The following is a 125386-nucleotide window of genomic DNA, read 5'->3' as shown; positions in this document are numbered from 1 at the left end:
GTGCATTTAAAAGGATAACTTCTAATATTTCACAAATAGTTCAAGATAGGCATAGAAGAAATGCAGAACATGTGACTTAGAGTGTATTTCCAAACACAAGGGTTACGAGGTAATGATTAATCTTAGAAACAAAAACTTGAATACATTGCAAGGCTTAGCTACTTTTAAGAAACTGGAACAAAGAAATAATAGAGCTACTGTAGAAGAAACAGTCAGTCATTCTCGCTCCTCTTGACCTTTGGTGTTGTTCTCTCACTACTTGAACTGAATATCTGCATATTCAGGCAAGTTATAGTTCCTACTGCTGACTTGGTTACTATAATGTTCTATTCTGCAACTTTTGGGAAGTGACTGCAGTTGATAAGCATGTACACAACACAAGAGCCAAGGAACAACTGAACCTTCATTATCTAGTTTTATTAGATGAAATGTGAAAAAACCTGTGTCTTCACTGAATGTTAGTGTGTATAAGGATTTTAAAAACAAACAAAATACAGCAGCTATCGGTGAACAGATAGATGTAGGGCCTGGAAGAGGGGTGAGAAGAGGAAAAGAATCGATAACCTAATCAGTGAGCCTTTTTTTTTGCCAGAAAAGCATGTTTCCTGAACTAGAAAGAACGAAGAGTCCCTTTCACTGAATTAATACACTATGGCAGATTAGAGTAAGGGAAACTACGTTTTATTTGCATAGATACATGTTATATATATTTCTTGTATCTAGAGTTCAGTGAATTGCATATAGGCAATGTTTCAGGTAACTTATTTCATTCAAGCAGGACCTTGTCCCTCACTTTACTGTAACTGACTTTAATGTGAGGCTATTCCACTCATGACAAAGAAATTAACACCACAGAAACGAGAACAAAAGCCTCAACTTGGCAGTAGTAAGAAGAATATCTGTGCACCAAATCACAGATTGAGGTGCACCCACTTGTATTACATCAGTGTTCATTTGCAAAAACAGATTCGGTTTCCATAACTCATTCAGACAAAGAGGAAGGTTTGCACTTATTTTTAATTTAGCACACAGACTGGAATAAGTACTTGTCATACTACTTGATTTCCTGGAATATGAGCTTTGTACAAGACACGGGACTGGAAAATATTTTAAAAATAGATTATGTTTAAGCCGATCTTCAAATGACAGAAGTATTGAAATACCCTGAATTTAAAGAAGCACATTTCTGTGTTCATTTCTTGAATTTTTCTTCAAAGCTGAAAGTATGCTGAACCACCACCCAAGCTTAAAGATTTTTTTTTTTAAAGCTAAAGGCTGACATCCTGCTTTCTACTTTAGAAAACAAGACAGGGCAAAAGAGCTGAGCAAGAGAGGCCACTGTAGAATGGGCAAAGAAGAAAGGACACAGATGAGGGCAGTGAATGACAATATTTTCTGGCCCCGGGGAATTATTTATTTGAGGTGCTGAGCACATGCAGCGCTTATTGTCTTGAACTGAAGCTGTGGGTATGTGGAAAGTCAGGCCCCAAAGCGCTCAGTGTTTAAATGAAACACATACTGCTTAAAATGTACAGAACCAGAGAGTATTTTCATTGTACTATAACATCTTTTCATTGAACACTTTACTCTCCTCTTCCCCAACTTTTGAAATGACGTTGGTGTGGCTACTATAATTTGTTTAGGCATTTCTCATCCCTTGGCCAGATGTGGTACTCTGGATATTGTGGACCACAGAATTGTTACTTACCCCATAGTTCATGAAACTTTGGAACACTAAATTTAAACCCCCTATTATTCACATTCTTGCAATCAGAGTTGGTGGATGTAGGGGGAGGGATAGCTCAGTGGTTTGAGCATTGGCCTGCTAAACCTAGGGTTGTGAGTTCAATCCTTGAGGGGGCCATTTAGGGATCTGGGGCAAAAATTGGGGATTGGTCCTGCTTCAAGCAGGTGGTTGGACTAGATGACTCCTGAGGTCCCTTCCAACCCTAACCTTCTATGATTCTGATGGGGTGGGGGAGCAAAAGATTTCCAAAGACACAATTTCACCCCTTTAAAACCACTGCAGTTATAGGAGCCAATACAGTGTGAGTGTATGTGTAATAGATGCCTGCTTGCAAGAAGGCACAAGAATTATCATCTTTCAATTGCCAAAAAGTGTCTTGGGCAGCTGATTACCGATATTGTGTTATTGTAGGGCACACCTCACTGACTGGTGGCTACACCCTAACAACTTCAGCTTCAGCACCAACTTCTAATGACCAAGCTAGCTGCAGGTTTAAGATCGCTTTAGAATTTCAGATTTTCTCAGGAAAAGCACTTTGCACAGCAATAGTGAGTATATATCTGTTAAAATCAGTTGAACTCTCAAGTAACAGATTAACATCATATTTTTATCCAGATATAAAGTTTTAATCCAGCATGAAGAAGGACACTTGCCACTTTCTTTGTAGCAATACTGGTTTCACAACATATAGTCCTATACCTAACTACAAAGGGAAACAGGCTACACAAAGTTCTGTAGGTATTTGACAAGAAAAGTTGAAAACAAAACAAAAAAAATTTCAGTTAGACTTCCTTTGGGATTACCAGTGCTAAGAGTAGGTAAAATTTTGTAAGGAATATTTAAATTCCTTCCCATTTCCCTTTTCCCCATACCCCACCCACTATTCCTTTTTTTAATACTTCAGTTGGGATTTTAAATCTCCTTTCCTCCCCAGTATACATATCAGATGCTACAAGCCTCATCTTCATTTATTCATCTGCATATTAAAGAGGTTGTATGAGCAAAGGGACTACCACATCCCATAGAAGCCATAACAGAGCTCAATAACTATACTGCTAAGAGATGTCATCCATAACATCAAGTGTTCGAGAACCACTAGAACATGTTACTGTTATAGACAAACTTAATCTTGCCAATAGTGTTACTGCACTGGCCAGGAAATGCACTGACATTGCTGGCACCAAGGAACTGAGAAATAGAATGGGTAGATAAGAGGGAGATTTGGCTAGATTCCAAATCCAATACTGATCTCTCTTTCTCTCTCTCACTCAAATCTGAAGCCTCACATCAACGAATAACAGAAAAGCTAACAACTGTGCTAATATTCATTGTGAAGGGGAGGGAGTCACACTAATATATTTTAACCACCACATTTAAGTAGGAAAAATTACAGGCCTAAAAGTCGTTTATATATATATTAAATATGAACAGAAATAGGAAGATCTTTCCAACAGACTGATAAATGATTGAACTACTTTTTTAACCCAACCTAAAACAAAGATTTTGAAAGTTATGTATTGTCATTCATTCAAAATGGGAGCTGGATTCTTGGTGTCCTGACCTACAACAGACAGCCTCCTGCTGGCGATGCTGCTTATGTGTGGTCATGTCGGAGGTGAGCAGGAGCAGGAAGCTTCTGACAATTAAATATTTAGTAAGAAAGTTCAGCTTTCACTGATCAGTGTTTTCCTTTAAATACTTACTTTTAGAAATCAGTTTCACTGGGCCTCTCTCTCAGATGCTATTTCCTGTTGCTATGGGGAAAAAAAAAAGTCATCGTCCCGCCTCTCTCCCCCACAAAGACAGATCCCAAAAAGGGCAAAAAATGTCTATGGCAGCTAATTTAGCAATGGCATTCCAGATGCAAGAGTTCATTTTAGCAACACCAGAAGTAACCCACTAAAGCTGATGTTACCACTTGGAAGACATTTGTGCAAACTCACCCACAGTACCATGGATCTTAATGTTCCTTGGAAAATAATTCTGAAATCATTTGTTGAGTAATCAGTACAAATCTTATAATTAATGCAACAGTATTGTTACTTGATTTTTAGTTCTGAAGCAAGGGTTTTTTGTAAGGTAAGGAGATGGGGATAAATATTGGTTTTCCAGGAGACTATAAATTAGGAATCATTGGTATGGAGGCAATTTTTTTATTCAGAGGTCATGTAAACTTTATGTAAGCTTTACATTTAAAGCATCATATTGACCTATACCCAGGACTGAAAATGCTCCCTTCTAGAGGTCAAAGACAATGCCCATCCCCAAGTTTTCCTTTGGAGATGCAGACAGTACTAATTATGTATTCTGGTTTATAATTTGTATGCTAAGTGCTTTATAGACATATGAAGACAAGATCCCCACCATGAAAAGCTGCCAATATAGACAATGTACAAATATGGCCAAGGGAAGAATAAGATGCAACGACAGGTAAGTGAACTGTATAGCATGTTATATTAATTCTATTACAGTTTTATTGCAGGGAAAGATGAAAGATAATATGCCATTTAGAATTCTTCTGCATGGAGGTCTAGGGCTTGAAAGCTATCTGCAACTAGCCACTCCTTTAGCTGAAACTTCTGGATCATAACTAGAGGGAACATATTTACTCTCTATCTCATACAAAATATATTTTATTTACAATTTGTCACACATTGATGTAAAGAAAAGTCAACATAATGATTTTAAAGTTGACAGTCTTTATTTACAACCTTGTTGGCAAAAGGTGTAGGGAAAGTTTAAAACATTTTAAACAGAGGCCACCAGAGCTGACGCCTTATCAACTCACGAATCCACATCTTTAGCATCCAGCTGAAGAAGTAAAGCATATCAATACCTACTGGAGCATGAACATCTTAATCTGTATCAGTTCCATTTAGAGTACATTGCTCAAATATTTTAGGCAGTTTCTAAATCAACTCAAAATTACTTATTAACAAATGCAGTTCTGGTGAAAAGGATGTTCATTTTGACTGTGTACTACACCTGGTAGTAATAAATCCACTTAACTCATTTATGCTTCCTACTTTTAGTTCAAAATTACATCTCATTTTCTGCGATGACAGCTCTCAATTCAATTATTAACTAATCTGAATATTTTACTATGAGATGTAGTCAAGAGTGGAGTAAAGGAAACTGAAGGAAAGTACTTCTGTTTTTTGATGTGCCCTCCAGAATCAGCTGGGGAAACCACAAACCTCCTGTTTAAGAATTCTAGATGAAAAAATGATGTAGTCAGTTTTCACTTTGTAAGGTAGACTTCAATTTTCTTATTGCATTTGTTTGTTCATTCTTCTAAATCAAGAGTGTTTAATTCTTCTTCTAGTTCATCCAAGTCCTCTCCAGTAAAAAGATTTTCATCAACAGGAACTGCATCTATTACTCCATTTTCCTGTTCTCCTTCTGCCTCGTTTTCTTCTGAATCACTTTGCTCCCCATTCTCTATTCCACCTCCTGAAGCTTCACTTAATTTGTTATCTGAAAATAAAAACAATTCTTACATCTATTAATGTTACAAATTCTTACAGTCAATCTATCAACATCAACTAGGGTCCATGCTTGAAGAATACACACCCATGTTTTGATGCAAAAATGCTGCCATACAGCTATTCTACTACGACTTACATATGTGGCACCTACTAATGCAATTCATCCCACTGAACTCAACAGGACTACTTGTGTGCTTGCAGGACTGGGTTTTTAACAGTTGCAAGTGAACACAGGTGTGCGTAAATGCAAGAGATTTTTTTACAACTCCTGTCCTCACCAGCTGGTTCATACTATTAAGTTATTACTAGGGCTGTCGATTAATCGCAGTTAACTCATGCAATTAACTCAAAAAAATTAATCATGATTAATCGCAGTTTTAAATCGCACTGTTAACAGAAATACCAATTGAAATTTATTAAATATTTTGGATGTTTTTCTATATTTTCATATATATTGTATTCTGTGTTGTAATTGAATCAGTGTATATTTTTATTACAAATATTTGCACTGTAAAAATGATAAACAAAAGAAATAGTATTTTTCCATTCACCTCATGCAAGTACTGTAGTGCAACCCCTTTGTCATGAAAGTGCAACTTATAAATATAGATATTTTGTTACATAATTACACTCCATAACAAAACAATATAAAACTTCAGAGCCTACAAGTCCACTCAGTCCTACTTTTTGTTCAGCCAATCGCTAAGACAAACAAGTTTGTTTACATTTACAGGGGATAATACTGCCCTCTTCTTATTGACAATGTCACCAGAAAGCGATAACAGGCGTTCTCATGGCACTGTTGTAGCTGGCGTCGCAAGGTATTTACGTGCCAGGAATCCTAAACATTCATATGCCCCTTCATGCTTCAGCTACCATTCCTGAAGACATACTTCCCTGCTGATGATGCTCAGTAAAAAAATAATGCATTAATTAAATTTGTGACTGAACTCCTTAGGGGACAATTTTATGTCCCCTGCTCTGTTTTACCTGCATTCTGCCATATATTTCATGATATAGCAGTCTCAGATGATGACCCAGCACATGCTGTTCATTTTAAGAACACCGTCATTGCAGATTTGACAAAACGCAAAGAAGGTACCAATGTAAGATTTCTGAAGATAGCTACAGCACTCGACCCAAGGTTTAAGAATCTGAAGTGCCCTCCAAAATCTAAGAGGGACAAGGTGTGGAGAACGTTTTCAGAAGTCTTAAAAGAGCAACACTCCAATGCAGAAACTACAGAACCTGAACCACCAAAAACAAAAATCAACCTTCTGCTGGTGGCATCTGACTCAGATAATGAAAATGAACATGCATCGGTCCACATTGCTTTGGATTGTTATTGAGCAGAATCTGTCATCAGCGTGGACGCATGTCCCTTGGAATGGTGATTGAAGCATGAAGGGACATATGAAACTTTAGTGCATCTGGCACGTAAATATCTTGCGACAGCAGCTACAACAGTGCCATGAGAATGCCTATTCTCACTTTCAGGTGACATTGTAAACAAGAAGCAGGCAGCATTATCTCCTGGAAATGTAAACAGACTTGTTTGTCTGAGCAATTGGCTGAACAAGAAGTAGGACAGGATGGACTTGCAGGCTCTAAAATTTTACATTGTTCTATTTTTGAGTGCAGGTTTTTGTACATAATTCTACGTTTGTAAGTTCAACTTTCATGAAAAAGAAATTGCACTACAGTACTTGTATTAGGTGAATTGAAAAATACTATTCCTTGTTTTTTTACAGTGCAAATACTTGTAATCAAAAATAAAGTGAGCACTGTACACTTTGTGTTCTGTGTTGCAACTGAAATCAATATATTTGAAAATGTAGAAAACATCAAAAAAGTATTTAAATAAATGGTATTGTATTATTAACAGCACTATTAATCACAATTAATTTTTTTAATCACTTGACAGCCCTTGTTATTACTATTATTCAATGCTGTATTTAAAGTCCAGAAAGGTCAATCAGGATCAGACTTTTATTTGGTAGCTGCTGTACAAATACATAGTAAGATGAAGTACTTGCTGTAAAAAGTTAGCTAACAAGTTTAAGGTAAACTTACAGATTTTGGAGTCATCATTCATTCACTTATTTACTAAAATAGGAAAGTGTAAAGAAAGGTGTTTCCTTTCCCAGTTTCAAGACATAATTTTTAAGTGATTTAAAAGTTAAACAAATACTGTAGTAGAAATGACTGTAAATATTAACTAGAGGTCAAAAGACAGGGCATTTATTTAATTAAAAACAAACAAACAAAAAAACCTGCCTACAGCAATTCCTTTCCCCTATACTAGAAAATATAGTTCTTCTGTATTTTCAGAACACAATATGTGAAGCAGCATTAAGATACTATGGAATAAGCACTATACAAATCTATCAAACATTTCTTCACAGCCTCTCTCTTTGTGGGTATTGGAAAACCTTTAACATTACTTCAATGTACTGTATCTGTTAATTTAGTTATGTCTAAACAGTGACCTTACCATCTTTTTCCACTGAAGTGTATGTGCTGAATCGCTCGAGACTAGCCACAGTAATACCAGTCTCATCTACATCCTTTGGGACATACAGGTTCAAGTCTACATCATTTATCCTCACAAGATCTTCAACCTGAAAAACAAAAGTTATTTTCTTTGCATTAATCATTACTTTCCTGCAACTGATTTGTTAATTTTACATTTGACATCAACTTTTCTTTCTGCAGGTTTTATTTTGTTCAGTCTAAGTAACAGCAAACTAAAAAGGGCGCCTACTATTTAAGTACTAGCCAAGCTTCTCAAATTTAATCATTATTACTTTTTTTATGGAAGCCTATCAAAACCAAAAAGTTAAGTCTCTAAATTTTAAATGGTTACCAGCAATATGAGGTAGTTAAAGAGAGTTAATATTTACTTCTTTACCTCATCTTCACTTGATCCTTGAATATAATTAGTGTCGTCTGCTTCTTCATCATCGGCATCAACCAACTCCGGCCGGAACTCAAATACTTCACGTCCGCTGATCTATCCATGGGGAAGCAAGTAAGACATATTCAAACAACACTAAATGTTATCTGTACTGCAATTTAGAGAATAAAAGAAAATACACACGGCTTAATTTCAGGCCAGCTACCTCATTATAAAGTGTATTTCACTCTTTCCTCTTACAAGTAGTAGTATTTGAGTGGAGAACATACCACCAGTGCTTTGCCAGCTTTAAAATCTGCTTTCCTCCGTTCCATATCTTGTTCAGCCTTGTCAATCTTTTCTTGTCTTTTTCTTTTCTTCCATGCAAGAAAAGACTCTAAGGTGATTTTGGTAATGTTTGGTCCTAAGGCAGCACGCTGTGCAATAAAGGCATTAGCTTTAATCAATCTTTGTGAACACAATTATCTACAATATAATAGGGCAAGTTTTTCTTCACAAATTAAGAAACTGTCTCTTAAAATCATTCCCTCTTAAGATTTTTCTGTACATTAGAAATACTTAATGAGATTTTTCTTTTGACTTTCTTACTAATAATAAATATGCATTCATGCAGTCAAATTTGAGATTGTTTGACTCAAAGAAAAGTTTCAATAGGCTACATCCAAATCTATTCTACTAGTATAGGTAACCTGGCAATATTTAAGAAATGATGGTTATGTGCAACCTTAAAATATGGTATGAACTAAAGGTGTCACTTTCAACGGCAACACTTGTCCTGGCTTTAGAAGAGATATTATTAAAAAATTCCCAAGTTCCTTTTAAACAATAAGCACAAACACCACTAGATTTTTCTTCTGGTTTCAATCTTTTCAACTCCCTGATTTTGTCTACCAGCTTAAGACAAAAAAAAAACACACACAGAAACCCAGTCTTCAATAGTGCCTACTATTCTCAGAAGCTGCATTTCAGTATTACAAGTCAAAATTCTGACCTAAATCATTGCTGCCCTCTAGAGGTAAATATTCAGTTAAACTTTACTTTGTATTCTTATCTGGTGAATAAACTGGAGAAATTAACAGTTTCAAAAGAAAGACTTGATTATTTTCAAAGAATCACTGAGTATATTTCACTCTAACGCCCAAGTGGATACAAACATCAGTGAGTACCATTTTTTTTTTTTACTCTGTTGCTAGAAGAAAAGGAGTACTTGTGGCACCTTAGAGACTAACCAATTTATTTGAGCATGAGCTTTCATGAGCTACAGCTCACTTCATCGGATGCATACCGTGGCTTCCATCGGTATGCATCCGATGAAGTGAGCTGTAGCTCACGAAAGCTCATGCTCAAATAAAAAAAGAAAAGGAGGACTTGTGGCACCTTAGAGACTAACCAATTTATCTCTAAGGTGCCACAAGTACTCCTTTTCTTTTTGCGAATACAGACTAACACGGCTATTACTCTGAATTTTGAACATGTGCCTCTTTTCAGAGTACTTTGTTAAAAATAATTAAACCATACAATATTCAGGCTTGAATGACTGAGTTAGCTATTACCTTACCTCTCTTTCTATTAGATCTTCTAAAGAAACTTCATCTTCTTTTTCCTCCTTCTTTTTGTCTTTTTTTAGTACAAAGCCAGGAGGGAGAGCGTGGCGGTACATACAGTTGTCTCCTCCACCAGGACAAACCCAAAACCAGCCATATTTGTTGTTTTCGATAGCATCAAGAAAATACTTGCAGACCTGTATTAAACAACAGTGGTTATTACCCCTGAATCCTACCTTCTCCTCCCCAGCTACCTACACTGGTAAAGTGAGTTTGTCACATTAACTCAGGAACAGTATTACAACAATGGTCAGTAAATCACAGCTAGTCATATTACATTTCTGAGCTACCATTCAAACAGAAGTCCCAAGAAGAAATATTTTTGAATGTATTTAGACTAAAGAACAATGGACAAATGTCAAAAGAGTACAACTGATTAATGTATTTAAATAAAAAACTACATTTAAAGTTTTCAGCAGCTTTTTCTGTTAAGGCGTCTCAAATTTGGGGGAACAGATGGCTTAAAAGACTAGTGATTGATTGTCTAGTGGTATAAATCCAGTGTCTCTGTGTGAAGCGAGTTGGTCAGGTCTTCTAGATTTTAATTTTAATTTAAAAAGAGGCCATGGTTTTGTATGTTTTTGGCAGTTTCACACTGATACAACAAGAATGTAATGAGAATGGAGACTATACTCTACGACCCTTTCAACCTTGGAGGTTGTCCGTTCCAGGTCAAGTTTTGAAGCACACTAAAGGGACAGCATGCATTCTTGCTGCAGTCGTACACCCATCTCTACACAGAACACTTCAGTTGCCAGAGCTGTGAATCTGGCAACTTTAACAAGCAATGTATTAATTTTACTATAGATCCCAAGCTGTTCTTTCACATTTCACTTCCAACTGTGTCATGAGTAATATTTAGTTATTGTGAAATAACATAGCATGAATACAACTACCATTTTCTTGTATTTTTAGTTTGTATGGATAACAATGTGGAATTAAAAGAGTGAAAAACACAAAGGTATAAAATATTAAAGATTTAAACTGATGCTAGTTAAGGCAAGATAAAATTAAGGTCCCAATTTAAAATATCCCATCGTTTTGGAGCCCTAAATACTAGAAAATCCCTTCTAATTAGTGATTTTTTTTAGACTTAGCATTACAGAAAAGATTAAACTGTATGCACTGATGTAGGACACTCATGGTTAGAATATTTCTTTGTTCCCATCTATTAATCTATTAGCATCTTAGGTTCACAATCAAAAAGGTAAGATGTGCAAGAGAATCAATCACATAAGTAATCCTATTGGCATATGTAACTATGAACACTTAAATCTTGAATGTGGGTAGTCAAATTACATCCAGTAATGTACCAGGATTACTCTTCATACTGTTTGTGAAATCATTTCTATCTTAGAAAAAGATGCTTCTCATACCCAAATATGCACATAAAAGTATATATTTATAATTATAAAAGAGCCTTGCTTATTTCAGAAATATGTCAAGATGATAGAATAATGCAAGTCAACCTTTATCCTCAAAAAGCCTTTATAATATTCAAATAAAGATTTCAAGATATTCTAGTAGAAAAATCCAGTACCTTTCCAAATTTAATTCTCTTTAATGATAGCTAATAACTACTGCAACTCAATTAAAGAAAAGGACATACTATTTGAGTTTTGGGTTTTTTCTTTTCCGCCTCACCATGCTTCTTGTTCACCACCTCTTCCAGCTTTTTCTCATCCCAATTATCCATTGTATCTAGATATAAATAGTAAAAAAGTTGGTTTTACTTACATCTCAAATTATAACTAAAATACCAAACCTCACAATCAAACTGCTTTGGATTCTGCAGTTTAACTGCAGTAAAGGAAAAGCAATACTGTCAAGTTTAGGTTCTTAATTATGATTTTAATAAAGAGGATTTTCAAAGCCTCACATGCTTTTATTTATTCGTAAAAAGTACTTTAAAACTTCTTCTTTGAGAGCATTTTAAAGAATTTACACCTCTTCCTCCACATAAACTCATGTTTCCAAAAAAAGGAAACATGGAATAGTAGGTGGGATGGTGCCCAGGAAGGAGGTAGGGAGAAGACAGCTCAAACAAACACATGAGCAGGAGAAGAGAGGCTGACAGATATAAGTCAAGGTAGGAAGTTCTTTATCATCTTTGGTGATACAGAAGAAGCAGCTATTAAAGAAAAGAGGCTGTGAAGGGTTGGAACACTAACAAGAGCAATGAAGCCATATGTGTTGTCCTGGTGCACCACTTCAGTGTGTCAAAAGGTTAAAACATTACCCAGCAGGAATGGCATACAACATTGTGTTAGTGCATGACAACCACAAAAGAAAATTGACCTGTCTTAGTGTAGCTCTCTAAGCCATGCTGAGCAAAAGTGCAAAGCCAAACAACACTCTATTTTTGACTGATCAGTGCTGATGGGGAATGAAGCCACAGACAGAAGCTTCCCAAGCAACCTGAATTTAAAATACTGTTCAAACACATTATGCTACTACTAATAGCATATGTGCAAAAAACATAATAAGTTGCAGTTCATTTGCTTTTTCTAAAGTCTGGGTATTTTTAGAAGCAATTGGAAACTAAAAGGAGCCAATTCTAGATGACTTGCCACCTCTATATTGTAAATATTCTACACCACCAGAGTTTAAGGACTGCTGCCCTATAGCGCATTGTCTTTATTATACTAATCCATCAAAGTAGGGACTAGAAAAAATTCTCTTGCAGGTAAGAAGTTGAGTGATTTTTCTTTTTTAAGTCAGCTCAATATTATTTGTATTACCAACCACCTAGAAGTCCCAGGCATAGGCCACGACCTGATTGTGCTACGCATTGTATAAACAGAACAAGAAGACTATTCCTGGTCCAAAGAGCTTATGAACTTATTATTAGAACTTTGGCACCTGTAAAGTATGTTGGCAGTTATTTTCCAGAAAGAACATACCTTTTTCAAGATCTTCATCTCTTGCATCAATGTAAACACTGCGTTTTTCACACTTTCTCTCCAAAGACAAATCATGAGAAAACTTGCACTTATCTCCTTTAGTGCACTGTCCTTGCTTGAAGAAAGCACAAACTACTGATTTGGGATCTGCACCTGTGTCATATGAAATTTAGTATTTTAGTACGGTTTCCAGGCAAAACACTAAGTCGCATTTAAAATGATTTTCCACATTTTTTTTCAAAAAGCATTAAACGCAACATTTCAGTTTTTAAACACCAAACAGTAGAGCATAGAAATTCGAAGTTAATTTAAAAAAAACCTGGAAGTTATTCACAATACAATTACCATCACTAACTTCTCTCAGTCTGCTTCAATACCACTACCAAGCTGCTGTCTTTCATGTACGTATGCTTCCGTACCTACTTTGTTGTTAGGTTTGTTTTAAATGTCCAAATTTAAAGGCATTTTGATATTTAAGAAAGTCTGGCATCAATGTGTGGCTTAAGTAATGCATGTGACCTACTCTTAGCTTATTACAATAGGTACTAATTCAAGAATCAAATTCACTTTATAACTATCAACTGGGTTAATCAAGTTTCTTGTACTTAATTCCAATATTGATTCATAAGCCATGATATTTTCAGTGGCAACCAGCTAGCTCCAGTGCAACATAGTTAATGGAAATATCAAACATTTACACAGGCACTGAACCACTGCTATGGGATGTATTACTATAGCAATGAAACTATTAGGATTTAGTCTTAATGAGGCAGTGATGTTTATGGTTAGGGTGGAGTACTGAGTGTCAGGCAAAAAAAAAAGTACGATTTGGCCAATGATCTGATCTGACACCTAAGGGCTAGTCTACATTATACAGGCTCTGCTGATAGTTACATTGGCACATTACATTATAGCTCTACTGGCATATTCCCCTAGTCCAGGTGCAGTATATGCCAACAGAAGAAGTTCTTCCTGGTGGTATATTACCACCAGCTCCCCAAACAAAATTAGCTATGCAAACAGAAGCACTCTTGTTGGCGTGTCTGTATGTACACTGCGGTTTTGGCTGGCATAGCTAGGTCAGATAAAGGGTGTGGTTTTTCTCACACCCGTGACCGACACAGCTATGCTGAGAAAACTTTGTAGTATAGATCTAGCCTAACACACAACAACCATGACTGTTTTTCCACTCTGTAAAATGGGGATAATGCTAATTTAAAGTGTTCCTTACTTACATAAATAAAATAATCAAATTGTTATACTTTTACAAAGAAATAGACACCACTGAACAGTAAAGGGCAGCACACAGAAAATGAAAACTATATGCAAGGCCCCTGGAGCAGGGAGTCCACAACTGGCATGGAGCCTGTAAAACCAGTTCACTGCAGCCTCTGGCACAGGAACAGTTTCAGAGAAGGACAGTGTTAGAGTGAGTGTACTACACTCTAGCAATCTCCAGGGCAGAGAATTGGGGAACCGCAACTGGTTCTAACAGCCCTCCACCCCCAACTCTACTGTACCAGTAAAAACTGATGCAGCACAGAATCTGCTCCTGCAGCCTGCCAATGTTGATGAAGAAATCTCCATTGAAATCAGAGCAGATTTCCGTACTCAGATCAATGACATTATGACCTCACAATGGTTAGCATTAAAAGGTCACGTAATATAACCTTTTATATCCATTTTAGTTTTATTTGTTAACAGAACGGAATTTTTAAAATAAAAAAGTTAGAACTGCTTGCTTATAGATAGGAAAACTGACATTTTAAATATTTTTTTTAATGTGAACTATATAAAATACTAACAGAATTAGCTACATACTAAAATGTTACATTACTCTTAATTTACCTTTACTAATTTTCTGGGCAGCAACTACAGGTTTGAAGAGTTCATTTAGTTCCTGTAATTCTTTCTTCTTATCATCCTTCTTTAATTTCTTGTCACCTTCAGCTTGAGCAGCCTATAATAATCCCAGATTTGAAGTGATTGGTAAAGGATATTTAGAACCGTGACATTATTCACAATCTGTGCACTACAGCTTCAAAGATAACATAGCATGCAATATTAATTATATGTCATATAGAACGACAGTCACTGATTTAGGAGGTGTCAGCATTATTCTTTTCCTAATATTTCCTTGTATTAATGGCCAGGGTGCACTAGCTAGCAAATGTCAGGAAGAGCTAAAATAATTTCTTTCCTCTCTTTGGTTTGAAATGTAACAGCTAACATTTTACAAGGGCTAAGATATACTGATATGATTGAAGGACCCTTTTCTATTTTTGTTCCACATTTATGGAATAGGAAATCAGGAAATAAGTGTCATTGCTGGCACAGGACAGCCATCTTCTAGCAGGACTCTAGCAAACATAAACTGTCACAGTAGAGGAATAACTGAATTAAAGACCCAGCACCAACACTCAGCCCAGTTACTCTTGCCCAAAATCCACAAAGGTAGAGACTCTACTATTAAAACCCTAAAATTTATGTTTTCGTCTTTCCTTTTATGTGTATCCACAGCAGCCAGCCAGGAAGTTTGGCTTTGAAAGTGGTCTTATTCATCTACATCACCTAGCCAATATTTTATTTTATTGTGTGCAGTTCTTCAGCATTACAGTGTTCTGTTAATAACTGATGGTGTACATGGCAGGAAAGCTTAGTTTCATTTGAACTGTGTGTGAGGAAGAGACAATGTATAAAGTAGAAAGGGAAAACTATTTCTATGACTACAAGGAAGACATTGTGAACCTGCCTCCCCCTTCTAGTAGTTTAAAAATCAAGCCTCATCATCATTAGTCACTGTTACTAAGCTGGTAGGAAAAAAGACCTATACCCCAATACCTGGACCAGTACAGAAGAACATGGGAAAATAGCATGTACAATTAATTAGTTTTAATATGCCTGATTCTCCTCCCAAAGTTGTTAATGGGACTTTATACCTAATGGCCCAGTCAGAACTGAAGTCATTGGTAAACAGTCATTTGAAAGAATCCTTCTCTCTTTTTCAATATATTGTCATTCAGGCTCTGCAGTCTGGATACTTCTAGGCAGCGGCCTAATTTGATGCAATGCAGAATTAAAAGCAGACTCCCCTCTTCCCTAAATGATGCACGAGATTTCTAACTTTCAAAATAGTTATAAAGGTAAATTGATCCTGGGCTAACAGTCAACCTAAAAAAGATGCTAAATTATCTTTACAATTTTGATTTCTAATGACATTCAATCTAGAAAAGCCTATTTCAATCCTACTTTGCATCTGATGGATGAAATGGCACCTCCACACTTGTCAACTATAATAAAAACCAATATGTTTAGTGATTTACTCTTTGGAATTACACACACTTATCAGAGTACCTTTGTTACACCTCTAGGGTTAGAGCTGAAGTTGTTTCTTAGCTCGACAGCACTTCCATTTGTACCTCAAGACATGCCTGTCTTTGACTCTTGAGGGTTATTCACAGAGGTATGGCCTTGGGAGGTACAGCACTGTATTAGGATTAGATGTTGAAAGTTGTCTTCCTGGACTTCTAGGTTTCCTGGCTGTTTGGGGAGAAAAGTTTCAACATCTAATCCTAATACAATGATGTACCTCGCAAGTCCGTAAGACATACAAGGATATACCTTGCCCAGTTTCCATTTTTTGTTGAGAGGAATTCTTCTCTTTTGCGCACAGCATTGTCAGAAAGCAGCAACTGAGCGAAATCAACAGAAGCCTGGTCAGTTTTACAATTGCTATTCAGTGGTGGGCAGCTGTGAAACTCAGACGAACCAAAAAAGAATTTCACAGGGCTCTACAGATGATCTAGCTAGCGACCTGCGCCTCATGCTGCAGAGAAAGACAAAAAACCCAAGGTGTCTGACAATCTGACCTGGGGAAAATTCCTTTCTGACCCCACGTATGGCAATCAGCTAGACCCTGGTCTTGTGAGTAAGACCCACCCAGACACCCGAGAAAAGAATTCTCAGTACCATCACATAGCAGCCTACCTTCCCATGCCGTGTCCCATCTCCGGCAGTGGCCTAAAACCACAGAAATCGCTGGCTGGAAGAGACCTCAAGAGGTCAGGACCCTTCCCCTGAGGCAGGACCATACCTAGCAGGTGTTTGTCCAACTTGTTCTTAAAAACCTTCCATTACCTCCCTTGGAAGCCTATTCCAGTGCTTAACAATCCTTACAGTTAGAAAGTTTTTCCTAATATCTAACCTAAATCTCCCCTGCTAGAGATTAAGCCCACTATTTCTTGTCCTACCTTCAGTGGACCTGGAGAACAATTGATCAATATCCTCTTTATAACAAACCTTAACTTACTTGAAGTCTTATCAGGTCTTTTTTTCTCAAGACTAAATATACCCAGGTTTTTGGTTTTATTTTTAAAACTCTTCCTCATAGGTCAGTTTTTTAAAACCTATCATTTTTGTTGCTCTCCTCTGAAATCTCCAGTTTGTCTACATTTCTCAAAGAGTGACGCCCCCAACTGGACACAAAACTCCACCTGAAGCCTCATCTGCAGCGAGTAGAGTGGGACAGTTACATTCTGTGCCTTACTTACAACACCCTTATTATTACATCCCAGAATGATATTAGTCTTCTTCACAATTGCACCACATTGTTGCCTCATATTCAATTTGTGATCCACTATTACTGCCACACATTTGCTACTTAACCTCCACTCCCTAGCCAGTATTACTGCCTAGCCACCTCAGATGTTTTAGCCCTCAGAATGGAATGGAGGGAAAAGACTGCCTTCCTGACCCGTATAGGTGAAAAAGAGCCACTTTGTTTCACTTTTGTTTATAATTAGGTGGTAGTTATTTACCTTCAGGTTTCACACACTAGCGCAATAATACAATGTTTGGATTAAAAGCATTTCATAGGAATGTTTGCTAATCCTGTTACCATTGAAAAGCTTTTTAAATATGGAAACATCTTCACTAGTTTTTTAAACTAGTTTTATTAAAAATGTACATTAAAAAATTATAGATTTGGAACTATGTTATCCTTTAACTAGATAAACATTAACTTAACAATAATGACAAAGAGCATTAGTGTCTGACAATTAAATAGCTATTATTTTTTAAAAAAATTTAAACCAACTGAATAAATTAAAATTGTGCTAGCCAAAGTAATAAATCTTATCTCAACAACATCTCATTACAAGTCTATGAGAGACATTATGATTGATAAGAGATAATTACAAATTCAGTGCTTACCTGTCTTGGATTTTGTTGACCAAATTTAACTTGATGAGTCACAGCCTTGATAAACTTCTGCTGTTTTGCTCCTTTCTTATTCTTTAGACCAAATGTTTTGTCCTAAATTAGAAGAGATTTGTATAAGTGATGCTTCAGCTACTGGACATTCTATGAAAAGTTCAATTTAAGTTACAACAAAAATGTACTGTTCCTCTCAACTTATCAATACCATTCCCACCCTTGATTTCCCCAAAGCTACTCTGATCTGAGGAACAGAATGGGCAATATTTAGTCTTGCATTTGGCAAAGATTGAAGGTCTTATATCAAATTAAACACTAGCTCTTAAATTAAAATAGATTTTTTTCAATTTAAACAAGCCATGTTATTTCTCAAAGGTAGCATATAGCATTCTGAAATTACAGTTAATTCTTTTTTAGTCAAGAAAGAGCAAGAAGAGTATTCAAAGATTTAATTAAAACTAATTAAAAAACCCTATGGCTGTAACTTCCAGTTCAGTAAGTGTTATTTAGTTTTTGAATGATGTAATCTGGTCATAACATCAATAATGAGGTAAAAGTCTATATTTAAATATAGAAGGCCTGCATGGAGACAGAATTAAAAGAATAAAAAAAAACCATGATAAAATAAAAGATACCTCAACAAGGATTTGGTAAATTAAATAATCTATCCCAACAGGCAATTATGATTGACTGAACCAATAACATGATGCAGCAGTTGTAAAATGAAGAGAATACAAGCTTACATTCTATCTGTTAAACTCAGTTTACCATCCGAGTTGCGTGTCATTTTGAGACTCAGCTCCAAAACAACTCGTAATCCTTTATTTTCCCTTTGGAGATTTCTGTACTAACTGAAGTCAATTTTACAGATCTGTAAAACCTATAGGGCTTTTCATTTAAAAAGAGGTTAGCTTGCATTACTCACAACTTTAACTTTGACTTGTGGAACAATATTATTCCCAAGTAAAGTTCAACGGGTAACACAAAATAAAGAAAGACATTGTCTATTCCAGTGGTTCTCAACCCAGGGGCCATTTACGGTCCAATCAGCACACGGCTGCGGCCCATGTGACATCCTCAGTGCCAGACATGTTTATTATATATTTATATATATAGTGTGTGTGTGGAGGCAGCCCACAGAACATAGAAAGCTGCATATATGGCCCACAATGTTCACGAGATTGAGGAACACTGGTCTATTCTATTGAGAATGATAGAACAGAAAATAGACTAGAGGAGTATTTAAAACACAATACTTTCTGGGACCACCAGTTTCAAGTTTTGGGCTGCAGAAAAAGGCTTCCCAGTTAAATGCACTAAGCTATGGGAAAGACAGAAACTGCGTATGTGACCTTAAAATGGACTTGGAGGGTCTGCTGATTTTTTTTGGTGAAAGCCATTCCATGGCATTTTTGTAAGAGCAACAGTTGCCCTAGGGTGTCCAACCAAAAGCGTCTCCCCGTTACTGCTGATTTCTGTTATGGCAAGGTGTGCTTGTCACTTGCCTCCCCCAGAGGTGCTGAACCAAAGGGTCCTCCAAATTAAATCAATGTCTTCAAATTATCTGAATATTTGTGCCCCAAAATTTTGTAGGACAGCAAAATATCCATGTAATCCTTTCTTGTCCTGCATTCTTTTAACAGTTTTCCTTTCCATTGCTGTAGTTCCTCTGCCCACCCATCTTCCTCATGTGCCAATGTAAGACACCATTAAAGTAGTATTTTACGAAGTTTCACACTATAACAGCATCTGTTGAAGAAAAGGCACCTGCTTTCTGTGTGTTCAATCCAAAAAGTTGCTGAGTATCCCCCATTCCATGGAAAAAAGTGTCTGCTCACACTCCTTTGCAGCAATTTTTCTCCCTACATTTTCAGTTTGTTTATGGAGGGAAGAGCGTCTATCTCAGTTCCATTCAAATTTTATATAAAACCTGACAACTCCCTTTACACTCCTATCTGCAGCAGTGTATTTTTCTGTGACAGCAACGTCTATTTAAAGCCTATCTTTGGCTTTGATTTAATTCTATTTATTAGAAGCAGAAAAATATTTTATTGCTAGTCACTGAAATTAAAAAAAAAAAAAGTCACCCAATGATAACATCTTGGTTAACACAATTTGGGAAATGTTAATAAAGAAAAACACCTATCAAAATAACCAAAATTTAAGTAAATTAGAAATTGGTTACTTTTTATTGAAACCACTAAAAAATAGTGCCAGCACTCAAGCTCACAAAGTTTTACATACTAATTAACTATCAATAATAATAATGGATTGGTGAGTTTTTGGTGTATATTTCTAATAATTTGTTGCTTTGCAATGAACGTATAGCTTTTAAATACAACAAACATAAGGCCTGGTCTACACTATAAAGTTAGGTCGACGTAAAGCAGCTTATGTTGACCTAACTCTGTAAGCGTCTACACTAAAATGTCACTCCCACCGATGTAAGTCGCCCACTATGTTGACTTAGGTCATGTCTACACTAGCACTTATGTTGGCAAAACTTTTATCATTCAGGGTGTAAAAAAAACAAACACAGCCCTGAGCATCGTGTGCACAGCGCTATGTCAGTGGGAGACGCTCTCCTGCAAACATAAAACCAGCTCAACGAGCAGCGGTAGCTATTATGTTCTCTCCTGTTGGCATAATGTGACTACCCAAGCGCTCTTGCAGCGGTACAGCTGTACCACTGTAAGCTTGTAAGTGTAGACACTGCGTTACTTACATCATCTGTTGGCTATCAGCCCCACAAGGGCCTGACAGCTAGGACCTCCCAGTGGTGGGGCTCCAGCTGTCAGCCCTGCAGTGAGGGGCTCCAGTTGTCAGTGCCCCCCAATGCCCCAGAGAATTAAGTCAGTGGAAGCACTCCTGGTGAGGACCCACACAGCTGACAGAAGGAATACAGTATGGATGTCAACTTAATTTTGTAGTATAGACATGCCCTAACTTATGAAAAAAGACTGATTCACATGTGGCATTATTGCCTCATTTTATATAATGAATGTCCCTTAAATACACCATTACTTTACATGTATTATCGTGTTTGTGATCTCATTTGAAATGTCAAAGATAACTTATATGTTTTTTCAACTACAAAATAAGAATCTTTGCGGACTAGAACTCTTCTATAACAGAGTTCAGCCAGAACATTACTAATTCAGCAACCAGCACTCCAAGATAATCATTACAATCTAAAACAGTTTAAGGAGTGTAATAAAAAAGAACAATTGCGTGAGGGTAGTTTGTAGCATTATATTTAAAAGGAAAATTGTTAAGGTAGGTAGATCCCAAATCTAACGTACCCGACCCATCTCCAGTCAGTTTGCTTAGATATTTAATTCTCTACTTATGCTCTTTCATCTCCCCCAAAAAGTCATATTTTCAGCATTTCAGAAGATATTCATTCACAAGGAAGCCCAATGACAAATGAAGCTGTGTAATGTTACAAGTGTTATTAAATAAAATTATAAACACTGAAATTTCTTAACAGTCAAGAATAGCTTTATGAATGACAGACATTGTTAGAGGACCAAGAGAGCACAAAATGTCACTACCTAATAATCTTTAATTTATTCAGCCTAGATTTGCGAAATAAGTATTTACCCCCTGGCTATTACATCAGTTGACATTATGCCCTGCCACAAGAGACGACAGGCCAAGTTTTGAATTGAGATCCACGTACAGAGTGATTTGATTTGACTGGCATTGCAGACATACATCTGAAAGAGCTGAGCCCTGAAAGCTTTCTAACACCTGTGCTCTAATGTGTCAGAATAAAAACTTTGACCAACCCATCCTCAGGCTGAAAATAACCGACCCTGGTCTATTTACGGGATCCAATGAAAAGAGCAGTTAAAGGGCCACGGACGAGCCAGGATGCGTTAGCAGATGTGACTGGTGCCTTGGAAGAGGAAGGGCGGCAGAGTCCCCCCAGAGACGCCTCCACAGCCGGTGGCAGCATCTTCTACACTTTTGTTTTTAAGCTTGTTGATTTAAAAACATTTTCATTAAGTTGTTTCAACAGCAGTGGCCGCCCAGTAGCCACTTCTCCGGGGGGAGGAGAGGAAAGAGCGAGACCAGCTCCGTTTCTACGGCAAGCCAAGGTTGATGGTTTAAGGCTCCCCCAGACGGCGAGGGGTCAAGAAAGGGCCCGGGAAGGCGAGGGGACGGACAAGCAGGTGGCGGGGAAGAAGAGAGGGGGAAGGAGGAGGGTGACGGGGCCGGATCGGGGCCGAGGAGCAGGGACGGGGACTACGGGGTGCGATGGGCAGCAGGGGCCGGCGGAATACGAAGGCGACGCGGGGACACAGCGGAGGCGTGACATGGGAGAGACGGTTATGGACTCCCTGTTCCCCCTCCCTAAGCTACGGCTCCGCTCTCCCCATCCCATCGCGCCTGTGAGGCGCCTCAGAGGGCCTGGCTACCCCGGCTCCTGCCGCTGCCGCCTCCCGGGCCCCCCTCCTCACCTCGATGATCTTCTCCTTCTTTTTCTGGTCCGCCTTCTTATTGGGCCCCGCCGCAGGTGGCGGTTTCTTGGGGGGCATCTCGGGAAAGGGGGGCAAGCCCCTGTCCGCGCTCGCTCGGGTCCTCTCAGCGCCGCGGCCGGAAAGCGCACGGGGACCGACGGGCCGTAGCGCAAAGCCAAGCAATGAAAAAGCAAAGGAAGGATTCCGTTTACGACAGGCCGTCAACGACCACTGCCCCGAGGCGCTCTGCGGAAGGGGTTGCGCGCGCAATCTGAGGTGGGGAAGAGCGTACAAAGATACGTCCCACGAGCGAAAAATCCCAACGATGCCGGAATCACGTGACTGGGGTGAGGCGCGGTTGCCCTGGCCGGCTCCCTCCCCCCACTGCTGAGGGAACGGTCAGTGGTCACGCGGGGCGGGCCGGAGCCTCGCGCTCTCAGTCGTGGTCCCGTGGCGGAAGGAGCAGGTTCCCTGCGCCCCGCCCGTCCCAGCCAGTGCAGCCGGCGTTGGGCCGCGGGCCGCTCGGGGCCTCCCCGTTCCGCCGGCGCTCTTCGGCCGAGCCCTTACTACAGGTCGGGGACGTGCCTGCGCCGCCCTCCCTTGCGGCCTCGTGCTGACTGCCCCGGGAGCTGGCGTCTTGCGAGGGCGCTGGTGTGGAGCTGCCGCCAGCCCAGACCGGCCTGGCCTGGGAGCCCAGGTGTGTGACCTGTAACACGGCGGCGCAGGACTCCGGCCCACGGTGCTATTCCAGCGACGTATGACCCCCCCTCCCCCGCGCCTTCCCCCTCAGTCAGTAATATGCGTTTTCCCTACTCAGCTGCCTAAATGTACAGTGATTTACAGCAAATTCAGCTATCCGGTGACGTACCTAACGCCTCTCCCCGAAGACAGCCCTGCTGGTGCTTTTGGAAGAAGTGTATATTAAGGAGAGAGGTGGACAGAGGGTCCCATTTGTGAGGGGAGGTAGGGAAAAGAGGATGGAGACCTGACTGGGGGGCTGGGAGACAAAGCAGCAGTGAGGCATGTGGCCTGGATTGGCTGGGGAATGAAGGGTGATAATAGATTGAAGGGTGGCAGTTTTGCAACAGAAAAGCTTCAAAACAGACTCCAAAGAGAAACTGCTGAGCTTGAATTAATATGCAAACTAGATACCATTAAGAAAAGGAGTACTTGTGGCACCTTAGAGACTAACCAATTTATTTGAGCATGAGCTGTAGCTCACGAAAGCTCATTCTCAGATAAATTGGTTAGTCTCTAAGGTGTCACAAGTACTCCTTTTCTTTTTGCGAATACAGACTAACACGGCTGTTACTTGGATACCATTAACTTGGGTTTGAACAGAGACTGGGAGTGGCTGGGTCATTACACATATTGAATCTATTTCCCTATGTTAAGTATCCTCACGCCCTCTTGTCAACTGTCTAAATGGGCCATGTTGATTATCACTAAAGTTTTTTTTCTCCTTCTGATAATAGTTCATCTTAAATAATTAGCCTCTTACAGTTTGTATGGCAATTTCCACCTTCTCTGTATGTGTGTATATATATCTTCTTACTGTCTGTTTCATTCTGTGCATCAGATGAAGTGGGCTGCAGCCCACGAAAGCTTATGCTCAAATAAATTTGTTAGTCTCTAAGGTGCCACAAGTACTCCTGTTCTTTTTGCAGATACAGACGAACACTGCTCTACTCTAAAACAGACCTAGGTAGTTCTGAATGTGGGCAAAGAGCTTAAATTTGATATAGAGGGGCATGGGAGCCTAGCCAGGGATTTGGAGTGGGGCTGTACATGATCAGGCTAAAGCAAATGCTTTTTCTTTTTCTGGTGCTATTTTGGATCGTTTCAAGGGGCATGAGCAAAATTGTGGGAGGCCAAAGAGAAAAATATAGGAATCAAAGTGGGAAGTAGAATAATAGAACTGGACCTCGAGAGGTCATCTAGTCCAGTCTCCAGCACTCGTGGCAGGACTAAGTATTATGAGACTATTCCTGATAGGCATTTGTCTAACCTGCTCTTAAAAATACCAGTGATGGAAATCACACAACCTGCCTAGGCAATTTATTCTAGTGCTTAACAAAATAGTCAGCATCTGGGCAAAAGGTTTTGTGGTGGAAATAAAGAGCTTCAGTGGAGTTACATGAGGGGTGAATATGGCCCAGTTACTTGCATTTTAACTAACTTGATTCTGTAATAATGATTGTTTTCAGAGTAACAGCTGTGTTAGTCTGCCTTTGCAAAAAGAAAAGGAGTACTTGTGGCACCTTAGAGACTAACCAATTTATTTGAGCATGAGCTTTCGTGAGCTACAGCTCACTTCATCGGATGCATACCGTGGAAACTTCATCAAGTTGGGCCATTTCCAACACAAATCCAGGTTTTCTCACCCTCCGCCCCCCCCCCCCCCCCACACACACAAACTCACTCTCCTGCTGGTAATAGCCCATCCAAAGTGACCACTCTCTTCACAATGTGTATGATAATCAAGGTGGAAATAATTTGTGCAGGAAATGGCCCACCTTGATTGTCATACACATTGTGAAGAGAGTGGTCACTTTGGATGGGCTATTACCAGCAGGAGAGTGAGTTTGTGTGTGTGTGTGGGGGGGGGGGCGGAGGGTGAGAAAACCTGGATTTGTGCTGGAAATGGCCCAACTTGATGATCACTTTAGATAAGCTATTACCAGCAGGACAGTGGGGTGGGAGGGGGTATTGTTTCATGGTCTCTGTGTGTATATAATGTCTACTGCAGTTTCCACGGTATGCATCCGATGAAGTGAGCTCTAGCTCACGAAAGCTCATGCTCAAATAAATTGGTTAGTCTCTAAGGTGCCACAAGTACTCCTTTTCTTTTTAATAATGATTGTATGTATATATAAGTTGCTTTGGTCCTTTTAACAATTACTTCCATTAATTTACCATGAAAGGGACAACCAGGGCCAAAGGGGGAGAGTATTTCAAAGGCACAAATGCAGTTAGGCACCTAACCCCAATGTTACCATTATGTGATATTATCTCAATTCTCACATAATTGATGTTTTTAAAGCCTGAGCTCTTAAAGTCAAATATTAGGGTTGCATTTTTTTACTAGCTCTAATACAGACTTCCTCTGTAACCTTAATCAAAGTCACTTAATTTTACTATGCTTTAATTCCCTCATGAGTACAATGGATATAATAAAACGTAATGTGAGTCTTTCTTAATTATTAATTGTATTTCCTGGTTATATCGGAAACTAGAAGTACATGTGCTAAAATATCAAACCAGTTAAAAAGGCTACGCTGATGGTGTGTTGGGCGTGACCAAAAGCAAAACGTAATGGCAATCGGGAGCCTGCTCTCAGAAGATTTCCAGCATATACAGATTTGCAAGTGTGGGAGGTTCTGATAAAGGTCCATATTGTGGAGGATGCTTTCCTAAACAAAACTAAATTTCAGATCTTTTGAGATTTGCCTTATTACTTGCACTTGCTTCCAGACTCATTTGAGTATATTTGTCGTCATCTGCATAATTGGAAAGGTTACCAATTTAAGACTAATTTACTTTTACAGATGATATGACAATACTGATTTTATATAATGGAAATCACTTGCTTAAATTACTAAAAAAGCTAGGTTGTACTGTGAGCCAAATCTGTTGGGTAACATTCAGTATGACACCTCTGAGAAATCAAAAACATGAAACTTTTCTATTAAGATTCCAAAATGAGCAGAACAGGAGCAGCAAGGTAATTCATATGCAAATGTGGTAATTGCTTGGATACAAAAGTTCAATTTTGCTATGAAATTTTCAATGTTGGGTTTTTTTAAGTTGGAGAATCCATAGGAAATGAGTCAGTTTGTGTTGAGAGTAAAAGTGATGACTATCTCAGGGTAAGAAACTATTACTGCTTAAGGAATCCTTGCCTTATATAATAAAATTAAATTTAATTTAGTGCTCATGAAAGTAACTGAAGACAATGGAAGGCCTCAAATTTATGTGCAGAGTAGGTACAGCTCCAGCAATAACCATCCATGCTATCCCCACCACTGGGTCTGATTGTCTTCTTGCAATAGGTTTAGAATAGTACAGTTCCACTGATTTTAGAGTCATTATTTCTATTTTAGATTGGTTTATGTAAGGGGGTATTAGTCCAATTGTATTCCAACCATTTATGGGATGAGTGTTTTAGATACTCTTTGCTAATACTGCCAACAAACATGTCGGTTACTGCCATTTATTATGGTAGTTTTGTTGTTTGGAATTTTGATCAATTTGCACTCACGCATATAGCATCTTTCAGTGCTCTCTGTTCTCACAATACTCATGTGAGTGTTAAGTATGAATATCTGCATTTTACAGGTAAAGGTCTAGAGCATCCCCTCTCAAGGAATAACCTTCAGGAGGTAGGCTGGGGGAGGAGTATCTTCTCATATTGCTCTCCGTTCAGCTAATGTTGTTCTCACAATACATACTAGAGCTTCCTCTGATGGCCCACTGATGTTACTTCCTGAAAATCACTTTGATGTAATAGTGATAGATATCCAGTAGCTTGCTTCAAGCATCTGAAGTCCAGAAAGTGTACCCTGTCTGGGGGTTGCTTCTTTAGAAGAAACTGGGATTCCATTACGGCTTATAGATACAGCCATAATGGTGGTGTTTCTGGAGAGCAGCAAGATGTAGCTGGGTTTTCCTTTGTTCTTTAACTGTCAAATCAGGATGCTGGTTCACCAAATGGCTGAAGAATATAGGCTATGAGTACATAAGCACTAGGGAACAGGGAGAGAGATACATCAGCAATCAACTCATGTCTGGGAAATACTGATGCCAGTGGGCAAAATCAACCCCACAAATGTCAGAGCCTTCAAAAAGAGGCTCTTGCCCCTAGCAAGAAGGGAGGAAGCAGCATGAGATTTGAAAATGCTGCACCTGGAGAGAATGCAAAAAGAAAAACTAACAGGAAGAGTGGGTGAGAGAGAATCGGGAGCTAAACATGTACCCACAAGAAATAGCAGGGAAGAAACACAAAAGGAAAGGCTGCGATTAAAATGACCTGACAATGCAGCTGAGGAGGATACTGATATCCTGATTTCTGCTATGTTGGCAGCTACCAGAGAAGTTCAATGCCGGAGAAGCTGCCTGTCCCACAGATGTCTCCATTCTCTACTTTCACCTTCAGTGGGATTTGTTTGATGATGAAGAACGGGCACAGCTTTCTATCAAGACTTTAGTCTCCAAGTCCTATAGCTTTAGTTGCTTTTTGTGAGGTTCTAGATAGCCAGAGTGGATAAAAACTCCCCTCCAGACTCTCAATCATATATCCATTCATTCATCTACTCATTGTCTAGAGGGAGGAGAATTAATTCACAATACAGAGATTTTTCTGGGAGAAAAAGAGACCATATTGAGGAGAAAAAAACAAGACTACATAAAGTAAGCCGAATACTCCATTGAAAAATGTCATCTACTATTTAGTTATATATAATCTTGTTTCAGATTTATTTTGGTTAATAAAATTTAAACTTAGAGCTGTTGAGTATGTACAGTACCATAGTTAGCAACTTAAGTTTCCAACAGACTCATGGAGAATATACTGTGGGTAAAACTGATTGATCAAAATTTCTTAACTCCTGAGTCAGCAGAACACTTAAGAATGTTAGTAATCCCACTGACTTTGGTAAGGCTCATTTGCTTAAAGTTAAGCAAATGTGTAAATGCATTGTTGAATTGGGACTTTAACCTATATATATATTATTTGCATTATATTCACCCTTATATAGCTTGGGACGCTACATTACATAGATACAATGATTTTCTAATGTATGCCTGCACTAATAACACAATCTCCAAAAATAAAACTGTAATCTCTGCCTTCAAAACCCAGCAAAGAACTTAATCAAGGACTGGATAGTAATACAGGTTAAAAAAACCCTATCTTCCTCATGGTCCAGTGTGGTATAAGGATAACAGAACAAGTCCTCTGATGTGCTCTTGATGTAATTTGTGTTAGATATCTAACCAAAGAAGCAACCCCCCGCCCCACCACACACACACACAAAAAAAAAATAAAAAAAAAATATGCTTCCGTGGAATACTACTAACCTCATCGGGATCCTCCAAAACACTTAAAAAACACTCTCTTCTAACAATTGACCCACTTAACAATATTTACTTACTCTAAACATTGATTAGTAAACCAAGCAAATCTTAGCTTCCTCTCCAATAATATAATCAACAAATTCATACTTTGTCTATCAGGCAACACGTCTACTGTATATTTTGATTTTATTTATTTTCAGTGCTGTAGGAACAAAACCTGGATGGAATCACTAAACAGACATGCTGCCAGTTATACAACAAAATTAGTTTGTAGTAAAAGAAAACAGGTTACTAAACAACGTGTAACCAAACAAAAAATATTTTGAATTAAGATAGTCTTCTCTTGAGAAGAAAACCAGCTGCCATGCTGCAGTCAGAGATGAATTTTCCAGATGTTAATCTTTTTCCCGCGTAGTGTTGGCAGTTTTCCAACAAAACTGATTTTTCACCTCTCTCAGGAAAACCTATGTTAATATACACGACAATTTAAATCTATGCTCTGTCTGAGTGGTCTTTTAGGAATTATAGCCATATTAAAAAAAAATGTACAAAGAGTGAGGGTTGCTACCACACTCATTCTGAAACTCAGAACCACCTTTTGCCCCACTCCTAAACTCCCAGCCTTCCCCAGACCCCACAGTTTTCTACTGCCCACTCCTTTCCAGAGCTCCATGGCTCTTGCCTTATACCCCTGAAGATCCACCTTCATCCAAGGCTCTGAGCCTGTCCCATGGCTTCTTGCTACCCACTCCCAACACTTGCCCTGATCCTTCTACTCTTGCCCCCATCCTCTCCTGAACAGCTGCTCACATCCTGCTTTCCCACTCTTCTTTAAGCTCCACATCCTCTTGCCACCCTTCCCTGAATGCCAGAGCCTCTCATCCCTCTCTCCAGCCACCCACTGTTGCCTACAAATCCCTCATTCTCTCCTCAATATTCCCCAAACTCTATCCACACGCTGCTCTCTTCCCACACACTTCCGTCTCACCCATATCCCACACTGACTTCACTGGAAGTCTTTCCATTGACTTAAATAGGCTCTGGGCCTTAGAAGTGTCACTTTTGTTTCAGACTGAGCAGATCAGAGGTGGCAAACTATGGCCCATGGGCCACATCCAGCCCACGGGACCGTCTTGCTTGGCCCTTGAGCTCCTGGCCCAGGAGGCTCGCCCCCAGCCCCTCCCCAGCAATGCTCTGGGCAGCGGAGCAGCGAGCTCTGCTGGCAGCACAGCTGCAGAGCCTGGCCTGACCCGGTGCTCTGTGCTGCACAGCTGCCTGTCCTGGTGCAGCCGCGCTGCCAGCCACCAGTGCTCCTGGCAGTGTGGTCAGGGAGCAGGGGGGTTGCATAGCGGGAAGAGGAGTTTCGGGGTGGTGGTCAGGGAAGTTATAGGGCGGGTTACAGGGTGGTTGAATGGGGGTGGGGGTCCCGGGAGGGCAGTTAGGAAGGAGAGGGGGGGTTGGATGGGGTGGCTAGGGGTAGGGGTTCTGGGGACAGGGAGAAGGGGTGGTTGGATGTGGCATAGGTCCCAGGGGGCCGTCAAGAAGTGGGGGGGTTGGATGGGGTGGCAGAGGGCAGTCAGGGGCTGGGGGTCCAGGGGCGGTTAAGGAGATGGGGGGGTTAGATGGGGCAAGGGTCCCAGGGGGGCAGTTAGGAAGGAGAGCGGGGGAGTTGGATGGGGTGGTGGGGGGGCAGTTGGGGTGGGGGGTCTGGAGGCGGTCAGGGAACAGAGTCGGGGCCGGATGTGGCAGGAGTCCCGAGGGGGCTGTCGGGGGTGAGAAGCCGGGGGGGGAGGGGGGGTTGGATAGGGGTCTGGGGCTGAGCCATGCCTGGCTGTTTGGGGAGGCACAGCCTCCCCAACTGGCCCTCCATACAATTTCAGAATTCCTATGTGGCCCTCAGGCCAAAAAGTCTGCCCGCCCCTGGAGTAGATCATGCTCTGGTATAGCTTACATAAGCAAAAGTAATACCTTTTTGGTACCTCAAAAAGCTATTAGAAAGTCAACCCTTATGTGTTACTGAATATTTTTAAATCAGTGCTCATGAAAACTAGGGTTATTCCATTGACAAACATTCCTCTCAAACTTTCCTCTTCACATTTGAACTTAAATTTATAAAACAGTTAAAAAAAATCCTCAGGTTTTAGAATGGAAGAAAAAGTGTTTTACTTAAAATGAAGACTAAGAATTTATCTGACTGAACGTCTCTTGCATTTTCTTTATACAGTACAACTGAATTGAATCTGAAGTATTACTGAATCCATTACATTGTTTTTACTTAAATAGCTACACACCTGCAGCTCAGTTGAAATGGTGTGACATTGAGTGATCAAAGTGAAATAAAATAATGAATGAAAGGAAGCATTCATTTCTGGTAATAGATGGTTTGACAGTATGGTCTTAAACTACCTCACATCAAAACCAGCCATAAAAATATTCTGGCTTTTAAGCTGTAGCATGACAATTAGATTCCAGCATGCCACAAGCCAGGACATAACATGTCAGTCTCTTCATTCCATGTCACAAAATGCTTCAACCTCGTCTCAGATTTAGTATCAGTTATTTCCATTCTGTTGTTTTCTCACAGTGATGTGAAAGTTAGTGAAAATGAGAAATATCAATATTTTGTCATGTTAAAAGCCTGCATTTCTAGACTAATGTCATTTATTTCAGTACTCATGTCCTCCAGAGTAGTGGTTCTCAACCCGGGGTATGCATACTGCTGTGGGTATGGGGAGGTCTTCCAGGGGGTACAGAAACTCATCTAGATATTTGCCTAGTTTTAGAACAGGCTACATAAAAAGCACTAGAGAAGTCAGTGCAAACTAAAATTTCATACAGATAATGACTTGTTTTATTACACTATACACTGAAATGTGAGTACAGTATTTATATTCCAATTGATTTATTTTATAATTATATGGTAAAAATGAGAGTGTAGGCAATTTTTCAGCAATAGTGTGCTGTGACACTTTTGCATTTTTATGTCTGATTTTGTAAGCAAATAGTTTTAACGTGAGGTGAAACTTGGGGTATGCAAGACAAATCAGACTACTGAAAAGGGAACAGTAGTCTGGTAAGAGCGAGAGCCACTGCTCCAGAAAGTGGCATGTATTCATATGGTGTCCCTGAATGATGAATTTGCATTTAGATCTCTTGTTTAGCTGAAAAATATGTATAAAACCCAAATACTCCTATGAAGCTTGAAAACAAGATAGAACAGTAATTTAGACTTGCTAACCCTCAATCCTGAAGTCTTTACAAAGGCTGGACTACAGTTACTTTCCATGAGCATCATTTGCCAGCAGACTGTAGATTCAGGCCCTGATCTGGCTCTACAGAGAACCTCATTTCATATAGTAGCACACTATTTGCCTTGTCCTCTCTTCATGTATTTGTTTTCTCCCCATCTCCTGATATGCATAAATTGTCAGCACTTTGTGTACAGGGCCCAGTGCAATACAGCCTTGAATTCTATTTGGAGCTTCTAGGTGCTACCGCTATACAAATAATGTAATTAGCTTAAAATGCCTGGATTTTTTTAACCAAAGTCACCAACTATTGAGGCTAGCGAACACCAAAGTGAAGGGCAAAATATTGTCAGATTGTAAAAGCACAGGTGAATTTACTTAACTAATAGGGTAACTTTTACAAAAGCTTCTGAAGACCACACTGTGATCTTGAACTGCATATGGAACTCCCGTTGATAGCAGTAGTAGGTCAACTGGGGATCTGAGCAGTATCACAATATATGTGTTGCAATATAGATGTGAGAAGAGAACTTGGCCTTAAATATTCCAGTTATCAGAGCAGATCTCAAATAGAGGGCAAGCTAAATTTTATTTAGCAAGAGACAGTCTTTTACACTAAAAGAAATAAAAATTGACAAAGCTTCTTGTCTATACATTCATTTTGCATTTATTTCTAGGCACTGTAATCCCAGAAAAATATAGACAAATATGGGGAAATTCAGAGAAAATGAAGAGTGATCGGGAAGGAATGACTAAAAGAGAAAATACGAATAGCATGGTGAAGTGATGTCTAAAAGTAGATTTGATAGCCATCTTCAAGGTATAATGGTGGTTATGGATGCCCGGTGTCTAGTAGACTCTGGTCTGAAAATACAGACATGTATCAGCCAAGACTCATTGGGTTCATTTTAGTTATACCATACACTCCAAACATGAAGAGTAATAATTCAAGGCAGTAAAAGTATATCATTAGAAGAAATATGAAATTAACCTTCTGAAAATTTAGGTGAATATCAGAAAAAGCTGTCTGATAGTGACATCTATTAGACTGTGGAGTAGTGTCTCAAAAGAAGTGGTGGAAAACTGAGCACTGGCTGCATATTAAACAAAATTAGATGAATCATTAGAAAAGTATATAGTAGGAAATAATCCTGTATCAGTAGAGAGATGGACTAAATTATCCCAGGCCAAGTCACAGGAGCCAATCCTTACTCAGGGTAATAGTCTCACTAACTTCATTGAGGAAGGACACTCACACAATAAAGGGCTGGGCCTGTAATAGATGAATCTCATCTTTAATTTCTAGGATTCTGTGAAATCTTTTGCCAGATAGTTAGATTTCAATTGCTAGCTAATAGATTATAATTTAACAAAAACCCAACACCAGCTGTGTTAAAACTCATTACTCATAAAAAATAGCTCTAAAAATGAAGAAATGTCTGCTTCTTTACATGACAATATTACTTAGGTTTCTCAATTTTTCACTCACATAAATGTACCATAAAAGGAAGATCCTAACTTATTGTAGTTCTCATCAGTGGCAATTACTTTATGTATCTAATATGGTTCACAAATTAATACTCCAGCCTGAGGAGTGTATAGCACAGTCAAATAGCCTATGACATTCGTCTAATTCTATTCTCTTAAGGTTCTTATACTGCACTCATCACTGTCATATTTGAAAGATTTCCAGAGTTAGAAAATAAAACAAGGAAACTAATGTCTGTCATGCAGGGTTTCCTCTTCATTTTTCACTCCAGTCAGAAAAATTGCATGCGTGGCACTCTCTCTCTTTTCAGGTAAGTTAGTACTATGTGTTATTTGTGAGGGAAAGATCAAGGAAATGCATGTTGCATCTGGATCAGAACGTTACATGTTTGTGGGTTTTTTTGAGCTGCCACAGTAATGAGTGTAATGCTGTATGATTGAAAATGACTATTTATATTTTTTCCATGGGTGTTGTAGCCTATGCAATTGCAATGAATTTTATACAAAGTGTCATACAAGAAGTAAATGGAAAAGTTACAATCTGTCTTATATGATTATCCTGGTTTAATCCATGTATCATCTTTGTATCTGAAGTTATGAATACTGTCTATGTATCTGTATGTCAGACATGTGTTGTATGTCTGGGTAACACCACCCTGAGAGATTTACATCAAGGCTAGACAGCTGTGTGTTGATGGTCCATTAAGGACATTAAGCTCACAATGGGCCATTGAAACTCATCCCTCCCAGTAAGCTTTTCTTGTGGACACCTCAGAAACAATATGGGCAATGGCTGCTCCTGTGAGTCAGTAAAGCACAAGTGAGGACATGACCCTGGACTCCAACTTCCCATACTCAGGGGCTGAGGACTTTGTTTGGGATAGTAAACTTCCATGCACATGGCAAAGGATATAAAAGATAGTTGAGGCATTTCCATTTTATCCCTTGCCTGTTCCAGTTCTCTGGACTGTGGATTTACAACTAAAAGGAGTGTCTTGAACTATGGACTGAGGACCTTTCAATCTTTTGGAAGTTACCAGAGAGACTTTTACAAGCCAGCAGTCTATTCCATCACTGCTACGAACCTGATATAAGGACTTTTCAAACATTTGCATATATATGATCTATTAACCATTTATACTCTCTTTTCTTAATAAATCTTTAGTTTACTAAGGATTGGTTGACAGCATGATATTTGAGTAAGATGTGACCTGCGAGTAGGTGTGCCTCATCCTTTGGGATTAGTAGAATCTCTCAGATGGGTTTCAGTAACCTCTCACTATATTAGACCTGTTTGTCTGGATGGGAGCCAAGGGCTGGAATGCCTAAGGGGGACTGTATTTGTCTTCTGTTTAACCAATGTGGTATTGCAGAAGGTCTGTTGTTATTGGCTTGGTGAATCTAATTATAGAATAAACCACCAGTTTTTGGGGATTGTCTGCCATGATTCTTGCAGTCTGCCCTGAGTGTGGCATTCTCAGTGTGGTCCATTCCAGGCACCTGGTCACAATCAGTTCCACAGTCTGGGGCCAGCCCATGGGAAAAAGCCTCTGTCCCCTGCACAAATAAGCACCATTCTAGTAATAAGATGTTCCCCAATTGGTCCTGAGGAGCATAAATATCAAGAGCAGTCAAGCTTCCAGATGATGAAGTGCTTAGGTATCTTTAGCTCAGATCATTGAGAGTTTTGAAAATAATGCAGTAAATAAACAATGTTATTCCATGTATGTTTTATGCATTCAAGAAAGGAATAGCTGATTCATGGTGATATGTTTATATACACAAAAGCAAAGGGAAGGAGCAAAGAGCAGATCCTGGGCCTGATCTAAAGCCCACTGAAATCAATGGGAGTTTTTCTATCAATAGGCTTTGGATCAGGCTTCTATGTATGAAAGAATATGGTCTTTTGCACTTCCTTTATATAGTCTATTTCTAAACAATGTTATTTTTATATATATATATATATATAAATAACATTGTTTAGAAATAGACTAAATGAATGATAAGACTCAGGTTCAAAAACAATCCTGTTTAGGGAGGCGTAAATTGAAATATATTTTAATCAGTTGTGAATGATGAAAAACCCCAGAGCATAGTTCCTGAGAGTATCTTATTAAATCAAAAGGAATCAAAATCAAATTTAAACTGGCTATTTTGCTTTTACAGTCTAAGAAACTTGTTGTACAGGACAATAATTTTAACCTCAGGAGAATGTTTCAGGCCTGGTTACTTGCTAGGAACAGCAACAGCCACAAAGTGTCACTGTTCTGCTATGCTCAAAAATGAAATCCTGCATAAAACTGCAAATTCCGTTCTGTTACAGGTTTCAGAGGAACAGCCGTGTTAGTCTGTATTCGCAAAAAGAAAAGGAGTACTTGTGGCACCTTAGAGACTAACCAATTTATTTGAGCATGAGCTTTCGTGAGCTACAGCTCACTTCATCAGATGTTTACCGTGGAAACTGCAGCAGACTTTATATACACACAGAAATCATGAAACAATACCTCCTCCCACCCCACTGTCCTGCTGGTAATAGCTTATCTAAAGTGATCAACAGGTGGGCCATTTCCAGCACAAATCCAGGTTTTCTCACCCTCCACCCCCCCACACAAATTCACTCTCCTGCTGGTGCTAGCCCATCCAAAGTGACAACTCTTTACATAATCAAGTCGGGCTATTTCCTGCATAGATCAAGGTTTTGTCACATCCCCCCCACCCCCATACACACACAAACTCACTCTCCTGCTGGTAATAGCTCATCTAAACTGACCATTCTCCAGGTTTAAATCCAAGTTAAACCAGAACATCTGGGGGGGGGGGGGGGTAGGAAAAAACAAGAGGAAACAGGCTACCTTGCATAATGACTTAGCCACTCCAAGTCTCTATTTAAGCCTAAATTAATAGTATCCAATTTGCAAATGAATTCCAATTCAGCAGTTTCTCGCTGGAGTCTGGATTTGAAGTTTTTTTGTTTTAAGATAGCGACCTTCATGTCTGTGATTGCGTGACCAGAGAGATTGAAGTGTTCTCCGACTGGTTTATGAATGTTATAATTCTTGACATCTGATTTGTGTCCATTTATTCTTTTACGTAGAGACTGTCCAGTTTGACCAATGTACATGGCAGAGGGGCATTGCTGGCACATGATGGCATAGATCATATTGGTGGATGTGCAGGTGAACGAGCCTCTGATAGTGTGGCTGATGTTATTAGGCCCTGTGATGGTGTCCCCTGAATAGATATGTGGGCACAATTGGCAACGGGCTTTGTTGCAAGGATAAGTTCCTGGGTTAGTGGTTCTGTTGTGTGGTATGTGGTTGTTGGTGAGTATTTGCTTCAGGTTGCGGGGCTGTCTGTAGGCAAGGACTGGCCTGTCTCCCAAGACTTGTGAGAGTGTTGGGTCATCCTTTAGGATAGGTTGTAGATCCTTAATAATGCGTTGGAGGGGTTTTAGTTGGGGGCTGAAGGTGACGGCTAGTGGCGTTCTGTTATTTTCTTTGTTAGGCCTGTCCTGTAGTAGGTAACTTCTGGGAACTCTTCTGGCTCTATCAATCTGTTTCTTTACTTCTGCAGGTGGGTATTGTAGTTGTAAGAAAGCTTGACAGAGATCTTGTAGGTGTTTGTCTCTGTCTGAGGGGTTGGAGCAAATGCGGTTGTATCGCAGAGCTTGGCTGTAGACGATGGATCGTGTGGTGTGGTCAGGGTGAAAGCTGGAGGCATGCAGGTAGGAATAGCGGTCAGTAGGTTTACGGTATAGGGTGGTGTTTATGTGGCCATTGTTTATTAGCACTGTAGTGTCCAGGAAGTGGATCTCTTGTGTGGACTGGACCAGGCTGAGGTTGGTGGTGGGATGGAAATTGTTGAAATCATGGTGGAATTCCTCAAGGGCTTCTTTTCCATGGGTCCAGATGATGAAGATGTCATCAATATAGCGCAAGTAGAGTAGGGGCTTTAGGGGACGAGAGCTGAGGAAGCGTTGTTCTAAATCAGCCATAAAAATGTTGGCATACTGTGGGGCCATGCGGGTACCCATAGCAGTGCCGCTGATCTGAAGGTATACATTGTCCCCAAATGTGAAATAGTTATGGGTAAGGACAAAGTCACAAAGTTCAGCCACCAGGTTAGCCGTGACATTATCGGGGATAGTGTTCTTGACGGCTTGTAGTCCATCTTTGTGTGGAATGTTGGTGTAGAGGGCTTCTACATCCATAGTAGCCAGGATGGTGTTATCAGGAAGATCACCGATGGATTGAAGTTTCCTCAGGAAGTCAGTGGTGTCTCGAAGGTAGCTGGGAGTGCTGGTAGCGTAGGGCCTGAGGAGGGAGTCTACATAGCCAGACAATCCTGCTGTCAGGGTGCCAATGCCTGAGATGATGGGGCGCCCAGGATTTCCAGGTTTATGGATCTTGGGTAGTAGATAGAATATCCCAGGTCGGGGTTCCAGGGGTGTGTCTGTGCGGATTTGATCTTGTGCTTTTTCAGGAAGTTTCTTGAGCAAATGCTGTAGTTGCTTTTGGTAACTCTCAGTGGGATCATAGGGTAATGGCTTGTAGAAACTCGTGTTGGAGAGCTGCCGAGCAGCCTCTTGTTCATATTCCGACCTATTCATGATGACAACAGCACCTCCTTTGTCAGCCTTTTTGATTATGATGTCAGAGTTGCAAGGTAGCCTGTTTCCTCTTGTTTTTTCCTACCCCCCCCCCCCAGATGTTCTGGTTTAACTTGGATTTAAACCTGGAGAATGGTCAGTTTAGATGAGCTATTACCAGCAGGAGAGTGAGTTTGTGTGTGTATGGGGGTGGGGGGGATGTGACAAAACCTTGATCTATGCAGGAAATAGCCCGACTTGATTATGTAAAGAGTTGTCACTTTGGATGGGCTAGCACCAGCAGGAGAGTGAATTTGTGTGGGGGGGTGGAGGGTGAGAAAACCTGGATTTGTGCTGGAAATGGCCCACCTGTTGATCACTTTAGATAAGCTATTACCAGCAGGACAGTGGGGTGGGAGGAGGTATTGTTTCATGATTTCTGTGTGTATATAAAGTCTGCTGCAGTTTCCACGGTAAACATCTGATGAAGTGAGCTGTAGCTCACGAAAGCTCATGCTCAAATAAATTGGTTAGTCTCTAAGGTGCCACAAGTACTCCTTTTCTTTTTGCGTTCTGTTACAGTTTGTGGGGCCAGATTCTCTCTATTATACTGGTGCACACATGCAGTCAGTGGGATTGTACCATTGTAGCTAAGGAACTCTTAGTTTCAGGTGAGTTATGTGATTGTTCTCAGAATATTGTCTTTTGCCTTACCCAGTAATTCAGTATCTCATTGAAAAGTTTGTTATGTCTCCTATCTATTCTCCTAGATCGCTCAGAGCTAGGACTTTTCTGTAGAGTCTTTGAACTCTACAGAATTCTTTATAGAAATATATCCATGCTATAATTCTATAGGATATGTTTAAAATTCAAAGGCAGGATATCATTCTCTAGTAAATTCTACAGGTTCTTAGAATAATTTTTCTAGAGCCCTATTACATTTCTATAAACCTTATTTTTCATCACTGCTAAATACAATAGGACTTTCTCATTTGGGGCACCATACAGAATCAGCTCATCAAGGAACAGGAACATATTTTCCAGGGGCCGACTTACTATATGCACTGAGTCTTGCAACTCAGCTCATCACCATGACCATTCTGAGGCATGTTATGTTTCTGATGCCTTGGCATTGGGATCATTATCATCAACTACTTTACTATTGGATTCTCCAACATCTTTGTATTGGGCTATGATGGGGTGAGCCCTACAAGAGCTGTGTTGGGTTGAGTGGGCCTGATCAGTTAATTAGGCTGCAAATAGGAGAGCTTTAGGCCAGAGTAGCTGGTTGGAGAGAGGCTCACCTGTGCAGGAACAGGTGGGGTCTACAAAGCCAGGTAGCAGGGTACAGACTGGGTGGCTGCTGAGAAAGGGCAGTCGCTCCCTGGGAAGATGGAGGAGTGTTTGGGGGCTGCTGGTAAAGGCTGCAGGAAGTCGGGCAGCAGTCGCTCCCTGGGGACAGGGTGGTGGGTTCTTGGAGCTGGTACACCCAGAGAGAGAAGGGGAACCAGAGAGTAGGAAGCAGTCCAGGGAAGGAGTAGTGAAGGCAGAGGGAGAGGAAACTCAGAACTGCTGAGCTAAGGGTCCCTGAACTGGAACCTGGAGTAGAGGATGGGTGTGGGTTCCCCTACCAGCCACTGAGGACAAAGCATAGACCTGAGGCAGTGAATGGGAAGACTGCCTAGGACTGCTGATGGAGTGTACCCTGGACAGGGGAATGCTGAGTGGCATAGCCAGAGGGTTAAGTCATGAAGGAGATGCTGAGGGTCCTGGAGCAAGAGAGGAGCTGCAGACCAGAGATAGAAAGACAGAGTGATGGCGTGTAAACTGCAGAAGGGGGCATCTACCTCAGTTATTCCACAGCGTGACCAGGAGGAGGTGCCAGTGTAGGGGTGAGTGGAGCACCCCATGACATCGGCATAGATGATCCTGTGCAGGGCTTCTCTGTGTCAGGTGGTCCATCCTTGGGGATGGCTACAAGTATTTGATGTCTTGACACTGGCTGCTTTGGTGTTAGATGCATAGAGGTGACGGTCACATGTGTGAATGCCACTGTCTCATTGTTAGGTATGCTGTTATTGGATTCCTGGGTGCTAGGAAGTCAGGACTGTCAGCTGTTTGTGCACCATCTGTTCTTTTACTCCAAGTGACAGTCTCCTGATCATGGAGTCTTTGTGTCCCCTCTTAGGATACAGGCCTTTCCTACTTCTTTTTCTCATGTCTTGTGTGTACTATACCTAGGTAAGATCGGTCCTCTGATCTGCAGGCTTTCTAAGTCAGCCTCATTGTCATTTGGGAACCTGAAGTCAGTCCAGGATCCTTGTCTCTCAGGGCTCTAGTCACTCCATCTTCTGCAATGTTGCGCCTGAATCTTGGTTCACTTCTGATTTATGAGTTCCTCCAAAGTCCTTATCCCTGTGGACTTTGCTGCTCTTGGATGAAGTGCGCTTAGATGAGTGGGATCCAAAAGACTACAAAAGGCTTTCAAGCAACTATCTGAATTGGACTCACAATTTCTGAAATTAAATAAATAGTTTCTGTCTGTAAACAGATAATACTACAGATAATATTAAGCGTAACTCACTTTCCACCCAGAGATTGCAGAGTTTGATCTGTTTAGACATACATTCTTGTTATGAGCTTGCAATGATTCTTCTACTACTACAGTAAGATGTTAGCATATTCTAGAAAGTCAGAAGGCGCTTCTACTGTATGTCTCACAAATCAACTGCCAATCCATCGATCGCCGCGTGTCGATCCCCCAGTAAGTGTAGACAAATCCTTAGTTTCATCATTGTAAAATGGGAATAATAGTACCTCACTCCCTGATCGGTGTTGTGAGGCTCAATTCATTGCGATGAACTTTGAGATCCATGGGCAAGGTGCTATAGAAGTTCAAAGTTATTATGAAAAATGATATGTCAATCTCAAAAGGCGCAGAGTTCATGTTTGGTTTAGATAACTAACCCAAGACATGACAACTACTGTACCTGATCCTCTGAAGTCTGCATTCTCCCTCATGAGAATTCTGGTGTTCCTTCTTTCCGGTCAGGTTGTAAATAACACAAGAACAGCCTCTGTATTTCTGGTATTGGCCCAAATTGGGAAGCATCGAGATTGACAAAAATGGAAAAAAAGTACTGCATTTAAACTTTTTGAACTTTGGATCAGCTCTTTCTTGTTTTCTAAATCAGAACTAATTCACCCAGCCCTAAATATCATGGTAAAACATTAGAGCCTTTTGTTTGGTGCCTTTGGGGAGTACATTTCATTGTTTCTCCCTTCACTGAAGTCATAGTAAAATGAGAAGCTATGGGCTTGTCTACACTTGAAACACTGCAGGTTTCAGAGTAACAGCCATGTTAGTCTGTATTCGCAAAAAGAAAAGGAGTACTTGTGGTACCTTAGAGTGGCAAAGCTATAGTGAGTGCTTCAGTGTAGACACAACCTGGGGTTCTGCCGTGAGTGCAGGTAATCTACCTCACAACCAGTGGCAGCTAGATTGACAGAAGAATTGTTCCATCAACCTACCACTGTTTTCACCAAGGTTAGTTCCTCAGAGGTGTGGATTTTTCACAGACGTGAGTTATGTAGCTGGGTTGACCTAACTTTTTAGGGTAGACCAGACCTACATGTGTAAGTCAGAACAGTTTTCAGGCTCCCCGGAAGGTGGCAGTAAACACCTACTGTACACGGAACAAGTCCTGGAGAGTGCATAATAACAATTCCACTCTGCTCCAGCATTTAGTTTGCTTCCCTTATTTTACTAACATAAGCACCGCTGTAATCATTAAAAGAGAATGAGCTTGAGCAGACGCACGTGACAATTTGAGCGTACAATTCCTCAGTTCTTTCTGGGATTTTCTTTTCTGTCACCATATTGCCAACAGGGCCATATTTTTTGTTTGGTCTTTCCTCCCTGAGTATTAAGTTCAAAATCACTTCCAGAATGTAAGCCACAGAAGTGGGGAAAATTAAGGAATAGTAATACGAATAAACTGTCTACCTCTGAGAAAATGCTTAGTACAAAGACATTGGAATGATTAGATATCTTTTTTTTTAACTTTAGTTTTCATTAACAATAATAATAATAATAATACCTAGAGCTTGTATACCACTTTTCATTAGCAGATCTCAACGTGATTAACAAAGTGATTATCATTATCTTTATAATCGAGATAGGGAAACTGATACACAGAGAGGTGAAGTAACTTGCTCAAGATCACCCAGTAGGCTAGTAGCAAAACTGGAAATAGAATCCAGGTCTTGAGTTCCAGTACATTGCTCTATTCATTAGGCATCACTGCCTCTCCTTTAGCACTTACCCAATTTTGTGTACACCTGGGGACACTTTAAGTTGGGGTTTCTTAGTGTTCATTCACAGGGCTAGCCCTCAGCATTTGCAAACCCTGTGACCACAGGGAGTTCCATTATGCTCCGAGGAACCTGAATTCAAGCAGGGTCGAAAGTGAGTCAAGTTTTCCCCTTCTCTTAGATAGTATTCAATGTTCAGAAGGCCCCATATGACCTCAGGCCAGCCTTATCATTAAAATTTAAAATTTCTGACCTGATGCTCCTGCGTAACAACAGCATTTGCACTGAAACAAGTGAAGTTTCATTGGTGTAAATGGGATCTGAATTAGGGCCAATATTCTTACAGCTGTAGCATTTTCTTCATTTAACAGTTAAAAAGATTTAGGAAGGAACCACTACATTTGAAAGAATATACAGGGGTGGAGAGTAGCCTCTTTTTCTTTTTTTTTTCTTTTTTACACTTAGAAAGCTAGATAATATGATAAAACTGCTTGTTTGGCCTTAACAATATGCAAACAACATTGCAAAGAGCTGTAAAAGCCATGGACAGCATTCCCAACAGAAATATATTAACATACTTTCATATTACAGTAGTACTTTGTGGTCTCTTTTAGGATTTCAGTTAGTATGTGATTGGATGTGTTGTAGCTAGTAAAAGAGGTAGACACACAAATATATTTTACATTAATATACTTTTGAACCATGTTACTGAACATTATTACTGACAGAGTATTATAACAACTGAGTAATACCAAAGCAAAGCATCACTCGTTTAGCTCTCCACAAGCATTCTACAAGTTCACACAGTAACACCATTTTGTGCATGTACGAACACTGACTTGTGTTTCAGAATTAAAGGGAAATATATATCCATTCCTCAGTACATTTATGTAACTTCTGTTAATGCTCATGGGAATTACTCACATGCAGCTTGGTGGGAGAATAAACTGCCAAGCTGTTAATTAAAATGTGCTTTTCTGAGTCACTTGCTGGTTGCCAATACCTTGCTGAAAGAATGGGAGCCGAATAATCAAATGTCATAAGCCAATCACAGGCCCCGTATATTAGTTTAACATGAAGAAAATGTTTAATGATTAAACAATAAAGGCCAACTCTGACCCCTCTTGTATCACAGCATTTGGAGAACAAAAAGAAACGGTGAGCCTAAAAAATGGGTGTACCGCAGACGCCTAGACATGAAGTCCTAGTCAGACAGACCTACCTATGGGCAGATCCTCAGCTGGTGTAAATTGTCATTACTACATTTCAGTGGAATTATGACAGTTGATACCAGCTGAGGTTGTGCCCACATCATCTAACTCCCCAGGAGTTTTGGATTAGGCAAAGGGAAAAGGAATATAGGTAATAAAAACAGTGCATGAGTTACCCTCACAAGTTAGCTGTGAAGATGTAGCTCTCCCAGAATGATGGAGGCATTGACCCTTATTCTTGCTAAAAGCTGGTTTGTTAGAGGAGAAGGAGGCACTGTAGAAGGCTTCTGTAGAAACAACAGATGTATATGTATGTTTTTGAGTCAGAATGATCTATGTTTAGAGTTTAGAGTACGAGAAGAAACAACAAAAGTGAAGTCAACATGAGAACTTGCAGTGGATGCATTCGCTGTAACATATTGTGCTTAACTGAACACAAAATGACTTCCTAGGTGAAACCCTGGCCCCATTGAAATCAGTGGCAAAACTCCCATTGACTTCAATGGGCCAGAATTTCTTACCCCATCTCTGCAGACGGCAGAAGCCTTAGAAGTAAAAAGGTACAGTACATAGTAAACAAAGACTTAAGTTATAGTACATAGCTAACTACTCCATGGTGCTTGGTTGGGCTCAGAAAGGGCCAGAAAGGAAAGGAAAAGTAGGGTTTCCTGTTATGTGGTTAGTCACCCCCTTCTTCTGAAGAGCTTCTGTCAGAATCAAGTAGAAGGATGACAGCACAGGTACAGGCATGCACAAAAATTCCCATCCACTCCCTGGCAGGCTTGCCAGCTGCAGAATTTTGCCACTGCTGAACCTCGATGTGGGCAAACTTTGTTCCCATGATGCAGAAAAACATTCTCTTGATTTCTCACTTAAATTTGCATATGGAATACATGAAAATTTACCCCCATACATGGTATTTAACTAGTAAATAGTAAAGTTTACCCTGATTTTTAAACCAGCATTCAAGCAGCTTGTTGAGGCAGTTTTTTCACTAATATGCATCTGATGGCTAACATCAAAGCTATAACAATCTTTCAGTTAGATATGATTTTCTAAAGAATGTAAATACGTAATTAGTATGTAATGGGCTGGGGAACTCTAGGAGGTAAATAGGTATTTATATAATTTTACACATATTGGAAGTATATCTATTTATACCCTTTAAAAATGTGTATTATTAACCCTACAAAATGGAGTGACAACTTCAGATTCCAGCCAATCTATTGGAGAAGTATTTGCATATATACATATTTATAGTTAAAACATGTATTTTTGCACGTACTCAGTACTGTTGAATGTCTCATTTTCTACTGGGTATATATGTAGTTAAGTTTGTAGAGTGTATTTTACATTTTGGAAATTTGCCTTTGGGTTCATTCCAGGTGACTGAATAGATAGTGTATATTTGATGTAATATGTGAGGGGAGAAAGGAGTGATTTAAGTTGTCAAGCACCAAGTAATTTTATACTAAAATTACTAAAAAATTGTAATCTAGAGACACAAGAATGGAAAATGCAATCTTACTAAGTCTCTCTCTCTCTCTCTCTCTCTCAATGCCAATTCAGAGATGTGCCCCCCCCACTGTTTTAGTCACATGGGTTCTTTCTATGCCTTGGGGGACACCACAGTTAATGTTAAGCAAAATAATCACAATTATTCACAATCTCTTTCATTTTTAAAAAGAGAAAAAGAAAGAAAAGAAAACTGAAACTGAATACAATGAATAAACAGTTTTCAGAGTAACAGCCGTGTTAGTCTGTATTCGCAAAAAGAAAAGGAGTACTTGTGGCACCTTAGAGACTAACCAATTTATTAGAGCATAAGCTTTCGTGAGCTACAGCTCACTTCATCAGATGCATATCGTGGAAACTGCAGCAGACTTTATATATACACAGAGAATATGAAACAATACCTCCTCCCACCCCACTGTCCTGCTGGTAATAGCTTATCTAAAGTGATCATCAGGTGGGCCATTTCCAGCACAAATCCAGGTTTTCTCACCCTCCACCCCCCCACACAAATTCACTCTCCTGCTGGTGATAGCCCATCCAAAGTGACAACTCTTTACACAATGTGCATGACAATCAAGTTGGGCTATTTCCTGCACAAATCCAGGTTTTCTCACATCCCCCCCACCCCCATACACACACAAACTCACTCTCCTGCTAGTAATAGCTCATCCAAACTGACCACTCTTCAAGTTTAAATCCAAGTTAAACCAGAACATCTGGGGGGGGGGGGGTAGGAAAAAACAAGAGGAAACAGGCTACCTTGCATAATGACTTAGCCACTCCAAGTCTCTATTTAAGCCTAAATTAATAGTATCCAATTTGCAAATGAATTCCAATTCAGCAGTTTCTCGCTGGAGTCTGGATTTGAAGTTTTTTTGTTTTAAGATAGCGACCTTCATGTCTGTGATTGCGTGACCAGAGAGATTGAAGTGTTCTCCGACTGGTTTATGAACGTTATAATTCTTGACATCTGATTTGTGTCCATTTATTCTTTTACGTAGAGACTGTCCAGTTTGACCAATGTACATGGCAGAGGGGCATTGCTGGCACATGATGGCATATATCACATTGGTGGATGTGCAGGTGAACGAGCCTCTGATAGTGTGGCTGATGTTATTAGGCCCTGTGATGGTGTCCCCTGAATAGATATGTGGGCACAATTGGCAACAGGCTTTGTTGCAAGGATAAGTTCCTGGGTTAGTGGTTCTGTTGTGTAAACAGTGTTTACTTCAGGTTCAGTTTCTTCTGTATTCCTCTCTCTCTCTCTGTGTATTCAACAGAAATTCACCTTAATCACCTGCAATATGCAAGAGTGGGGATACTCTAGGTAAGTTAAGACCAAAGTATATCATTCCCAAAATTTGGAGTGAGTCTTGTATTAGTGTATCATAGATAACTTAAACAGTGTATTAATGGCAAAGGTGAGCTTAACTAAGTCCTATAAAACTGAAGTTTTTTAAAACTTAGTTACTTAAAAGAAGTCATTCAAGGAGTGGTTTTGAGACCGGGAAATTAATAAATATTAAGAATCTTACATTCAAATAAAATCTCACTATTTCTCTCTTTTGCTGATGTGTCCTCTCCAAGATTACATAGCTTAAACTATCTGGCATTTACAAGGAGACGCTGTTAATATCTTAAATTACAACAGTGTTTTAATATTTGATTAAAATTATTACAAGAAAAATTTAAATCTAACCCCTTGGCAGCACTTTTGAAAACCCCATCTCATCAATGATGCTATCATCTCACAGATTTCATCATGTAACAGAAGCAATGCAGGGCTGGGAGATTGCTTCTTCATCATGCTGTGTTGTAGCTTCTTTGTTCTTCTGAGCTGTTTTGTTGTGGTGGGTGTCTGCTTGCAGAGATGCAATGAGCAGGCTGTACTAAGTGTGCTAAGATGAGTGTGCTGTGTTGGTATTTCAGTTCAGAGAGATTTATAATCCTCTCTTTTTATAATCTCATTGATGATGGAAGACACCCTTGTTTTAGGGATTTTACTGGATTCAAATATCAGCTGCTGTCACCTTTTATTGGCTCAGCATCGTTGTGGGATTGTCATGGTAGCATTGCTGAGGACTATGCAATCTACTAAGCATATGCAGCAGGGTTGTAATCGCTTTTGTCTTTGTAGTAGGAAAGTCTAAGAATATCTTCAAAGTTAGAGTTTTAACTCTTCATTTAGTCTATTTTCTGATATATCCCTTTAGTTTCATCAGGGTTTAATAGGAGTTGAAATTTTGTTTCAAATAAGTCCAGACAATTCTGTTTTCTATTTAAAAATATTCCAGCTCTCACAATAGCTTTTTTAAGAAAAACATAATTGATTCTTAAAGATTCTTAAAGATTCTTTAAACTTAAGTGGTCATTAGAGTAGATATTGGCTTTTTTTCCTTGTCTTCCTGAGTTTGAGACTTGCGTAAGCATTGCTAGATAACCAATTAAATTCCCCTATTAATATAATTGCTTTTTACATTGGGAACCAAATGACCTTTGTGACAGGGTCGGGCCAGGTGGCTATAGGAGAGTAATAGAAGGCAGATATATTAGCCCCAGGTTAAGTAGGTCCCTTTTCCCTGGGTAAGGTAACAGGGAAGGTCCCAGAACAATCAGGAACCTTCTGGAGACAATTAAGACAGACAGGCTGATTAGAACACCTGCAGCCAATCAAGAAGCTGCTAGAATCAATTAAGGCAGGCTAATCAGGGCACCTGGGTTTAAATAGGAACTCACTTCTGTTTGTGGTGTGCTTGTAAGGAGCTGGGAGCAAGAGGCAATAGGAGCTGAAAGTGAGAACGCATACTGTTGGAGGACTGAGGAGTACAAGCATTATCAGACACCAGGAGGAAGGTCCTATGGTGAGGATAAAGAAGGTGTTGGGAGGAGGCCATGGGGAAGTAGCCCAGGGAGTTGTATCTGTCGCACAGCTGTTCCAGGAGGCACTCTAGACAGCTGCATTCCACAGGGCCCTGGGCTGGAACCCGGAGTAGAGGGCGGGCCCGGGTTCCCCCCAAACCTCCCAACTCCTGGTCAGACACAGGAGGAGTTGATCTGGACTGTGGGTTCACGAAAACGGCCAAACTGAGGCTGCCGTGAAGCTCCAAGGCGAGCAAATCCGCCAATAAATGGAAGACCCACCAAGGTAGAGGAGGAACTTTGTCACACCTTGCTATGTTTGTACATAAAACATCTTACTAGTAACATTACAGTGGGATTCAGGCAGTTATTATTAGATGAAGGCTTGCACTGAGATAGAAAATATCGACAAATATACATCTCAAAAGAAATTTATACCATCTCAAGCATTTGAAGGAAAGCAAAATGTTTCACCTTTTATTTGGAAACTTAAATCCATAGTAATGAATATCTTCCGTAAAACATTTCCAAACCATAAATGTTCTCCTTAACGTTTGAAGAAGGAAGACTTTTTAGTGTGTTTATATAAGAAATCAGTTTCAATAAGGATATTTCTAGAATTTTTTGTGTGGGTTTGAAACTAAAATTTTCCTTTTGTCAAAGTGGAGGGGTAAAAAAGCACAATTTTATATCTGCGTTTATAGCTCTGATAACACATCCTAAGTATCACTCCTGTTTGGTATGGCCTGCATAAAAACAATATTCACATTCTTTTACAGAAATAGGTCTCTTTCTAAAACATAAATATCTTATAAAATTTGTTTCTTGAGATAAAGATCATATCTATACCAACTATTATCTGATTCAAGAGAGATGTGTCCTTTTCTTTGGTAAGACAGCGTTGTTGATTTGCCTTTTGGCCAAATGATTTCTAGATTTACAAGCTACAATTTACAATCACTTACAGTTTGCAACCAGACTCCTATCAAATAGTCTATACAAAGCATGAATCACAATAACTAGGGCTCCATGTTTGTCACAGAGGCCGCGGAAGTAACGGATTCCATGACTTCCTGCAACCTCCATGACATCTGCAGTGGCCAGTGTGACTGACCGCAGGGCTGCCCAAGCCACTGCTGGAGTGGCCCTCGTCCTGAACAGCGGTGCCGGGGCAGCTGAAGCAGCTGCAGTTCAGCGGCTCTCGGCAGCAGTCCCGGGGCGGCCGGAGCAATGGCTGGCCCCGGGGCTTCTCTCCCCACAGTGGCAGTCGGAGAAGCTGCTGGCCTCCTGGAGCTCCCCCTCCAGTGGCTGGTGCTGGGGGCTGCTCCCCCATGGCAAAGTCTGCCCCCACCCCTAAGATTCAGTCAGGGGTATTTATGGTATAAGTCACAGACAGGTCACAAGCTGTGATTTATTTGTTTCTTGCCCATGACCCATCCATGACTTTTACTAAAAAAACCCATGGTTTAATCGTAGCCTTGACAATAACTAACACCAACATACATCTTTCAAAACACAGTAAAAAAAGAACATGATATAGAATATTAAAGCCAAATAGAAGTTATAAAGCTGCATTCCAGAGTCTGTGTAATAACATTTGGCAGTAATAAGCATGGTTTTATGGCTAATGAATGTGTTATCTTCCTTGACACTTGATGCCTGTTACTGGTGATGGAAAGCAGAGATTTTCTCAGAATTTGCTTAGTTAGCTTGAACATTATATTTCATTATATAAGCAACCAAAACATAAGCATATGAGCTATCCTAGTCTCTAAGCATAATGCATATGAACATATTACAAGTATTTCCTAAAATTCAGTAAAGGCAAAGTGAAGAATGCAATAATCTAAAAGTATAAAACTAAATATTAATACTTTTATTAATAACTTTTTTTGCATCAATATTGTGGTCATCTTCTACACTTATTTATAATTTATTTTTCAAAATGTATACTTGGGCCAGTATCCAATAGACCAGATCATGTTATTTTGCAATGGGTAAATGTCTACAAGCAGCTTTTCAGAACTGTATTCTATCTGGTGGCCCATCTGTGTGCATTGGAGGAAAGGAATAGATCCCACATAACTAAAAACAAGGGGAACCTTTACATGCCTGTTTTAGTTTTGCTTACATTATCCTGTTACTATTTCTATGACTGCTCTTCTACCTCTCTCCGAGGCAGCAATCAGTTGAATTATTGTCCTGCAAACTAAGCAATATATATATTGAATTGCTGATTGATATTGGTTTAAAGCTTATATTTGGAAGAGCTGAAAAATACCAATATAAAGGAGTTAAAATAAATGAAAGGTTTGCCTTGAAAAGTTCTGCATGTCTAGTCAGCAGACTAGTAAAATATCATATTTTATTACCATCACTAGGTATGTTTTGTTCCTAGGCTGGTACATTGTCATGTTCCATAATTTTGAAGGGATAAAACTGTGGCGTCTGATGCATGAAACTTTTCAGGAAATTTATTTTGGGATCATTTTATTTTTGATTTTAAGACTTGCAACATAACATTTAGTAAAAACAAATTACCTTCTTTATTTTAAACACAGGCCAGTATCCAGTGAATCTTGGAAGGTAGATAGGCTTGGTCTATATGTGTGGGAGTCTAGAGTGCTAAAATGCAGGACAGGATGCATCACTGGAAGCAGGGTTGCCAGTTTTGGTTGGACATATTCCTGGAGGTTTCATCACATGACATAATTTTTTATTAAATATTGATCTTTAATTCCTGGAGACTCCAGGCCAAGCCTGGAGGGTTGGCAACCCTATTTGGAAATGAACACTTATCTCTAATTACTTTAATTTTGGAGACACCCAATAGTAGCTCACCCAGAGCACTGATAACTAAAGGCTGTCTGTCTAGATGGAAACAATGAAAAAATTCATCAAAACCCCCATTTATGTTCTGAGATAGTAGAGGCACTGGTACTCTACACTGAAAATATAGATGTTAGCCTAAAAGCTTTTCCTGTTACATGTGTGCTACAGAGGATAGGGCAGTTGAGGCAATTGGAAGACCAAGGGTACAATTCTGGACTTGCTGAAGTCAGTGGGAGTTTTGCCATGGACTTCAGTTAGACCAGGATTTCACCCCAAGAGCTCAGATGCTATGGGGAAGAATGTAGTATAAGAACCTCCTGTTATCAGGAGGGCCAAATCGCACCTGGAGCTGCAGCTAGCCAGAGATGTCAAGAGTAACAAGAAGGGTTTCTTCAGGTATGTTGGCAACAAGAAGAAAGCCAAGGAATGTGTGGGCCCCTTACTGAATGAGGGAGGCAACCTAGTGACAGAGGATGTGGAAAAAGCTAATGTACTCAATGCTTTTTTTGCCTCTGTTTTCACTAACAAGGTCAGCTCCCAGACTGCTGCGCTGGGCATCACAAAATGGGGAAGAGATGGCCAGCCCTCTGTGGAGATAGAGGTGGTTAGGGACTATTTAGAAAAGCTGGACGTGCACAAGTCCATGGGGCCGGACGAGTTGCATCCGAGAGTGCTGAAGGAATTGGCGGCTGTGATTGCAGAGCCATTGGCCATTATCTTTGAAAACTCATGGCGAACCGGGGAAGTCCCGGATGACTGGAAAAAGGCTAATGTAGTGCCAATCTTTAAAAAAGGGAAGAAGGAAGATCCTGGGAACTACAGGCTTGGGATAACAATAACTAACACCAACATACATCTTTCAAAACACTCTGCTTTGCCCACTCAGTAATGTTTTCTATGCTTATACAAATCATTTATCAAACATTTAAAACAAAACGTGCTGTACTGTTTTGAGCATACCCTGCTCCCACTGAAGTCACTGGCTATGCTTCCATCAATTTTGGAAGCAGGATTGTGTTCTTATATAGTAAAATTCTACCTGCATCAAACTCCCACCCTCAACTTGCCATCCACATAGTAATGAAATGGCAAATCAAACAGAAAGAAGGTGGGGGTAACTACAGGTAGTCCCATATACTCCTTCATGACATAATGCTTGTTGCACAAGTCACATCTCTGAGTTGGACTTAATTGGGGCAAATTATGAGGTGTATTACAGCAAACTTGACTAATGGGTTGTGTAGATCTAAGAAAAATGATTTGGTACAACTTTAAAAGGTTAGCTGACAAAAACCAGATGGCTGGGAAGAAGGTTTTTTGTTTTGTTTTCATCTTTAAGATTTCATTTTAAACCTTCTGCTCCCTGCAATAAAGTTTTCAAGCACTTTCCCTGCTACACTGAAAAGTTCAGTAATCATTACATTATCCAATGAACCTCCTACAATGATATTTCAGCTACATACAACACTTGCTTCTATAATACTATAAATATAGGCTCAATCCTGCAAGGAGCTGAGCACTGCAGAGTGGCACTGAACTTCCTCAGCCCCTGCTGAAGTCAGGAGCAAGCGCCAGGGCCAAGTGCAGTAAAGGACTTAAGCATATGCTTAAGTCCCATATAAGTCAATGGGACTTAAGAATCTGGGAATTGCTTTTCTGAATAGGGATGGACTTAAGCACTTGCTTAAAAGCTTTGGATCCCAATTCAGTAAGGTATTTAAGTACATGAGTAATCCTACTGACATCAGTGAGACTATTCATGTGCTTAAAGTTAGACTTGTGCTTAAGTACCTTGCTGAATTGGGGCCTTGCTGAATCGTGGCCTAAAAGAATTAATTGAGGACGGAGGAGAAGGGTCCAGTGAGAGAACCCTACTGAAAAAAATAATATTTTGCCAGCTTCCTGTGTTTAAAAAGAGAGATACAAATGAGACATTGGAGGTAGAAATGCATGCAACTTACTATAAACATTATAGGCAACAGAATAGTAACAGTATTTGTTGTGGTGTGTTTACATTTCTATAGTTCATTGCTTAAGATTTATAGGGAAATAATTTTATTTCTAAATTAACTGGCAGGCATACTGAAGAAAGTAATTTAAAATTGATTTCATTTATCAGCCTAACAAAAAGTATTAAGGATGTCACATTGATGTATAGCATCTAATCAAAAGAAGAACACCGTATTGCAGATTGGTATCATTAACATTTGAATATTTCATATGACAATAAATCTTCAATGCATGCTAAATTCTTTGATATTCCAATGCAACAATAATCCTCCAGTGGCTTTATTATGATTGTTTTAATGGGTTTTTCAAGGGTTGTTTGAAAAGCAAATTACAACTATTATGAATGCTGGCATTATAAGAAAAAAGTTCTAAAGCATCACACCATTTTGATGTTCTAAATTGTTCCATATGTAAAATCAAAGGAGATGAAGCTAAAAGTAATATCAAAGGATGGGGACTTGTTATTTTGTTGAATAATTTCTAACCCCTGTGTTGTAGATACACTTTGTTTGTTGCTTGTTCAATATAGATTAACTTTTCTGTTCGAAAGTTATACTCAGAAGCCCTTTAGTGGACCCAAAATACAATAATTTTTGATATCTTGGATCCTTTTGAGGACTCTGTGCATTGAGGATAATCAGAGCTGTGGTGGCCATGAGTTCATTTCCAGCACCATGCTGCTGGTGCAAGGTCAGATGGCTCAGGTCCACTAGTAGTGGAGGGGGTAAGGAGAGTGGAGATCTAAGCTGTTTTTCCTTTAAAAAGCAGCAGACTATATGCATGATCAGCAAGTAGCATAAACACTATGCCCCTAGCTGGCAGACTGTAGCCTACTGATGCTCCCTTCATAACTAGCCTGGAATCTTGAGGGTCTGGAAAACAGACCAGCCAAGCTGTTTCTCCTCCAACATACCTAACACAAAACATGTAAAAATTTGCTGTGCTGTTTATGCCAAATTCAAATGGCAAATATTGTCCCTTGGAATGCAAACAATCCTAAGGAGTATGTGTAGCACCATCCAGTGGAGAGGACTGGGCTTGGTATTAGAAGACTTTGGCTGTGTTTCTGGCTCTACCTTTGACTTGCTGTGAGACCTTAACTATCTCAGTTTTCTCACTTGGGGGTTGTTCCCTTGACAGCAGTAGCTAGCCACAATTTTCAGATGGAATTGTGATTTTCAAGTTATTTCCCCTTCAATCAGGTTTATTTGCAGGGTATCCCTAGTGTGATACTCCTATCAGTTCTTCAGTGTTCCATAGAATCTATCAAGAAAACAGGGTAGATGAGTCTTGAATTTCTTATTTATTAAAAACAACAAACAAACAAACAAACAACCCCCCCCACACACATAAACAGAAAGAGGGAACTTAAAAACAGTCTTTTTGTACATCATAAAGAATAACAGTAATTTAAAAAGGACACAAAAAACAACTTTTCTTTGCAGGACACCTTGAACACCAAACTAAAATAGCGTGCAGATTACAAAAACATAGTGTACGTATCCTATCCAAAGAAACAAATACAGAGATAAAAAGTAAAATAGAAATGCTCTAGTTTACATACTGATTTGAGCAGATGTATAGTAGCTTCTTTAGTGAAGCAAGAGAGTTTTAATCCCCTTTCCCCATCTCGTACTGTCTCAGTTCCTTTTCACATTTTGTTTTACAGCAAACCAATATTTCATGAAAATACACTTATTTTTCACTTTAGTCAGCAGGACTCTGGAACTGCTGAAGGAGAGAGACATTAAGCTTTGGCTGCTCATGCCCAGGGAAAGGATATCTGAGTGGTACACTCAACATGAGGCTGATGTAATGAGTTACTATAAATCTAAAGTCCCTTGGCAGGATACTGGACGTTCATGATTTTGTACCAGCATATCAACCTGCAGATGATCAAGTGAAAGAATAGGTTATGATACAGAATAATTGAGAGCAGGGCTTTGTCAGTCTGAGTTTGATTTCTGTCCATCAAAGAAATTAACGTACTGTATTAACATATCCCTCAAACCAACATATCCTCTTTCTGGCCCGGTCTTGCTTTTTTCTCATCCCTCTAATGAAATTATACAATACCAGAATAAGTAGTATTGAAGGGTCTGTCTCTTGACTCAGTCACATAGTCTCTCCTCTGCAAATGTGCAAATGATGAAACAGATGGTAGCCTGGGACCTGATCCACAAAGTTCAAATCGAGACCCCAAACCTGAAAGTGCTTGGATTCATTGTTTTGGATTCATTGTTTAGACGCAGCTCTCTTGTGAGTGTATATGCAACTCAAACTGAAGTTGCAAAACAGGTAAGGGGGGAAATGAAACAAAAGCAGTGAATGCAAATAAAAACAACGAATGGGAATAACCAGGTGTACAATTATGAAAAAGCTCATTTAACAAATTAAAAAAAAAAGTCTGAACTAAAATGTTATGATTCAGTCAAGCAATGAAAAAGTCCCCTCCTCCGATGTAGCCTCAGAGGTGGAGAGGCTTTGTCTGGGCCAGCAGGGGAAAGAAAACATTTGGATTACTGCCTGCTTTGCCTTTTTTCTCCCTTCTTTGTGGGCACTGAGCCTGTTCATGGGCTCCATGGCTAGACAGAAGCACGTGGCATAAGGGTGTGGATTAAGCCTATGGGCTTCTTATAAATCCTTCCCCGTACCTGGAGCACTGAGGAAAAGCTCCATCCCCATCCCCCTTGGGATTAGTATAAACAGGGTTTTTCAGTCCTTGCTGTGGGGCTAGGAAATAATTTTTCCCTCACTGAGGGATTGTCCTGGGCGATATAGATTTTTCCACCACCCCCTTCCTCTCAGCTGCCCAGGGACCCCATGTGTAGGTTATGCTGTAAAATTAAATTAGTCAAAATTTGGCAGATACCCATTCAGTAGGGAGTCTGGTTCCTTGAAAAAGTGGATTAGGAGAAGCATCCCCTAAAGAAGGTGCAGGATGGGATTGGGGCACCTAATGACTGGTACAGTGAGGACAAAACCCTCTATCTACTTAACTCTTGTATGATGGGTCCCAGCCACAGTGCTGGAACTAGTTTAATGGTGTGGATGGGGCGGAGGCTGACAGCAGCCCTACCCAGGTAGCATGAGGAGTTGGGGGTTGACAGCAGCACTACCCCAGATGGTAGGGAGCGGTCAGGCGTTGACAGCAGCATACCCCAAGATGGTACAGCGGGAGGAGAGGAGTTGACAGCGGCACTCCTCCAGGTGGTACAGATTACAAAAGGAAGGATGACCTGCAAGGGATGAGTTATTGCCAGATAATTCCCAGATGTGTGAGTTAATAATGTTGTGGCCTAGTTCAACCATATTCTTGGTGTCTCTTTCTTCATGTAGTGTCTTGATCTATTAGCTCTAAAGAAGAAAATCACAGTAGAATAATGTAAGGTAGTGAGAAATATATTAATCAATTAAGAAGTGAAATTGAGATAGAGAAAGACAAGAGACTATGTGCAAAGACGATAGAGCAGCAGAACTATCAGGTTATCAAAAAAGATTTTACAATACACCTTTTGGGCCTGACTGAGGCTGTTGGGAGTTCAACCACTGACACCAAGGAGAGCAATGTACCTTTCTGCATAGCATCTTACATAAAGAGTTTTTCTTCTTAGACTATGTGCAATGTGCCTGATGTAGCATGTGACCAGGATTCTTCCCCGAATTTGGTCAGGACATAAGCAAGACATAAAACGAGTGAGGCTCAGAGAGAAGGAGGGGAAAGAATTCTAGGCAGATGGAGCAGCACAAAAAATGTGTTGATTTAAAGAATAAGATGTGGCAGGCTGTGGTTTAGTGTGTTGTTTGGCTAAGTGTTGTCAATACATTTATTCGGTAGGTGTAAAGTAATAAATTACAGTTCATACATACCAGGCTTTCTTATGATTATACAACAAGGTTTTGTTTAAGACACTGTAATAGACCTGAATAAACTCAAAGGCCTGGTCTACACTAAGGGGTTAGGTCAAATGTAGCCGCATTAGGTTGATTTTAAAATGAATGCGTCCACACAACCAACCCCATTCCATCGACTTGAAGGGCTCTTAAAATCGACTTCTGTACTCCTCCCCAGCAAGGGGAGTAGTGCTAAAATCGACCTTGTTGGGTCAAATTTGGGCTAGTGCGGATGCAAATCGATGGTATTGGCCTCCAGGAGCTATCCCAGAGTGCTCCATTGTGACCGCTCTGGACAGCACTTTGAACTCCGATGCACTAGCCAGGTACATAGGAAAAGCCCCGGGAACTTTTGAATTTAATTTCCTGTTTGGTCGGAGTGGTGAACTCAACAGCACAGGTGACCATGCAGTCCCCCCAGAATTGCAAACAAACTCCAGTATGGACCGAAAGGGAGACCCTGGATCTGATTGCTGTATGGGGAGAAGCATCTGTGCAGGCAGAACTCTGATCAAAAAGAAGAAATGCAAATATATTTGCCAAAATCTCACAGGGCATGTTGGAGAGAGGCTACAACAGGGACACACAACAGTGCCACGTGACAGTTAAGGAGCTGAGGCAAGCCTACCAAAAGACAAAGGAGGCAAACAGTTGCTCTGGGTCAGAGCCCTATACATGCCGCTTCTATGATCAGCTGCATGCCATTCTAGGAGGGGACCTTACCACTACCCCATCACTGTCCGTGAACACCTGCAAGGGGGAGTCTCATGCAACAGGGAGGAGGAATTTGTGGATGAGGAAGAGGAGGAGGAGAATGCACAGCAGGCAAGCGGTGAATCTGTTCTCCCCGGCAGCCAGGACCTTTTCATCACCCTGGAGCCAATACCCTCCCAAGGCCGGTTCCCGGACCCTGAAGCCAGAGAAAGGCACCTCTGGTGAGTGCACATTTGTAACTATAGTACAGGGTTTAAAAGCAATAGTGTTTAATAGTCAATTTGCCCTGAAGAATTGGGATGCATTCGCGGCCAGTACAGCTACTGGAAAAGTCTGTTAATGTGTCTGGGGATGGAGTGGGAATTCTCCAGGGATATCTCCATTAAGCTCTCCTGGAGGACTCTGAAAGTATTCTGGAATCATTGCAGCACAAAGCATGGCAGCGAACGGTCCTGGGTTTTGATCGCAGTCAAGCAACATTCGGTCTATATCTTTCTGTGTTAGCCTCAGGAGAGTGATATCATTCATGATCACCTGGTTGAAATAGGGGAATTTTTGTAAGGGAACAGTAAAAGGACCCCGTTCGCGCTGAGCTGTTTGCGCTTGGCTAAAAGGGATCATCCCAGAGAATAGGCATGCAATGGGGTGGGGGGAGGTGTGTGCTGCACATCCACCTGAAAACCACAGCCCTTCCTTTTAAATGTGAAACCCAACCCATTTCTTGCTATGGGAAAGGATGGTGCTGCAGTTTGAAACCATTTTCACATGTTATGCGTAAGAAGCCAACCCCGTGTACCCTTTGCCAAACTGAATTCTGTTGCCCAGCCGTGTGTGATGTGTCACCATACCGGCAGGCGCACAATAAAAAAGGCAAAATGCGACCTTGTACCTAAAGCACATGTGCTGTCTGCTGTGAATTGCTTGATTCACTGTGAAAGAGTCTCCCCTTTGTTCTCAGAAATGTATCATCTTAAATTTTACTCTCCTTTTTTATCCCCCCCCAGGTGCAAATGTTTCTATGCTCCCCCATCATCTCCGTCCCTGAGGTTATCACAGGTTAGAAGGCGGAAAAAATGCATTTGCGATGACATGTTTTCCGAGCTCATGCAGTCCTCCCGCACTGATAGGGCACAGCTGAATGCATGGAGGCATTCAGTGTTAGAAGCTAGGAAAGCATTAAGTGAGCACGAAGAGCAGAGGCAGGAGGTGATGCTAAGGCTAATGGGGGAGCAAACAGACATGACGAACCATCTGGTGCAGCTGCAGGAAAGCCAACAAGAGCACAGACCCCCGCTGCATCCATTGTACAACCACCTGACCTCCTCCCTAAGTTCCATTGTTGGATCATATTAAAGAAGTTCTGTATTAAAATCACAAATGAGTTTGATTCCCCAGAGTTTAAATTCCAGGGTATTACTAATTAAGAGGTCTCTTGGTTTTTGGTACTGTTTCTCTCCCTCTATGTGTGAAACTTGCAAGCTGCTAATTGCGTTAGTACATTCTAAGACAGAGTCTGTTCTCAAAGCAATTCACACAGAGAGAGACTCAAAGCAATACTCTGTAACAACAGAAACAGCACCCAGAGACTCCCCGCCTTTTTGTTGTATTAACAATTGTGATTAAAATAGAGATAGAGGATGTATGTGGATGGATGCTTGGTGTGGATAATAACTGAATGATCAGGGAGGTGCCAGCTTAAGAATCCAGTGTCCATCGGCTGAAGAAAGCGTCAAGTGCAAATAACCAGAGGATCCCCGGAGGGCAGACTGGAATCCACCCAACAGCCTCAAGAATGGGAGAACCAAAGAACAAGATAACATCTAGCAGCACGGAGCCGTCAGGGATGTGCTATCTGCTGATTGATTCAGCAACAGCATGATGAAGCTATTCCCACAGACTGGCCTAGGAATAAATTCCTATAAAAATAGACTCTAGAAAGTGAGAACTTTGGGGGGTCTGATTCTACAAACCAACTTCCAGGAGCATCAGATGAGCATCTGACAAGGCTCTGCTCCCTCCTCATATCCAGGCCACCTGGCCAGTGGCTTGGCATGAGCAACTCTAAGGCTGGTAACTATGATAACAACCTTGCAGAACCTCTCTCTCTCTCTGTGTGAATAAATATGAGATTGAATGGAATGTTATAATTATAACTCACTGCTTACTATGATTCTTTCTGTATTCACAATAAATGTGGTATTTTGCCTTTTTTCCTCTTTAATAAGGTCCTGCTAGTTTTTAATTTATTGATATAACACCATATCCTCCTCACCTAGATGCCCACAAACGTGGTGGGAGGAGTTTCCAGGCACCCAGCCACTCCACTCCAGAGGATGGCCCAAGCAACAGAAGGCTGTCATTCAAACAGTTTGATTTGTAGTGTGGCTACAATAAGCAGTGAGGCCTTGTCCTTCCCTCCTTCCGCACCCCACCCCACCCGGGCTACCTTGTCAGTTATCTCACTTTTTTTTAATTAATAAAGAAAGAATGCATGTGTAACCCTTCTGCCTGTCAGAGTTGGCAGCAACAAGGGCCGGGTTCAATATCTAGGGGATCCATTCCAATAACACAATGCAAACTGGCTCGAGCCCCCACCCAGTGACCTGGGACAAATATATACCACCCCCGCTGGGCACCTCCAAGAGGCAATACTTCCCCTTTCGCAAGCACATAGTCTGAGTGTAGCAAAAAGCTTTTTAATAAAACAGAGAGAAACAATGTGGCATTCTGTTGGGGAAATACCACCAACAGGATTCATAACACAACCCATGAGCAAAAATTGGGGCATGCCCTTTCCCTTTGGTTCATGAGTCCAGCAACCCCAAATCACCCAAAGTCTCAAAAGTCCAGTGGCCCAAAAGTCTCTGTCCCTGGTCAGGGCAGCCCCAGAGTTCGAAAGTTTATCTGCAGAGCTTTACCTCCCAACCTGGGTGGAGATGAGCGGGGGGGAGAGAGAGAGAGGTAAGGAGCACCTTACATGATCTGAAGCTGACCGCCCCACAGCTCCATAGGCCTTCGCTTCGCTCCGTCCCGCTCCGCCAGCCATCCTACGAACTGCTTCGCTCAGCTCAGCTCTGCTCTTCGGCCCACAAGCAGTTCCCGCCGTCCCACGAACTGCTCCGCTCCGCGTCCCACAAGCAGCTCCCGCCACCTAGGGACTGCTCCACCAGCCTGTCCACAAGGCACTCCAGCACTCCTTGCAAACTGTTCCACAATATATCTTCAGGCTCCCCTACTACTTAACACAACGCTCAGTGATTTCAGCTCTTAGGTGAATTCAGCTTGTAGTAGGGGAGCCTCAGTGCTGGTGCACCATTAGCCCAAAGTGAGCTCAGCAGCCTGTAACTAGACTCCTAATGGAATCAAAATTAGTTCTGATATTCCACAGTCAAGAGAGGAGGAAGTACAATTACCATGTAAGGCCCTCCCTAAGAGGCCCATGCCACCAGGTATTAATACTTATCTCCAGCCTCTCTCTATTCACAGAGTTTTGGAACCCATGTCCCTTGCCTAGCGAGTGCTGCTTAGTTGATGGCGAGTCCCTCCATCATAACAAAAGGCCCAGTACAGTTCCAAGCACAGTTCCTGTAGTCAGGATAATAATTTATTCTTCCTGCCCCAATAACAGAGACACTGGGGATCCCACAGCAGCCAAAGTGACCATTTGGGCAGCTATGGGCTCATGCTAGGTGGGGTGGGTGTGCCTATGCAAATGAGATCAGCCCCTGAAGTTCTTTTCCACAACTTGCCACACCTCACCACCAGATGTCAGGGTGGAGCTCATCCTGACTCTGCTTACACATGGTTTCAAAACAATAGTTACTTTATTTCCTTTGCCAGCTGTGATCAAAGGGGGGAGGGTGGTTGGCTTACAGAGAATTAAAATCAACAAAGGGGGCGGGTTTGCCGCAAGGAGAAACACACAGAACTGTCACACTGAAGCCTGGACAGACATGAAACTGGTTTTCAAAGCCTCTCTGATGCGCAGCATGCCTTGCTGTGCTCTTCTAATTGCCCTGTTGTCTGGCCGCTTAAAATTGGACGCCAGGCAATTTGCCTCAACCTCCCACCCCGCCATAAACGTCTCCCCCTTACTCTCACAGATATTATGGAGCACACAGCAAGCAGCAATAACAATGGGAATGTTGATTGTGCTGAGATCTGACATAGTCAGCAAACAGCACCAGCAAGTTTTTAAATGTCCTGAGGCACATTCTACCACCATTGTGCACTTGCTCAGCGTGTAGTTGAACTCCTCCTTACTTCTGTCCAGGCTGCCTGTGTACGGCTTCATGAGCCATGGGATCAAGGGGTAGGCTGGGTCCCCAAGGATAACTATTGGCATTTCAACATCCCCAATGGTAATTTTCTGGTCTGGGAAGTAAGTCCCTTCTTGCAGCTGCTCGAACAGCCCAGAGTTCCCAAAGATGCGAGCATCATGCACCTTTCCCAGCCATCCCATGTTGATGTCGGTGAAACATCCCTTGTGATCCACCAGTGCTTGCAGCGCCATTGAGAAGTACCCCTTGCAGTGTATGTACTGGTTGGCAAGGTGGTCCAGTCCCAAGATAGGGATATGCGTTCCGTCTATCGCCCCACCACAGTTTGGGAACCCCATTGCAGCAAAGCCATCCACTATGACCTGCACATTTTCCAGAGTCACAACCCTTGATAACAGAATGTCAGTGATTGCACTGGCTACTTGGATCACATCAGTCCCCACTGTAGATTTGCCCACTCCAAATTGATTCCCGACTGACCAGTAGCAGTCAGGCGTTGCAAGCTTCCACAGGGCTATCGCCACTTGCTTCTCAACTGTCAGGGTAGCTCTAATCTTGGTATTCTTGCGCTTCAGGGCAGGGGAAAGCAACTCAGGGTTCCAGGAAAGTGTCCTTATGCATGCAAAAGTTTCGCAGCCACTGTGAATCATCCCATACCTGCAACACTATGCGGTCCCACTAGTCTGTGCTTGTTTGCCGGGCCCAGAATCAGTGTTCCACTTTATCAACCAGCCCCACTGCCACCATGATGTCCCAATTGCCGCAGCCCGTGCTTTCAGGAACATCTGTGTCCATGTCCTCATCAAAATTGTCCTCGTGCTGTCGTCTCTTAGCCTGGTTCCGCATATGCTCCAGGATAATGCGTGAAGTGTTTACAATGCTCACAACAGCAGCAGTGAGCTGAGCGGGCTCCAAGCTTGCCATGGTATGGCGTCTGCAGGAGAGCAGAGTTGCAGCGGAAGTGGTGGATGATGTCGGTTAGCAGTCGTACTGCATCGTCTGCTGACAGCAGCATCCAGGACAAAACAGCAGCAGTGATGGTGAGCTGAACTGAGTGGGCTCCATGCTAGCTGTGGGATAGCATCTGCATGGAAAAAAGGCGTGAAACGGTTGTCTGCTGTTGCTTTCATGGAGGGAGGGGCGACTGACGACATGTATCCAAAACCACCTGTGACAATGTTTTTGCCCCATCAGGCATTGGGAGCTTAACCCAGAATTCCAATGGGCAGTGGAGACTGCGGGAACTGTGGCATAGCTACCCACAGTACAACACTCTGTAAGTCGATGCTAGCCACGGTAGTGAGGACGCACTCTGCTGACTTAATGTGCTTAGTGTGGACATAAGCCATCGACTGTACAAAATTTATTTCTAAATATCAACTTCTGTAAAATCAGCCTAATTTCATAGTGTAAACATACCCAAAGAAACCTCTTACTTTTACTAGTTTATTTTTGGTACTTTTAATCTTAAGTGTTTCAAAAATGTAAAGCTTTTTTTCTTCCAAAAATGTGGTTTTAAATGTGCCCAGTGAATTTAAAACAACAAAGCAAGCAAGATAATGTTCCTTGGCTCTAGTGGGAATGAAGGGGGCACACTGTAGATGGCATAAGATGATATGGCTTGGAAGAAAACGGGGATAAGGAACACCGCTTAATTCACGCTTTATCAAGCTGAGGGTGGAAATCTTATAATTGGCTGACACTATATAATGTCTTAAGGGCCAAATCCTGGAAAGTGAGTGATGGTGACACTTTTAAGATGTTGAATGAAGGTAATAGGAGTTGAGGGTATTCAGCAGCTTGCAAGTTTGGTCTCAAAGTGAATAGAAATGTATAGATATATTTCCATTGATACATAATGATGGCCTATGTTAAAATGTAGTGTGTTTTGTGTGGGGACTAAGAAAATGTGGCAGGTAATTACACTAGACTAACGTTAAAAATTCATGGACAAGTGATTTTTAATGAATTAGAATTTAACATGAGCATGTTCTCTACATATGCCTCCTGGTGTCTGTGTGTGTGTGTGTGTGTGTTAAAGTTACATAAGGACATGATTTATGATTACCCCTTGAGGCCTGTTTTTTGGAGTCAGTTACAGAATAATCCATAGTCTTTAAAGTAAAACTTAGTTATAGTTCAGTTACATAATGATAAACAATGAGCTACTTGATTGAAACCTTAAAGTGATAGCTCCTGTGAGCTATCTTCTCTGTCTCATAATTAAGGTTATTTAGGACTTTTGAAATGATGGATTCCTTTAAAAACTAAATTGTAATGGAATATTTATAATGAACCCACAGTATTATCTTGTCTGATCATGAAGTTAAATACATTTTATGCTTTAGAAAAAACAGTGGTGAATGTACAACTTGTGACTCCATTCTTTGCTCTTCCCTTTATTTTTTATTATGATTAATGCAGTGCTTGTGTGCTTTGGACCAAATCCTGACTTTCTCTACTGAAATAATTTTATGCAGGCTGCATATTAACTGAGGCTTCAGTTACCCTTGTGGACCAGCCAAAAGGGGAGGGGGATATGTGTACCAGTGTACAAACTGCAGATTGGTTTCGGAGAGTGGTGTCATCTCCCCTCCAATCCGGATTGCTTGGGTGAGTGAATGTTGGTCTTGGTCTTGATCTGTTCTCTTCCATGAGAATGCCATTTTGGAACTCTCATTCAGGGCTGTTTCTGGACTGGTAGCCTTAGAGTCCCCATTGCTGCCAGTGCCACTCAGAAGGGGAAGCCTCACCCTACCACTTGAATACTGAGAGGGGGTTTTGCCTCCTCTCATAACACTCTCCAGCACTATCTTACCAAAACAGGGCAGTTAGGAGTGGGGTTGGGTGGCCGTGTAGGAGATCCCTGGGTACTACTAAGACTGAGTCCCTCCTCAACATTTCATTTCTCCTCCAGTGTTGTGGAGGTCAGAGAGCACTGCCCCATAGCGGTGGGTGGGGGTAGGACGGAATCTCCCTGTGAAGAGGGGTTGAGGGAAGCTACTGATACTCAAGGTGGGAGATGCGGGGAAAGGGCTTCCAGCTTAAGGTTGGGAAGGAGTGTGTCGGTAGTTCCTATGGCCATTCCTAAGGCAGTTCCAGGTGGTTGGTGCCCAGTGCTTTCCCCTCACCCCCTTTGACAGCTGGTGCCCCTTGTGCCAATCCTCTCCATCCCCTACCCAGGTGCTTGTGTCCTGTCCTGGTCCCCCACCTCACTCCAGCAGCTGGTGCATCTGCTCCTAGGGTGAGGGTCTCTGCTGGGACCCACAGTGGCTAGAAAGCAGGACCAGGCTAGGCTGGGGAGTCCTACCTGCTCCATGGTGGCCACCCTGAACTTGTACACTGCAGTAGCCACTCCAGCCTCTCCTTCGGGTCCCGCTCATGTCTCCACCCCCTTGCACATGCACAGAACATAGCCAGGTCCCACTCTCACTTCCATGAGATTATTGGAGTGGGGGGAACATAGATCCATACCCCCGACTATTTCCATTGCAGGCATGCTAGTCCTCCCCTCTTTCCCCAAACCCTAGTTCTACTGCCCCGATCGGTGGTATGGACCAGGATTTGTCCATAAATGGATTTTGTGTTGTGTGGTACTTAGCACTTAACAGACTACTTTGGCACCTTTATGTTCCGTTTTGTATCTCTCTGCTCCACTGATTTTACAGTAAAAGCAGTATATTAGTTATATATATATACTTTCGGGACTGGGCCTAATGACATAAATTCTTCCCAACATATGCCAAAATGGAGGCCTGATCCTGTTGCCATTGACTTCAGAGGCAGCAGGATTGGCCCTTAATAAAGGAAGCACTGAGGGCCTGATGCAGCACCCATTGAAGCCAACAGAAAGATACCCCCTGATTTCAGTGGGTGCTAGATCAGATTCTAAGCTAGTAATATCCTGAGCTTGAATGATAGCTCACCCATGCTAAGAAGCACGAGATTTTAGAAAGTTCTCTTTTAGGGCTTGATCCTGAAATCCTTGAATACATAAAACTCCCACTTAAGGCAATAAGACTTTTCATTGTGCAAAGAATTCAGGACTGACTCCATAAAAGGAATTGGTCATTATTAATTGCACTGTAATGTGTGTATCAGTTCACTGCATGACAATTGACCTCCCTTTATTTTGACTGATTTGCTGCAGCTTGATCACTGAATCCCGAGAACTTAACAAATGGGTAGTACAAATTTCTAACACCACATCCAGTTTAAAGAATCTAATCAGAGGAGGCAAATCCTTCCGCTACCTACAAATTAGTTTGGAAACCTTTTCTCATGCCAGCACAGGGACACAAGTTTAGCTTTAAAAGTGATCAAACCTTTTTCAGTTCATTTAAAGTAAGCAAGTACTGGTTAAAAAAATATTTGGAGTTGATTAATTGCTAAATATATCATGCAGATGTAAGCAGAGTCAGGGTGGGCTCCACCCTTACATCTGGTGGTGAGGTGTGGCAAGTTGTGGAAAAGAACTTCAGGGGCTGATCTCATTTGCATAGGCACACCCACCCCGCCTAGAATGAGGCCATAACTGCCCAAATGGTCACTTTGGCTGTTGTGGGATCCCCTATTGTCTCTGTTATTGGGGCGGGAAGAATAAATTGTTATTACCCTGATTATGGGAACTGTGCTTGGAACTGTACTTGGCCTTTTGTTATGATGAAGGACTCACCATCAACTGAGTAGCACTCGCTAGGCAAGGGACATGGGTTCCAAAACTCTGTGAAGGGAGAGAGACTTGAGACAGGTATTAGTGCCTGGTAGTGTAGGCCCCTTTGTGAGGGCCTGAAGCACCAATTGCACCTCTGTCTCTCTCCACTGTGGAATGTCAGAGCTAATTTTGGGTCTATTAAGAGTTTTGTTACAGGTACTGTGCTGAATTCACTTTAGTCTTATGGTGCACCAGCACTAAAGCTCCCACTACTATGAGCTGAAATCACTGAGCACTGTGTCAAGTAAGGGGGAGCCGGAAGATCTAGTGTGCAGCAGTGCTATTCATGAGATGGCGGGGTGAGCAGAGCTGTTTGTGAGACAGCGAGCTGAGCGGAGCCGGTCGTGAGACAGCGGTGTGTTCATGAGACGGCGAGCTGAGCAGAGCTGTTCGTGAGATGGTGAGCTGTGCAGAGCGGAGTCGGTCGTAGTGGAGCAGAGCCGTTCGTGAGACAGCGTAGCAGAGCAGAGCCCTGCGGGGCAGTCAGCTTCAGGGCACGTAAGGTGCCCCTTATCTCTTTCCCCCACACCCAGGCACATTTTAGCCAGACTGGGGAGTAACACTCTGCAGATGAACTTTTGAACTCTGGGGCTGGACTTTTTGGACTTTGGGTGATTCGTGGATTGCTGGACTCAAGAGACGTTTGGACTCAAGAACCCGAGGGAAAGGATGTGGCCCAATTTTTCTGGGGTGGGGCGTTGCTCATGGTTTGGTTAATGAACACTAGTTGTGGTGTTTCCCCAATTTAATGCTGATGTTGTTTACCTCATGTTATTAAAGATTCTCTACTACACCAAGACTCTGTGCTTGCGAGAGGGGAAGTATTGCCTCTTTGAGGTGCCCAGGGGGTGTGTAAGATTTTCCCAGGTCACTGGGTGGGGGCTCGAGACAGTTTTGCATTTGCTTTGATGAGAGGGAACCCCTGTGTACTGAACCCGGCCCTTGCTGCTATCAACTTGGCCTGGCAGAAGGGTTACACAACACTTTAAAGTTAACGTACCACCTTCTCACAAAGAACAGGATAAAAAGTTATCTACATCAGCTAATGGAATAAATAGTTTGAAGACTGAAAGGTAAGGTAGGAGCAATTTCAGGAAAAGTGTATTTTACTTGATTAAGTTTGGCAAAAGGATTTGGTGGTTTAGATTCCGTTTAACACTCCTCAGCGTCAGTCAGGTAGATGCTCCATATTTTAAAGTACTCTTCTCTCTATGATTGGTGCAATTCATTCATGTCTCTCATACAGATTGCAGTCTCAATTTTTATCCTCTTAAATGAAACCCCAATACAATCACAAGCTATAACAAAGTATCTTAAACTCAATATTTTAACTAGGAAACCCTGTCCCTATATCAAACCAAATATAAAAAACAGAGAAGATCCCCATCACTTGAATACTGAAGACAGAGAAAAATGGCTTGATGCCCAAAAAGTTTAATATAGAATAGAGCTAAGTCTCTACAAGAATTCAGAAAGTTGCAGTAGGTGTCCCCATCAATGACTATGTAATATTAAAAATGCCATATACTATGTACAGAAATGGCAAAACAAAATGATAGCTGGATAAGAAACACAGATAAAGCCAAGTGTATAAGTGCAGAAAGTAAGCAGATTTGAAATTCCCAGAAAATGACAAACAGTTCAAAAAGTACCTGCATATAAACCGAATGACCCAGGTCCAGAAGAGCTGTCACCACTATAAAACAGATAGAAATAATAAAATCTGTTCAGAAGTCTCAGGCAGCTTCCTGGAAATAATCCAACCTTGCCTTCTCTTTGCTGGAAGAGCTATGGCCTCTACAGTTTATTGGCTCACATACAACAGTTGTATCCCACCTGTTTAAGCATCTACCTGCATATTTCAGTACATAACGTGCCTTGAAAATGCTGACTGCAGAGTTCGTCCAGTCAGCAAAGTTTCCCATCCACTCCTGGATAAGATCTTTCCTAGAAAACAAAGCACCTTTTTATTTACTGTCTGAGGCCAGTTAACCTTTCCCAGTCAAACTGTAGGAAGCAACAGATGCCAACAAGTTCAAATATAGGTAAAACTTCTTCGCCACAACTATTTGGGACAGAATCTTTCCTGTTGGCTTTGACTTCCCACCTTCTCACCCAGGCCAGGCCAAAAGGTTGTATTCCTTCTCCTGGGTTAATTGGTAGTCCAACAAGGACTATCTATCAAGCTCACCCAACTTCTTAAGCCATGTACACAACCATGTAGTAACCACAGGGGTAGAGTGAGTTAAGTTATGGATTCTCCATCACTTGAAGTTGTAAAATCAAGATTAGATCATAGAATCATAGAATAACAGAGTTGGAAGGGACCTCTGGAGGCCATCTAGTCCAACCCCCTGCCCAGAGCAGGACCAATCCCAACTAAATCATCCCAGCGAGGGCTTTGTCAAGCCTGACCTTAAAAACTTCTAAGGAAGGGGATTCCACCACCTCCCTAGGTAACGCATTCCAGTGTTTCACCACCCTCCTAGTGAAAAAGTTTTTCCTAATATCCAACCTAAACCTCCCCCACTGCAACTTGAGACCATTACTCCTTGTCCTGTCATCTGCTATCACTGAGAATAGTCTAGATCCATCCTCTTTGGATCCACCTTTCAGGTAGTTAAAAGCAACTATCAAATCCCCCCTCATTCTTCTCTTCCATAGATAAACAATCCCAGTTCCCTCAGCCTCTCCTCATAACTCATGTGTTCCAGTCCCCTAATCATTTTTGTTGCCCTTCGCTGGACTCTCTCCAATTTCTCCACATCCTTCTTATAGTGTGGGGCCCAAAACTGGACACAGTACTCCAGATGAGGCCTCACCAATATTGAATAGAGGGGAACGATCACGTCCCTCGATCTGCTGGCAATGCCCCTACTTATACATCCCAAAATGCCATTGGCCTTCTTGGCAACAAGGGCACACTGTTGACTCATATCCAGCTTCTCGTCCACTGTCACCCCTAGGTCCTTCTCTGCAGAACTGCTACCTAGCCATTCGGTCCCTAGTCCGTAGCGGTGCATTGGATTCTTCCGTCCTAAGTGCAGAACTCTGCACTTGTCCTTGTTGAACTTCATCAGATTTCTTTTGGCCCAATCCTCCAATTTGTCTAGGTCCCTCTGTATCCTATCCCTACCTCCAGTGTATCTACCTCTCCTCCCAGTTTAGTGTCATCCACAAACTTGCTGAGGATGCAATCCACACCATCCTCCAGATCATTAATGAAGATATTGAACAAAACCGGCCCCAGGACTGACCCTTGGGGCACTCCGCTAGATACCGGCTGCCAACTAGACATGGAGCCATTGATCACTACCCGTTGAGCCCGACAATCTAGCCAACTTTCTACCCACCTTGTAGTGCATCCATCCAGCCTATACTTCTTTAACTTGCTGACAAGAATACTGTGGGAGACCGTGTCAAAAGCTTTGCTAAAGTCGAGGAATAACACGTCCACTGCTTTCCCTTCATCTACAGAACCAGTTATCTCATCATAGAAGGCAATTAGATTCATCAGGCATGACTTGCCCTTGGTGAATCCATGCTGACTGTTCCTGGTCACTTTCCTCTCATCTAAGTGCTTCAGAATTGATTCCTTCAGGACATGCTCCATGATTTTTCCAGGGACTGAGGTGAGGTTGACTGGCCTGTAGTTCCCAGGATCCTCCTTCTTCCCTTTTTTAAAGATGGGCACTACATTAGCCTTTTTCCAATCTTCCGGGACTTAGGGAAAAAAAGCATTGAGTATGTTAGCTTTTTCCACATACTCTGTCACTAGGTTGCCTCCCTCATTTGGTAAGGGGCCCACACTTTCCTTGGCTTTCTTCTTATTGCCAACATACCTGAAGAAACCCTTCTTGTTACTCTTAACATCCCTCGCTAGCTGCAACTCCAGGTGTGATTTAGCATTCCTGATTCCATTCCTACATGCCCGAGCAATATTTATATACTCATCCCTGGTCATTTGTCCAATCTTCCACTTCTTGTAAGCCTCTTTTTTGTGTTTAAGATCAGCAAGGATTTCAAAGGCCTTTGCTAGTTCAACGAGAAGTTATGGGCTTGATACAGGAATTACTAGGTGAGGTATTACAGCTTGTGTTATGTAGGCTGTCATATTATAGGATAATGGTCCTATCTGGACTTAAAATCAATTAATTTATCAATCTATTTTCAAGGAATGGTGTGGGTTGCTTTTGGCCTTTATTCTTGTTCTGCCTCTATATCCTATTCCAATTACCAAAGGTATTTTATGGAATCAATTCAGCAAACATTCACAGTCTTTGATATGTCCTTGATAAATGAAAATACATCAATAAAACAAAACATCCAATAAAAGAAAACTATCTTGTAAAATGTTATCTTCTAATAAAACAACACTTTGAGAAACTTTCAAAGCCCATATGAATTTTTATTTTCATATTAAAACTTATAGAATACACAAAGAATTAATCATGAGAAGAAACTTTCATTTCCATTGCTAGTGGAATATTTGCATACACTTGTAAGCAGGGGCTGAATGAATGCTACTCTGACAGCTAGCTAGAACAGGGAGAGACTCGGTGTGGTTATGTAAATACAGTTTGCTCCTGCTTTGCCTAGATATTCAGCAGCTGGAGTGGTGTTTTGCTCATTGTAATCAGCTTTGTTAGTGTTGGGTCACAAATTACGTTAGTACTGAATGCAGAGATAGTGAAATGGCATTACCAATGTAATTATTTTGGGAAGACTGTGCTTAACCTGTTCCAAATGGCGGGGGGGTCATCCTTAGCAGGGAGGACCTCATTGAGCCAGGAGTTCGACTGCCAAAGCCTTGTGCAAGTAGGGGAGGAGGGAACAGGAGTCCTGGTCAGGAGGCTGCAATCCCCTTTTTCCCCTCCCCCAGTCCTCTCTAAACTGGCTTACCCTGTTCTTCCCCACTGTTCAAAGAATAGAGCTAAATAGGCTTAATGAGGAGCCTCTTTTGTTATTTTAATTGCTCAATCAGAGCTGAAACCAGTTGTGGTAGGACTGTGTTTGTGCCCTGCCTGTTAAGAGCTAAAATCACTGAGAGCTGAAATCACCTGAGATGGGGTAGTATTTCTGGCCAGCCTGCAAAAGAGCTGAAAATTACTGAGAGACGGATGTGCAGAGGTCACAGCAGAGAGGCAGAAGGTGACTGACAGCTGACAAATGAGTGACCAGCAGGGCAGCAGCAGAGAGGTAGGATGAATGGCCAGCAGGGTGGCGGTGGAGAGGCGTGATGGGCGGCCAGCAGGGTGGCAATGGAGACGTGTGACGAGCAGTCAGCTGGGTGGCTGGTGGAGGAGCACAAGGAGAGCGGTGAGCAGCCAGTGGAGCAAGGAAGATGCCTCTTTACCCCTCCCCACTCAGGGTGGGAGGTGAACTCTGCAGATGCACCTCTGAACTCTGGGCTTGCACTGACCAAGACAGCAACAGTGAGTGAGGTGCAGAGATGGGTCAGGCATGCGAAAGGGACTTTTGGGTTGCTGGAATATAGAACCTGAGGGGAAAAGTACACTGCCCAACCTACTTGGGGATGGGTCTTTTAGTGATGGTTTATGTTTATGAACTCTTCCAAATTAATTCCGAGTTACTTCTCTCCTTTTATTAAAAGTTTATTTTCTACACTCGGACTCTGTGCTTGTGGGTGGGGAAGTATTGCCTTTCAGAAGTGCCCAGGGGTGTAATTTTCCCACATTACTGGGTGGGGGCTTGAGCCAGTTCTGTGTTGTATCAATGGAAAGGAACCCCTAGATATTTAACCCAGCCCTGATTGCTGCAGGATCCATCTGGCAGAAGGGTTACATTTTGGGAGGCTCGTCCAGGATCCTGGGTCGGTACCCCTCGCAAGTACATCTTGAGTGATTCACTAAATTGGGGAAACAATTGTGTTTATATTTTGAGGAAATCACTGTTTGTGTAATGGCTAATATGTTGGGTTTGTTGGGCTCTGACTCAGCAGCCCCTAGCTTGGGGGCTGCAGCCTGAGCTGATGATTGGGCAAAAGCACTGGGGAAAACATTGGAAAAGGTTGTGTTGTCCCATGCTATGTCAAGCTGCTATCGTAAGTTAAGGTTATTTGCTGGGAGTCCCATTACAATACCTAAGGAAGAGGAGTTTGAACCCTGGTTAGAGCATACTACTGAAATGCTGCAGGAGTGGGCCGGACCAGATGCTGGGAAGCGAAGATGTCTAACAGAGAGCCTCAGAGGCCCAGCATTAGACGTGATTCGCACCCTGAAGCTCACTAACTCTGGGGTCAGTGTGAAGGACTGCCTAGAGGCCCTTGAGCACACCTTTGGGAGCATAGAGGGCTCTGAGGACAGTTATTGAAAGTTCCTTAATTCCCGACAGCAAAGGGGCGAGAAGGTTTCAGCCTATGTACAGAGGCTGGAGAGGCTGCTTCAGGGAGCTGTCAAGAGGGGAGCAGTGACTGCCGAGCAGATGGATCAGACCAGACTTGCTCAAATTGTAAGATGAACTCGATATCAGAACCCGATTCTACTTCATCTCCACTTAAGAGACTGACAGGAATGTCCCCCGAGTTACTCCCAGCTGATAAAAGAGGTCAGAGGGGAGGAAGAAACGCAGGCTGCCAGTGAGTTTTGGAAAGCCCAACCATCTGAGCCAGCGAGCACAGCACTCCTGTGGGCAGCCAGTGTACTGATAGCGAGCGCTGTAGAGGAACTTGCCCAGCAAGTGCAGGTCCTAATAGAACAGATAGCTGAGGTGCAAAGCACCATTGACCGAACTAAGACTTCCAGGCATAAGGAGCCTCTGGCTGTGGCGATGGAGAAGTCAGCATTTAGAGCCACCTTTCCACCTGACCAAAGGGGGAAAGGACAATTCTTCTTTCTCTGGTGTGGTCAGGGTGGACACAGTGCTGCCAAGTGTCGTAATGAAGAAAATCCCTCCTTAGTGTATGGAAAGCTGACGACCAGTTGGGTGGGGTTGAGGAACTGCTGAAGGGTCCTGGGACGGCAGCCACCCAGGGCCGCAAGATTTGAAGGCTTCCCTGGAAAAGACTGTCCAGATGGGATGTCCTCAGGACTGATAGGGCCTCGAGCGGAGGTCACAGTGAGGATTGAAGGGGCAGAATGTAAAGCAGTGCTTGACACTGGATCTCAAGTGACTATTATATTTCAGTCATTCTACCACCAGATGCTTAGGTACCTGTGTATACAGCCACTGACAGGCCTTGGCCTGTGTGGCCTCAGCATGGATGAACACCCCTACCAAGGGTATGTCATAATGCACCTGGAATTTCCAGAGGAGGTTGCTGGTGTAAGAAAAGAGGGAGTCACCGCTGCCTTAATATGCCCCGACTCTAAAGTAATTTCTGATGTGGCTGTGCTGATAGGGTCCAACTCTGGTCTTTTCAAGGTACTCCCGGATTACTGCAGACAATGGGCTGGGGACCAATACCTGAACATCCTGATGGTCCATATGTTTTGTGCTGAAACCTATAGAAGAATTGAGAGCACTAAAACAGGGGTGTTGGAGCTACCAATGGGAGCATTGAGGTATGTGGGCATGATTTCCTTAGTAGTGCCTGCAAAGATGGAGCGAGAAGTGCTTGTCATGAGTACCTAGCTGAAAGACAGCAAAGAGGCAGGTGGCAGCAGAAGGTGACTGATAGTTGGCTGGTGAGCAAGTGGCTGGTGAGCCAGAGAGGCACAGCATGTGGCCAGCAGGGCGGCTGCCGGAGATAAGTGGCCTGCGGTGAGTGGCCAGCGGGGCGGCTGGTGGTGAGGCGCAGCTGGTGGTGAGTCGCCAGCAGGGTGGCTGGCAGAGAGGGCCAGAGCAGAGCCCTGCAGAGAGGGGCGGCAAGCAAGTGCTTGAGCAGCAGAGTGTGTAAAGAGCCTTTTTACCCCCCTGCACCCAGGGAGGGAGATGAACTCTGCAGATGCAACTGTGGGTCTGCACTGACCAAGGACAGCAACTGTGAGTGGGGTGCAGAGAAGGGTCAGGCATGTGAAAGGGACTTTTGGGTTACTGGACTTAAGAACCTGAGGGGAAAAGCACACTGCCCAACTTACTTGGGGGTGGGTCTTTTGCTCATGGTTTATGTTTATGAACCCTGTTTGCAGTGTTTTCTCAAATTAATGCCGAGTTACTTCCCTCCTTTTATTAAAATGTTTCTTTTCTATACTCAGACTCTGTGCTTGCGAGTAGAGAAATGTTGCCTCTAGAGGCGCCCAGGGGTGGTGTGTAATTTTCCCAGGTTACTGGGTGTGGGCTTGAGCCTGTTCTGTGTTGTATCGATGTAGAGGAATCCTTAGATATTGAACCCGGCCCTGGTTGCAGCTGGCTCCACCTGGCAGAAGGGTTACACAATGAAGCATCTAAAAATTAACAAATGAAAACCCTGTATTCTCTGTTGCCTTCTTAAGGGAGTTAAACACATGTGTTAAAATCTAGAACTGATCAGGAACTTTTTGACAAAATGTTTTTTCATCAGAAAATGCCTGTTTGTTGAAACTTTTTATGGAAAAGGGTTGGTTTCAATTAAACTTTCTCAGGTCCAAGATGGAATTTCTGGTCAGTGAGAGAGAGAGACACCCACTCCCACCCTCCAGCTGAGTGGTTAGGGCATTCATCTGGGATGTAGGTTCAATGCTCTATTCTGCCTGATTCAGAGCAGAGATTTGAACTGGGATTGCCCACATCTGAGGAGAGTTTCCTAACCACTGGGCTATATAATCAGTCTCTCTTTTTGCTATTTATACACAGTGAACATCAGCAAAAGGAAAGACTGAGGGAAAAGAACCCTCATTTTATAGCCCAGCAGGCACTCACATGGGGTGTGGGATGTTAGGATAAAGATATTCAGGCCTGTCTGCAAAGGCCTGTACTTTAAGAATTTAGGTGTATTCTTATCACTTGGCTAGTTCTAGAGGTATAAAAGAAGAATCAAGATCACTGTCTGCTGGTGTAAGGGCCTTCTCTTACTGTGACAGTCTGAGGCCCTGTTCTTAGGCTAAGGCCTTTGGGTAAGCAGCAGAGGCAGCCATAAGCTAGGAAGCAAACAGTCACATCCTCACATTCCAAACTAGTCATATTGAAATAAGGTGCTATTGGGCTGTTAGGCACTATCAAGACAAGATTGTATTCCTGTCACCTCCAGAGAAAGGGAAGTGCCTAGAAAATGTAAAAGGAAACTTAGTTTGATAGCATCCTGTCTGGCAAGAACTCACTTGTCAATAGCTGGGATGTGAAATCCTCACTTCTGTATTGTCTTGTCATTATAGTTCCCACTTTGCTATTTGTCTGTATAATCTTTGTCTGGTTCTGTGATTGTTCCTGTCTGCTGTATAATTAATTTTGCTGGGTGTAAACTAATTAAGGTGGTGGGATATAATTGGTTACATAATCATGTTACAATATGTTAGGATTAAGAAAAGGAGTACTTGTGGCACCTTAGAGACTAACCAATTTATTTGAGCATGAGCTTTCGTGAGCTACAGCTCACTTCATCGGATGCATGCCGTGGAAACTGCAGCAGACTTTATACACAGAGAATATGAAAAAATACCTCCTCCCACCCCACTGTCCTGCTGGTAATAGCTTATCTAAAGTGATCATCAGGTGGGCCATTTCCAGTACAAATCCAGGTTTTCTCACCCTCCACCCCCCCACACAAATTCACTCTCCTGCTGGTGATAGCCCATCCAAAGTGACAACTCTTTACACAATGTGCATGATAATAAAGTTGGGCCATTTCCTGCACAAATCCAGGTTCTCTCACCCCCTCACCCCCCTCCCAAAAACCACACACACAAACTCACTATTTCAGGAAAATGATTGGTTAAGGTATAGAACTCAAGTTTTACTATATAATCTGTAGTCAATGAGGAGGTGGGTGGGTGGGGGAGATGGGAACAGGAAATGGGGGTAAGAAAATTGGAATCATGTTTTGCTAAAGGGGGAAATGGGAACAGGGAATGGGAGTAAGGAAGTTGGAATCATGTTTGGCTAAGGGTAGGAATGGGAACAGGGACACAAGTGTAAGGCTCTGTGGTGTCAGAGCTGGGAAGGAGGATACTAAGGAAGGAAACTGGAATCATGCTTGCTGGAAGTTCACCCCAATAAACATCGAATTGTTTGCACCTTTGGACTTCGGGTATTGTTGCTCTCTGTTCATGCGAGAAGGACCAGGGAAGTAAGTGGGTGAAGGAATAAGCCCCCTAACATGGGAGACCCTACATTCCTTGTTCTAAAACAGGCAGAGTAGACTTGAATCTAGGTCTTCTATACCCTAGCTGAGTGCCCTAACCATTGGGCTATTGGCTATTCTGGGATAAGTGGGTATCTCTTGTGCTTTTTCTCAAAAATTTCAGAAGAGGTGTCATTTTTATTCTGCATCAGAGTGAAAACAAATTTGGAAACATTGATTTAAAAAAAATGGAATTTTTGTGTTCCCACAAACCTACTAAAATTTACATTCAGAGGAAAATGTTCTCTGTATTTGTTAGCTATAGGCTTTATTTGTGAGATTTTCTTCAGTTTTATATTGCTGAAGTCATGCTGATGACAAACTTCATAAATAGATCTCTGGGCCAAACTCCAACCTGATGCAAGTGGGTGTGATGCTATTTTTGATTTAACAGACTTGCATCCATTTACTCCATAGTTCAGTTTCTCTCCAGATCCACTTATAAGCAACTCTGAATCAGAGGCAGATTAAGGTTTCCTGGGCCAGAGCAAGTGGGGGGGGGGGCACACCCCAGCCCTTCCACCTGTGGCCCCACCCCCGTTCCGCCCCTCCACATATGACCCTGCCCACCGCCCCACCCCTTTCTGCCCCTTCCCTGGGGCCTCACCCCTATTCCACCTAGGTCCCTTCCATTCCACCCCCAAGACTGGGGAAGCCCTGTCCCCCCACTGCACCAGCCCTGAGGCCGCAGCAGGTAGCAAGAGCTCCTCCAGTCCCAGGGCCACAGTGGGGGTCGTGGTGCTGGGTCTTCCCCAGCTTCTGCTGGGGACGGGGTCATGGGGCGCTGGGGGCTTTCCCTATGGCTCCCTGGCTTCTGCCGTGGTCTGGGGGCACTGGGGGCTTCCCCTGCTGCTGCGCCCAGCTGCTGACAGGGTCAAGGTCACTGTGGGCTTCGCCTGCAACCGCACCTGGCTGCTGCCAGGGCTGGGGCGATGCTGGGGACTTCCCCTGCCACTATGCACACCACGCCCGCCCAGCACAGATGCTGGGGAGTGGGGTCGGCGTGAGGTGGCTTCCCACATTGCTATTCCATGGTGCAGCCGCTGAGGAATGGGGTTTAGGATGTGGGGTGCTTCCCCTGCCGCTGTGCTGCCCCACCCACCCAGAGCTGCTGTCTGGAAGTGGGGTCAGGGCGCGGGGGCTTTCCCCAGGCACCCGGGGATTGGGGCCCCATAGGCCCAGTGGCTATTCTGCCACTGCTCTGAATAATGGAAAGCATATATAAAGCATTAGATTTGTATGTTTCACTTTCTGATTATATTCAGTCTCAGTTTTATGATGCATGTCTCCATTGCAAAAGCACCTTGCCCCAAGATGAACATATTGTCAACACTGAAGTTGCGCACAAAGGTTGCAGCTTGATTAACAGATGCAAAAACACATTAACAAGAACATACTTAGATAATTCTGTTTGCTACCCAGTGAGCTCAACTGTGCACCTGGTCTTTGCTCACTGGCCTAAGGCTAATACATAGTTTTGCCTATTATTGTGTTTCATGTATTCTGTGCTGGGTAATGTCAATGAGCTATGCTGGTTTTACACCCTTTTAAAAATCTCTATTTCCCCAGTCTTTTGCTGGGAAATTTTAACTGAAAAGCCACCAGATTTTTCTTTATCTAACTCTTTTCCTTTCAGTTCAGAAAGCCACAGCCGAAATCTAATTTATACCAAAGCTGCTGGTTTGGAAGTTTTATCACTGACTTCAATGAACACTGTGTCTTTCGCTATTTACTTGCAAATTATACAATTTTGTATTGAGGGAATAACAAGGGTTAGCTCTTCAATTAAGCCCTACAGAACCTCTCTATGAAACCACTAAAAGAAATGTGTTGAATACATTTGGTATGTTTGTGGCCTGCATAAACAGCACAAATATAATATTATAATTGGTGATTGGTATCTGAATTGAATAATACTACCTCCATCAGGAATTTGCCCACATTACGTTTAAGACAGGAAGCATGAAACAATGTATTGATTTCAAATTGTATAGTATTTTTATATCCGTGATCTTTCCTTTTCCAATCTTGTGCATTGAAAACCAAGCAATTTGAAGGGGAGTGGTCAAGCAAATTGCAACTACCTGCTGAGAGTTACGATGCTGTTGAATTAAGATGCCATTTATCACTGCATTTTTTTTTCTGATAAAGAAATTGTTGAGATGGAGGCATGGACTGCATCTCCCCTCTTGCAAATGATAGTTAAAAAGAAATATTTTGTCTTGCTCATAGGATCAAGAATAGACAATAGACAAACTTAATACATTCTAGAATTAATCGGGGCTGCTGTAAAATGATTTTATTGGAATTATAATAGAATAGGGTTGTCACAAGATGGCAGACTTCACTGGTGAGCCACAATCCTTGTCTGCTATGAGAATCTACAGGGAATTTCACAGATGGCGGAGCTGTTTTACTGACAAGGAACATACTAAACACCATGAGGGAGAGAACTCATTTATGCACATTGGCCAGTTGGTGCATCAAACCAGTAGTTAATCTAAAACTGCCACATGAACAGCTATAACTTTGTGAAATAAATTTGCATGTAGGTCATACATTTTCCCCTGCATTTGCTCCAATCAGAAACCTGTTCTATTTGCTTAGGCTATATTTAAAGAGATTTTCCATATATGCAAAAAACCAATCCATTTATTCAATGTGTAAAGTAAGATTGCTGATTACTTTCTTTGGGCACATATTTAGAAGTAATCTTTTCTGCATATAGAAAGCTGTCTTGAAGCCTCCTGCACTGTATGTGATAAGATTCCATGATGGTTTTTATCATCTACGCCTTTGGAAACCTTGCCATTTGTCAAATAATTAAAAAGATTTGAGGTGCATAATTACTGCATCCTGGGACTGACAAATGCTGTGCAGGACAAAGATATTCCAAATGTAGAAAAATGCCTATTGGGAGCTAGACATCTAACTACCTTTTTGAATTCCCATCCTAATATTCTAATAATTTTCAGATTTCATAATTAAATGGCTATAATCTACATTTGATGATTAATATACAGAAACACCATTAGAGAATTATAATAACAACCCATCAACTTGATCTTGCATGGACAGGGTCAAAGACTGAAAAGTTCAGTTACATCAGGATTGTCAAATAGATGTATATAATTTGGCTTTTGGTTAATTTGATTTTAATTTGCTTCTCATTTCATTTTCTTGTTGCATTGATAACACGTAGTTGTCAATTTTCTGGAGGGGAAATTGAAAATGTGCATGAGGGAGAAATTAAATTTCTAGACCTGCATCTGTATTGAACATGGAAGCTGTAAACAATTCCATATTTTAGATTTTCCACCAAGGTGAACAGCATGTTCACTATATAAGGTGCTCTTATTTGGAAGAATCAGTGAAAAAACCTCTACATCGCTCTCAGGTTTAGTTTTGCCAACTAAAGAGAATCTACCCGTCTACACATCTGTGATAAATTAAAGTGAGCTGCTCTCAGAGAAAAGGTATTTATTCTAATTCTTTTCTAATTATATGACCCTCACCTTGGCTCGTGATCTTGTCAGATCTCAAATTAAGCAGGGTCAAGCCTGATCTGACAATGGGAGATCATTAAATAACACCCAGAATGCTGCAAGGAGTGGTGTCAGTGACTCGGTAGACGGCATTTCTTCTTAGTACTCTGTTTGTACCAATGACCCAGCAGAGTGCTTAGAGGCTGAGTGCTTCTGACTGTACCATTGATGAGCTGAGTTTTAAATGGTCCTGACCCTTTGTGGTCATTCAAGACTCCATTGCATGTTTTACTACACTTGGTGTGTTTGCCCAGATGGATCACCTGAAGTTGTAGGTTAGCCAAGACTAGTTACATTTTGTGTACCAAAAACTTCCCTGGTACCAGCTTCAATTGAATGTATTTGTCACACACACAGTCTGGGTAGAACACTTTCTAGCTTGATATTCACCAGGCTGTTGTGCTTGGATGTGGGCTTCAGTGGGCTGGGCGTGCTTTAAGCCTCCCAAGCCTGAACAGAGACCAGGCATTGCCCCCTGGCTGCAGTCTATAGGCAGGGTGCAGATTGTCTGTCTCGCACCCCGTCCTGAGAGCTAAGACCTCACGTTTCAACTGCTGAGGCCCTGGGACCAGTACTGACCCCTCAGACTCTTCTGTTGCTTAAGCACATCCTTTCCCAGAACTCCAGCCAGGTGCTCACTCTCCAGAGGCACGTGCTAGTGAAACAGACAGACTTTGCGCAAGATTCTAAAACAATTTACTCTTTAGGGGGCATGAGGAATACACCGATCTAGACAAAATAATAAACACACCTGTACATGTTTCTCAGCCTCTGTTTCCTCACCACTTTGAGGAATTCTTTTGGGTCTAGGGCAGACCCTCTGAGGGAGTCCAGGTTCCCTCTCTTGCACATGGCTTCTCCTCTAAATCATGGAGTCTCTCACTCTCTCTAGGTCAGCTAGCTTCCTTCTTACTCAGTTATTAGTCCTGCAGAACCCTCTGCTACGAAAAGAAAAGGAGTACTTGTGGCACCTTAGAGACTAACCAATTTATTTGAGCATAAGCTTTCGTGAGCTACAGCTCACTTCATCGGATGCATACTGTGGAAAGTGTAGAAGATCTTTTTATATACACACAAATTTGTATATATATATGTTACTCTGAAATCTGCTACAAAAGCATGCCCGTCTCTTTCTCTCTCCTGCCCAAAGCTTTCTGTGTTTCTCAGTTTCTCACATTGATATGTTGCACCACTAACACCTGGATCCTTTGTTCTCTTGCTAAAGATTTTCTACTCTTCAATTCCCCCTCTCTGCGGAGAAATTTGTTTGATATGCAAAAAGACAAGGAGTACTTGTGGCACCTTAGAGACTAACAAATTTATTTTAGCACAAGCTTATGAAGTGAGCTGTAGCTCACAAAAGCTTATGCTCAAATAAATTTGTTAGTCTCTAAGGTGCCACAAGTACTCCTTTTCTTTTTGCGGATACAGACTAACACGGCTGCTACTCTGAAACCAGTTGGTTGATATGGTTTACCAGCTCAAGCAACCTCCTTTGAATACCTATTGTTTGATCAGAGCACAGTCATTAAGATTAACAATTCTCCATTGTCTGTGGTCTGGTAAGTGTATCATGACATTTCAAGCTTTGCTAATGAAACATGGTGGCAGTATCTGAGCTGTGAATTCTCTGCAGAGCAGCAGCTGGCAGCGTGAACCATGGAAGTTGGTCTGAAGCCCCCAGGAGCCCTGGATTTTGCAGACACAAACGTAGCCTAGCGACAGACCCAGTGGAAAGAGGAGTTCGAGCTGTACACAGACCTGGCCACCCAGGAGGATGACAAAAGCTGGAAAGTAAACCCATTTTTCTACCTTACCGGGGAACAAGGCCTCAGTCCAACTGCAGGCAGCCAAGGGATTGATACTAGCAGGTTGGCCAGAAGACATAAGCCAAGTACCAATAGGAGCAGAACTATGTTTTCAAAGTAAGTATGAACTAAGTGTGCAAGATGGAATCATATTTCAAGGACAATGAGCTGTTGTTCCTGCTTCATTACATTGGGATGTCATGCAAAAAATACATGCCTCACGCCTGGACATTGACAGCTGCCTTAGACAGGCTCGGAATTATTTTTACTGGCTGGGAATGAATACATAACTCTACTCCTTGACAGAAGGGTGTTACACCTGCCAGTCATGTGATAACCACCAGCAGAAAGAGACTGTTACCACATAAGCTGCTCACCCGACCAAGAGAAAAGGTGGGAAAAGATTAGGGCTGTTGATTAATCACAGTTAACTCAAAAAAATTAATTGGAATTTAAAAAATTAATCGCAATTAATTGCAGTTTTAATCGCACTGTTAAACAATAGAATACCAATGGAAATTTATTAAATATTTTGGATGTTTTTCAACATTTTGATATATATTATATTCTGTGTTGTAATTGAGATCAGTGTCTATTTTTATTACAAATATTTGCACTGGAAAAATGATAAACAAAAGAAATAATATTTTTCCATTCACCTCATACAAGTACTGTAGTGCAATATCTTTGTCATGAAAGTGCAACTTACAAATGTAGATGTTTTGGTGACATAATTGAACTCAAACAAAGCAATGTAAAATTTCAGAGCTTTCAAGTCCACTCAGTCCTACTTCTTGTTCGGCCAATCACTAAGACAAACAAATTGTTTACATTTACAAGAGATAATGCTGCCTTCTTCTTATTTAAAATGTCACCAGAAAGTGAGAACAGGCATTTGCATGGCACTTTTGTAGCCGGCATTGCAAGGTATTTATGTGCCAGATATGCTAAACATTTGTATGTTTGTATGCTCCTTCATGCTTTGGCCACCATTTCAGATGACATGCTTTCATGCTGATGATGCTCATAATAATTTTTATTTGTGACTGAACTTCTTGGGGGAGAATTGTATGTCCCCTGATCTGTTTTACCCACATTCTGCCATGTGTTTCATGTTATAGAAGTCTCTGATGATTACCTAGCACATGTTGTTCATTTTAAGAACACTGTCACTGCAGATTTCACAAAACACAAAGAAGGTACCAATCTGAGATTTCTAAAGATAGCTACAGCACTCGACCTAAGGATTAAGACTCTGAAGTGCCTTCCAAAATCTGAGAGGGACGAGGTGTGGAGAATGTTTTCAGAAATCCGATGTGGAAACAACAGAACCCAAATCACCAAAAAAGAAAATCAACTTTCTGCTGATGGCATCTGACTCAGATGATGAAAATGAACGTGTGTGGGTCCGCACTGCTTTAGATTGTTGTTGAGCAGAACCCATCATCATCATGGACGTATGTCCCCTGGACTGGAGGTTGAAGCATGAAGGAACATATGAATCTTTAGCACATCTGGCATGTAAATATCTTGCGATGCCAGCTACAACAGTGCCATGAGAACACCTGTTCTCACTTTCAGGTGACATTGTAAACAAGAAGCGGGCAGCATTATCTCCTGGAAATGTAAACAAACTTGTTTGTCTGAGCGATTGGCTGAACAAGAAGTAGGACTGAGTGAACTTGCAGGCTCTAAAATTTTACATTGTTTTTTGTTTTTGAATGCAGTTTTTTTGTACATAATTCTACATTTGTAAATTCAACTTTCATGATAAAGAGATTGCACTACAGTACTTGTATTAGATTAATAGTATTTCTCAATTTCTTTTTTCTTACAGTGCAAATACTTATAATAAAAATATAAAGTGAGCACTGTACACTTTGTATTCTGTGTTGTAATTGAAATCAATATATTTGAAAATGTAGAAAACATCCAAAAATATTTAAATAAATGGTATTCTGTTATTGTTTAACAGTGCGATTAATCACGATTAATTTTTTAATTGCTTGACAGCCCTAGAAAAGACTTATTTACCTTCAGTGAAAAGCAATGCTTAATTACAGTGGGCTATTATTCATTTTTTTGGGAGGCCAGTGCCCTGCCTGATACAAGAAGCAAGTCAGTGATTGGGAAACCTCAGGCCCAGTTTCTGATACATGGCATTCCAGACACTGTATTCCCTGAGAACAGACCCCAATTTGCCTTTGGAGAATACAAGGTATTTGCATGCAAATGGGAGTTTGATCACCCTATTGTCTCCCCAACATATCCCCAGAGTAATGGTAAGGTGGAATCAGCTGTGAAAACAGCTAACATTGTTACTCAAGGCTGTTTCTTGTGGTTCAGACCTCTTGCTAGCATTTTTTGGCTGACCGGAATACCCCATCACACAGGTGCCAAAACCGTCCACACAGGCACTGATGGGATGAGGGACCAAATCTCTACTACCACTGAGAAGACATTGTTGCCATCTCTTCTCGGTGGTATCTCCGTCCTTCTGACTGCAACAATCAGAGAAAGTAGGCACTAGAGTATGAAAGATCAGCCAAGGGCTTGTCAGCCCTGGAGACAGGCACTCCTGTGAGGATCCAGCCGTTAGGGAGACACCAGAGAGAGTGGACTAAATGGACTTGTGAGGGGTGCAGTGGCACCAAGGTCATAAAAGGTGACTACACAAGAGGGACAAGTGATCCGAAGGAACAGGAGGCACTTACCATCCAGCAGACAACACCCAGAGAGAGTACAGAAATAAAGAGAATCACAGAATGGAGAGACCGAGACCATCTGGAGACCAATCCTACAGGGAGCCAGGGGAGTCCACAGAGATATAGTGTACTAGACTTGGAGACAGTTGACAGATGCACGGAAATCAGTCACTGCTGGTGTGGTCATCTGTTGAGGAGAGCAAGCTACCTTAATGACTATGAAGCAGTTGAGTCTGTGATAAAAACAAGACTCTAACTCAGCTAAGTTCTAGCAACCTCCAGCAAAAGGGACATGGGATACAGGTCTAGGCATCAATTAATTTGTTTTTAATTCCTATATTAAAGTTTGTAAAATAGGAAAAGATGTATCATGATCAGTGGAACTAAAATAAGAGGGCTTCTGTTCCCTAGAAGGACCATTATTGATGGAACACCAGGGACTGTGACTAGAGTTGAACTAGAAAGAACTTGGGTACATAGACAGAGCAGTTCACAGGGTTTAATTAAGTTCTATTTGTTCAACTGCTATTCATCTTTACTCTTTGCTAATGAAACAGTAGGTATGTTCTGCAGCTCTTGTGGGCAAATAGGGGATTCTGCATTCACTGAGGCTCTCCATGATTCAACAATCTCATAACATCAATAAAAATCCATAAATTGTAATAGATTCACCAAATCAGAATATTATTCCTCGGTTTTCTGTTGTTTTGTTTTTGCAGTGCAGAATGGCTGCCACATTCAATAGAATGCCCCCCCCCCTTTTTTGTTTTTGCTTTTTTTCATTTCCTATATGATACTGAAAATATAGATGATGTTATTGATTACACAAAGTAATTCCAGGACATATAATCATCCTCTCACTAGATTAATTGATTTGCAACATAAATGGCATATTCTAATCTGGTTAAGCAAGGATAAAATCAGCTAAGCCTCTCAACATCTTTCACAGTTGTTTGTCCATTAGAGGGAGTTACAGTGGGCCTGATTCTCATTTACAGTAAGGCCATTTGGGGCCTTAAAATGGGAATCAATATAAGGCCATTTTACATATACAGAGCAGTACAAATGGACCTTAGTGTAAATGAGAATGAGGCCAAATATTCCTTGAATGATAACCATCTCCTGTTTATAAATAAGGTTTCTTGATCTTGAGTTCCAAATTATGATGTTTGACATGACAGAAGAACATACAACCTCATTAAATACTCCTCAAATACAACTGGAGGTGTGGGAGAAGATAAAACAATCAGATAGAAGAACAAGCTTCTTTATAGACTACTGTGACCTCCATGGCACTTCAGTTTTTCCCAAGTACTTTATAGATTTATGTTTACAACATTCCTGTGAGGCATGGAAGTGGTATAATTCCTTCAATGAGCACAGAGAGACAGTGGGTACATCTACACTTAAAAAAACCTCCTGAGGCAGCAAATATCAGAGTCTGGGTCAACTGACTTGGTCTTGCAGGGCTCATGCTATGGGGCTAAAAATAGTAGAGTAGACATTCTTGCTTGGGCTGGAGACCAGACTCTGAAACCCCATAGGGGGGAGGGTCTCAGATCCTGGGCAGGAATGTCTGCACTACTATTTTTAGCCCCATAGCACAAGCCCTGTAAGACCAAGTCAGCTGACCTGGGCTCTGAGGCTTGCAGCCACTCTTTTTTGTTGGGTGCGGGGGGAGGGGTAGCATGTAGATGTTCCTTAAATGACTTGTCCAGGGTCACACAGTATAGCAGGACAGGGAACTGAACCTAGCTCTGCCACTGCCTGTGACATTGCCCAGGTACAATCTGGACTCTTAGACAGCTGTGTCCCCTCAGTTCTCCAACCTGAGGTGCCTTTTACGCTGCTTTGCTGTGAGAGCAACCACTGCTAGCATGCGCACATATAGCCTCTAGCATGTAAACTATTCTCAGCTGAGTTACCTGAATGCTCTTAGCCAGCCACTCCTGAATTATATTGTAGAGTAACACTAGAAAATTCCCAATCCCAGACTTGTCCCCAGAAATGCGCATCTTGTACTACCCACTATCCTCCTGGATGATATAAGCTCATTGAAAGTCCAACCTTTTATTAATAGAAAATGATATGCACAAACCTTGTTATCTCAAATGGAGATTCCCAAACATTTCAATCCAAACAGATAAAACTAAACAAGTTTATTAACAAAAACATAGATTTTAAGTGATTACAAGTAATGAAGCATAAAGGTCAGAATTGGTTACAAAGAAATAAAATGTAAAACACAAGCTAATACCTAATTTAACAAGCTAAGTTAATTTCAAGCTCTCTCACCACATGCTTATAGCAGTCTGGCTAGATACCTTCAGCCAAGACCCGCTCCCAGTTCAATGATGCTTCCTTTGTCCTTCAAATGTTATTGATGCCGTGAGTATAGATGAGGGGAGAGAGGTGAATTGGGGCCTCTGTTTCTCAATTTTATATTTTTTCTTCCTCTTTGATAATCATCTCCAGCTGGGGTTCAGGTGATAGCCAGTCTGTTTACATTGGAACCTGCAGTCTTCCATTGCCAAGATGTAAATTTTTTGCTCACACCCTTTTTCCTGCCAAAGAAGGGCTGCTTGATCACATGATAATCCACTTGATTCTGCTGACACCTGGCTGAGGTGCTGGCTAAACTTTTGTCTCTGGGGAACTGGTTTGAAGCTGTTTCCCTAGACTTAGAACATGTCTCAGTAAAGTCATATAGTAGAATCTTATAACTTTTCATATAATGTTGACACAAATATATTACCAAGACAATAATGTTCAGCAGATTATGAACTTTCTAATGATACCTCACAAGGCATACTTTGTACAAGATTTATCATAGTTTTGTAAACAGTGGTGAATATAACGGTACAGACTGTTACAGTGCCCTAATCACTGGATGATCCTGCCTCTCATCTTCAGCAGGAAATATGCTAAGAGGGAGATTCTAGACACAGTGAAATATCTAAAGGATTGCAGGTGCTGGGCTAAAGCCTGACATCTTTTCTTAGGCAAACCTTGCACCATTTTCATTTGTTGCTCTTGAAATCTAAAGGTGTTCTCACTTAATGTGAAAAATGCAAATGTAATAGGTCCAGAAGAGATTCTGACAGTTAATTATTTAAATGATTTATACAGTGTCATAGATATACATATTACACTACAGACAACTGAATATCCCTGAATCCCAACTCTTATTACACCCAGTTCTCTCACAAAGATATAACCCCTATCCATTATCCAGCTGAGTTTAATCTTTCAAAACTGTTTTGGCACCGATCCAACATTGGGATCCACTAGCCGTTACTCCTGCAAAGGCACATTAACTCAGATCCTGCATAGAGTCAAGGATCTGTACTAGCAGATCCCAGTGCAGGATCAGGGCTTCTGTGTGTAGCTCAATAACAATCTATCTTTCATTCTTTGCCTCCCAGTTTCAAGTGAAATATTTAGGTGGAATTTTCCAAGGAGCCTAAGGAATTGTGTCCAAATCCCAAGGAAAAAAAATCAAAGGTATTTAGGTACTTAGCTTCCATTTGTGTCTTTGAAAAATCTCCTTTATTTCTCATATGAAATAAAGAATCACTGAAACAAGAAAAAAATTGAAAGTCATCAAGTGGCACACAGAAGAGGGTCAGTATTATTCACATTCATTTTCACAATACCATATGGAATCTCTTGGTTTACAGTGACCGCTAGAAACACTAGAAAGCAGAGTGTCATCAGCTATCATTTGTACGGCTCTCTTTTTCTCTGCAAGGAAGGATAGTGGCTTCCAGGACTCTTGTCTGGTAAGATTCAGATATAGTCAGGCTTTAAGAAGGCTGTCACATCTGGCATTTTTCTCCATTTCCAGTTGTCATTGCTGTACACTGTACTCAGCATATCTGTATCAGAGTGCAATATACATCGTATACTTCCCCGTTGCTGCTTCTTCCTACTAAGGTCAACTTGGACTCTAGAGTTTTTTAAAAAAGTGGTATATAAAGCTAGTTTGTGGGACTTCTTAAGTGAAGCACGCCTAAAGCAGTGTAACTTGCCTACATTAGCGTCAGAAAATAGTTGTGCTGTCTGAGGGCAGTTGCCTTTTCTATGTATGTTTTTTTTTTTAAAGTTGTCTCAGCTGTGCACACCAATTTTTGGCCTTAGGGAAGTCTGTTTTAAGCCCCTAGAATATTGAATGCAAATTCTGGTTTTAATGAAATATCAGTCAATACTACTAATTATACTGTGCACAGTTCCTGGTTCATATTCACTCCTGTCCTGTTTTTAGATAGAATAAATGAGTTTGCCAACTGGAAATCAAACTGGTGAGGATGCATACATTATTGTCAATATAAACAAAGCCAGTATGGAACATTGTCTTCCTCTTTTTGTTTTATTTATATCAATACAACATATAGCACAGTGGTGGGCAGGGAGGGGGAATTTTATATAATACTAGGGCAGACATGTACTTATTCCAAGTGCATCCTGCTCTCTTCTGCCACTTTATTAGGTTCAGGCTTCAGCAGCTTTGAAATCCTCTAAAAAGATATGTGCAGCAATTGTAACACTGAGTGAAAACAATTTTTCTACATAATTCAAAAGCGGCAAAAGGGGTTTTGCTCCAACTTTCCCCAAAACATTCATCTGCAGACAGAGACCTATTTTGGAAAATTTTAGCCCCAAAAGTGAATGTTTTGGAAAGATCTGAGGATGGGGAATTATAATGGAAAGTCATTTTCAACCATAACTAATGCTTGTTCCTGGCCACTGGTTCAAGTTTTTAGACTACGTCCCTTTGCCCATCACAAATGTTTGGAGGATACATTTATGTACTGTTTAAGCAATTCTAGAACTTGTTTCAGGTGTTAACCTTTTTATTGCAGAGTCAGTCAGAGCCACCTCTGGAATCAGTATTACATTTTAGTGTTGCCATCCCTGTGTTTAGAGCTGTATCTCTTGTTGGCCTTTGGAGCCCAAGGAAGATGAATGATGAGTCATTTTTCTTTTTCCAATTCTCCATGGAACTCTCTTTCTGAAAGAAAGAATGTGCAACCCTTTAAAAACTTAAGAGCAAACATCAGCTGAAATAAATGGATGTCTTATTTCATTGCTGTAGATTTTGTAATGTAGAATAAGCAGCTGAGGTTTAGCTAACGGCTTGAAAGGTAATGAAAGTGATTATTTTTTATATCTTCAATTGATGAACATCAGATAACTCTAAACCTACATTCCCTGAAGGTCCTTGAGATGAGAAGTGAGATGATAAAGAATGGACTGAAGGAAAAGCTATTGAAATGCTGACCTCTTTGCTGCACGCCTGAAAACATAAGCAGGGAAGAAGAGGAGTCAGCAATACTAGCAATAAACTTATTCTATTATCCTATACTTAGCTTGTTAGCACACTGACTTCCCTGACTCAGGTAGACTAACAAGCAAACAATATATGGAATGGCAATATTTTATTGGTATATTAAAGATTTCTAGCTATTCGCATAGGATCTTAATCTCAAATGGATAAAAATGCTCACAGTCTCTTAGAATCAAGGATAAGTCAAAGGGAAGCTATGCTTATGACAAAGTAACCATGATTGTTTATCAGCAGCCTTAAAGTATGTCACAATCTGAGGGGGTGGGGGCAGTAGAGTGGGAGAAGCCTCAAAATTACTAACTGAATGCCTCAGAAATCTGTCAAGAGGCAAGATCTGCTTGCTGGAGAAAAATCATGAACAGCCTGACATCTTTACCTTGTTACTTCCTACAAGGAGAAAAAGGAATAGTGCAACGTGGGGGAGTAAATTACATTTGAATCTCATTATTTCCACCTCTACAGAGTAGAATTTTTTTAAAGGAAAAAAGGTTTTGGGGAATTATCTGATTGTGCTATGAAAATTCATGTGCTTTTAATGAATCAAGTGGTAAGGTGGACACAGCGCTACACAAAGTGATTTTGACTCAAAAGCTGCCTTTCCATAGGAAAGGTATGGGACAGAAATAAAGGGCTTGTCTACACTTACTGAAGGATTGATGCTGCGGCGATCGATGCATCGGTGATCGATTTAGTGGGTCTTCACTCGACCCGCTAAATCGACCACCGATCGTCTCCAGTCGATTCCTGTACTCCACTGATCGAGAAGAGTAAGGGCAGTCAATGGGAAAGTGTCTTCCGTTGACATCGCATAGTGTGAACCCCGCGGTAAGTAGATCGAAGCTATGTTGATTTGAGTTACGCTATTCACATAACTCAACTTGCGTAGCTTAGATCAATTTTTCCCTTTAGTGTAGACAAGGCTATAGATGTGTGCAATGCTGTGTCTACTCTTTCATTTGGGCGCTAAATCAGTGGTTTTCCTATTGTATTGCTGGTTGGTTTTCTTAGGTTTTTGGGTGATGTGCTCAACCTAATTTTGACTTCTTATGTGTCGTAGGTATTATTTACCACTGAAATATGACTACTCAGTAGTAAGTGTAATAGAAGGTTGTTTGCTTTTGTTGTTTTGTTTTTTAATGAAAATTTACCCTTGCAGTGTTTTACAAGCCACACATCATTATTTATTTTTGTATTGTGGTTGTACTGTCATTAGGAGCCTGTCATAAGGTCACTACGCTTACCCCTGAGTGCCCCCTCCTGATCGCTGGCCTGCTCCTTTCCAATCAAGATACAATTCAGGGTCCTCTTTTCCCAACTTTGCCTTTTTATTTTCTCTGTCGGGTTATTAGATACAGAACATTTTCTGCCCAATTTGGGCTTCGTACAGCTTTATACTTTATAATAAACAAAAAGCCTTTTATTCTACCTGGGCTTCTCTTAACCACAAGATCATCCTGCCTCCCATATTGTCCCCCAAACTATTCAGAACAAAAGATCATTAACCATTAACTTTGCTGAACCCGACACTAATTTCTTCAAGGAGAGCCAGTGCATGAGATTTTTGAGGAGATTTAACACTGTGGAAAGCTTGAAGGACCTATGTGGTTTTGACAATGTGGTTTTTGAACTACAGAGACATAGCAATAATTAGACAAGGTCAGAATTTCAAATTTAGGTAATTTTTTTAAAAATGACCAACAGTAACTCAAAAAAGTATAATTAATTTTCTTTAGGGTTTCAGAAACATGCCCTTTGTCTTCATGAGTAAACATGGCAATTTTCATGCAAATTTCCCAGAAGTTAGAGGGAACTACAAAGAGCTGTATAATAGAGGATAGTTCCAATCCTAACTACCTCTTCTCCATTATGACTTTTGGCTTTGTGAACTACAACACTCTGAACTAATGGTGGACAGTAGGTTGGTTGAATGGTAGGTTGAAGGGCAGTCAGGAAAATTTTATTCATTTCTAGAAATAAAAAAAACACAGTCACATGATTCTGAACCATAAGACCATGCATGTGGGTAGCGCATGTAACATTTTATTAATACGACTCTTGGCCTCCTTCCTCCATTTTCATATTGCCTGTTACAGTCTTGTTTCGTTAGTTTGTGTGCTCTTTGAGGCCCGGACCATATTTTTCTGTACAGTGACTAATACAACAATCAGATTAAATTGTGCAAAGTCATATGATTGAAATAACGTACTGTGAGACACTGAAGAGAAAATGAAGTAAGGCTATACCAGCCTTCAAGTCCAGACCCTCCTGTCCCCCAGTACATACATATGCACTCCTGACAGTAAGACTGCAAGCCCGCTAACTGTTATGTGCATAACTCTTATGTCCATAAAGTTACACACATGTGAGTATTTGCAGGATCAGGGATTTAGTTGGTAAGGGACCTTGAAGAGGCTGAGAGAGGGGAAATGTTTTACTATCTTAACTTTAATAGGGCCTGCTCCTCAGTCAATAGGAGTTTTGCTTTTGTTTCCAGAAAGGACCAGGGCTGGGTCTTTAGATCTAGCAAAAAAAACCCCTCTCTTTTTTTAAAAGAAAACAAGGTAGGAGAAATGAAATTGAAAAGAAATGCACAGGAGGATTAAAGAAGGAAAAGAGGAGAAAATCAGAATTAGAAGATGTAGGAATGTACAGAACAACCTGAAATTGCTAGCCAAGATTTTTTTCTACCTTTTAATCTTCTGAAAGAGATTACTTTTCCTGTATTCCCCAAATTCTAATACATTAGGTCTGTGAGACACTATCATATCTGAAAATCTGGGATTCAGACCAAGAAGAGATTCATTGAGTGCTTTCTGCTGACCAGTGTAGTCATGATGTGCTGACTGCCAGATGTTAATCAATATATGACATCGGGCACCTCATTTAAACAAAAAAAGAGAGAAAAAAATGGGTAAGTAGCCTGGAGAGAAATGAAAATGTGAAAGAAGAAAAATGGGAAGGAAAGACCACAGAAATAGTTTAGCCCATATGGTATGTAACACTACACACCAATCTGTGGTGTCTGCAAGATACAAAAGGGTAAATCAAGGACAAGGATTTTTAATCACAACTCTGAATTCTCTTGTTACATTGTTGGATCAGAAGAGGCTTTAATTTTATTGTACTATTCGACTTTGTTCTTTTTAACTGGTTTATGGTTTTAGACATCCAGAGCCTAGTTCTGAAGCACATACTCTGCCCAAATGTCCATTGACTTGGAGTTAAGTGGGTGTGTGGCCTGAGCATGGAACGCAGGGCTGGAAGTGTAATGTTTCATTCATTCTGCTGTTTAATTTGTTTCTTGCAGAGAACGTTGGCATGAACTGTTTGAACTAATTTGAAGCAAGATTTCTAAATGGACACAAAATGAATATTACCGCAAGTAGTGGTAGGTCCTGCCACTTGGTATCGGGGCAAGATGAGGGTGAGGAAGTGAAACGTATGGTGCATGAGCATGTACAGTTGTTCCCTTGGTGCAGTTTGGAAGCGAACTGGCTGCAGGGCGCACAGATGGCTCAGGTTATGGAAGGGAGGGAGCCAGGGGGTTTGTGCAGCAGGAGCCCAGTGAAAAAGTCCAGAGGGCCTGAGGTAAGAGGGGAACACCCTCTCACAGGACCCACTCAAGGAAAACCTGGGAAGTGAGTAATAAGGCTCCTAGAGTATATGTGGGGGGGTCTGAAGGGTGGAGAACCCCAGGCACTGACCTAGTACTCGGGGATCTACCCAGTCCCCCTGGTTGTAGTCCAGGAGATCTCCGATTCTGGTGGTTTTTGCAGGACCAGCCTCTGGCGCACAGAGGGGGACTCTGCCACCTGCACACGAAAGTGGGGGTTGTGTAGCAGGGGCTCCGCAAGGAGGTCTGCTCCCTTGGTGGCAACCATGGACCTGGTCATTGATAGCAGCTTCCAGGTCTGGAGGAGATCCTGGTAGAAGACCATCAGCTCAGAGAAGTCTTGCGGAAGTCCTCTGAGATGGAGATAAAAGAGGAGCTGCTGGTCGTATGGGAGCCCGGCGGAGGAAGCATGCGCCAACGTGATCCACGCCGGACTACCTGCACCATAAAGTTCAAGGTGGAAGGAGGGGAGGAAAGCAAAATGGGCAGCAAGGGGCGTGCGGGGAAGGCAGCAAGGGGAAAGGGGGCAAACTGCTGCAGGAAGGCCAGTGGGCAAAGCAGAGGATGGGGGAGCCCACTGGCCAAACATAGCTGGGGAAGGGAGGGCACATGTGCCCACGTGCCCTGGCGTGACACAATCTATGCTTGCTGCTGCAATCAGTCCCAGTGATGAAAAAGGGTGAAGCAAACAGCTGTGTCGAGGGGCAAAGAGCAGATCCAGATGGTGAGTGCAGGTGGTGGAGGGGATGGCAGTGGTGGTGGTGGGGGGGGAGTAGATGAACTGGGGGAGGGCTCCACATGCTCCCCTTGCCCTCCACAACAGCACCACGAGAGGAGCAAGATGTAAAAGTCCAGCTAGAAACCCCCTCCACGGTGCCCTGTAACAGTCTTCCTCTTCCTCCTCGACAGCACCAGCAGCAGGCTCTGAAGCAGCAGTCACCAGCAAGCCAGCCAGGAGAGACCCCATGGATGGTAGCAGGAGCAGGGTTCTTCACTCCCCTCTGGAGGGTAGGCCAGCAGAGCCCTCCGAACAGCAGCAGCAACGGCCAGGCAGACCACCAGCCAGCAGGAGAGCCAGAGAGAACTGGCCAGACACTGTAGTGAGGCCAGGGTTAAGTATCACTCTCTGTGCCTGAGTGGGCAGAGCCAGGCCAGGCCTGGCCTTCATGCTTGAAGGTGAGAAGTTTGACAGGAAGTATTAAGAGGCAGGGCCTCCAAAGCAGTTGAAGGGAAGCCAGGGGAGGAAACAAATGACTCTTGCCTGCTGCAGGCCTCCGGCCCTGTACCAAACCGGGCAGCACTCTACCCCGAGAGGAAACAGAGTTTGGAGAGGAGCTGCTGAGTGTGCCAGAAGCCAAATACCCCAAGGAGATGTAGGACCCTGGATGCTGGAACCTTCCCCGGATCATGGTAGGAAGTAGCCCAAAGAAATCAGACTTTAGTCTGGTTTTCCTGTCAGTGCTCAGGTTGGTGTGTTTTGGTGGAGCTCTCTCAGTGGTGGAACTTTCTGCTACTGGCAGGGCTCTGGGCTGGGACCCAGTGGAATAGGATAGGCCTGGGTCTCCCTACCTGCTGCGGCCACGCCACCCCCACCCCCCTACCCCGGGGTGGCCGCCTACCCACCTTAAGTCAAGAGGCCTGCATTTGTCTGACGTCTACCTGAGTCAGGAGGTCAGGTAAAAGAATGCTTGTTTCTCTGCCCCACCCGGAAGGCCTGTTGTTCAGCCCTGCCTGAGGGCCTTAGCTCCCTAGACTGTTTACTGCCCATCGCTGCCCATGGGCTGACCCCATAGTGACCCAGTGAGGTGGAATGGCCTCTCACTGAGCTGGAGGGAGAGGGACGACCACCAACCCACTACAGCTAGATAAAAAGCACTAGTGAAGTCAGTAGAAACTAAAATTTCTTACAGACAATGACTCACTTATACTGCTCTATATACTATACACTTCAAGGAAAGTACAGTATTTATATTCCTATTGATTTATTTTATAATTATATGGTAAAAATGAGAAAGTAAGCAATTTTTCAGTAATAGTGTGCTGTGACACTTTTGTATTTTTATGCCTGATTTTGTAAGCAGGTAATTTAAGTGAGGTGAAATTTGGGGTATGCAAGACGGGGTGCATAGTCTGGAAAGGTTGAGAGCCACTGATGTAAATCTACCCTTGCCAGTTCAAGTATGTTGGTGTGTCACCCACATAAGACATGCTATTTGGTCAGACAGTTGCATTTAGAAGCTTCAGGTACAAGGGCCCATTTATAAGACACTGTATAAACCTGGTGGGAGACTGTCCCTGCTCTGAAGAACTTAAATTCTAGACAGACAAAAAGTAAGAGAAAAATACAAGATACAGGCAATAACTTAGGAATGGAGATATAGATGGGGTAAATTATTTAACCTAGGTTACATAGGAGGTCTGTAGTTGAGCTAGGAACTGAACCCAGCTATTCTGAGTTGGCGGCCAGTCCATTAACCACATGACCATCATCCCCAATGAAGTGCGAGAGCATGTCTGGACTTTAGAACCTAGATAACATTGGGAACAGAGATTTAAAGCCAACATTTTACCATTCTTGTTATTTGGGGGATATGGAGCATGTCATCATGAAGTTTCTGGATTTTAAATATACTGTAAGGGTTACCATTCAAAGAAAAAGTATGAAGAAAACCCTCTCTAAGAGCAAAAGATTTACATTGCAACTCTTCCATTAAAAAAAATACTAAAAAAAACCCCAACTGTTTATCAGCTTGTGGTGGCACTACTCCACCATCCCTGGGACCTGGCAATCAGTCTCCCAATCAGGAGCCCTTCCTTTACTCTGTCCTCAGGGTCTTCCAGCTCCTGGGATAGTGGTTTGCCTTTTCTCCCTGCTACCAGTCACAGGCTTAGCTGAGAGCTCTGCTCCCTCAGAGAGACATCTGCCTCCTTTCCTGGTCCAGCCTCAACTAAGTTGCAGGGCCATGCTTTTATACTTCCTGTCCTGCCTCTGCACTTCTTGCAGAGGGGGTGGGGCAGGAGGAGTTAACCCCCTTTGTACTAGAGGGAGGCCAGTCTACTTCACTACATGCAGGATATACATGAGAGCAAAATTTGGTTCTAGATATGCACTCAGGGACTGTCCTCATATGTTCATACAGCATCTAGCATGGTCCTGCTCACCTCAGTTACTTTGATCATTGCTTTTTAAAATATCTTATTTTTTAAAAATGAATCTGTATAATTTATTACTGAGGCTATGGCCACAAATACTGTGTAGTCTGAATTGTACTTTCACAATTTATTGTCTAATACTCCTGCTTTTGCTGAGCACATGTGGACCTAGCTGTCTTAATAGAAAATTATTGGGTAATTAATCAGCATATCCTGGTTCAGACAACTAGCTCCTGAAACTTATCATAATTCACCGCCATCAGCCAATACTTATAGACTTTAATTTCCTCATAATATTGTCTAGAACACATCAGCTAATATTGAGGGGTCTGACTGCATCTCTTTGAGCTAAACAACATATATTGGAGAGCTCTGCTCTGCACATTTCTCTTACCAATGTCATGATCTGGAGTGCAATCAGGAGCAGGCTTGTCAAAGTGAATAGCAATTTCAGACTTATGTTGTGAAAAGAATAACTCCCCACCAAGGCAAATCACATTAACCAGTGAACGCTGACAGCAGAGTGTGTGGAAATTCTCCCTCCCAACATAATTATTTTTAAATATCAAGTTTAAAATATAATTTTAAAGCAAGATAGGTTTAAAATATAGAAATAAGTACATTCCAGCACTCATTCCCCTTACTCAAGCTAACTCTAGCTGCTACTGCTGCTTTTTTGCTTTTGTTGTTCTTGATTGTAAGCGTATTTGAATTAGGAATTACATCAACAGGAAGTCAGTATTTTGGGGGGAAATTATTTACATGTGTTTATCTAATCTAGATGTTGTTTCTATTTAGCCCCAAAACACCTTGGTGCTGACTCAATGATATATTTTAATTAGCTTCTTCAAGTTAGACTTTTTTTAAAATACAAAAATACTCCTTTAATTAATAATAGCAAATTAGTGATATTCTTGACATAGAAGTCCATGGAACTATATATCCACACACATTCATGTCTCTATGCACAAATTTTGAGAACATGTTGGGACAGGGCACTCCTAATAAAGGACCTCTAAACATCCACTAAAGTCAACAGGAGCCTTTCCTTGACTTCAAAGGACATTGGATCAGGGCAAAAGTGAAGCACACACACCATTTAATGTAAAGAAAATAAATTAGAAGCTTTGACTTCACCAGGGTTTCAACTGGGCCCATGGGCCACTGAGCTCCATGAGGTAGATCCATGCTACTACTACTTCGGTAGTTACCTTGCTTGAATTCTTTACCATAATCTGCAATATACACAGATGTAATGTGTGTTGCTATTCAAAAAACAGGAATAATAGTTTACAGAGACATAGATTTTTAAAGTTAGAAGGAGCAATTAGGATCACCTGGTTGGCTCTCCTGCATAACATAAGCCTCAGAATTTCATCAAGTGATTCCTACATCAGGCCCTTGGGGATAGCATTCCATTAGGATCCATGTGAGAGAATAGGATGGACCCCTGTGTGACACTGCACCCCATATTCTTAATAATTGTATGATTATGATGTAATTATGATGCAATTTGTACAAGATGGGTCATGTGAGGTGTCCTTGGAAAAGTTATGATTTGCTGAATATGATTATCCTCTTTGTTGCATATATAATTTTTTGTATCTAAAGTTATGAATATTTGCTATGTATCTGTATTTCAAATGTGGTGACACTCACTAGGCAAAATACTTCCAGCCTAGAAAGCTGGTGGGTAAGGGCCTATTCAGGATAAAGGGCCATTAGGAAAAACAATAGGCCTGAGGAGAAACTCTTCTCACACCTGGTGAGCTTTCCTGAGAATGCTCCAGACAGCCTGTAAGTAATGGCTGCTATGACTCTGCAAGGGCATGTGACCAGACCACATGACTCTGGACTCCATTTTGGGTACCTGTATTTTTCCACAAACTGGGCTGGGAACTGTTTTTGGAACAAAGTGTTCCCGCCATATGGAAAAGCTATGTAAGGCAGGGAGTGACATCCTCTGTTCTTCACTCTCCCACAACTCACCACCTAAGAGACGCTCCTAAGGAAAAGGACTTGGAACAGGGGTGGAGAGCCCGAGCTGAAAAGCAAGTGCAGCTTGTGTCTTGAGAATCTGCAAGCCTGCTTGTATCATCAGTCAGGGTGAGAAATTGCTAATTTATATCCAGTCTTTCTAGTATCTTAGACTTAGTTTGCGGTTTTGTTTATTTACTAGTTAATCTGTTTGCTATCACTTACATTGACTTAAAATCTATCTTTTGTAGTATGGCAGAGTGGACTAGGTCTGGAGGCCCCCTGCTCGTGGCCCTGCATCACCCTGCCCCGGAATAGAGCAGAGAGAAGTCGTCTAGGAAGCCTAGAGTGGCTGCAGAGGAGTGGCCAATTAGAGGGGCTGATGGAGCAGCCAATCTGGGGCCAGAAGAGCCAGAGCAGAGAAGTCAGTTGCTGTGTGGAGCTCAAGGAGTAAAGATTCGGTGTCCGGAAGACCAGTAGTACCATGGACAGGTCACTGTGGAGCTCTCACTGCAGACAGGACAGAAACCCAGGGAAGGCTGCTGAAGACTGGGTGCTGGCTGGCAGGAAGAGCAGCAGGACCAGCAGAAGGCAAGTGTGGGCAGGCTGAAGCCCAGGGAGACTCAGTCCAGAACCTGGCCAGGCCAGTGAGGGTACCAAGATGGGTCCTGCTGGTCTGGTTGAAGACTGAGCCCAGGGAGGCCTGCTGAAACACCACCAGCTACAGGTACCGAGATGGGCCCCAGCAGGGTAGTTGAAGAAAGCAGTGTCTCTGGGAGAAACCTTAGAGCTATGGCCCAACACCAGGGCCAAGATAAGAACTTGGACTGTATACTCCAAAAGGGGGGAACAGTATATGTGGCTCTGCTAGAGGGCTGAGTTGCTGAAGACCCGCTAAGAGAACCATCAGCCGGGGGAATGCTCGCGAGAGGTGGGTGCCACCCTGATATAAGAACTAAAACCAAAAGCAGGTCCACACCCAACCAACCAAAGGGGGCTGCCCATGAGAGGTGAGTGCTGCCCCCCAAAAAGACTGTAATTGCAGGTATATTGGCCAGAGAAAAGGGGTGCGCATGAGAGGTGGGTGCTGACCCCGTTACATGTAGTTAATAAACTTGTTTTATGTTTTAATCTAAACCACTGTGCCTTTGACTGAAGTGTCTGGGGAAAATCTCAGCTTGGTTTAACACAGGTGTATTGTGCATATTCCTCTTCACATTGAGGGAGGGGTGGACATATTAATGAGCTTATACTGTACAGGTCCCTGTGCAGTTCAAGACAGTATAATTTTGGGTTTATACTCCAGAGGGGAGTGCATGTCTGGGGAGCTGGGAAGCTGGCTTGTGTCTGCTGTTTGCACTCGGGTAGACCAGTTTGTGTGAGTGGTGCCACCTGCTGTCGTGTTGGGTGATAACAGGGTCTGGGTGAGACAGGCTCTGTCCCCAACCTAGTTGTGTGTCTTAGAGGAGTACCATGGTTCCCACAGCTCCCGGACTGCGCTCCAAGGGTGACAACCCTCACAGCCTGACATGCTGATTTTCTCCCAGCTCACACAAAAAGAAGTGGTGCCTTTTACCCTTTTACAGCAATTGCCCTTTTACAGCAATGTCTACCCCTCTGGACTCAACCTAAAGACAATTTTCTGTGGGTCCAGGAGTCTTTGTGTGGGAGCATGTTTGGGGAGGGTGAGCTTGTGTGGATGTACATCATCGTAAATCTGCCCAAAAGTTAACATAGCTAGTGGCTGCACTGAGCCCTTTCAAAGCTGGGGACCCACCTTGATATGGTGCTTCAGAACCATCTGCTGGCAGGGGAAGCATTGTCAGTCTGACCCCAAAGGCTTTGTGCTGCTAGGAAGCAGAGGGTCTGGTTGCAGACACACAGGACCTTGCCTATGCAGCTAGCCCATTCCTCTAACTAGCCCCCTGGAATCCTGGGCTTTGGTGTCAAGCTTCTCTCTGTTCTACAAGGAGGAAAGGCAAACCCTGCCTTCCTTCCCATCCACTGACAATGACTGTGAATTCATGTATATTCTTTCTTTGTATACTTTCAAAAGGTCTTTTTTGTGGGGAAGATAGGATATGACAAAACATCTATGAGAATTTGTCAAACACAGATCCACATTTTACATTGCTAGATCAGCAGTCAGATGTTATTTACACAGATCACTATTGAGTGTCATGGTGCAATGTGGCCTGTCATGTAACATGTTTCAGAGCACAAGTGGGCTTTCAGCATTCAAATAACTGGGTCACTGGACATTTCTCAAGAGCCATCAATTTTAAATTTGTGCAGAGGAGAATATGAGAAAGAAAAAGGAGACTTCATCTTGGAGTTCCTTATACTCTTACCATTTTGAACACAGAACTCCTGGTTCCTTCTATGGGAGCTTTGTGCAAAGATCAAAGGTTGAGCGTGGTTCTTATTTTTTAGTTGCATATGCACAGCAGGACTTTTCGTATCTTTGTTTCGTCACAAAGCAAGTTAATCAAATTGCACACAGACAGTACTAAGCAATTTGAAAATATAGCTTAGATTTAATGTCCTTCTAAAAGAGATTAACTAGCTAGGAGTTGTTACAGATTCTAGTTGGTGAGCTTCCAATAAACAGAGATGTCTTTCCTGAAGAAAAACAGACTTTTGTGGGAAAGATGCTTAGCTATTTACTTCAGAAACCCAACAGAAAGTAAAGTCCCTTCATAAAGGCCCTTTTTTGTTTGGGGGTATTTATTCAAAAAAGGTTCATCTAGAAAGCATATAAATTAAGGTAGATGCATTTGTGGTACCTCATCAAGAAATGGAGAATAATCTACTCTAAGCCATAATAACTTTCTTCAGCTGCTGCCCTCATTATATACGTTGTTGAAAATTAGATGCAGCCATCCTACCTTCCTCTCTTGAGGGAACTCCTCTGAACCCTAACTTCCCACATGTTGCTTCCCCTATTCATTAGGGAAGTTGGCACACAGGGACACCATGATTACAAGGTCTCCCCATCCTTTGGGGTTCCAAAGGTTCTGTGCTGCCTATCACAATACTGTATGCTAGAAATGTATTTTAAATTGCATATACATTTTTAAACAATCCTATGACAAATTTCATATTGCTTTACAACATAGTGGTGTCTTCCCTGAATGTTCACATTCAGTTTTTGATGAAGACTATTGTCTAGTATTTGGCATTCAGTCTAACACCAAAAAAGTAAATTCTTCATAACCCTGTTCGGCTCCCTCTTTCATTATATTCTATGCAGTTACACAACTGGACATAGGTGTATGTGATGCTACCCAGGGTTGTGAGGCATCTCACCATCACCTGCCTGAAACCATCAGTGCTCTGGCAACACAAATGCTACCTTCCAGGCTTCGTGGTTTCTGCGTACGTTAGCGATAGGTACACACACTAAGCCCCAAGTCTTCTAGGCATCCCCATGGAGTGCTCAGCTCTTGTTCCACTGAATACTCACAGAATTCTCTTAGATCTGCTGTTCTCAAAGGAATAGTACACACCAGCTTATAAGATTCAACTCAGGATCACCACTCAACACACAGCACTTAGATATATTTTAGAGTGAAAACTAGAACAAGTTTATTTTCAAAGGACAGAGATTGAACTGATAGAGAATGGAACTGGAAACAAATGGTTACATATAAAAACAGAATCATAACATGCTTCCTAGGGCCTAAACTTAACCAACTAGGCATTCCCCTGTCTTCTACAAGGTAGCATAACCTAAGTCCTTTCCTCAGCGTTTTCAACCAGTTTGGCTAAGATCCCTTCTCACAAGATCAAGCCTGCAGGTGGCTTGTCCTCCAAGATTGAAATAACAGCTGGGGGTTCATCTGCACCCTGATATAGTTTCAAAAGTTCATTGTCTTACACCTTAACAGGATAACTCCTGCGGTTTTTGTTTTTTCCTTCCAGCCTCTGCAGTTTGCTCAGATTGTAAATGGACACTCCTTGTGAAGCATACAATACTTAATTTGCACATGACCAGCCAGAGAGAGATCAGCATGCCTTCCCCCCTGCCTGACAGGAGTAGGTGGATCACGTTTTAGTGACTTCTTTTAACTCACAGACTAAAGAACATAATTTTTAGTATATATACACATAAAACTCTTCACATAATTTCTGTGCTTACATCTCACAGTTATTACGACTGATATGACATTCTTTGGTGGATAAGTAGGTAGATATGCCAGACCCAGAGGATTTCTGTAACCCTTAAGTATCCCTGTGCCCTCCTCCAGTTGGCATCAAAAGATCCTTGGGTCCTGGTGTACAAGGGAGCCCTGCTTGGAGACTTATGCATGCACAATAGAAATGTTCTAGGAATGTTTGTTTCACTTGTGTGGGTTTCTCCTCTGTGCTGGCAGTCTGGATGCGCTCTGCAGATCACCGGTGGCTGTGAGTTCTTCTTCAGTGTATACTCTAACAAAACTCCCACTGTATCTCTGATCATTTTCATGAGTACATCTACAGGGCCAAAATCTGAAGTAATTATCAGTTTCTAGTAAGGGCCAGATCTTCAAAGGTATTTAGGCACCTCGCTTCAACTGACTTCAATGGGAAGTAGGCACCTAAATGTCTGTGGGGATCTGGGCCTAAATCCTAGCTCAGGCAAACTCCCATTGAAATCAAAGGTGATCAGTGCAGCTGCTTCCTGCATAATGGTGAAGCGCACTCAACTGAAACAACAGGTGGGCCTACCATCCTAAAAAGTTTCAGCTGAACCTCAGTCTTCAAGCTCAGCCCCTCTGTATGCCTGTGCCTCATAGTAAGTGAAGTCTATTAACAAGCAGCTTTCTCTGTCAGGTATTTCTTTTCTGTAAAATCAATACATTAGCTGATGAGATAGTAGCTTTCCTGAGCAATAACGGAGTGAAAACTGATAAGGACTTCAGGATTTTTCATGTAACCAGTCAGGTTGCTGTGTAGCAGGTGTTATATTGGGATGATAGGAACTTTTTCTGGATGATAATATAAAAAAATTGAGAACCATTGACAGAAGATTCATACCACAATACAGAGATTTTGTATCTGTCTGTTATATTAATATCATGTCAATGCGATGTCTTTTTTGTGTTACTCTGACTGCACTATGAAAACAGCATCCTGTTTGCTTTAATCCTTTCTTTCCAGGACACATTTGCTCCAGAGATAATTCAGCAAATGTAACATTTCATGTTACATTTTACAATTGGCTTTTCTTTTGTTGCTTGGGGTCTGTGCCAAGAGCAAGTAGAAAAAAATCAAGGGCTTTGATTTGTATTGTGCATGTTCATCTAACCTTGCAGCAGTCTTTTCATATTGTTAATATACTTGAAACAAGTCAGAGATTCAGCTAATACAATTGCATGTCTTCCTCTCAGATGACTTTATTAGTTCCTGCTGCTTACCATTTGGCAAATGACTCAATTGAAAAATGTATTGTATGCTTTCTTATAGAATGAGAGCAATAAAACAAGCATAATGAACTATTAAAAGGAAGGCATTCGAACTTAGCCTTGTTTAATAATGACACAATTTTGTTCCCCCCTTCCCTCTAGAATGAGTTTTACATCTATTAACTGTTTCATTTTTATGCTCTGATGGCTAGCAGCTCACTTCTGGACTAGAAAGTTTCCCCATCATATAGTATGTGGGAGCTTGCTAAAACAATAACAAAAGAATATATTCCTAAAGAGCATAGCTTTGCCTCCTTACCTAACTTATAAGGTACAAAAACAGCTTCCCTATTAGCCAAATGCTTCTTCTTCATCACATGGAGGGCCCTTCCTACAGCAGAGCAGCTGAGGGTAGGCTGCAAAGGGAGATGCAGCCATGGGATTCCATTCCACTGCAGTTCAGAGTGAGAAGGGTGAGGTGTAGAAGGCCCAATGGGAAGTTTTCAGGGGAGCTGCCACTACGTACACCCAACAGCCTAAAACACTTCCAACAGGCATGTGTAAGGAAATAAGAGGCTACTGCAGAGCAGGAGGCTTTGGTAGTAGCAGTGAAGTGACATTGTAGGCTCCCAAGGCCATCAGTTGCCTCAATGCAGATATCTTAAGATCTACAGGAGGTCACCAGGAGGAGGGCCTTGGTGAGAGGAGAGAGTGGATCCAGGGGACATTTCTTCCATGTTAGTCACCTCGCATCATGCAGGAGACCCAGGGAGTGAGCAACCCTATTCCCCAGCCACCACCTACACCTACTTAATCAGACTTTAAATCAACTAAAATTTGGCCTTATGAACTAGATCTCGTGTGGGAAACTCCATTACATTAGGTTTTATTGTTTTTACCAGTGATAATTATTCAACTTTTTGTGGATTTGACTGGGAGGCAAAATCAGGCTTATAAGCAAAACACTGTTGTAATAACTCTGGAGTGGCTGCCGCCATTCCATAGTCATGCTAATATTATGAAAGAGCAGGAACACTGACTTCCCTTTACATAACCAATAGAAACCTAGCCAAAATGCACTTGAATGAACAACAAAGCTGGGTGAATAGCTGCTTTTTCAGTTCACTGGCTGTGCTGAAAAATAATAATAACACAACTATAGGTTTAAATCAAACTGTATCTGAAAACTTAATTTTTTTTATTTTTTTTTGGTGAATTGAAAAAGTTTATTTCAGGTCAAATGAAACAGCAGTATTTTGTTTCCAGGCATATTTAAAAGATTATCTGAATTTGGGTCTCCGCCTCCCAGCTGAGTGCCCTAACCACAAAGTCATTCTCAGCGCTTGTCTAAACTACTGGCCGGATTGAGGGGCAGCGATCGATCCAGCAGGGGTCGATCTATCGTGTCTAGTATAGTCGCAATAAATCAACAGCCGATCGCTCTAGCGTTGAGTCCGGTACTCCACCTCAACGAGAAGCGCAAGGGGAATTGACAGGAGAGTGTCTCCCGTTGACACACTGCAGTGAAGACACTGCAGTAACTAGATCTAAATACATTGACTTCAGCTACATTATTCATGTAGCTGAAGTTGCATAACTTAGATTGATTTCCCCCTCGTGTAGTGTAGACCAGCCCTCATTTGCTCCTGCTGCCACCTCCCAGGTTTGTGAATTTAGCCCACAATTATTACTATTTTTTTGGCTGAAACTATTCGGCAAATTTGTGTCAAATTTTCAAATACCTTCGGGTCAACTGAAACTATAAGTCTGAAAATGTCACCCAGCTCTAATCGGCCATTCACTTTGGAAGGACACACGTTTGCTACCCTTGTCTCACAAGCAATTCATGCATCAACTATTGCATGTCCCAAAGGATATGTAGTGTGTGCTCTCACTCTTTAATTGAATAGAAGGAGTAGAGAATGTTATCTGCCTTGGATATAAAAGTAGACACATATTGATTAGAAACAGTGGCAAAATGCTAATGCACAATTCTTCACATGTGCTGTTTAAAAAAATAGAATGTGACTGTACAATTTACAGAGTTGACGTACTGTCAGTTATAAATGGTTCAATAAACTTACAGTTACTATGGGATATTGAACCCCGATCCTGTTTGCCAATCATTAAACCACTGTTTAAGCATCAGATCAAGCATTTTTACCATCTTCAGGCTATTTGGAATTATAGAACAAGTGCCATTTTTGATGAAGAACAGTAAATAAGAAAAAAAATAGTTCTAAAATGTAAAAAACTTTGAACTGTTTTAGTCATCTACCTGTAAATAGGTTTCTCTGGCGTACTGTTGCTATATTTCTTCTAATTAAAAAGTGGCTCTGCAACTTAAAAAGGGTTTTAAACAATTTAATCATGCTTCGATTTTCATTAAGGTGTCCACTGGGAAATACACCAAGCATGTTACACTGAAAAAAATCAAGATGCAATATCTACTTATAGATTGGGCTTCTCTTTTTCTTGTGATATTTCACTGTAAACAGCTGATCAAAAGTGGAATGGTATTCTTGTTTTCAACCTTGTTAAAATGGGTTTGATTAAATTAAACCTGCAGCAAAATAATTGACTTTTAAAAATGTGATTACATAGAAATCTAGGCCACTTAAAAAACTGATACTACAGTATAATATTTAAAGGGAAACTGTCAAGATATAAATCACATATTGAAAAAAAATCTCAGATGACTACAACAGAAAATCTTTTCACAATCTAATTGACTTGTCTCCATTTTTGCTGCTGATTTCCTATGTTGCTTGTTCTTCAGCTTGGACACTAAAACTAAATGAAATGGTTTCACTTTCTGGGCCAGATCTTTGTCTGGTGCAGAGGTTGGCAGCCTTTCAGAAGTGGTGTGCCGAGTCTTTATTTATTCACTCTAATGTAAGGTTTTGTGTGCCAGTAATACATGTTAACGTTTTCAGAAGGTCTCTTTCTATAAGTCTTTAATATATAACTAAACTATTGTTGTACGTAAAGTAAATAAGGTTTTTAAAATGTTTAAGAAGCTTCATTTAAAATTAAATTAAAATGCAAAGCGCCCAGGACCGGTGGCCAGGACCCAGGCAGTGTGAGTGCCACTGAAAATCACCTTGCGTGCTGCCTTCGGCACGCGTGCCATAGGTTGCCTACCCCTGGTCTGGTGTAATGGTCAATGGAGCTTCCCTGTTTACACCAGCTGAGGATCTGGCTTTCTATTTCTAGTCAATTTCAGTTGCTGGTTCACATACCTTGGCCACATTGAGGTGTCCTTGTGGCACATTAGAGACTAACAAATTTATTTGGACATAAGCTTTCGTGGGCTAAAACCCACTTCATCAGATGCATGGAGAGAAAAATACAGTAAGCAGTTTATACATGAAAAAGATGGGAGTTGCTTTGCCGAGTGGGGGTCCAGTGCTAATGAGGCCAATTCAATTAAGGTGGAAGTGGCCTATTCTCAACAGTTGACAAGAAGGTGTGAGTATCAGCAGGAGGAAGATTACTTTTTGTAGTGACCCACCCACTCCCAGTCTTTAGTGAGGCCTAATTTGATCGTGTCCAGTTTGCACATTAATTCCAGTTCTTCAGTTTCTCGTTGAAGTCAGTTTAAGTTTTTTTTGTTGAAGAATTGCCACTTTTAAGTCTGTTATTGAGTGTCCACGGAGATTGAAATGCTCTCCTACTGGTTTTTGAATGTTACAATTCTTGATGTCTGATTTGTGTCCATTTATTCTTTTGCATAGAGATTGTCCAGTTTGGCCCATTCACATCGCAGAGGGGCATTGCTGGCACATGATGGCATATATCACATTAGTAGATGTGCAGGTGAATGAGCCCCTGATGGTGTGGCTGATGTGGTTAGGTCCTATGACTGTGTCCCTTGAATAGATATACCGACAGAGCTGGCAATAGGTTTTTTGCAGGGATTGGTTTCTGGGTTAGTGTTTTTGTTGTGTGGGGAGTATTTGCTTCAGGCTTGAGGGCTGTCTGTAAGCGAGGACTGGCCTGTCTCCCAAGGTCTGTGAGAGTGAGGGATTGTCCTTCAGGATAGGTTTTAGATCCTTGATGATGTGCTGGAGAGGTTTTAGTCGGGGGTTGTACGTGATGGCTAGTGGCGTTCTGTTACTTTCTTTGTGGGCCTGTGCTGATACTCACACCTTCTTGTCAACTGTTGGAAATGGGAGACATCCATCTTGATTGCCTTGGTCTCATTAGCAACTCTCATCTTTTTATACACACACACACACACCCTACTATATTTTTCACTCCATGCATCTGATGAAGTGGGTTTTAGCCCATGAAAGTTTATGCCCAAATAAATTTGTTAGTCTCTAAGGTGCCACAAGGACTCCTCGTTATTTTTGCTGATACAGACTAACACGGCTACCACTCTGAAACTTTGGCCACATTATTGCATTTGGATTTCCAACACTGCAGGGAAATGTTCAAAGGACAGAGATAATCGTTTTTCAATATATCTAAAGCCCCTTTAATCATTAAACCCCAATCTCTCTGTCTCTCTCTCCTCTCTCCCCTTTCCACTAGAACCAGATTAGCTGAGTTTATTTTAGATATTTCCGTACCTTTTTTAAGATAAAGTCTGGGAAGGCCCTCCCTGAAAAGAAGGGCTAGATTTGACCCCTATATTTCACAAACTGCTGGTAGCCATGAAAAGATGACTCCCTTTTTGAAAATCAGACCCAGTTTTTCACTCCATGTTTTGTCAGGAAGCGCAAAAATACAGACCATGCAGCCTGGATTCTACTTCCATTCTAAGTGGTAAATCTTTGCCAGAGTGGCAGAGTAAGAATGAGGAGAAAGAGGGAAAAATAAAAGTAGTTCTCCCCTCAAAGAAGGGAGCATGGCCACAGAGAGGAGAATGTGATGGAGAATCACTTCCATGGATACTCCAGGTTAAATTTGGTAAAATGAGGAAACTTGTTATATAGGCTTGGGACAAGGTGGAGGTAGGGTGAGAACTAGACACACTCTCCCTCGCCCCCCAGTCTCCTGTGGTGGTAACAACAGTGACAGTGGTCCAGTGGAGGGTTCTACTTCAACTGCTGACATACAGCTGAACTGGATTCTGTGGTTTCTGTAGTACCCACACCTCACCACATGCTTCTGAAACCCCTGAAGGCCACATTGCAGCACAAGGATTGCGGTGGGCCACCCTAAGCCCTCTGTGTTCTCTGGAGTTGATAGTTGGCTGCCTGGCTGCTCCTGAAGATGACTTTAACAAGAAGTAAGTGTTATTCTACTCCCTCCCCCCCACAATGCCAAACATGGAGGGATTTCAGAAACAATTCCTGAACCTCAGAAATGCTATGGCTAAGTCAGGGGTTCTCAAACTTCATTGCACTGCAACCCCCTTCTGACAACAAAAATTACTACATGACCCCAGGAGGGGGAACTGAAGCCTGAGCCCACCCGAGCCCTGTTGCCCCCGGCGGTGAGGAGGGCAAAGCCGAAGCCCGAGTCCTGTCCCCCACGGTGGGGAGCCAAAGTCAAAGCCTGGTAGCAGGGGGACCTGTAACCTGAGCCCCGCCACCCAGGACTGAAGCCAAAGCCTGAGCCCTCCTGCTCAGGGCTGAAGTTCTTGGGCTTTGGCCAGGCTTCGGCTTCAGCCCCAGCCACGGGAGATGGGCTCAGGCTTCAGCCCCAAGCTCCAGCAAGTCCAACGCTACCCATGGTGACCCCATTGAAATGAAGTCATGACCCCCTTCGAGATCCTGACACACAGTTTGAGAACCGCTGGGCTAAGGTATGGGAAAAGTTTCCATCCAGTTCATCTTGTATGTGAATTGGTTTGTTCCTTGTGCCGTCCCTGCCTTGTGTCTTACTTTCATCTGTATTTTCCTTGTTCATATTCTTCACCCGCAGTGTCTTCTTGGAATTCCAACTCATACAAGGGTGATTTCTGACCTGCTGTGGGAGTATTTCAGCCTGTTAGAGACAGAGCATTTATTTTAGATAATTTGGAAATTGCATACAGTCAAAGGCATGGTGAAAACTTTTTGCCCGTGGAGGGGCATTTATCATAACAGATAAAAAATGAAAGCAAAGGATGATATTTGGATGTTAACTATTGTAGTTGCATCCTTTAATTTGTCTGTTTTCTCTATCCTGAGCACAATGTATACCGGGAGTGGTGTATTTGCTTTTTCCTCAGCACAGCTGTGACAGTTTCTTGTGGCAATCTTTGCAAGAAATGATTCCAAAATGAAGTTTCCTCCGGAAGCCGACAGTTGTGTTCTCAGCTGCCTGGAGAGGGATATAATTTGGTCATGTCTACTTCCTGCTGTTGTACTGCTTCCAACAACATTGCCACTGTAAATAAAGGAGGGAATAGAGGAGATAGTTCAATCTGTATTATGTCTATGGGGTTATTACTTTTTCACGCAATATAATATAAATAGTATCATGGATATATTAAAAAAAAACCCTTTATTTATTCCCCTCACCTGACATCCACCAAGTTATTTTCTTATAGAATCTGGCTATTGCAAAGAGGACCAGCATTTAAAATGAATCGTTACCAAAGCTTGTCACTTCGCTATTTCTGCTAATAAAATTTACTTAGCAGAAGAGTTAGATTAAAATATAGGAAGTAAGACTATTGCTTCAAACTATAATGGTTGCAGTATACACACAGAGAAGTTAGATTAAAAACATAAAATGCTCTTGCTGAAAGATTGCGATGTAACACTACTTTATTTCTCAGTATTCATAACAATAACGCACACAACCCCCACAAAAGAGAGACAAAGCAGGCTGCTCCCTAAAGCAGAAAGGCACAATTTACCCCATCTTGCTCTAGGCTGGCACACTGAAGACTGACTGACTGACTGATTGCTTGCTTCCCTACAGAGCCCCTAGCCTGCAAGCAGGACCAAGAAACACCTTACACGTTAAAGTGACAGCTTGTAGTTTTTACAGTTTTCAATTCACCACATAAATTATCAGTTATTTCAGGGCTGGCTTTATGATGTGCAATGCCCTGAAGCTGCCAGGGAAAGAAAATTTCAGGAATTAGACTCCTCTTTTCCTGGCCAGTTGCTTGTGAGAGCGATTTGATCAGATGATGGGTGATTTTCCCCCCATCTCCAATCTAACTGCTGTAAGTGGAGGGAGGGCCAGCCCATGAGTTGCAGCAGTTGTATGGTGTAGCGAGGTTGAGACTCACCGGCGCTGTGATGAAGGCTCAGCACCAATCCAAGAGACACACGTCCATCTATGTCCCTTCCAATATGTCAAGTACCAGGGGGCGCCGTGTTTGTCTGTCTCCACAAAAACAACAAGGAGTCCGGTAGCTCCTTAAAGACTAACAGATTTATTTGGGCAAAAGCTTTCGTTGGCTAGAACGCACTCCATCGGATGCATGGAGTGAAAATTACAGATGCAGGGTTTTTACTCCATGATCCATGCCACCGGACTCCTTGTTGTCCTTCCAATATGACAACTCTTGGGTACCCTGCACCTAGGTAAAAGAGGCGGTGGCCTCAATTACTGAATCAGCATGCTGAGGATGGCATACTTTTAACTACCTCTTGTAACCAGTGCATTCCACGGCCATTTCTGCACAACTCCGCAGGTGTGTCTGTCCCTCCTGCACTTCAGGACTAAGCTTCTACATTTATCTACCCTCTAGCATTGGATTCTGATCTTCCATTGATGTAAATCTGAAGGAAGCCCATGCCGTCATTGGTGTTACTCTGGATTTACACTAGTGTAACAGAAGTCAGAATTTGGCCTGACATGTAAACTAACCTACTGTAATCTTAATACCTCTTGAAGGAGTAATAGACCTTTACAGTTTGTTTTCAGAGCAATTTAGCTCTGATATGCCAACACTGCTATTTTAAATATTTTGTCTGAAATGTTTGAGATGCAGTGCATTTTAGTCTTTTCTCTCACCATTCCCATGCAGCTCCTGAAAAATATCAATGGTGTGTGACCCGGCCCACTCTGCAGTTCCTCTCTTCTTCGCTGATCACAAATGTGTCTGCTTACTTATCCTACTAATATGATACAGCCAGTAAGACTCCTCTAGTTATTGAAAAGCTACTTAGCTCTTGATGTCAAGACGATAAACATTGGGTCCTAATGCATGGGGTTTTATTAGGGGTTATAGACAAGAAATTTGACTCACTGTTGAATATATATGCTAAGCAATCACTAAGCTGGCGCGATGGCAAATGCCAGAATTCTAGGAGTGAATAAGAATTTAGAGGTGCTTTTATTTGGGGCATATTTTTTGGAGTGGGAAAGGAAATAAAAAGACTGCTATCGAGCACCAATCCCATTGGTTTGATTTTGAATTAATTTTCTGCAATCCTGCTACTAAAAAGGCACCTGTGTTTGAGTAAGAACTTGTCTCTACGTAACCAAAATTTTCCTTTTTCTCTGGAGTTTTGCATACTGATTGAATTATCACAATGTCAGAAAGTCAATATTAGAGCTTTGTTTTAGAATTAAGGAGAAGGTTATTACAGCCCTTGCTTAAATATGTGTCTGACTCAGAAAAAGTACTACAAACAGTATCAAAGTTGTTTGTTTGCCTGTTTGACATCTGTGAATTTTCATCACTCCTGAGTCGTCCCTTTTACTGTTGTGACATATGACCAGTAAGAACACAAAGGGCAGTTCAAGCCTTCTCCCCAGGGCTGTTCAGCCCATGCCCTAGGTCAGGGCTTTTCACGACATATTTTTGGTGGCCTCAGAGTACAATTGTTGCTGGTGGCTGCTCAGAGAATTTTTCCTAAAATACTTAATTAACTCCAGGAAAAACAAATAACTAGGCATATATACATGACCAGATCATTGTAATTTATTTATGTAGGGTTTTTTTGCGGACTCAGTAATAAAAATAATGCACAGTGGTCTCTATTCTTTACTGGACCTAAACAGAATAGAACCAAAAATAAGGTGCTTTGCATGTTTTGATTTTTTTTTTTAGATTGCTAGTTTGTAAGTCTGCTACTGTGAAAAGGTATATTTGTTAATATCACTTGTCACAGCAGATGTACTCAGCCCAGGCATGCTGGGGGACAAATTAAGCCCTGGATGAGGAGATGGGTAAGGAGGCAGGGGGGCCAGCGGCAATAGGGGGCTGGAGGAGGTAGTGGGCGTCCAGGTGATGGCGGAGGGTGAGTCCAGGAATGGAGCCCAACACCACATGGCCAGAGCCTGCCGCTACCACCCCACATCTATCAGCCAGATGCCCACTTAGGGCATGAAGACAGGTAGTCAAGCACAAATTGACTAATTTTCAAACAGGTACCTGTAGATGCACAAATAAAAACTTCTCAAACATCCATGCAAACACAAAGTAGGTCATCTGTTTGGTTATGGAAAAGCAAACAATCAAAGAGTATGAAAATGACTGGATCAGATTGAAACTGGAAGTTACAAGAATGTTTGTGAACAATTTTCTCCACAATTCACCCAGGTCTAATACATAAGAACACTTAACTGACCAGATAGTTACTAGTGGTTAAGTCTGTCATATAAAAACACCAGATGATAAACCAGTTGTTCTAGCCAGCATTGTCTTAGCAGAAGGAAAATTCAAGAGTGCTTGCACCTTGGAAATCCACCGAAAAATGAGCATAAAATAATAGTTCTTTTAAACCCAACTGAAGTAATCAGAAGGCATTCTGATTCATGTCTAGGGATTTTACAATGATTTGACATGCTTGATCTTCAGCTTGTAATTAATTGTCAGAGCTGTTATCAGCTCTTGGAATCAGTCTCTACTAGCTGACCAAAAATAGCAGTGTTGGTCTTTCAAAGCATTTCCTTTTATGTATGAAATCAATTGCACCAAGAGCATGTTCTTTTCACAAGTAACAAAGTAGAATCATGTTCTATAATGTCATCAGATTTGTTTGAAAATGTTAGCACTTCTCAACATTTCCTATGCATGTTAAGGGCACATTAAATTTAGTCTCAGAAAATACTTGGTTTCAGGAGAGAAATGTGCATTTAGATACTTTTCATAGAACTACTAGATAGCCACAATTAAAAAAAAATGTTTGAATGTGATCTATATTCTAAAGCAAAGGATATGAACGGAACAGAGTGCTTTTTTACTTGCAAATGAAAAGGTGTTACCTTATAGGCTTTCATCTTTCCTCTGATTTAACTTGCTGTCAGTATAAATTGTTTGCTGACATTCATTAGATTTATTAAAAGTTTTAAACCTCGACAGATAAAGTTTTCCCTCTGCTTCTTTTTGCTCTCTGTCACTGCAATACGCACGTAAGTAGATCAGTCTTCTTTTATTTTTTCCAAAATGGTAAACATATATTTTAAGAAACCAACAGGTATAGGAAGGGCAATTAAATGTTTCAGTGAAATTTCCACTCATTAGGTAACTCTTGTTCATGGTTAAGCATTATACCAGACCTGAAATTCACCCAGTGATACGTACTGTTGTGCAGGATGAGAGCATCTATAGAACCATAGTAGGGTGCGCAGGATTTGCAATCTTGATTCCAGCCCAAATCTCTGTCTTTTGCAAAGCCTTGAGTGGCCGCCATGGAAGGGTTATGGAGCTGCCCTCCACCATTCCAGTGCATTAGGGATGGATTGTCCTTTAGTTTTTGTGCTTGTTTCAGATGAATGATTTGACTATGCATGAATGTCACTCATGCAATATAGAAACCTACCTTTTACCTCAGAGATGCAATATATGCCTTATGCACGCCCAGGCCTCTTTGTACTTCACTTCATTGAGGTGCCTTTGGTCCATCTCTGGGACCCCAGAAATGGTAATGGGAAAAATCTTGATACTTCAGTACAAATCTTTTTTTTTCTTTTTGTGTCTTTTCTTTGGGGAAAAACGGGTATGTGACAGTCTTAAACATTGGTTTAACCACTGTTCATAATATTTTGTTTTATTATTCTTATTTGCTCTTCTGCAGCCTCATGTGAAACAAATGAGAGATTTGGGAAAATATGGCTGCCAACGCACAATATGAACATAATTAACTGCCAATGCACAAGTGGACCTCTTCTATCCCGTCTTTGTGCAATTCCCTAACTAGCAGCGAAAGTTACAAAGGATATTCCTAGCTTTGATGCATAATGTCAGGTAAATTCATAGATGTTTGTGGTTGACACGCAGGTCTTGATTCTGTTCTTGCTGTAAATTAGGAGTAAATGATCCACGTGTCAGGCTCACACCAGGGCTTGGTGAGTGTAGCTCCACTGAAGTGAATGGAGTTGAGCCTGCTTACAGCAAATCTGACTTTTGCTCAAGTTAAAGACAGAAAAGAAATGTATGAATATCAAGTTCAGCTCCTGGGAAGTGTAAGATTATTCCTTACAGTACATTTTGTAAGGCTTTTTCCCATGAACTTGATGACTTGTGTATTTCAGTTGAAGGCCAGCAAAGTACGAAAAGGCGTCTTTTTATTCCTAACTATGGAAAATACTGTTGATTGGAAAGCAAATATGGTAACATCTGAACTATCTATTCATTGGCCTTTGCTTTAAAAGACTATGATTTTTTAAAAGATCTAGTCTTTTAAAGCAAAGGCCAATGGATAGGTAGTTTCGAAGTTACCACATTTTACTCTCCCTTAAACAGTATGAAATACTAATAGCCATCTCAGTGTGTTCTGATATTAAAATGAGGAAGAGGAGATGTCTTGAATGAGACAATTTCCTTTTATTATTGCTCTCTCAAACGGTTGTTAAATGCACAGAGATCTAGCACGAGAGACTCCAGAATATTAAAAAGAGGATTAATTCCTTTCAAACAACATATGCCCTAACTGCCATTGTACATTGGTTTAACATTTCCAATATCCATAATTTACAATACTGTATTAAAAAAGTTGTCATCTTGCCCCCATATTTTTACACACACTTAGCCACCCACCCCCCATCTGTGTTTTTGGAAGGAGAAAGAAGGCAGGTGGAAACTGGAGAGATTACTGTGGAATGAGTGTAAATGTAGAGCTGAAATGAAGAACTTTCTTAGTGTCTGATCCAGCAATGTGCTCAATGGGAGTTGAGGATGCTCAATGCTTTGTAAGAGGCATTCAGCACCACGTATGATTACGTCCCTATCAAAGGGCACTTGAGAGGTGAGCCTATTCATGTTTATATGCAATTGGGTGAAACAGCAGCAATATAAACTTAATAAATGGAAACTGTGAGATGATTATTAATTATAATGCTTCCTCTTGAGCCTCTGTAATTGCTATATACAGGCATTCACATGCTTTCCGGCATCTTTTTCTGTGGCTGTTGCATTATAATTCCAAGCTGTTATATCTATACATACAAGGCTACTTTGAAGCATGTGTGTATCTTGTTAATCTTCCTTATCTGTTCTTTACCAAAATTGATGTCCACTACTGCAAGAGGTAGAAATATTGCATTCAAGAAATAGTGACATCTGGGAAATTTTATATTGCTTCTTGAGAACAATGTCAACCTTTTTTTTTACAGCACCATAAGGTTTATTTTAGGTGACAGTAAGACAAGATGGGCAAAATTTATGCTTTTTACTTCATTAAAACCAATAGTCACACCAGGCATGCTTGTGGCACAGTGTACATAATCACAAATGATTGCTACTAATGCAATCAAAAGAAGTAATATCATTAAGGCCCTGATCTAAACTACTTTGAAGTCAGTGGCAGGATCTCTATTGAATTCAGTGGGCTTTGGATCAGGCCCTAAAACCTGGAAGAAAGAGGTACATTTTCCATTTCATACATACTCTGCTACTGTGAACTGAATCAGTGCCACTGGAATCAATAGGGCTGTGCCAGTCTCTACATCAACAAAGACTCTGTCCCAAATACTATTCTTTAAGAGGTCATCAGTTAATGGTATGGGATATTACAATAGTACAGCCTCGGATGATTTCGGAACTGGCAATCACACCAGAAGGACTTTTATGGATATTTTTGGGTTGGATAGTAAAATGAATAGTTGCCTGATCTAATTCTCACTGAGCCCAATAGGAGTCTTTCCATTAACTTTAATGGAAGCTGGGTTGGATAATGGGTGCATATAGCTATATTATGTTAGAACATACATTTTTGCGGCACTTTGCTGCACTTTTGCTGCATATTTTCCCAGTTAGTGGTTTGATCATTTTATTTACAAGATTCCTACTGTTTCCTAACCCCCAAAGTGTAGTGGTTTGGCATCTGAACCTAACGCTTCCCCAAAATTCACTGAATTCTGTGCACCTGTGAGAGCTTGCTGACGTCTAGACAAGCTAAGAATTATTTTATACATCTCCAAATTTGGAGCTAGATTCTGCCTTTGGATGTGTACATTCAGCTCCCCTTGACTTCAGTGGTACTGTGGATCAGAGGGCATGAGCTGGCCCTTTATTACCATCAAGTGTCCCTCACTACCTTTCTGCTGGCAGTTTGTGGCGTAATTAACTTTTGCTCTTTTATTGTCTTTTCAAAACAGATGTTCACTTGAAAAAGTCCCTTTAAAGTAACCAGCAAAACATGCCTTACTATATACAGATGCATACATTAGGGATATAGCACTGCCATTTGCAACCCCCCATAATTACCATTTCATACTTGTCAGCAATGCTGTCTCTGTACTTTCTGCATCTTTCAGTTCCTCCATTTCCACTGTGACTGACTTTATTATCTCTGAAAGCAAACTGAATTACTGACCCATTGGCTGAAGATAAATCTATACCCCAATCTTCAGGGATCACCAAGTACTTTTGTAACTATCCAGTAAACCGAACCCAGAAATGATTTCCATTGATCTGTTCACCAAGAAATAAAATTTGGCATTAGAGCCATTGTCCTTTTCTTTGTAGAGAAATCTTGATCTCTTTACTTTGTTAAAGGTTTTTAAAAGCATCAATCAATTTGAATTCTGCCATTAGGGCTGCTAAAAATAAAGCAAAAACACTGAGCAGCACAAGATGTATTATATGCACTTGAAAGGAGTGAGTGTTATTCTGGAAGAAAAGAGACTTGGGTTTTGATCGTTTAAATATCTGTTAATTTTTTTTTCTTGTTACTGGAATGCTCTGCGTTGAACGGAAACCTGTGGTAGAACTATAGCTACTCCTCAACAGAATAGAGATGACAAAAAAAGATTTCCCAGAGGAGTCTGGCTATTATAGCGAGAAACTAAAAAGATTTCCTTTTGGGTAATTTATTTTAAATGGCTATATAATTTCAGCACCACCCTGTAACTATAAATGTCAGGGTTCTGTAGCATTTCACAGACTATACAATCCTTTTAGACATCTTGCAACATACGCAGTATAGTTTTCTTAATTCTGCCTCTTCATTCACAAGCAACGTCACAGAGGGTCACAGACACAATAGAACTAGGTATGGTCTATATGCCAGCTGCATGCAGTAGATCATGGGATCAGGACAGGAAGTGGGGTAGGAGAAGCAGTAGCAATGCCCAGCCCTAACACTTAAAAAATCATGAGTCAGGCCCCCCCAAAATCACCAGATGATTGGCTTAAGCATGAGATAGTTAAAAATAATACATTTGAGGTCTTTATTTGCCTTTTCATTTTTAAGCATGCAGGGCTTAAATTTTCTCTGCAGTTATAAGGGCTAGAAAGATACATTTTAAAAATGAAAGCTGAGCGCCTCACGTAATTCTACAAGTCCAGGAGCTGGGGCTCTTATCATAGCACCATGAAGTTGGTAGCACAGGAATAGGGCCTGTGGATCTACTGCTGTACAGATCAGCCTGCCAGTGCACCCTTGGAGTGGGAGGGGATGGGCTGCATGCGTTGCTATAACTTTGATGCCAGAGTAGTGTCTGCAGAACAACTATGCTGGCAGGCCATAGCCTGGAAGTAAACAGCACTTGGAAAAGGGTCTCAGAGCCATAATTCAGTCTCTGCTGTGAGGGTGGAACTGCTATGAACTGCCCTTTTCTCAGGGCGGACTGCACTATGCCAATCTAGTCCAAAGGCAAACTTGGCTCAGCTTATTTGGGCTCTTCTCTCTCTTTGCAGGATATAAATAACTTCCATTGGCTTCTGTATTCAGGGTGACTCCAACACTTCATTCTATACCTTTCTATACACATTATATAAGATATTTACACTATAAATAACTTCCATTAATGTTAATATAATCTAAGGGGAAAATAGGGCTCCTTAAGAGCAACCAAGTCAAAATTCACCACAAAGTATGTTTTGTGCTTTGCCATTTGCTGTATTTTAAAAATAATGTTTATGGATCTGCTCCTCTGAAACTGTAAATTGGTGGAATTCTATCCAAGCCAGGGGAGTGATGCTGACTTACTCCAGCTAGAGATCTGGCCCTTTGTTTTTTTTGCCTACAGAAGAGATGAAGTGAGGCATGAATTGTATGAATTGACATTAACAAAACTTGAAAAGAACAGCGTAAGATGTTCAAACTTCCTTGCATGAAGTGTTTGTGATTTGGGCTCTTTTCTCTGAAGGGTACTTACATGATTTCCCTGCCTACGGGGAAGGTGTTGAAGGAGGAAGCAGATATGAAGAGGGCAAATTAAGACATCCAGTAGTGCCATGGGGTGAATAGCCTCTTTAAAGTTTGTGTGCAACTTGCAAATTAAAAGGATGCAGACTTTGTCTTCTGTACAATTTATCAACTATGAAAGAACCCAGCTACAAGCAAGAAGGAACCTAGAGAGTGAAGCAGAAATCCAGTCATTGAAGATTACTCCAAACGAAGGAAATTAAATTGCAATAAAGATCGGTGAAAGTTTTGAAATATTTAGCTGTAAGAAACTGAAGGTTGAATACTTTAGCTATTTAAGGTTTCAGAGTAACAGCCATGTTAGTCTGTATTCGCAAAAAGAAAAGGAGTACTTGTGGCACCTTAGAGACTAACCAATTTATTTGAGCATAAGCTTTTGTGAGCTACAGCTCACTTCATCAGATGCATACTGTGGAAAATACAGAAGATGTTCTTATACATACAAACCATGAAAAAATGGGTGTTTACCACTACAAAAGGTTTTCTCTCCCCGCACCCCACTCTCCTGCTGGTAATAGCTTATCTAAAGTGATCACTCTCCTTACAATGTGTATGATAATCAAGTTGGGACATTTCCAGCACAAATCCAGGTTTTCTTCCCCCCCCCCCAACAAACCCGCTATCCTGTTGGTAATAGCTTATCTAAAGTGATCACTCTCCTTACTATGTGTATGATAATCAAGGTGGGCCATTTCCAGCACAAATCCAGTGTTTATACACAGTGTAAGGAGAGTGATCACTTTAGATAAGCTGTTACCAACAGGAGAGTGGGTTTGTGTGTGTGGAAAGGCGGGGGGTGGGGAGAAAACCTGGATTTGTGCTGGAAATGGCCCACCTTGATTATCATACACATTGTAAGGAGAGTGATCACTTTAGATAAGCTATTACCAACAAGAGAGTGGGTTTGCGGGGGGGGGGGTAGGAGGTAGGGAGAAAACCTGGATTTGTGCTGGAAATGGCCCAACTTGATTATCATATACATTGTAAGGAGAGTGATCATTTTAGATAAGCTATTACCAGCAGGAGAGTGGGGTGGGGGCAGAGAAAACCTTTTGTAGTGGTTAACACCCATTTTTTCATGGTTTGTATGTATAAGAACATCTTCTGTATTTTCCACAGTATGCATCTGATGAAGTGAGCTGTAGCTCAAGAAAGCTTATGCTCAAATAAATTGGTTAGTCTCTAAGGTGCCATAAGTACTCCTTTTCTTTTAGCTATTTAAAATATAGAAACATTTACTAGGGATATGGAATCTCAATGTAAAAATTGTTGTGATTTGCCCAAACAACCACTCTTCTATAGGAGATCAAATAAATAATAGGGAAAATATTGGGTTCCCAAGTACCTGGGTTCCAGTGCCCCTCTCTTCTCCCATACTTCTGCAGCTTCATGGGCCCTGGGACCCGTCTTCCTTTCCATGGCTTTGGTGGGAGGGATGTGGAATGGCATAGTGGATCCCTCAACTGGCTCCCCGTTCTCTGTTGCATCAAACATAAGCTACTTGTCTGCACTTTCCAAGGCCCTTTAGGACCTATCCCCACTCTACTTATTTTCTCTCTTTCACTACAGAGAGGTTGATTCCCATCTCTGATTGGCCCATGATGCCACCCTCTGTCACCCTCTCGTTAAATTTTCAAACAAGCGCCTTTGTGCTTTCTCTCGCACTGCCCCTCATGCTTGGGAGTAGCTCCCCATAAACATCCGCAAAGCTACCTCATTAACCTTAAAACTCTCCTTTGTCATGGTGCCAATAAAAAGCTTGACTACATCTCGGCTGCTGTGTACTGACTATTATTCAAAGCAATATTGTCTCATTGTTTCCTTGCACTCCCCTCCGTCAGTCTGTGTGTATCCATCTGTTGTTTCTTGTCTTATGCTTAGGTTATATGCTCTTCGGGACCTGGACTGTGTTTTTGTTCTGTGTTTGTACAGTGCCTAGCACAATGGGGTCCTGATCTATGACTGGGGCTCCTAGGCACTATGGTTTTACAAATAATAAATACAAATAGTAATGAGGCTGCTGGACTCAGAAAAGCTACCTAAATCGCCCCAGTTCAGACTGTACACGGCCTGGTGCCATCCCACTAGCTATTCCTATGGCCTGGCCTGGCCTGGCCGCCAGAGTGTGCTAGGCTCCACATTTAATGACTTTCAGGGTACAGTGTCAGTCCCATCTATTTATAAGACCTTAGGCTTTCAGAGGGTTGGGAGTGGAGGTAACTCATGTCCGGTGCTTCTGTCTTCTTTTAAATCATGCTGGGGGTTGGTGATTAGTCTGGGGATTGTCTGCCTGCCTGCCAGTTACATACAGTTCATTACTGTGTGTTTTTAAACAAACTCTAAAGGCAGCCAGCGGCGTATGGGATTGATGTAGCAATATGACAGCTTATCATTAATAATTAATTATAATGAAATAAGTCATGATCCAAAAGCTGAGCTTCCTAGCCCCTTGAAGCCTGGACCCAGATCTGAATTTTTCAGCTCAGGACCATATTTATTGTGGTCTTAAAGGTGTAGTAATTGATTACATCAGCAGGGGGAGCTCTTGCTGTAACCAAATGAAAAAACCAAAAATAATACTGTAAATTAAGTGGCATATGCTGGAGGGCAATGAGTAGTGTTGTTCTTTCATAATGAAAATGATGCAAACCTCACACACTATTAGACCCGATACTATGAATTTTATTTTATTTAGCGCATAGACCGGGTAAATAAAGATAAATCTGCAACCAATTTTAAGGAAGCTGCTGACTAGCAACTTTGCCTGCAGCAGATTCTGGGTGAAACAAATGTTCAGATCACATTCTGAAAGGAGGGCACTGCAGACACAGACAATGGAGCCGAAACAGCTACTTTCTATATGGGAAAACGTAGCGAAGATAAAACTGAAATATGAGAACCACTGTAACATTTACAGCTTTACAAACTGGCCTGGCTGATGGTGGATCCATGAATCTTACCGCTCTGACTTTAATAATGATCTTCTGGTTGTATGACTCTAAAAATTAAATCAGTAAGAGACAATTCTAAGCAGTATAGCCAACATGTAAGATAAGGGCACTTTTCCGTTGCTGATCACTTGTTTTATAGTAAGACAACAGATGGCACATTTTAGCATTGCTTTTCGGGAGGAGGCTCTCTGAACCAAAAGAGCCCTATTAAAGATAATCCAAAAGATTTTTTCACCCTTCTCTTTCCATATAAATAATTAAATGAATTAAATCTAATGATCAGTCCCCACACTCCAGCTCCATATATTACCTAGACTTGATATACAGTAAAAGATGTGAGCATCTCAGATTCATGCCAATAAAAAAATTATATGCACCATTGAGTTGAAAAACATATACATATGTATGTACATATTTATATACATTACAGTATGTATTGTACAACATCTGCACAATAGATGTATGTTATGGTACATGTAGAGAATGCATATTAACATGTATTTATAACAGGGTAGCTGGCTCTTTAAATAAAACTGGGCCCTGCTCTTCAGTCTAGGTGCATGCTACTTTGATGCAATGAGGAGAATGGGGCTGTCCCTGGAAGACAGCTCAAAGGCAAGAGTGTGTTCAGAACCCAGTAAGTAAGTAACCAACCAACCAACCAGTCACAGTTCATGGCACCTGCACCTATATTCCCCCTTTATGGTCCAGCAAAAGCACCCACTCTAAGCTCTCAGCTGACCCCTCTCTTAGGCAGAGACCTGTGTCTGACTGCACAGTTCCTTGCCCGTACTGTGACCTCCCCAGAAAAGTTGGACTGCCTAAGCAGGCCTGCTTTGCTTGTCTAATTAAGCAGTGTAATTGCCACAATTAAATGACCACACTGCTCTTTCTGAGCAAGCACCTGTATTGTTAAGGTAAAAACATTATAGAGAAAATATATTAAAAACCATAAAAAGCACCTACATGCATGCTAATAAGCTTACCAGAAAGCACCACTTCACTCTGACAAGGGATCCAATTTGTGATTAGCCATTCAAACCTCATACAGGGGTTTTTCCTGTGATCACATTTTAATACATTGAACGCCTAAGACTCTTAAACTTAATTCAATAAGGTTTAACTTAATTCAGTAAGATTTGTCCAGGATATTGCAGGACACTGTCATATCTGTCACTCAACCAACCCAGAGTCCAGAAAGCCAGAGTCAGAAGACGAACAGAGCTAGGCTGAGAACTTCAGGGAGCAGATGCCACTGATAGAGGGAGCAGTGAGATTTCCCTAGTGAGCAAGGGAGCCAGAGCAGAAGCAGTGACAGTAGAAGGCAAGAAGGTAGTTGCGGGAAAGGGACACTTACAAACTTCCCCAGGCCAGAGAGGGCAGAAGAGGGCTGAAATCAGCAGAGGGAGATGCCTGATGGTTCTCTGAGTGGATGTTGGAGGGTCAGAGAGGGCTAAAGGCTGGGAATGATCAATGGATGAGCCCACTGATGTCTTTGGGTGAGAGCTAGAACCAGGCCTGAGAATGAAACATGGTGGAGAAGAACCCCAGCTGGAGGGTCTGGAGTGAGGTGTGGTGAGCAATGCTGAGCTGTACCTAGTGGGTGAGCCATGTGAGAGATTCTGGAGCTGTACTTGGTGTATTGATGGACTGTTGAAACTTGAAAGTGTGAATGTACTGTTTGGACTGTGCTGGGAAATCTGGATTATAGTTGTGGGTCCTTTGTAATAAATTAAACCCACAGAACTAATTATATTTGGAGAGTTTGCAAGGAGTGCGCAGCGGGGACAGGAGGACGGTGAAGAAATTTGGCAGCATGTGACCTCCAAAAGAAGAAAGAGGAGTGTCCATGTACCAGCAACGCAGATACAGGTAAGCAACCATTTTCATGTTCTCTCCACAGGTACTAATGCGGAGCGTGGACCAGATGATACATCTGAGGGAAGGGAACAGAAGGAGACTCCGCTGATTGGAAGGCATGAGATGCACTCTCCTAAGGATAGGTGTTCCACAACCACCACTCCCAAGAGAAGGAGGCGGGGGTGGTGGTGGTCGGGGACTCTCTCCTCCCGGGGACTGAGTCATGTATCTGCCGCCCCGACCGGGAAAACCGAGAAGTCTGCTGCTTGCCAGGAGCTAGGATTCATGATGTGATGGAGAGACTGCCAAGACTGCCTCGGATCGCTACCCCTTCCTGCTTCTCCACGTGGGCACCACTGATACTGCCAAGAATGACCTTGAGCAGATCACTGCAATGTGGCTCTGGGAAGAAGGATAAAGGAGTTTGAGGTGCAAGTGGTGTTTTCGTTCATCCTCCCCTTGGAAGGAAAAGGCCTGGGTAGAGACCGTTGAATCGTGGAAGTCAATGAATGGCTATGCAGGTGGTGTCGGAGAGAAGGCTTTGGATTCTTTGACCATGGGATGGTGTTCCAAGAAGGAGGAGTGTTAGGCAGAGACGGGCTCCACCTAACGAAGAGAGGGAAGAGCATCTTTGCAAGCAGGCTGGCTAACCTAGTGAGGAGGGCTTTAAACTAGGTTCACCGGGGGAAGGAGACCAAAGCCCTGAAGTAAGTGGGGACGTGGGATACCGGGAGGAAGTACGAGCAGGAGAACACGAGAGGGGAGGGCTCCTGCCTCATACTAAGAAAGCAGGACAAACAGCAAATTATCTCAAGTGCCTATACACAAATGCAAGAAGCCTGAGAAACAAGCAGGGAGAACTGGAAGTCCCAGCACAGTCAAGGAATTATGATGTGATTGGAATAACAGAGACTTGGTGGGATAACTCACATGACTCGTGTACTGTCATGGATGGATATAAACTGTTCAGGAAGGACAGGCAGGGCAGAAAAGGTGGGGGAGCTGCATTGTAAGTAAGAGAGCAGTATGACTGCTCAGAGCTCTGGTATGAAACTGCAGAAGAACCTGAGAATCTCTGGATTAAGTTTAGACGTGTGAGCAACAAGGGTGATGTCGTGGTGGGAGTCTGCTATAGACCACCGGACCAGGGAGATGAGGTGGACGAGGCTTTCTTCCGGCAACTAATGGAAGTTACTAGATCGCAGGCCCTGGTTCTCATGGGAGACTTCAATCACCCTGATATCTG

At 41.7% G+C, this 125386-nt stretch overlaps 1 protein-coding gene and 2 long non-coding RNA genes across 5 annotated transcripts; 2 read left to right on the top strand and 1 right to left on the bottom strand.

Moving 5' to 3' along the window:
* Nucleotides 1–4429: 4429 nt before the first annotated feature.
* ZC3H15 (zinc finger CCCH-type containing 15) lies at nucleotides 4430–22570 on the bottom strand. 2 transcript variants are annotated; one of them, XM_073306106.1, is made up of 10 exons: nucleotides 22340–22566; nucleotides 17871–17972; nucleotides 14508–14619; nucleotides 12660–12812; nucleotides 11366–11457; nucleotides 9711–9893; nucleotides 8422–8568; nucleotides 8147–8248; nucleotides 7730–7856; nucleotides 4430–5224 (listed from the first exon to the last, which is right to left on the bottom strand). In XM_073306106.1, exons 1-10 carry the CDS (start codon nucleotides 22415–22417, stop codon nucleotides 5034–5036), a joined length of 1287 nt encoding a protein of 428 aa, XP_073162207.1. In that variant the 5' UTR covers nucleotides 22418–22566; the 3' UTR covers nucleotides 4430–5033. The 2 variants fall into 2 exon arrangements, with proteins under 2 accessions (XP_073162207.1, XP_073162208.1); XM_073306107.1 differs by lacking the exon at nucleotides 8422–8568 and having other exon boundaries at nucleotides 22340–22570.
* LOC140895717 (uncharacterized) lies at nucleotides 22057–99582 on the top strand. Of its 2 annotated transcripts, XR_012154319.1 has the most exons (5): nucleotides 22057–22737; nucleotides 93010–93772; nucleotides 94225–94725; nucleotides 98466–98574; nucleotides 98697–99582. It is a non-coding gene; the product is annotated as an uncharacterized lncRNA (long non-coding RNA). The 2 variants fall into 2 exon arrangements; XR_012154318.1 differs by lacking the exon at nucleotides 22057–22737 and having other exon boundaries at nucleotides 90662–93772.
* Nucleotides 61973–63974, top strand: LOC140895719 (uncharacterized). Its single transcript, XR_012154320.1, has 3 exons — nucleotides 61973–62407; nucleotides 62562–62643; nucleotides 63848–63974. It is a non-coding gene; the product is annotated as an uncharacterized lncRNA (long non-coding RNA).
* Nucleotides 99583–125386: the final 25804 nt, after the last annotated feature.

Source organism: Lepidochelys kempii, chromosome 11 (genome assembly GCF_965140265.1).
Source record: "Lepidochelys kempii isolate rLepKem1 chromosome 11, rLepKem1.hap2, whole genome shotgun sequence".
In the NCBI taxonomy this organism is placed as follows: domain Eukaryota; kingdom Metazoa; phylum Chordata; order Testudines; family Cheloniidae; genus Lepidochelys; species Lepidochelys kempii.
The sequence above is the reverse complement of the archived record's forward strand: the minus strand, read 5'-3'. Positions and strand labels throughout refer to the sequence as shown.

What these genes read in the sequence shown, in the direction of transcription:
- ZC3H15 (XM_073306106.1), bottom strand. Translation starts at nt 22,417, where the DNA reads ATGCCCCCCAAGAAACCGCCACCTGCGGCGGGGCCCAATAAGAAGGCG. An exon ending in AAAAACCCAAAACTCAAATA is followed by an intron (nt 9,894 to 11,365) that starts GTATGTCCTTTT and finishes TGTTTAATACAG; the next exon opens with GTCTGCAAGTATTTTCTTGA. An exon ending in AAGCTGGCAAAGCACTGGTG is followed by an intron (nt 8,249 to 8,421) that starts GTATGTTCTCCA and finishes CCCCATGGATAG; the next exon opens with ATCAGCGGACGTGAAGTATT.